At 36.6% G+C, this 144179-nt stretch overlaps 2 protein-coding genes across 3 annotated transcripts; both read left to right on the top strand.

Annotated features, from left to right (window-relative positions):
* Nucleotides 1–23510: 23510 nt before the first annotated feature.
* Nucleotides 23511–130670, top strand: LOC120780491 (ER membrane protein complex subunit 2-like). Of its 2 annotated transcripts, none has more exons than XM_040112766.1 (5): nucleotides 23511–23550; nucleotides 25778–26186; nucleotides 61644–61800; nucleotides 130120–130215; nucleotides 130292–130670. In XM_040112766.1, exons 1-5 carry the CDS (start codon nucleotides 23526–23528, stop codon nucleotides 130475–130477), a joined length of 873 nt encoding a protein of 290 aa, XP_039968700.1. In that variant the 5' UTR covers nucleotides 23511–23525; the 3' UTR covers nucleotides 130478–130670. The 2 variants fall into 2 exon arrangements, with proteins under 2 accessions (XP_039968700.1, XP_039968699.1); XM_040112765.1 differs by lacking the exon at nucleotides 23511–23550 and adding an exon at nucleotides 25450–25665.
* LOC120780493 (putative nuclease HARBI1) lies at nucleotides 94979–96151 on the top strand. Its single transcript, XM_040112767.1, has 3 exons — nucleotides 94979–95519; nucleotides 95580–95715; nucleotides 95769–96151. Exons 1-3 carry the CDS (start codon nucleotides 95190–95192, stop codon nucleotides 95915–95917), a joined length of 615 nt encoding a protein of 204 aa, XP_039968701.1. The 5' UTR covers nucleotides 94979–95189; the 3' UTR covers nucleotides 95918–96151.
* Nucleotides 130671–144179: the final 13509 nt, after the last annotated feature.

Here is a 144179-nt window from a genome sequence, read left to right as displayed (position 1 = left end):
TGCTGTTTGCATTGGCAGCTGAAAATGAACTATATATGCATCAACTGGATGTATCAACGGCGTATCTTAACAGCGAGATAGACGATGAGGTGTATATGGTACAACCAGAAGGGTTTATCGATTCCAAATATCCTAATCGTGTGCTTAAATTAAAGAAAGCAATATATGGTTTAAAGCAGTCTGGCAGAGAATGGAACCGTAAGTTGGACATCACTTTAAAATCCATTGGTTTCAAGCAGTGTCAGAATGAGCCATGCCTTTATACGAAAAAATATTGATAAAAGTTTTAACTTCATTGCTGTTTACGTTGACGACATTATCGTGGCAAGTTCGAGCGAGACAGACCTATTGGCGATAAAGAGACAAATCGCTAAGAGTTTCGATATTGTTGACAAAGGCAGAATACAACATTTTCTTGGAATGGAGATTGAACGTGTTGGCAGCGTAGGTGATATATCTGTTGGTCACTCTCAGTACGTACAAAATTTGTTGAAGCAGTATGGTATGGAGCAGTGTCGCGGGGCATCTACTCCACTTGATCCTGGTTTTAAGATTCAATGTTCTACAATTGAATGCGAAAGAGTTAATGCTACAGAATACCAGTCTCTTATTGGCGCGTTGATGTATTTAGTAGTAACGACAAGACCCGACATCTTACATTCAGTCAGCAAGTTGGCGCAAAGAAATTGCGATCCTCATATCGAACATGAGACAGCGGCAAAACATGTACTAAGGTATCTATCTGCAACGAAAAATTTAAAGCTTCATTTCAGAAAGACGGGTAAGCAAGCAGAGGGCTTCGTAGATGCAGATTGGGGCAGCAGCGTAGATGACAGAAGGTCCTAAACCGGCTATGTCTTCACTTTAGCAGGTTGTGTATTCTCTTGGGAGAGTAAGAAACAGGTGACAGTTGCTTTAAGCAGTACCGAAGCTGAGTACATGGCGTTATCGGCGGCAGCCAAGGAGGCAGTTTATTTGAAAAATTTGTTGTATGAAATGGATTGCTACAAAAGCAAGGGTGTGTTCGTAATGTATGGTGATAATCTGAGTTCACAACATTTAGCGCAGAATCCAGTTTACCACAATCGAAGTAAGCATATTGATATAAGATTTCATTATATACGACAAGTTGTAAAAGATAATGTAATTGATTTAAAATATTTAAGTACAGATAATATGCCAGCAGATATTCTGACTAAAAATCTTTGTAAATCAAAACATGTAAAATTAATTGAATTACTTGGAATGAAACAATAACTTTTGATATTGAAAAGAAAATCATTGTTGTTGAGGAGGAGTGTTGAAGAATCTGGCAACCACGATTGGCCATAGTTTTCCCCTTACAACAACAACGTTTTTCGGTTACGTTTAAAATTCTTGTAATCCATTTTGTTAGTTCTTAATAAACTCTTGATGTGAACGGTCATATGAACTATAACCAAAGTATTTTATTTATTCCGGCTCCCTGCGATAAAAGTAAGTTTTACAACAAAAACATTATAAAATGTAAATATTTATTTTATTAATTCATTACTAACAAGAAAGTAAGATGCTCTTAATCAAAACATTCTGGCTTGCAACTTACTTAATTTTTTTTTATTTTAGCATCACGCTTCCGATGTCGTTCCCTATTTATATCTTGCTTTTCAAACCATTTTGAATTTTTATATAACAGTACAGTCACTAAATACTCTAATAGTTTAATTTTATGGGCGAAACATGCATTGGTTGTATCAAACCATTGAGGAAAAACATTTTCCGTTTTTTGTTTTATGGCGGACAACATCAGACTACGAACATTTACATAGTGAGCATATTTGTTAAAGAGCTTGACATACCACATCATCTGCAGTCGACACACTTCGAAGACCCTATCACTAGGAATTACTAGCCTTAAGTCGCCGTCATACTTATAGTTTTTAGCTCTGATAAGGGCCTCCGAATATAGCCTTAAATCGCTTTGTGTCTTCGTCATTGCTTTGGTGCATTTTTCGCTATGGATTTTACACAAAATTTTTTGGTAAATACCATAGCCAGTGTAATACCGTTTGATCTGGACGTCAGCTTTGTCGTCCTCTTCAACAAAATTTTCGTCTGGAATGGTGAAAGATTCCAGGTCGAGTTGCTCAGATTCCTGTTCGTTTCCCTGTATATCTATATGACGATCTTCGGGGCCTAGGTTCCAATCTATGTCGTCATCATCCTCACAATTAGCCCCCTTATATTGAAAATTTTGCCGTAAAATTTTCATCGAATTAATCTACCTACAATATACTGTATCTCATGGGCAGAGGGATGGGTATTGATACCCTGGCTTGCTCGGACTCTATAAAAAAAAATTCTCCAACACATCTTGATTAATTTTCCCAAGGAATATACATATACCTCAATTCCTCTTAATCCCTAAATAGCTCTTCGCCCAACTGAATCATTCCACTTATTGTGGAACAAAACCCACCTATGTATACACTTAATCTGACTAGAGACTGGAAGCTTGATTGTTTTAAAATATTTTATGTAATCATAGAAGCGTTGGACCTTCCCGGAGTCATTCTTCAATAACGGATATTTCAGCGGATTTTTGGACACAAAATTCTTACAGTCTAGATCATCGAAAAGATCATTCATTTTTTTAATAAATAGCTGCTAGGTTGTGCACATTTTAATACATATTCGTCGGAGCCGAATAGACTTTGGCTATATGCCATTTCAATGCCAGCAGCAACCGAATTGCTCAGAACTTGAGTTGTACGCTTCACGGACATTTTTTCAAACACGCTGGGATAAACGTGGGCCTTTGTCAGTTTTGGGCATATTTTAAAATGCATATTGCTCTGATCGATAGAGTAAAGTTTTTTTTATAACTTTGAAACTGGCTATTCCATTTGGAGTTGAAACATCATATTTCATAAATGTATTACGGACGGACTTAAAAAGGTGGCAATAGTCAACAATATATTTTTAAATCTTCTGGTTGGACCAGAGAACATAAAACATAGAGAAGGTGCAGGTTCGACAGCGAACATTTGATAAAATTGCGACACGGAATCTCACCACACAAATACAGAATTCACGCTGTGAAATGTTAACATTTTTCACAGTTCTCCACATACTCAATCAGAGATTATGAAGAGAAATATATACGTACGGCTTATGAGGCCATAGCATGTATGCGCAATCAGGGAATATTGAAGAAAAATAAGTTCTTTGATATTCCATTTTTAACAGCGAAAAATGTGTACAAATACAGCTCTCTCACATACTCAAGAATATGAAGAGACATAAATATGTATGCAAATTAAAAACTCCGTTTAGTTCTCGTGAGCAACTACGGGCAACTGCCCGTGAGCAACTCCCGTGGGCAACTCCCTGTGGTCAACTGCCTCGTTTTCTTTATTATGTTTTCTTATATACAGTATTTTGCTTAAGTCTAGATACAAATATTTATCTTACATTCTAGGAAGTATATCAACAATCCACTTGAGATATGACATATGTTACAAGTGGAAAGATTCATCTTACAATCTTAAATTATATTTTGGGACCACCTAAGGTGGACAGTATTAGCAAAGTACACATAATGTTTCAATACGGACCATATGGGTCGTAAGTGTCATGTTACATATTTATGACACATAAAGAATATGTTCATGTAATGTGAACTGGTGGTATTAACTTGCATGCTCCTTATGATACTCCCAACAAAAGCATTGTGATATTTTCATGCCGTCGGCATTTACATATTGGCATGTAATAATTATTATATGAGTATAATTTTGTATGAATGCATGCATACTACTATTTACAGTCAATTTAGACTCGTATATTTAATAATTTAATTTGATTTTTACATAATATACTATACTAATAAATATTTTTGTATTATGTTTCTTAGTAATAGAAATTGAATTTATCTCAACAATATATAAATATATCGCCTATCATATTAATCTTATTATCTGCCCATATGATTGCATGTACATATGTATACGCATGTGCGCATTTAGAAATTCAAATCATGATTTTATCACTTATCAATATACATTATTACATGTGCGCGGATTGATCTGCATGTTCATATACATACATTCATTTATACTTATATGTACATATATTTGTATACACTTCCGAACAAATAATGCACAAGCTTACAAACGTACATATGCGTACACATTTGAATATGTCACCAACAAAAATTGAAGCATTGTTCTACAAAAACAACAATTGTCTAAATAGCAGAAGCATCAAAAGTCAATTTGGCAGCCGAATTGGCGAAGCCCAAATGTAGTAAATTTTACAACAAAAACGATTTCATTCATAAACGCAGGCGCAAATTCTACAAGCGACCTCGCTTCATTCATAAAAACAGACGCCGTAACATATCCCCGAGCATGCCTTCGCCTACAAGCGTCTTTTCGCGACGATGGCAAAAGCTAAAAATCATAAATTGAACAACTTTCTGATGCTTCTTCACAGAAAGAAGTGACAAAAGTGGCAACTTAGCAGTTGTCGATTTACAATATTTGTCTAAAATATTTTTTCGTGACTCGCAAAAGTCTGCGTCGATATGTATTTACGCTAATAGATACGTATACATACATACATATTTACGCTGGCTTGTAGGCGGAGCTGTACAGCGGCAAGGCAAGCGGTGACAATTGGCGGCCATTCGTTTATTTTTTTCGGCACTGCTTGGATCTTCTATCATCACACAAGTGCTGAACACAATGAGCGCGACAGACTGCAAGCGACATTTGTCAAATATTAAAATACACACGTTCTTAGGGACACATTTATTGAGGCAGCTTCACAATTATATAAATATGTCCATAAGAACGTGTGTATTCGCGCTCAATGTGTTCAGCACTTGACTCTTTCACAAAACGCCAGTTTCGGCCATTGGTTGACCGTGACAACGGAGATGCGAAAGATGCGTGCGACACTTGTTATTATGAATGTATGTACATATGTATGTGGCTCGCATTTGCTTTCGTAAACATACAGACAAATGTGCCAAAGAAATAATATATGTACATATATGCCATAGAAATTCTATTGGTGCAAATATGGAAATGATAACGAAATAATGCGAATATGCATATTTCATGAAGGTCATCAATTTTCTTTGAAGAAATGAAGTTCATTTGATACATCTTCACTTTGTAATAGTAGAAATAAATATAACTTTTCTGAATTAATTAAAAAATTTAATAAAATTTATTTTTACCTAATTTATCACAATTTTGTAAAAAAATTTAAATTTTTATCATTTTTCTGAAAAAAATGGTTCATATGACACAAGATAATCACGCATATGTGTGTTTAAATAATTTATTTGATATATGTGCGAAAAAAAATCTATTTATTTTTAAATAATATGTTGTAAGGCTGAATTTGCTCCTAAATTGTTCCTAGTTTGCACTATAAGTTATTTTTGTATATGTAGTATTAAAAATGTTTTAACATCCTGCATCCGAGCAGAAATGCACATATGTACATACATATGTATGTATATTAGAAATATGCTCACTTTAATACCCCTACAAGATAGGTTATCAGTAATTCATGCCATCGTTATCCGATAGGTTCTTTTTGTTCAGGCCTCGGGAAAAAATGAAACAATTTCTCCTCTTTCACTACACGTCGGTGTGATTAGCTTACTTGCTCTCTCTCACTGATTTTGCGCAATGGTTTGGTTAGCCATCTGTTACTGAAAATAGTTTGTTTGGTTCTTGTTATGATCACCCATGTTTTACAGAGAACTGGTCGATTTGTTATTTGTTTGGTTATTCACTGGTCACAGATAACTGGTACAACGGTCATCGCGCTACTTGCTATGGGATATTTCTTTGGTTATTCATTGGTCAACATATTGGTCGTATCCAACGTTTTCCTTATGAATAAATCAATTGAAAGTTTTATTTTATTTATTTTTATTTAATTATTTGTAATGGGGTTTCGTCCATAGCTGAGGTATGCTCAGCCGCTCCAGGGTCAGCCTTGGGACCCACGAACCCTTAGCAAAAAAGAGACGAGTTTTATCCTCGTAAAGTTATATCCACACCCCCACTCCTTATGCGGACAGCCAGACCAGCGTGATGAAAACGAACGGGATTGATGAGCCAGGCGTTGACGCTTGTTGAGGCTGGCACGGTGATGAAAATGAACGGAATTGATGAGCCAGGCGTTGACGCTTGTTGCGACTGGCACGGTGATGAAAATGAACGGGATCGATGAGTCCGGCGTTGACGCTTGTTGAGGCTGGCACGGTGATGACAATGAACGGGATTGATGAGTCAGGCGTTGACGCTTGTTGAACCTGGCACGATGATGAAAATGAACGGAAATGATGAGCCAGGCGTTGACGCTTGTTGCGACTGGCACGGTGATGTATACGACGGGCTCCTCCCTGCTTACTGCTATTTTCCTGCGCGATGCTGGGCGACCGTCCGGTTCGGCGAGCTGGAGCAAAAAGAACGCATTTGGTGAAAAGTGCTTGCTTTTATAGCAGCATCTCGCAGCTTTCGTTACCGTAGTGAGGTAAGTTGTGTGCGTAGTCAATGCGGTGAAGTTTAGTACGTATGGTGGTATGGTGAGGGTACATGATGTACTGTGGAGCGAAGTTGACGTAAATTATTGTAAGGTGGTAAAAGCCACGTTACAGTCCCCCCCCTCACTTCGGACAATGATACTTCGCTGGCGGCGGGTGGAAGGAGATCTCCCACGATGGTTCGGCTGGAGGCTGGCTGGCTGTCCTAGTTGGCGTGTGCCGTGAACGGGGAGCGGGTGTGGAAACCTTTATTTAATAGTGTTTCTTAACCTACAGTACAAGGCGTCTTAGGTCTTATAGCTTACAACTAGTCACACCCATTTAATGTAATCGTATAAATGCATGAATAACTATGGTAATTAAAGCTAATGACTTAATTATAACGGCTGCTCTAAGGTGTGACTCGTATAAATGAAGCACGCATCTGTCCTCGCCGTATCGCACCAGAACCCGGTCGCCTTCTAGCTTCTGTAGGGCTAGACGTCGGCCCCGGAAGAATAGCGTTCGCTTGGAGTGCTTGATAAAGTGCTGTCGTGTCATTACCAGCCCTTCCAGGAACCCTGGGATTTCGGTCACCGGTGTCACTTCTTGGTGCGATGTGTCAGGCGTGGCCGGTTGTGCGCTGATCTCGGCAGTTAGAGGCCGGGTCGTCGTCGGGGTTGGCGTCGCTTTTGGGTGAGGCGGCGTCGTCTCGACGTTGGTCTTGTCAATTGCTGGGGCAGACGCCACATCGTCGTTCGAGCATGCGTTTACCCCGGCAGTCGCTGTTGTTGCTGGTGTCTCGTGCGCATTCCTTGCAAGTTGCTTATTAATGCTGGCTTCGGCAGTGACGGTACTCGCTGCAGTGCCTCGCTGGACGAGTCGGATTGAAGCTGCAGCCGTCACTTCGCTTCGATCTGCTGAGAGCGTCACTTGAGCATTTGTTCTGCCTACGGGGTGTGTCGAAGTTTGGGCGGCGCGCAGTCCTGTCGTAGCGCAGGCTTCGCGATTTCCTTCACATGCAGCTGGGACTCGTCTGGTGGTTGGTATTTTACGGGCGTTCGTGCTGAGCGGCGTCTGCCGCGGCAATGCTTCTAGTTCGGCTGGTTTTATGTCCGACCGCGGTTGCTGTTTGCTGCCGCTGTGCTCCTGGGGCTGCTTGGATGCCCTCGGGCGAGTTCGGGCGGGTGATCCGGTGATGTCTACGCTTATTGCGTGCAACGGGTGCACCTCGGTTGCATTTGTGTGCACACGAAGTCGTGCTTCCGGTGGTGGTTGTGGCTTTTGAGGCTCATCTGGTGGTTGTGGTTGGCGCTTGGTATGGCGGCCCGATGCGTGTGGCATTCCGCTGACTACGTGTTTCTTTTCGTTTATCTGGAAAGAGATGAGCAAACGGTCTAGGATCGTGTTTATCTGGGGAAGTGGGTTTGCGTCTGGTATGCTTGCTGCGTTAAGTGGCCTCTCGGTTAGCATAGCAAGATGGTCGGTGGGTGCCGGTGTGCTTAGGCGTGTAGCGGTTAGAGGTTGACCATCGATGGTGATAGTCAGGTCTCGCTTCCTTAAGAAATCCATGCCTAAGATGACATGTTCCGAAAGCGTCGGTAGAGCTGATACAAGTAGTCGCGTAGACTTGTTACCCAGCTCTATTGTAACAGGATACATTTTCGTGCTAGGTATATACGTCTGGTTAGCTAGCTGAATGCGACGGGTCTGGCGTCTGGCTTTAATTTAGTGTTTATCTAGATGACGATGAAGTTCTTTACCGATATATGTGAGCGTGGCTCCGGTGTCCACCAGAGCTCTGCATGCCTGCGACAATAATGGGCAAATAATAACGGCCATCTTGATTCCCTTCTGGGTTGCGTCGTTGTTATCGTTGCGTTGAGTGCTATTGTACTGGGTTTGGACGGAGTAGCTCGCATCGTCGCATGTGTAGGACAATTGCAGTCTCGAGACATGATTCCGTCGCGTCCACAGCGAGAGCAAAATATTCGCTGCTGGTTGCGACATTGGTGCCTTCGGTGTCCCGGCTGCTTACATCGCCAACAAACTTTCTCGCAGCAATACTTAGTACTTACCGCCGTCAAACAGTGATTGGTGTTTCTTGCTTGCCTGGCCTCCTCGCTTCTTAACAATTCGTAGTCTTCGGTTAGCTCGAGTAGTTCGTCTACGCTGTTGAAGTCGCTTCGACGGACGTATAAGCGATATTCCACCCTTAGACCGTCGTATATACGCTCGGTGTGATCTTCATCGCGAAGTTTCGGGTGTTGGCGAATAAGCGTTTGGATAGCCAGCACATAATCCTTTGCCTTCTCTCTGGGAAATTGCTTGCGCTGATGGATGGTTTCTTCCAGATGTGCGAAGTGACGTTTCGGTAAAAAGAACCGTTCAGCCTCGTAACGAAAGTCGTCCCACGTGTTGATGGCGTTGCGTTTTACACGAAACCATTGCAGCGCTTTGTCCTGCAAAATTTCCGGCATAGTAGCAAGAAGCTGGTTATTTGCTATAGAGTAGCATTCGGCGAGTTCCTCGCAACGCTCTAAAAAAGTCGTGTAAATTTTCGCGACCGCTGTAGCGTATGTTCCATCGCCGCACGGAGTTCATAACCTCCAAATCTGGCAATTTTGCAGCCAGTGTGATGTCACGTGTTGCTATCGCTTTGCTGGGGATTCTCACTGTGGTGTTTGGAACGAGTATGGTGGCGTTATCTTCCTCCTTCATTTCCCTTTCCAAAGCTTTTACCAGATCCTCCGTGGATTTATTGTGGCGCTTTGCACGGATGCAGGCGCTCAGCTCGCTACGGAGATCTGCTACGGTGCGCACTTCGACAGCGATGTGGTGTCGTCTGCACTCGGTGATTAATCGGTCCTTCTTCAGCCAGTAAATCCAACTGGTCGTGTCCGTCTCCAGCGATAGAGCCTTATTCGCTAAAGTACTGCGATGCTTGTGATTGTGTGGGGCGCGCGGCGAACCTGATTCGTGAGCGAGTTTTAGGTTTGTTCGAGCGGAGGAATAAAAATGCCAATGATGTTGTTTCTATGACATTATATTTTATTCTCTGATGTTTCAAGTTATGTTCTGCTTATATAACTACTAAAGTGATTACAATTTTCTTAATCTATTTCTTTGTTTTGTTTATTTTCTTATGAATACAATATTTGTAAAATGTAATCTTATTTTCTATTGAATGCAAACAAACATGACTGTGGGGTTTACCCGATAATGTTTGGGTTATCATTATAGTCAAACATAAGGACCAAAACATGTTTGTATGCATTTGCATTATGAATACAATATTTGTAAAAATGTAATCTTATTTTCTATTGAATGCAAACAAACATGACTGTGGGGTTTACCCGATAATGTTTGGGTTATCATTATAGTCAAACATAAAGAACAAAACATGTTTGTATACATTTGCATTATGTTCTTTATCTCTACTTGTTATCTTATATTTTTTGTAATGTTTACTTGTTTTTCTTTAATCTTTTATTTTGTCCAATTTATAGTATTTTGTTGTGTGGTGTCTGGTTGGGATGATAGTGTACACATAACTCCTCCCTCCCTTAATGGAAAACTCTCCTGAGTTTGAATAGTATTGTTTTTAATTTTTTTAATTTTACAAGATATTAAAATTATTATTATAATCACAATAATACTTAAAATTGATATTCCAATATGAGAGATATTTTTGTGATATTTTAATTCATTAATTTCTTTTTTTTAAATTTTCTTCGTTTTTAAATACAAGGTCGTTAATTGTAATTTTGTTAGTGAAATTGTGAGTATCATAGTTTGGATAATAGAATCTCTGATTGTATGAAATTTTAGTATTTGAGAATGTTTGGTATAGGGTCTTAATAGTGCAGTTATTATAATGAATCAATGTAGGGTTTTTCAACTTAATTTTTCTGTTGTCGCAGTTCTGGTTTAGTTCTATGCCATTTGCATTTTTTATTAAAATAGTTTCTTCATCAATTTGTAAAATTTCTGTAATGCTATTTTTGATAAGTTCACAATTTAATAAGTAGATGCAATGTTTAGAAATTTGTAGTTCATTGAGTGTTTTAGCTTCTTCGAATTTATAAGTGACATTTTTGTATTCAAAAACATTTTCGATTTCTGCTGTTATTTCTTTACCTGCTGTGTTTGGTATAGGAATAATAGTTTTTAATTGTACCGATTGAAATTCTTTTGGGATTTTGACTACGAACATTAACAAATTTTCTTTATATTCCAAGGCGCATAATTTTATATATTGAAGTTTGTTGAGGTCTATGTTATTAATTATAAATTTCTTCATTTGTTAAAATGCTTGGGTGAAAAATACCATTTTTGCTGAAATAATGTTTTCCTGAATCTGGTTTACTGCGTCTTTTGAGAATGTTTTATCTTTATTGTTTGTTCATGAAGAATCAATATTTTGTCTGTTCTCTCTTGATACACTAAAGAATTATTTCTTTCGTCTTCAATAATTTGTTTTAATTTTGTAAACGTGTTCGAAAAGAAATTATTAATTTTTATTTGGTGGTCGAGAGCTGTAATTGAATTATGTAAATTTTCATCTACTTTCTTAAGGTGATTTTCAATATCTATTCTATCTCCATCATCCATCGTTCCAAATAGAAATTTATGTACAGAACCTATACCGTTAATTAACCCTCTCTTTTTTTCTACTAACTTCTTTTCTTGGGATTAATGTTTTGATTTTACCTCTCAAGATTTCAATTTCATTAGATAGGGTGTAGTAATGTAAATGTGAATATGTTTGCGAGATTTTTGTTATATTATTTAGTATGTAAAGAATTTCGCGAGGGTCAATTATGTGAATTACGAGGTCAGATGATGTAACAATCTGTTTAGTGTTGGTGATAATTTCTGCGTATCCATTGTCGGTATGTATTTCATGTACTTCCAGTTTGGCTGCATTGCTAATTATTACAATTGCTATCATCAATGTTATTTTGAAGATGTATTTGACCTAAAAATTTGTTTGGACGTTTAATACTTGTCGGGTGAATATTATCTAATGGTAATTTTCATACCTTGGTTCGTATTTGTGCCGAACTGCTTTATAATTTTTTACGTAACCTTCTTTTTGAGTGTTATTAAACTCTTCTCTATTTCTATTTAGTTTCCTATGCATTTTTCTTTAGTCTTCTGAATAGTGTCTTTAATCAAATTCTTATCAGTTTTCCATTTATAACCTCAAGAGGTGTGGCTTTAATTGTAGAATGATAAGATTTGTTATACCATTCTATGCTTTGAAATACTTTTTCCGCTGTCGAAAGGCTTGGTTTTTCAATTTCTAGGACTCCTAATTCTTTCGGATAGAGTATTATGAAATCTTTCGATATCTGAATTCCCAGTATGACTGTTTGGTTTTGTAAAATGAACTTCTATTTCTTCTTTCCTAAAAAAATCTTTTATGTTAATTGAGTTGAATTCATTATCTAATATTAACATTCTGGGTCTACCTTTGATAGAAAAGAATAATCTAAGCTTTTCTATAATAGTTATACTGTTTCATCTTCTAGCTGAAATGCCATAGCAAATTTCTGCAAATTTGTCTATAAAAGTAAGGAAGTAACATTTTTTATTTATGTATATATCCGCGTGAACTATTTCATTTATATCTGATGGTGTTTTCGTTAATTGAAATTTTGGTTTTAAAGGTTTTCTATCATATTTTGCTCTATTGCAAACGTCGCAATTATTTATATATTTTTTAATCAAAACTTTCAAATTTTTCCAGTATATTAGTTTCTTCAATTTTTCATAATTTTCGTTAATACCTGCATGGCCTGTTTCATTTTTATGATATTGAGCAATTTGTTTATAAGCTTGTTCTTCATTTTTCATATCTTTAGCATGGAATTCACATCTAAAAACCTTTACCTGTCTATTAAACATTTGAATAAGCTTTTGCTGAACTATATTGTACTTTGATTATCGGTTAAATAAGAAAATATACCTACTTTTCCACTATTTATGTGTGCTTACGACAAAGATCTATGAAATTATTATTTTTTATATCTTCTGCGCTAATAAAAATTTTCTTCGTGTTGCCTAGTTCTTTCAGATTCCATAATTTTCTTGTTTGTTAAAATGATTTGTGTATTGAAGCGATTTACAATAGTGTGTAAAATTGGAAAATGATCATTTAGTTCCTCCTCTTGAGAGTGGATTGTAGCATTTGTGCTTATGTTGTCTTCTTCCAATGAATGAATCTCGCCTGTGTTACTATCTATTCTACTTAGAAAATCGGCTACGTTATTTTCCTTTCCTTTCACGTAATTTATATTAATATTGTATTCACCTAGTTTAATTAACCATCTTTGCAATCTTGGGTTAATGTCTTTTTGTTTTTTATTTGGAGCCACTTAAGTGGTTGGTGATCGGTTAAGAGATCGAATGCTCTGCCATAAATGTATGGTCTATAATATGTCACTGCCCAGACAATAGCTAGTAGTTCTTTTTCTGTAGTGGAATAACTTCTTTCGTGTTTGTTAAGTGTTCGACTAGCATAGCTTATAGGATGACTGTCCTGGGTTAATACTGCGCCAATTGCAAAGTCACTTGCATCAGTTGAAATGCCAAATTTTTTGTTAAAGTCTGATATTTCAATATTGGTGGGCTTACTAATAGATTTTTAAGTTTTTCAAAGGATGATATGTACTGAGGATCGTGAGTGTTTATTTTAATATCCTTTTTAAATATTTTGTTAAACCATGTGCTACTTTAGCGTAATCTCTTACAAATTTTCTATAATAACCTGTTATACCTAGGAATGATTTAATTTGCTTTGATGTAGTAGGCAACTTTAGTTTTTGTATGTTTTCGATTTTGCTTAAATTTGGTTGTATCCCTTCTGTTGTTAAAGTGTGACCTAGAAATTCAGTTGTTTTCGCGAAAAATTTGCATTTATCTACCTGAATCTTTAAATTATGTTTTCTTAATGCTGAAAATATTTTGGTGATATTTTGGGTATGTTCTTCAATACTTGAACTAAAAATTAAGATGTCGTCTAAATAAACTACACATATCTTGTTGATATATTCCCTAAGAACTGAATTCATTAAACGTTGGAAAGTTGCTGGTGCATTCTTTAGTCCGAACGGCATTCTTATAAATTCAAAGTGTCCTTGGGGTGTAGAGAAAGCTGTTTTTGGTCTATCTTCTTCTTTTATTAATACTTGATGAAAGCCTTTTGCAAGATCTAATGTTGTAAAATACTGAGCTCTTCCAAGTTTGCTGAGTATTGTTTCTATATGGGGTATTGGAAATTTGTCATCTATAGTGACTTCGTTTAGCTTCCTGTAGTCAATAACTATTCTCCATTTTTTCTTCCTTGAATTGTCTTGCTTTTTCGGTACAATCCAAAGAGGCGAGTTGTACGGAGAATTACTTTCTTTAATTATACCTTGGCGCAACATCTCGTTCATCTGTCTAATAATTTCTTCTTCATGAATTTGGGGATATCTATAAATTTTATTATAAGTTGGTCTACTTGTTTTTGTAACTATTTCATGCTGAATTTCATGAGTATGAGAAAGGTTTTTACCTTCTTGGAAAAATAAATCGCTATTTGCTTTTAGAATGTATTCTAATTTTTGCTTTTCTTCTTCATTCATGTCACTATTTGATAAAATATCTAGCAAATTCTCTTTACATTCTGTAAGTATATTAATATCTTTCGTAATTGTAAGGGCATGAGTTTATAAATTTAATTTTATTGTTTATTTCTACATACTCCTTTTCTGAAGTTAATTATTGCTTTAATAGGTTTTGAAAATATTTTGTCCTATTATTGCATCAAAGTTTTTATTTTTTATGTTGGTTAGTTTCCAATGTATATAACTTTTTTCATTGAATTCGTTTGGGGTTGGGGTGACTAACTCTTTATTTAGGGAAAAATTTTCTTTAATGGTGCTAAAGTGTATTGGTTTATCAAGCTCAATGCATTCATAATCTTTTAACACATTATATTTCAATAATGATGTTGTAGACCCTGTGTCAATAAGACATTTAATTTTGGAATTTTTATGGTCACTTCTATTATCGGTAACGATTGTTTTGGGCTGGCAACCGAAAATTTGCTTGTTCTTGAACGTGATCTATTTCCATCGGTTCGGGGGGGTTTTGTCTCCTTTGGACTGAATTATATCTTCTAGACTGTTGTGAATTATTTTGCCTACTTTGTCCAAAGCTAAATTGTTGATAATTGTCATTTTGGTTAGAATTGTTACGAAATTCTCTCGGCTGATTTTGTCCAAATTGAAAATTATTGGAATTTTGCATATACTGGTTATTATTGAAATTGCCAAAATTGTGAGACAAAGAATTTCTATTTGAAAAATTTCTATAATTATTTCTTTTATAATTGTTTTGTCTTTTATCAAATTGTATTAGCAAACCTGTTCTCTTGAAGAACGCTAAAAGCCTCTCTTAATGGTGCTTATATTTCTACTAATCACTACACTGCTTAAGTTGGGGTGTGTATCCCATTTAAAAATGTTTAGAATTAAACTTTCGTTGTTAATTGGGAAAATTCTATAGGCTTTATCCTATCGAATTCATGTTTTAAATTTAGTTTATCTAAAATATCTTTTTAAATTTTGGAAATATTGACTTACGTTATAGTTTCGTAGTACAATCGCCTGATTGTAAAGGGTGTGGTACGACTCCTTTACTCCAAAATTCTTTATGAGTTCTTCTCTCATTTGCTGCCATGTTGGTGTAGGTCCCAAAGGCCGGATGACACTTGCTGCTTCTCCTTTAATTTTTGTTTTGACGTGTCGCTGCGTTACAAATTCCAACATTGATGGGTTGGGGTTGAATAAAGGAAGGATCATGTTAACTTCCCTGATGAATGATGATAAATCTCTGCCGTCAAAGTCCATGATTCTTGAAGCTTCCTTCAAAATTTGCGATCCTGTCATCTGAAGTGGTTGCTGCTCGCCTGGATTCATTGCTGATGTATCCTCTTTTATTACAACTGAACTTGTTGTTGTTGCTTTGTATGGTGCACTTCGCTCTTTTCTGCGTCTTCGTGTGTGGGGCATTAATCTTTAATCCCACTCTTCCTGGTAATGTTGATGGGGCGGAATGAAGCTATTCTTCGCCTTCACAAATTGTAGTCCTCGGAGTCGCTCTCCGACGTTCCAGATAACTTGTGTAGAAACTTAAATTTCTTAAACTTGGCTATCTGTGCCGACCGACTTATATATTTGTATATATAAGAGATCTTTTTAAAATGGGAGCTAATCTTAAGATTTGCTTCCCGTTGCTAAAGCTTACGAAACTTAAAAACTTCAGTTTTTAGTATCGCTCAACTTTGCAGTTTGTTTTTACCGACTGCGCCAGTTTTAGGTTTGTTCGAGCGGAGGAATAAAAATGCCAATGATGTTGTTTCTATGACATTATATTTTATTCTCTGATGTTTCAAGTTATGTTCTGCTTATATAACTACTAAAGTGATTACAATTTTCTTAATCTATTTCTTTGTTTTGTTTATTTTCTTATGAAATACAATATTTGTAAAATGTAATCTTATTTTCTATTGAATGCAAACAAACATGACTGTGGGGTTTACCCGATAATGTTTGTTATCATTATAGTCAAACATAAGGACCAAAACATGTTTGTATGCATTTGCATTATGAATACAATATTTGTAAAATGTAATCTTATTTTCTATTGAATGCAAACAAAAACATGACTGTGGGTTTACCTTGATAATGTTTGGGTTATCATTATAGTCAAACATAAGGACCAAAACATGTTTGTATACATTTGCATTATGTTCTTTATCTCTACTTGTTATCTTATATTTTTTGTAATGTTTACTTGTTTTTCTTTAATCTTTTATTTTGTCCAATTTATAGTATTTTGTTGTGTGGTGTCTGGTTGGGATGATAGTGTACACATAACTAGCGTTGGTGACTGTTTCATGTTTTTCACTGTCACTCACGAAGTCAGGTCCCTGCTCGGGCGCCATTTGTAATGGGGTTTCGTCCATAGCTGAGGTATGCTCAGCCGCTCCAGGGTCAGCCTTGGGACCCACGAACCCTTAGCAAAAAAGAGACGAGTTTTATCCTCGTAAAGTTATATCCACACCCCCACTCCTTATGCGGACAGCCAGACCAGCGTGATGAAAACGAACGGGATTGATGAGCCAGGCGTTGACGCTTGTTGAGGCTGGCACGGTGATGAAAATGAACGGAATTGATGAGCCAGGTGTTGACGCTTGTTGCGACTGTCACGGTGATGAAAATGAACGGGATCGATGAGTCCGGCGTTGACGCTTTTTGAGGCTGGCACGGTGATGAAAATGAACGGAATTGATGAGCCAGGCGTGGACGCTTGTTGCGACTGGCACGGTGATGACAATGAACGGGATTGATGAGTCAGGCGTTGACGCTTGTTGAACCTGGCACGATGATGAAAATGAACGGGATCGATGAGCCAGGCGTTGACGCTTGTTTCGACTGGCACGGTGATGAAAATGAACGGGATCGATGAGTCCGGCGTTGACGCTTGTTGAGGCTGGCACGGTGATTAAAATGAACGGAATTGGTGAGCCAGGCGTTGACTCTTGTTGCGACTGGCACGGTGATGACAATGAACGGGATTGATGAGTCAGGCGTTGACGCTTGTTGAGGCTGGCACGGTGATGACAATGAACGGGATTGATGAGTCAGGCGTTGACGCTTGTTGAACCTGGCACGATGATGAAAATGAACGGAAATGATGAGCCAGGCGTTGACGCTTGTTGCGACTGGCACGGTGATGTATACGACGGGCTCCTCCCTGCTTACTGCTATTTTCCTGCGCGATGCTGGGCGACCGTCCGGTTCGGCGAGCTGGAGCAAAAAGAACGCATTTGGTGTAAAGTGCTTGCTTTTATAGCAGCATCTCGCAGCTTTCGTTACCGTAGTGAGGTAAGTTGTGTGCGTAGTCAATGCGGTGAAGTTTAGTACGTATGGTGGTATGGTGAGGGTACATGATGTACTGTGGAGCGAAGTTGACGTAAATTATTGTAAGGTGGTAAAAGCCACGTTACATATTTTTGAAGTTTACATGTTTATACATAGCAGTTATATTTTTCCTTTCTATTTTTCCAAATTTACAGTAATTTAATTAATTTGAACTATTAGTATTGAGTAATTTATATGTAATAATAATAGTGTTTTGTACCGATTTGAGATGTTTCCTCCGAAATTTTCAAATATTTAAAATGAATAGAAAGAATTAAATTATATTTTGTTCGTATTTGCTTAGGTATCTATATTAAACTTTAAAAATAAATGCTATAGTTACTAAAAGGAATAAGGAAATGGTGAATGAGCTTTTGGTGCGCAGCTGTGGTTAATGCTTTGAAGTAGATAAAATCGAACACCCTCAGTTTTGAGGAATTCGCCCGGGACTTTAATGAATGCATATGTATACGTGTGAAATAATAATATGAAAAACAATTTTCAGGAACATTACACTTACAGCAGCTAATTGCTCGTCCGCAAATGCTGTAAAAAAAGTTGGTCCATTTTTTGTTCAAAGTGTATTATCCAAGCGACACACATTTTATATAATTGCATACATCAGAATTTCTTTCGGCAATTAGAAATAATTCAATACATTTTTAGGAACCACAAATAATCAAGTACCTACATATGTATACACACATGTTACGTTATTTGATGACACATCAGCATCTCTTCGCCAAGGTTGATAATGCTTGCCGCAAAAGCGTATCACCAATCAACTATTGTTGAAAAGAAAAAAATAAAAATGAAAACAATAAAAACTCTTTGTAACACTAGGTACATAGAGCCACATTCAATAATAATGGTTCTTTAAATCATTTTTCGGACATTCTTCACTATGGAGTCCAATCGCATATTCTTATTGAGATTACTAGCTGCACTCTCTCATATGCGACGCGTTTGCTCTTGCTTATCTCTTTTTAGCGCGCTGTATTCACACTGAGACTCACCCAAGAATGATAGAATACAAGATTACGACGACCGCCATTACGAAACGTCATAGTTCCGTGTTGAGAAGAACAAGAGTGAAAAACTGTCAAATGGCTTGCAAATTGTAAACAGAAAAGTAAACACTTTTGTAAATTCGCAAAATATTATTAATTCTTTCGATTTTAATGAAAAGTTTTAGTGAAGCGATTGAATATTGTTGAGTGAAAAGATTTGAATCATTTCTAAAGAAATATATCGGCCTATTGATAATAAAATTGTCTATTAAGTTGTGATTCAAATGGAGAAGACGTTTCTTGTGTTGTATATATGTAAATATATACATATGTATATTATAAGTTCAGATGTATCAGATGTATGAAATTATGATAAAAGAATTGTGAAATCATTAATTTAGTATTAAATATATCATTTCTTTTGCAAAATAACACCCATTTTTGGCAACTTTTAAATCGGCCGGAAAACTGGAAAAACTCGTTTTCGATCCTTTAATTGCATAATAATTATTACAACAAGCCACTGCACATTTCATTTTAAAAAATTAATATATTTATGCTTAGAAATTTAAATAAATACAACAGTACACGTACTCTGGTTTTCTTCATTTGAACAATTTCCAAACATGCTACTCTATTTATTGTGGATGTGCCTAAAACTAATTATATACATATTTTCTCGCAACAATATTCTAAACATTCCACTGAAATTTTTCTTGCAAAGACGAATGAATTAATATTATTTTGGGAATTTCAAAAAGTGTTTACTTTTCTGTTTACAATTTGTATGCATTTCTTTGCTTGTTCTTCTCAACGCAAAACTGTTACGTCACGAAATTGTTGAACAATGTATTTGTTTTTGTAAGAATTGTCAAGAGCTAAACCGAAAAAAACTAACGGTAAATTAGTGTCGTAATCTTGTATTCTATCATTCATCTACTAACCCAAATCTTACAGCATACATACTTATGTCGAATTGTTGCATGGTATTCGTAGGGTCCACGATTTTTTATTAACAGTATTAACTGCGTCTTTAAAATTTTTTTATTGAATTAGACTGTGAATCTGTTGCTACTGGTTGCAGATTTGAGTGGAGTTGTTAGAAGACTTCTACAACAGGTCCCATGAGGCTTGATCGTAATTTCGAAATTGTACAATGACTGCTAGTGCAAGTTATAAGATTTACCGAAGAAATATGTATGTGTGGCTACATAAAATTTCAATAATATTTCAAAAATATTTAATACTTCTTCTTCCAATTATTCGGTTTTTTAATAAAATATTTGTAACTTACCTGACACTTTTCAATGGCGGTAATTTTTAACGGATTAATTGTCAATATGTGCGTCTCATTCTTACACATTCAAACATTTCGTATAATGAATGTTGCTACTCTTACAATAGAGTTTTCCATTTCAAGAGGAAAAGTTACATATGGATATATATTATTATAACCCCTGCCAACCATGAGCGGGTAAAAAACCAGATAATAAGTGGGTAATCCATAGGGTAATCATGTGTACTTTGCCATAGGCCGAGCGACAATTTTACCCACTCACGTACGTATACATGTGATCATACATCTTTGTTGCTCTCATTCAGCAGCATCATATAAAAAAGTATATCTGTCCTGCTCTAATATCCCCAATCGACGGCTGATGCAGGGTTGTATTTTCTCTTTTTAAATAGCTGATGCAGAGTTGCATTTTTTAATTCCTACTTTTAAAATTTAAAAGAAAAATTTTTAATTTTTAAAAATTTATTTTATTTTATTTTTTACATTTTTACATAAAATTTATTATAATTTATATATAAATAAAAATATATTTAAATTAAAAAAATAATTAGTATTTGAAAAAAGATTAATTAAAGAAAAGAATTATTACAACAATACATATGTACATATGTATGTATGTATGTATTTATTTTTGCGTATTATATTGGACTGCGCAGTCCAATTTCTAAGTTCACACACTTTTTTCACATACTTACTTAACAATTGATACTTCCAATTCAGTTCTGATTTCCAATGCTATAAAAATAAATGAAGTAATTATTTTCAAAATATTGTTAAAAATTCACATGCATTTTAATTACCTTCTTGTTGTACGAACTTCCTTTACGATGGTACGATCACGAACGACATGTGTCTTTCAATCGTTTTTTTTATTACCCTTTTTGTGATTTTCTATTGTCACTATTGACAATTATGTTTTCTCCTTCGCACTCATTCAAATAAATCAAGCAATGAAACAAACTTTTTTTCATCGCATTTAGGTAAACAAAAAATAACCCGAAAATGTGCGTTGATGTTAGTGTATAGAGAAAAAATGTGTAGTTGTATTGGAATATTTGTCGCAAGCGGGTAGCCGTGGTTCGCAGGGACAGGTGAAACTTTACAAATGTATTTGTGAATTGGTTACCCCCGTCATGTAGGGACATTATGGAAAACTATTGTTGTTTTTATTTTAAACAATTTTAGAGATTGTAAACAGATTTGATAACGAATGTATGTCATTCTGTTTGCCGAAACATAACAAACAAGGTACCCATATAAGATGTAACTCAGGATAGGACAGCATGCCATATTTGCAATTAGATAGAGTGAGAAAAACATTGAAGAAATGGCGATGTGTTACTTTTTTCCCACTCTGAACAAGAGTAAAAGTATTTTGCAGCCCTATTGTCATGCCCTCATAAAGATCACCACCCTCACTATTGTGAAGTTTTGTAATTTATGAGGTTTTCCGTATGCTGAGGTAGTTTCAAAACTTATACGTATATGCTCACAATTTTCTCACAAATTTGTGATGTATGAAAGCAAACCATACAATGAAAAATCGGTTGTGCTTTTTTTGTTAATTCAATATTTTTAAAATTGCATTTACAATGTTATTGAAATAAAATGGAGGAATTATTTTTCCAAATGCGTTATCTATTATAGATATAAATATTTGCCTGTTACAATAAATACGGTCTTTCTTCCTTATGAATAAAAAGAAATATACATATTTATGTTTAAATAATTTCGACAAGATTTTATTTGTAAATATGGTGCATATATAATAATTTAATTTATTTCTAGGATTTCAAAATGTGAAAAAACAACTTAGGAGCAGCTGCAGCATTACAGTATATTATTTAAGCATAAATAGATTTTTTTCGCACATGTATCAAATAATACATATATACATAGGAAGTAAAATGTACAAAGACCGTAAGTTACATATTTATTGTAGGCAAATAGTATATAAATATTTATAATAGATAACGCTTTTGGACATTTTGCAACCAATTTTGCATTGTGATGTTTGCTTTCAGACATCACAAATTTGTGAGGTAATTGTGAGCTTTTGTGCTTTTGAAATCACCTCAGGATACGAAAAACCTCACAGCTCACAAAACCTCACAATAGTGAGGGTAGTGATTTTTGTGAGGGCACGAGAATAGGGCTGTAAACCTCATAACGAACCTCACAAATTTTTCCTAACAAATCAGTTGTGAGGTTTTCTCGGGATAGAAACTTATGGAAAGGTGAACAATAACAAGTCGTTCGCTAAAAGTGGCCATACACGACACACATGTGCGTTCGATCGGTATGTATGCGATTGCGGTATACTCAGGTCGCAATTTCTATCGGAAACAAAAAATTCAAAGAGATTCATATTTTTTAATAATTTATCTTCTAGTTAAACTAAGAAAATTCCAAAAAACAGTGTTAAATTTTACAAATTTTTTAAAGATTGAAAAAGTGTTTTTTGACCAATAAAATTTTACTTTATGTTGTTTAAAAATATGTTCAAACTTGACTTTTCTTAGTTTTTTTTAGTTTAAAGAGCAGATAATTTTATGCCCCCAATTCCATACGACGTTTAGTTTTTTTCTATCCTGCCTGCAAATTAATTATAAATTCTAAGAAATGTTCCGCTTGCCTGTCGCACGTGTTCACTGTGTGAAGAACGAACGCAAAATGGATTTGTATGTCGTGTATGGCGAAACGATTTCATACAGATCGAACGCACATGTGTGTCGTGTATGGCCCCTTTAACAGATACCCATCTTTCAGGTTAAACGTGCGATTCTGTACTGTGACAACATGAACAGCCGCTATCACCATGACCAGTGAACTACTTTTTTTTGTTGGGGACTACTTTGATTAAAAAAAAAATATATTAAAAATATAAAAACCGGAAACAAATTTTTTTTTGTACATTTCAAAATACAAATAAAAAAAAAAAAAAAAAAAATTAAAATGATTGAATTTTGTTGTCGCATAAAAAAAATTTTAACAAAAAGGTGTTGAAATGTATGCGTTCACATGAGAGTACCCCTTTAAGAATTATATTTTTAACCCTTTAATACCATATTCAGACCGACACTTAATCACACGATTTCGGCTGTTGAATGGATTATCCCACTAATCTTAAAAATTTATCAAGATTTCGCCATACAAAAATGACAGTTCCAAATCACTTCATTGAAATGATTTCAAACTGATCCACGCTAAATCTGTCTGTGCGACTCTGATTTTGCGCAATCTACTTGTCAGCACTGGAAATCTGTTACATTATCACAGCTGATTAAGACACTACAAAGGGGAAAAATGTAAACAAACAAATTTTTTTTAAAGCAATGAATCTAATTTCACCTGAAAATCGACTTAACAAATGAAAAAATACATCCATTATTTCTATTATATGGAAAACATTAAAAAAATACTGCTTTTATTTGAAAATACTATATGACAATCTTTCTTTTTGATAAATATTAAGCGATGTGAATTCTTGAATGACAATAACAGCTGTTTTTTGATCTTTCTAACGGCAGTGAGAACACTGTTGGGTTATGAAATGCTTAAATGTAATCTTATCTTTTAATTTTCGGTCTGAACATGGTATAAACCATATTTGTCAGAAGATTAAAGACCTTAAGGTCACTACTTGTGCAAAGTTTTATGTCGACATATTCATTGGTGTTTGATTTGTATAGTAGAAGTAAAAGAATCAGATGGAATTTAAAGTGGTGTTATATGGGAAGTAGTGGTGGTTTTTGTCCGATTTAGCATAGTATTTGAAATTGGTAGAGTAGTTCCTGAGATATTGTGTTTCATCTAAAGGTGGCCGGCGCACCGCCCATTGTTCAATTTGTATTCGTGCTCCTATAAAGCTTTTCACCATCATCTTGGTTGTGAAGTTTTGTGGTCAGCGCGACAGACTACAAGCGACATCTGTCAAATATTAAAATACACACGTTCTTATGGACACAGTTATTTAGACAGCTGCACGACTACACGACTGCTTGTCGCTCTCGCAAACATGAAAATATTTTTAAATATGCCGACGACAGTAGAGTTGACAGTAGAGAGGAGTGATGCCACTAATATGTAAAATTATTCAAAGCTCTAACAAACCTGACGTTATTATACAAATAAAAGCATAAAATAGCTCTGTTATATAATTTGTAATAACAATTGATAATTAAAAACGATAAATGTTCAGCAGAGCGGCTTTTCCGAAAAAGTGCACCAATTTTTACGGAAATGTCTCAAAATACTCGGTTTTAGTTCTACTTTACGAATATGTTAGGCGCGTGCTTTTAATAACAATATTTTCTTTGTTTTAATAGAAAAACATCGTATATATATCGAAATCAAAAATTCACTTTTGCACTTTACACGTCTTTAGATGTTAAAAATATATTTTCTATCAATTATATACACGTAATTATTGATGTTCTTTAATTAATTAATTAGAGAAATGGTTTTTATTGTTATTCATATAAAAATATGTAAAACTTCACAATCACTTTACTTCAACGCAAATGGCAAGGTAATGTTCGAAATTATGGCATCGCTGTTGTAAATTCGAATCTATTAATTCATGCACTGATCGTGTTCGAATTATCGATACTCTCGATATTTGAGTCTGAACGAGAATTGATAAAAATGGGAAATACATAATAGAAAAATTTATAATTCATTATTATTGCAGAAAGAAGAAGAAGTTGGACATAGAAGAATTATGAACGCCGGGGTGTTGGACCGACCACGGTTATTTTTTTTCGAGCGCTCAGACCCGAATATTGAGAATATCGATATTTTAATTTCTTTTTATTTTTCCAATTATTATTTTCCTTTTATGTATTTCTCATTTTTACCAATTCTCGTTCAGACTCGAATATTGAGAATATCGTAATTTTAATTTCTTTTAATTTTTCCAATTATTATTATTTTTCTATTACCTATCTTTCATTTTTATCTATTCTTGTTTAGTCTCGAATATCGAGAGTATCGATATTTCGAAGCCGATCGCTGCTTGTATCACTAGTACCCAATTGAATTTCGAACAGTGATGCCATTTATAGCGTAAATAACGTGCAAAATCATAATATTTCTTTTTGTTTTTATTACAAAAAAACATAAAAATAGATAACGCTCCATATATATTCGTGAATCGGAATTAAAAACGAATTTTTTAAGACATTTCCCGTGAAAATTAGTGCACGTTTTCGGAAAAGTCGCTCTGCTGAACATTTACCTTAAAAACAAATAAATTTACCAATTTAATTTATTTTTGCATAAAAAAATTCACTTTGAACAAAATATTAAAATTTCATTGAAGTGCAAGGTATTAGTTCGGCAACAACGCAATTGTGTACATACGAAATGGACAGTTGTGTCGTTTTGTGTACATGCCGGCCATTGTTATGTCGCTGACTTCTTACAAATGTTCATGTAGTAGGATTCATGTCGTGTCGCTCTCTATGTTCAGAACGACATACACAAAGTTTGAAAATATAGAAATTGCCCAACATTTCTATCAAAGCATATGCCCGAAGCAAAGCCAGGAAAAAGTTTTATGTGAATCAGTCATTTGTGTAACAGTTTGGTTAACAGTTCGCTGTTACACAAAAGAAGATTAAAACCAAAAGTGAATAGGCCTATAAGGAGCAACAACACATTTCGTGTATAAACCGAGACATACCAAATAAGTTCTGTACGCCATCTTTCGGTAACATAGCCTCCTCTTGCGGCGATGTTCGAGTCTAATAAATCTGACGTTTAAACAATAATTTTTACTCTGAACATAATTGTTCTTGAATTTCACATAGACAATGGCGTATAATTTTAAAGAAATGTGTTGGAAAGGTTTTGTGAAAATTTTTGAAATATTTAAATAATTATAAAAGCAATACAAATTATTTTCGTGTTTTCCCAATTGTAGATCATACCAAAATATTCTCTTTTTTATTATTGGTAGATGTTCGTGACCAATTTCGGAAGTGGCGTGAGGACAATGAGCGTCGGAGTGATGAAATAATACAACTATGGGAAGCACTGTTGGAAAATCATGTGCAAAAAACTGGCAATGAGAGGCATATTATATTGGAGCAAGTACTAATTGCTGCATTCGACACTTCTCGATTAGATATTGCTGGGAAATGCATTGAAACATTAAGCATAGAATTTCCTGAAAGCATGAGGGTTATGAAGTTTGAGGCTATGCGCTTAGAAGCTTTGCAGATGTATGAAGAGGCAACTGATTTGTTAGATGAAATTATTTCGAAAGATGAAACAAACGCTGCTCCCCGTAAGCGTAAAATAGCTATATTAAAAGCAAGAGGAATGAGATCAGAAGCAATTAAAGATTTAAGTGAATATTTAAAAACGTGAGTATATGCTATCATTGTAAGTAAAATTAATACGTTTGTTTATATTATATTATTTGCAACATGTTCGGCTATACAAATACAAAGGATGAAAACAACAAGAAATATCTTTGCCACTTATACCCACTTTAAAGAATGTTGTGTGAATTGAGTGAGCTCAGTAAATTTAAGTAGATTTCCCACTTAGAGTAATTAAGTATGGGGCACGATTCCTATTACTTTGGCGGTCGAGAAAAAACACGTATTTCGGTAAAAATGGGGTATGCACGGATAGGTCGGCGGCACAATTCCGATTTATTTGGCGCCGCGATTTGAAGGTACCGTTGGAAAGAGGAAGTCCTCGAACATTTCAACAAGCTATTTTACCACATTAAACACACTTTACTCACATTTTTCATTTCAAATAAATTAAATTAATCTATAAACTTTTAAATAAATCCACACTTTACACTTTTATCAGTTTTTTTTTACCGAAGAAATCTTTATTTTAAAAATTACATTTTACACTCGTAGTGAACATTATGTGTGTGCTAAAAATTACGACGAAATGGAGCGCTGCCATGTGCCAATAAGGAAATTCGCTGAAATTCCTTTTTTCCCCAAAAATTCCTCTATCCCTTCATACGGATATGTTCTTTATTTAATTTAATAAACAAATAAGTAATATTATATAATAATATATGTACCTATATGTACATATATATATGTATGTATATAGTAATATTATATAATAATATTATATATATTGTCACCTAATATACAAAACAACGTATTATCAAAAATAAATGGAAAGCGCTGAAAGATATAATAACCAAAATTTAACCATTTTATAACGAAAACTCAAATTTTGTTTCAATTTCCGTGCAAGATAACCGAAAAATATAACCACTTTTTAACGAAACTCAATGTATATTTTTTATTTTAACGCAGAAAGGAGTACTATGCGAAAGTACTTCAGTCACCCCTGGTATTGGCTCGACCAGGGTTATTTTTTCAAAGCGCGGCTGAAGGCCGACAATGCAAAAAAGAGTACTACGCGAAAGTACTTCAGTTACATAAATCACATATCCGGTATATACATACATATTATGTAAAAAGTATTTTTGTTTTATAGTTAATATGGGAAAAAGAATCACGTAAAAAAACAAAGAAAAATTGTTAAAAACCTACATATTTGCTGTTCAAGATGTGGCAATAATTGTAAACAATCTAACCTTTTCAACGATGAGTGTGCTAAGTGATTTTTAAATTAATCAATTTAGGTAAAATATAAGCAAATAAAAGTGAAATGTGAACTTATTTTAATGTTTAGAGTGTATATTTAAATATACAGAGTGAAAAACGTGAAAAAATTTAGTGAAACATAAGAAATACCATGTGTTATTAGTGCAAATTTGTGAACTTTTAATCGTGAATATTTAAAAAAAATAAAAGTTATTTTTATATTATTTTTGGATATTTCTTCTCTGGAGAAGCTCCCCTATCCGCACATACCCCATTTATATGGAAATTCGGTTTTTTTTACCCCTCCGCCAAAGTAATCGGAATCGTGCCGTTTTTTCGGGTGATTCTTTTTTCTATATTAACTATAAAAACAAGAAAAAACGGTAACTTCGGCTGCACCGAAGCTGATATACTCTTCACAGATTACATTGGTGCCTTAGAAAATAATTTATACCAAATTTCGTAAATATATCTTGTCAAATGCAAAAGTTTTCCATACCAGCATTTGATTCCGATCATTCAGTTTGTATGGCAGCTATATGCTATAGTAAGCCGATCTGAACAATTTCTTCAGATATTACATTATTTTTACAAACAATAACTCATACCAAATTTCGTGAAGATACGTTTTCAAATGTGAAAGTTTTCCATACAAGAACTTGATTCCGATTGTTCAGTTTGTATGTTAGCTATATACTATAGTTAACCGATCTGACCAATTTCTTCGGAGATTACATTGTTGCCTTAGAAAATAATCTATAACAAATTTGGTGAAGATACATTGTCAAATGTGAAAGTTTTCCATACAAGAACTTGATTCCGATCGTTCAGTTTATATGGCAGCTATATGTTATAGTTGCCCGATATCGGCCGTTCCGACAAATGAGCAGCTTCTTGAAGAGAAAATGACGTTTGCAAAATTTCAAAAGGATATCTTAAAAACTGAGGGACTAGTTCGTATATATACAGACAGACGGACGGACGGACGGACAGACGGACGGACAGACGGACAGACGGACGGACAGACGGACAGACAGACGGACAGACGGACAGACAGACAGACGGACATGGCTAAATCAACTCAGCTCAACATACTGATCATTTATATATATATGTGCCTTATAGGGTCTCCGACGCTTCCTTCTGGGTGTTACAAACTTTGGACACACTTAATATACCCTGTTCAGGGTATAAAAAGTACTTTCTACATATGTATATGTGTAATATGTGATTTATTTGACTAAAGTACTTTCGCATAGTTCTCCTTTCTGCGTTAAAATAAAAAAAATATATTGAGTTTCAGTCGAAACCGTGTTGTCATACCGTACGGCCGCATTTTTTTTCTCTCGCTAGTGCTGTTGTTGAGCATCTGCATTCTAACGGTGTCTGTGTTATAACGCTACTTTACAGTTGTGCACAAAAAACTTTTTTACTGTTATTTTCTCGTTGTGTTTATTTCTTATTGTTAACTTGTGCTACATTCCTACATTTTTGCATACATAAGAAGTAATATTTTCACAATGCCCCCTGGGGCCAACAATCTGGGTGATAATAGGTTTGCCCTATTATCCTCAGCCCAGAAGACTAAAAGAAAAAAACCTGATCAATCAACGTTGGAACTATATCCGGAACTCCCCATAACAAAGAAGGATGACCCCAAATACCTCGTCATTAAGTCGCGGGATGCCAGTAAACCTATTACATCCATCTCCTGTTTCGCGATTAATAAAAGTATTCAATCTATCATTAAAGATATTAACAACATCTCGTCATTTCGCGATGGCAGCCTACTCCTCCTTGTAAAAAATCAAAAAATTGCTGATAAATTCCTTTTCACTAAGAATCTACCCGGTGCAGGTGCTGTTGAAGTCGCCCTTCACAGCACCCTTAACTCAGTCAAGGGCACAATTTATGCCCCCTTTATTTGCCAACTTAGCGACGATGAAATAATTGAAGGTCTCAAGGAACAAGGTGCAGTCCATAAGTTTAACAAAATGGTTAAAGGCGTTCGAGTACCTACTGGTGCCGTATTATTAACATTCAATAAATATACACTTCCTAACAGAATTGAAGTAGCCTGGAGAACCCTAGATGTCCGTCCGTACTACCCTAATCCTATGCGCTGCAAAACTTGTCAGCTATTAGGACACACCGCTAAACACTGCGATAAATCTCCTTCCTGTGTCATTTGCAACCTTCCTCCTAACCACTCTCCACCTTCTGATTGCACCAAAGTTTACTGCGCTAACTGCGCAGGTGAACACCCCTCGTCCTCAAATGCTTGCCCTAAATTTATTCAATCGAAAGAAATATTAAAGATTAAAATTATACACAAATGCACTATGCGGGACGTCATTACCATGTATAAAAATCAAATTCCCATAACCTCACATTATTACTTTTTCTTTATTTTTCTATCCATGTTATCCATCCTTCAGTGGAATATCAACGGATACTTAAATAATTACATGGAACTCGAACTTTTAATTAAAACATTCAACCCCTCAGCAATATTATTAAATTAAACTCATCTTGCCAACAATATTGTAGCTCATACCCCCAAGGCATATATAGGTTATTTTTATAACCTCCCCAGCAATACCACCAGCAAACGGAATAGCCATTCTGATCAACAGAAAAGTACCACATAATACCCTACCCCCTACTCCTTCAAACATCTCCTCCCTCTCCTTAGAAATTCTTTCTCCTTATAAACTCATCATTACTTGTGTCTATTCCCCTCCTAATGAATCTTTCACTTTAAGTGATATCTGTCATCTCTTCCCGTCTAGAACTACTCCTTTCTTACTGGCCGGTGATTTTAACGCTTGCAGCCCACTTTGGGGGTCTTCCTCAGCTAATCCGAAAGGTCGAATTATTGAAGATGTTATACTTAGTTCTAACTGCATTGCTCTTAATGACGGTTCTCCCACCCACTTTTCCACTCACTCTTCCTCTACACATATTGACCTATCGCTTTGTTCCCCATCCCTACTCACCAAAACCGAATGGCTCCGGATCGATGACCTACATGGTAGCGATCACTTCCCCATTCTTTCTAAAATTTCCTCTCCCCATCATGCATCCCGGTTTAAGACTAGAGTATGCTTTAAAACAGACTTGGCTGATTGGGATAAGTTTGAACATTTCTGTGAATTTCATCCCGTCTTTTCCCCATTTCGTCCAATGTGTGGAATAGTGAACTTTGTGCGTTTAGGCAATAAAATATCTAATGCGATTTTTCGTCGTAAGGCGATAGTTCTCTGTTTTCAAAAGTTCACTAGCGAAATCAATTCCTCTTCTAACCCAAAAAAGATCTGGGCTGACATAAGGAGACTGTCTGGTTTAACCTCCTTTTCTCCGATTTCTCTCCTCAATTCTCCTCGTGGCAATCTTCTATATCCGCAAGATATAGCCTTAGAACTTGCGCTTCACTTTTCCAACGTTTCCTCGGATTCCAGTTTTTCTCCTGAATTTTCCTCCAGCAAACTGTCCGTTCTTTCCTCCCCTTACCTGCCTCCCTCGAACTTGTCTTCTTCAGCTAGGTTTTTAGATTCTGATATATCCATTCTTGAATTCCTCTCTGCACTCTCTGTAGTTAAAGGCAAAACCCCTGGCATTGATAAAATATCCTACCCTATCATTAAACATCTCCCACCCTTCCTGCTATCCCGTCTAATTAATCTTTATAATAACATCCTTCGGACAGCAACTATCCTCTGCTTTGGAAGACCAGCGCTGTCATTCCCATTTTAAAACCTGGTAAGCCTCCCTGCGAAGTCAATAGTTATCGGCCTATATCCCTCCTGCCTTGCCTAGGAAAACTAATGGAGAAAATCATTGATATCAGGCTATCCTGGTATGCTCAATCTCACAATCTTGTTCACCATAACCAGTTTGCATTTAAGAAGGGGCAGGGGACGTTAGACGCTCTTCTGCATCTTGACCAATTCGTCTCTGATGCATTATCCCACAAAAATCATGTATCGATACTTTCACTTGATTTTTTAAAAGCTTTTGATCGGATTGGTATACACGTGGTATTATGGCAGCTTAGAAAATGGAAAGTCGGCTCACATATACTTATATAACTTTGTTAAATCTTTTCTCTCTAAACGTAAAATTAGTGTACTTGTTTCTAATGTCCGATCCTCTATACTACCTCTTGATAATGGAACACCCCAAGGTTCCCCCCTTTCAGTCATACTTTTTACTATCGAATTTGATGAAATCAGTACAATTTCATCTGTCTTCCCTAATATCAGTCACCAAATCTATGCTGATGATTTAGTATTATTTTCTAATGCCTGCGATTTGTCCGTTGTTACGTCTTCCTTTTCTAAAATCTTATCCCTCTTAATCCATTGGTCCGGTTCTTCGGGCACGTCAATTTCTTCCTCTAAATCTAAGTTATTACATATTTGTAAGAAACATTGTAATACACCCACACTTACCGTTAATAATATAAATTTAATCTGTACAGATAGTTTTAAGTTCCTAGGCGTAATATTAGACTCTAAGTATTCATTTAAGCAGCATTGTCAATATGTAAGAAAAAGACTATTTGTTATTTTAAACATAATCAAGTATCTTTCATGTAAGCGCTCACTCATTGGCCCGGCTCTACTGGTAAAGGTCACTAAAGCTCTCATCTTATCAATAATTAATTACGGCTTAGAAATATATGGACACCATTGTAAAAATCATATCAAGTTGCTTGCTGCACCGTATCATTCTGCTGCCCGTCGTTCTATTCGTGCGTTTCCAACATCTCCGATAAAAAACATATTGCCTGAATCTGGACTGCCTTTTTTAAAAGACAATATGGAAGACAGCTTATATAAACTCTATCCTAAGCTCATAATCAATCCCAGTTTTATTCTGAAAAAGGATTTCCACTCAGCTCTGACACGTATGCGATCGCTAAAGATTCAATCATCGTTATACAAATGCACCATGTTTGTGAAAGTAAATGAGTTACCGCATAAAATAGCTTTACCTTGGAGTATTAAACACCCCCGTGGCGTGTGAGTGTAGCCTCATTTGTTTCTGATTTAGTTCAACAACGAAAGAACAATACTTCTAGCAATGTTTATAAAGCCCACTTCCTGAAAGTAACAGCTCCTCTCCAGCTCCAGCTGGTTGGAAACTTCTATTCACAGACGGATCAAAAGGTACTCACACCTCCTTCGCTGCAGTTAGTGAAGATAAAACCCTATTTCGTATGGCCTGCTATTTTCTTTCTGTTCAATATTTACAGCTGAAGCTACCGCAATTCTTAAAGCTGTTCAATACTCAAAGCTAAACAAAGGAAAATAGATTATCTGTACTGACAGTTTATCCTGCTTTCTAGCTTTAAAAAACTGCAATAACTCCAATTACATCATTTGCGCCATCAGAGACATTTTGATATCTCTTCCACATAAACTCAGAATTATGTGGGTTCCCAGCCACTCGGGTATAATTGGAAACATGCTTGGACACACTATCATTACCAATGCACACCTTCTGGATGGTAGTCGCATCAGCCAATGTCCCTTTTGTGAGTCAACGGTTAGTGTGCTACACTTACTCGTTTTTTGTCCTGCTCTGGACAGCCTCAGACTTAAAAACTTTAACAATGATGATCCTGTTCAGTTTTTAATGAACCCAACTATTAGCAACATATCTAAAATTTACAGTTATCTGAAGGATACAGATCTCCTTCGTTGTATTTAAACAAGTTTCTAATTTTTCCCACCAGTCAGCCGAAAGCCTATGATGCTAGCGCTGCGTACTTTAGTTTATATAATAATTTGTTTATTATGTAAGCTTTAATAAAATAAAAATAAAATATTGAGTTTCGTTATAATGTGGTTATATTTTTTGGTTATCTTGCACTGATATTGAAACAAAATTTGAGTTTTCGTTATAAAATGGTTAAATTTTGGTTATTATATCTGTCAGCGCTTTCCATTTATTTTTGATAATACGTTGTTTTGTATATTAGGGGACAATATATACTACTGTGCCCAAAGGTGACATTGTATTTTTTTTGAAAATTGTTTATTTATTCTTCCAAATCAATTTCATCCCCTTCAAAGTAATCCCCTCCCGATGCAATGCACTTATGTCAACGGATTTTCCAATCTTCGAAACACTGGTTGTAGTCACTTTCCTGGATGACCTTCAGTTCCGTCTTCGCTGCGGCTTGAATCTCCTCTATCGTATAAAAACGGTGTCCCCGGAGCTGTCTTTTGAGCTTGGTGAACAGCCAGAAGTTGCACGGTGCCAGATCAGGTGAATGCGGTGGTTGCGGAACGATATGGGTTGAGTTTTTGGCGAAATGATCACGAATTACGAGGGCAGTATGGGACCATCCACCAATTATCGTGGTGTAAAAACCAAGAATTGTCTTTCCACAATTCCGGCCTTTTTAGGCGGGTAGCGTTACGCAAACGACGCATAACGTTCAAATAACATTCTTGTTGACTGTTTGACCGGTTGGAAGGAATTCATAATGCACAACACCACGATAATCGAAGAAAACAGTCAACATGACTTTGATTTTTGAGCGACTTTGGCGCGATTTTTTTGTCTCGGCTCTCTTTTGGCACGATATTCGCTCGGTTGATCGGTTGTTTCGGCGTCGTAAGCATAGATCCAAGTCTCATCGCCAGTTATAATGCGTTTCATGACACCCTGGTAGTCGGAAAGCATCACACACTTCAACGCGACGCCTTTTTTCCAAAAAATTCAATGTTTTCGGTACCAGTCGAGATTTGATGCGCTTGAGGCCCAAAACATCCTTCAAAATGGTATTGGCTGAGCCTTTCGATATTCCAACTTCATCAGCAAGGTCTCTAATTGTTAATCGACGGTTTTTCAGCACCAAATCTTTGATTTGTTGAACGTGAGCTTCGTCGGTTCAGGTTGATGGTCGCCCTGGACGCTCTTCGTCTTCGACACGGTCACGGTCGGCTTGGAACTCACTATACCACTTGTAAACATTTTTTTTAGACATAGCCTCATCACCAAAGGCTTTCTCCATCCTCAACGTACCCGCAGCAGAAAATTGATTCCGTAAACAAAATTTAATGCAAATTCTTTGCTCAACAAATTTCGACATCGCAAAAAACGAAAAACTTACTTTTAGCAGCTCACAAAACGTCACGTATCTCAAACACTAATAAATATTTTGACATGAAATTTGACATAAATGTGACTGACAGTACTACCAACCTAAAAAAAAAATAATTCTCCATATCCTTCGACGCACGCAGTTTAAATTCAAATGTCACCTTATTTTTTGGGCACAGTAGTATAATGTTATTATATAATATAACTATATATAATATTACTTATTTGTTTATTAAATTAAATAAAGAACATATCCATGTGAATGGATAGAGGAATTTTTGGGAAAAAGGAATTTCAGCGAATTTCCTTATCACATGGCAGCGCTCCATTTCGTCGTAATTTTTAGCACACACATAATATTCACTACGAGTGTAAAATGTAATTTTTAACATAAAGATTTCTTCGGTAAAAAACTGTTAAAAGTGTAAAATGTGGATTTATTTAAAAGTTTATAGTTTAATTTAATTCATTTGAAGTGAAAAATGTAAGTAAAGTGTGTTTAATGCGCTAAAATAGTTAGTTGAAATGTTCGAATTTTGGGAATTTTTGAACTTTAAGGTCGAATATCTCGTAAACTAAGTGTTTGCGGTACCTATAACCCTATATATTTTTTAATCAGGAGGACTTCCTCTTTCCAACGGTAAACTAACCGTTTGCGGTACCTATAACCTCGTATATTTTTTAATTAGGAGGATTTCCTCTTTCTAACGGTACCTTCAGATCGCGGCGCCAAAGAAATCGGAATTGTGCCAAGTTTCTTTTTTATTTTTATGACACAATGCTGCTTCAACCACCAGGCACGATTACGATTTGGCGCCGCGATTTGAAGGTATAAACGGAAAGAGGAGGTATATATATACCGTCCTCAGACTTATAGTTTTCGAGATATTTGTATTTAAAGGGTCAGTAAAGTAATCTGGTCTGTTTTTTTGACATTTTTATACCCTGAACAGGGTATATTAAGTTTGTCACGAAGTTTTTAACACACAGAAGGAAGGGTTGGAGACCCTATAAAGTATATATATTAACGATCAGTATGTCGAGCTGAGTCGATTTAGCCATGTCTGTCTGTCTGTCCGTCTGTCTGTATATATACGAACTAGTCCCTCAGTTTTTAAGATATCGTTTTGAAATTTTGCAAACGTCATTTTCTCTTCAAGAAGTCATTTGTCGGAACTGCCGATATCGGACCACTATAACATATAGCTGCCATATAAACTGAAGGATCGGAATCAAGGGCTTGTATGGAATACTTTCACATTTGACCATGTATCTTCACGAAATTTGGTATAGAGTATTTTCTAAGACAACAATGTAATCTCCGAAGAAGTGTTGCCACATATTGTGTTTTGAAAAAATTATCAAAAATTTTCTGTTTAAGATATGTACTATATAAAGAGACAATAGAACAAATGGTTTTTGTATCTTATGTTGTTTGACAAACAAAGATAAAAAAATAACCTTGATCGGTCCAACACCGGGGTGTTCATAGTTCTTTTGTGTCGAACTACTTTCTGCACTAGCGGCCTTCGGCCGCGCTTCAAAAAAATAAAAAATAACCCTCATCAATCGAACACCTATATTAATCAAAAGGAGTGAAATACTGAAAAACTTTGGATTTTATAATAAATTTTTTCTATTTATTATGATGTTTCTACATATATGTACATATGTATATATGTATATTCAATGCTAAATTAAATTTAAGTTAACGAAAATCGTTAAAATGAAAATCAGGATCGTTGATGTCAACCGCGTCATTTTTATCATCAGTTGATATATTATCCACTAAATCTTGTATAGTTTCGTAACGCAACCGTTTCGATAGAGGAACAATATCAGTTAAACCCTCGGACTCTACTGTAAGTACTTCCAGTTTTTTTAACTCCATTCCTTCCTGAAGATTTCCTTCTACATAGCTAGGATAAACTTGCTTTATATCCAAAAGAAGTAGCCGAGCCAAGGTCATACTTGTATTTCTTTTCTAAAAAAATTTGACGATAGTCGTATACAGCCATGTAGTGATGTAATAATTTCTGACATTGGCGACTCTTAATTGCACTCTTGAACAAACGATTCTGACATTCGAGGTATTGTCTGCATTCCCTTTCTCCACACACTCACCAATGCTATGATTGGTGGTTAAGCAAATAGTACTGTCACGGAAAAGTTTACTAAAGTCATCAGTACAAATTCGGGATGTACAAACTTTTTAATAAAAGGCCACAAAACAACAAATTATTGCTAAAATTTCCTTCGAAGTCAAATGACACTGACATCCATCGAAAAATGTAACTCGAGCTGAACTTATGCTCTGCCTACAATGTTTTGCTCCTTTTTTTCGTTGGCTTTGAATTACTCCTCCAAATCCATCCTAAATTTGATCTTTTATTTTCCTCTGGTCCCATTGCCTCAAAAACTGTGACGATTGCTCATTGTTTTCAACAAGCCTTCCAAGAGATGAAAAAATTGAAAAATTCGTTAGCTTTGAATTTAAATCCGGATGAGGAATTTTAAATTAATATAAACGCAAAAATCGAAACTTCACTCACTATAAAATAATCACCGATAATAAATTCCAACGGAGTAGAAAAATCTAACGGAATATTTTATTGGAATATGCATTTCATATTCAGACTTTGGGAATTGCCAAATAGTAAGAAAGCCAAAAATATTTGGGTTTCCATTGGTAATATACATGAAACCGGTATTTACGAAGTTTTGTATCATAATAATTTTCTCTATTTCTTAAATAATATACTGTATATAATGCATATGTATGAATCAATAGTTCATTTTGAATCATTTATATCTCTAAAGATTAAACAGAAAAATTTTTGATTATTTTTTCAGGACACAAAGTATGGCAACACTACTATTTGTCATAAATGTAAACACACAAATCTCTTGAAAGTTTGAATGTGCAAAGTAGTTTTTAAAGTATATTTATTTTCTTAAAAAATACACAATTAGTATAAATTTTGGATTTATTTGAATGTGTACAGTAGGGTGTGCCATTTTGAGGCAACCTTTTTTTTCCACTGAAAAACAGGCTCAAAACTTTCGAAATGTGTAAAAAAAAGTCACTCAAAAGATGAGCTCTTAAGATTAATATTAAGAGGTGCCTCTTTCAAATTTTCTGTTTTCCATATAAATTACATGGAAAAAAAATAATTTTTTTTGTGGTGGTTATTGTGCGGAGGTTATTATATGTGCACGCGATGGCTGCCAGTAGGGATGGTTAACTCGATCCCGATTCTACTCGAAAATCGAGTTTTCTCGTAAAATAATCGACTTTTCGAATGTCAAGAATCGATTCTTAATCGACTTCGACTACTGAAGATAAATCGATTATTTTACGAGAAAACTCGATTTTCGCGTAGAATCGGAATCGAGTTTACCATCCCTACTGGCAGCCATCGCGTGCTCATATAATAACCTCCGCAGAATAACCACCACAAAAAAAAAATTATTTTTTTTCCATGTAATTTATATGGAAAACAGAAAATTTGAAAGAGGCACCTCTTAATATTAATATTAAGAGCTCATCTTTTGAGTGACTTTTTTTTTACACATTTCGAAAGTTTTGAGCCTGTTTTTCAGTTGAAAAAAATAGGTTGCCTCAAAATGGTACACCCTAGTGTACAGTGTAATTAAATATATATTAATTGAAAAATGCGTGAAAAGTGGGTTAAACATAGTGAAATAACGAGCATTACTTTTACAAATTATTGAACTTTAAATAGAAATATCTCGAAAACTATGAGTCTGAGGAGGGTATATTTTTTTAATTTTGAGGACCTCCTTTATTCATCCGTACCATCAAATCGCGGCGCCAAAAGAATCGTAATATTGCCAACCACCAGGATGCATACATAAGTTGATTACTGCGCAAAATTAGAGTGTAGTCCATATTAAAGACAACGCTCAATCTCTTAGAACCAAACAGATTTCGTGATCACTACACACTCTACATTATTAAGAAGTGAGTGAAGAATAAGGCCAGGGTAATGATTCAATAAGCGCACCACATATGTAAATACTTAGGGAAGTTATCGGTTATTCCACCTGATTAACGATAAATGAAAGCGGACTATAATTAATTTTTACAAAGAATTATTGATGTGAAATAAAAAATAAATACTGTTATAAATAAATGGTATTATCAGAAAAAGATTTTCTCAGAATTTTACTAATTTTCTAATTTAATTTCTAACTAATAATCAGTGTTACCTTACGTACATATTTCACAAAAGAACCAAAAGAAATAATTCCCCAATGACAGGAAATAAATAACACATTAGCCTTTCGCATAGAATTATTTTCTGCATTCGCTTCAAAAAAAAATAACCCTGGTCGGACCAGCACATTGGCTTGATCAGTTCCTTCGCGTTGAACTCCATTCTGCATTGGTGGCCTTCGGCCACGCTTCAAAAAAATAACCCTGGTCGGATCAACACCTGGGCGTGCTCAGTTCTTTCGCGTTCAACTCCTTTTTGGCCGATCCAACAGCAGGATTTATCAAGATAATAAAAATTCTGAAAGACTTTACATTACTCATTACACGATAATGAATTTTGTAATGACGTCATAATCACTTTGTTATTTTATTTTTATTCCATTACAAAATATATGTAAATATGGTAACAAGAATTTTTTTGCTTGTTTGCAACCATTTTCTTATTGTATGAATAAATGGATTTCAACTAAAGTTTATTATGGAATTAAAGTAATTTTTACACTATTTAATATAAAATAAATAGTTAGAAACGAATAAGTGAAGTTTTAATGGACATAAAAGCTAAAAATTTAAGTGTAAAATTAATTTTAAATCGGAGAAACACGCGTTTTAAATAGTTGAATTTTTGAACTTTAAATGCAAATATCTCAAAAACCATAAGTCAGCGGCAACTATTTATGTATCTTTTCTTGTTTTGGAGGACCTCCTCTATCCGTACATACCCATTTTAACCCCGAAATCGGGGGATGCTATTCTAAATCCCAGCCCGTGGCAGTGGTCCGATTAAGTCAGTCTACGAATATTTTAAGGGGTTATATACAATTAGAAGGCCGAAAAATGTGGTTTTTCAGAATTTTTTATGAGAAAATTTTTAAGTTTACTGTATTTTAAAACTTTGTATTGGTAAAAATATTTATTTCGAAAGAACCTACTGCTGATCTGCGGGAGCTCCTTTCAAAAAAGACGTTTTGCGATGACTACTATATCTCTAAACTGGATCCTCTGAAATTAAAAAAGCCAAACAGATTTCGTTAACGTAATGTAAAATCTAATAATTAATCGAAGGAATGAGCTAAACAAAATTTTTTGACAAAATGTGGGTTTCTCAAAAAAAAAAATCAATTTTTGACCAAAATTTCGCCCTTTAATTGTTTATAAAAAAACAACGGTGAGAAAAAAATTTTTCATTAATTTCTAAAAAATATATTTAAGAAGCTCGTATTAAAACTTGGGATTAATTGATTTAGCCGTTTTCGAGTTATGTTGATCACCGACTTTGAAAAACATTTTGAGAAAAACGCGTTAAAAGTATGGAATGCACTTCCAAGCACTCTAAAACGCCTTTTCAAATTTGCGTGAAACTTCGAAAATATTCACCGGAACGATATGAAATTTTGTGTGTATTAAATATATTTACATTAAGAAAAAAATAAAGAAAGCCCGATTTTTAGAAAATTCTAACTGTATATAACCCATTAATTTTTACTCAAGTTGCAACTTGTACGGATAGGCGGACGGACGGACGGACAGTCACCCGGACTTCTACTCGCCTCTTAATCCTGATAATTTATATATACATATATGTATATACATATATAACCTTTCTCTATTAGATTTAGATGATACAAACAACCGTTAGTTAAGAAACTTTGTCAACTTAGTTTTTTTATACTCATACAACCAGTTGCTACGAGTATTACAGTTTTGTTCACTCAACGGTTGTACGTATCACCTAAAACTAATCGAGATAGTATAGGATAAAGTTGAAATCCGGTTGACTGTCTGTCTGTCCATCCATCCGTTCGTACATGCAAACTGTAACTTGAGTAAAAATCGAGATATCTCGATGAAACTTGATATGAGGGCTCCTTAGTACAAAAAAATTCGAGTTCGTATATGGATGTAATCAGACCACTGCCACGCCCACAAATCGCCATTAACCGCAAACTTATAAAGTGTCATAACTAAGCACTAAATTAAGATAGTGGGCGTGGTCCCGCCCTATAACAAATTTAATGTACATATCTCCTAAACTACTTAAGATACCATAACCAAATTTGCTGAGTGCAAATCTTATAAGAACTTCTACCAATAGTGTGAAAATGGATGAAATCGGAGGTTAACCCCTTTCACTCCCCATACAACGGTACTGTTCAAAACTACTAAAAGCACGATAAATCAATAACTGAATACTCCTCAGACATTAAATTCGGTAAGATGGTATAAGAGGGCCGGCGTGAAAATTGGACGATGGGCGTGACACCGCCCACTTTTTGATGAAATCCCATATCTCGGGACCTGGCCAACCGATTGCGACAAAATTTAGTACATGGCATTCTTCTCTCATTTTTATTGTTATTGTGAAAAAACGCCTTCTTCCCTTATATCACAATTTTAAACTCCACTTGATTTGTTCAATTTCTAGTACACAAATCAAGAAGCAATTAATATAACGGGATAAAACAAAAATTTTTTAGTGTGAGCCACCTTATGACCAAACATTTTTTAAATCCAAAAAAAACTGTTCAAGCGCCGAGGTACCGAATATTTAGACCCCGTTACCTATTGTTGACTTTTGATCGAAAATGTCTGTCAATATGTGATATATACAATTGAAATGAAGGGATAATCCGTCTCTTATGATGGTAGTATGTCTATACTTACAGTGGACCAATAAAGTTTACATACACCTTCTTCTATTAAATTACGACACGTTTATTTGTTTTAAAATTAATAAATTTTGTAGTTTTTTTTGTATCCATTTCAAAAGATGTACATATATTTAACATTAAATATAGCATATCAAAATATTTTTTTTTTTTACACAAACAAAAAAAATTTATGCTAAAGCTTAAAATTAGCATAATTTATATCAAAAAAGTTTACGTACACTAATGATTATTTATATAAATCAAAAGTAATCACAAGACTTTTAGCGGTTTTTGGCCTACATTTTGTTGCTATTATTGTCCCTAGATATCGATGTATGCTCCCCACTCAATTTCTAGTATTATTTCCGGATATTTTAACCACTAAGTCCATGATCCAGCTTTTTGGCCTTATTTTGATGAAATTCGATGTTTTCGAATACAGTTTTCCAAAAAGTTCCAGATATTTTGAATAGGAGTAATGTATGGTGATTGCGGGACCTATGGAATTATTTTTAATTCCATACTAACCATTCACTTACTAGATACAATGTGCATTTTGGGTCGGTATCCTGTTGGAAATTTATTTTCCTGCTATTAACAGCCGATTTAAGCACACTTAAAATTTAAATTATTTTGTTAAAATGTTCAGATACATGTGTTTATCCATTTTTGAAATGTACCCGAAAAATAAATCCCCAAACAGTAGGGAATGTGTTGAATAGTGCTGGTTTTCATAGACGAATCGCACGTCGTAAGCCATACATAAGTAAGGTTAATAAAAAGAAGAGGTCGGCGGTTGCTAAACAATATTTAAACAAACCGTATTGGTTTTGGGAAAACAGTGTGTTCATCGACGAATCGGAATTTAATATATTTGGCTCGAATTTATCACGAAAAGTGTGGAGAAAGATCAATGAAGAGTCGCAAGGAAAAAATGTATTGCCAACGGTAAAGCACGGTTGGAGTAATGTTATGGTTCGGGAGTATATGGCTGCATCAGGAGTTGGACATTTGGACTTTTTTAGTGAAAAAATAAATAAGCATATGTACCTGAACATTTTAACAAAATAATTAAAATTTTAAGTGTGCTTAAATCGGCTGTTAATAGCAGGAAAATCAATTTCCAACAGGATACCGACACTGAATGCACATTGTATCGTGACATTATCATCACATTGTTGTACGTGAATGGTTGTTATGGAATTAAAATAACTCCATAGGTCCCGCAATCACCATACATTCATTAGTGTACGTAAACTTTTTTGATATAAATTATGTTTATTTCAAGCTTTAGCATTAATTTTTTTATTAGTGTAAAAAAAAATATTTTGAAATGCTATATTTAATGTTAAATATACATCTTTTAAAATGGATAGAAAAAAACTACAAAATTTATTCATTTTAAAACAAATAAACGTGTCGTAATTTAATAGAACTAGGAGTATGAAAACTATTGGTTCACTGTATGTCAAAAGTGGGTTGAATCGGAATTAGCCCCCAAATACTTAATGTACATATTTTCGAACTTCCGAGTGACTTTGTACTGCATATATCGGCTGATATCTGAGTTATATTAATTGTTCAATTCACAACCTGTCGTAAAGCATCGTAAAATCGTAAAATTATAAATTTTTACACTTGTTTTTTTATAATTTTACAATTTCACGATGCTTTACGACAGGTTGTGAATTGCTCAAATGAAAATGAACTAGCGTGTTTTACTCATAACACTGAATCTTTGTGCCTAAAATATATAAGTTTGAGCGAAAACTTGACTAACCCTCCATATAACTATTATTAGGATTTTCGAACATCCGGCTGACTTTACTCTATATGATTGGTTTTACAAGAGGCTTTGTTTTTTGCAAGTTGCAAAATTAAAAAATGTTCGGTTGCACTCAAACTTAGACCTTCCTTACTTTTTAAATCATACATAAACGGTTTAAAGACAAGGAACAACAACTTTTGTTGGATTCAGCTCATCATGGAACACCCATACAGTGGACTGTGCTGTATACTTTCGGGTTCATACTCGTAAATTCATGATCACGATGTCATAGACGGGTTTTCGAAGCACCGTTTTTGTTGTTCAAGTTTTGTTGTAGCGGCAGAAAACATACAACAACAACAACAAATCGACAAGAGACTATTTTGAGTGACTGACAAAGTGTGGGGGATTCAACATAAAAATTTTGTGGGCTTCGGTATTCATTATGCAGAATATCGAATCATTTATCTGTTCCGCCAACTCTATGCCCTAGCATAGATCGTGGTGTGTGTTAAAGTGTCATTGCACCAAAACATTCTCCCACGGAGCGCACCGATGTTCAAGTGATATCCTGTTAAGTAATATGTAATTTTACGGATTATATACATACAGTAGCTCCAAGCGAAACTCGTACACCCCTAAAATATTTGGTTTTACTTAAAATACGGGGAATTACTATTGCAATAAAAATTGATGTTTTATTTCATTAACGTATTGGGTAATTCATTAAATGACAAAAACAAATTTTTGAATAATCTTTTATTTATAAAAGTAAAAATACGTTATCTAAAAAGTCTTCATTTTCAATGCAAAAGCCAAACTCGTACATTTTTAATTTAACAGGCAACACTATTTCCACGCATATCTAACTTCAAGTAATTTTTAAAGTGTTATTCGGGGAAGTCCCAAGTAACAAAGTTCATTGGAAAATTTTGAATATCGCGTCATTTATCGAAAAAGGATAATAAAAAAAAGTGAAATGGGCAGACAAAGGGGACAAACCAGTGTTGAAGTGCGGGAACTAGTAATTCGTCATTACGAAAACAAAAAATCGCTTCGGGAAATATCTGAAATTGTAGATCGAAGCCGATCGACCGTTCAGTACATCATTAAACAGTACAAGAGAGATAAAACTGTGAAAAATAGATCGAAAGTTGCAAATAATAAAATTTTCTCTGCTAGTGATTAACAGTATATTCTACGCCAAGTCAAAAAATATCCATTTATAAGTGCACCGAAACTCGTAACAATCGCCGAAAATGATTTGGGGAAAAAGTGTTGCCCACAAACCATAAGAAATATATTGAATAAGGCTGATTATAACGGCAGAAGAGCGAGGCAAAAGCCTCTTATCAACGAACGTAATCAAAAAGCAAGACTACGATTTGCAAAGAAACATCAATCAAAAGATTTCTCGTTTTGGAAAAACGTTCTATTCACAGATGAAAGCAAGTTTAATCTTTTCGGTTCGGGCGGTAGACCCTATGTATGGAGAAGGTCAAATGAGGCGCTTCTTGCCGAAAATATGAAGCTCACAGTAAAGCACGGTGGCGGATCGGTAATGTTGTGGAGATCATTTTCTGCACAGGGACCTGGAGAATTGCATTTCATTGAGGGTATTACGAATCACGCTATGTATATGAACATTTTGAAAGAAAAATTGCCACTTTGTAAAGAAAAACTGGGCCTTGTCGAGGATTTGCATTTTTACCAGGACAATGACCCAAAGCATAGGGCTTATAATGTGCGGTCGTGGTTGCTTTCCGCATGTCATCGATACACCAGCCCAGAGTCCAGATTTAAACCCCATTGAGAACTTGTGGAGCTATCTCGATACGAAAGTGCACCAGCGTAAAATAAGTTCAAAGGACGAGTTTAAGAGGATCCTCCAGGATGAATGGCAAAAAATTGAACCCAGTTTTTGTGGAAAGCTTGTTAAAAGTATGCCAAATATTACAAATGGTTATCAAAAACAAAGGAATGCATACAAAATATTAATATTAACATTACTTTTACTTTTATATAATGTACGAGTTTCACTTTGGCATTGAATTACATGCTATTTTACTTTTTTACCTCACTTAAAGTGTATTTGAATTAAACATTTAGTTTTGATTATTTTGTTTTTGTTACGTAGTAATATACTAATAAAATATGCAAACGTTTTTTTGAAAGCGCCTATTTTATTTATGATTTTTGGGAATTTAATAATTTTTTTTGACTTGTACGAGTTTCGCTTGGAGCTACTGTTCATTAAATCGATCGAGCTCGACATCGCCTGATTGGAAAGCATGACCTGTCATTCTATTGTAGTAATGGTCGATGCCATTATACATAGGTTGTTGCGAGGGGAACTCGTGTTTTACTAGTTTAGCAGTTGTGTGTTGGCTATGAGGGGTCATATAATTTGTAATTCAATCCGCTTGCGTTTTAAGACCTGAACTGGTCTTAAGATCGTTCCATCCATTGTATTCATTACGCCTAATCGACCGTCGTTTGGTCGGAGCCTTTTGCGCATATGCAGTAGTAAAATTCCGATTTGAAGTAACTCAAATGATTTGTACCAATAAAATTGCAAGTGTATACTATACCTTTTTATACTCTCGCAACAAAGTTGCTAAAGAGAGTATTATAGTTTTGTTCACATAACGGTTGTTTGTAAGTCCTAAAACTAAAAGAGTCAGATATAGGGTTATATATACCAAATCCGGATGTCTGTCTGTCCGTCCGTCCGTCTGTCCGTCCGTCCGTGCAAGCTGTAACTTGAGTAAAAATTGAGATATCATGATGAAACTTGGTACACATATTCCTTGGCTCCATAAGAATGTTAAGTTCGAAGATGGGCAAAATCGGCCCACTGCCACGCCCACAAAATGGCGGAAACCGAAAACCTATAAAGTGTCATAACTAAGCCATAAATAAAGATATTAAAGTGAAATTTGGCACAAAGGATCGCATTAGAGAGTGGCATACTTGGACGTAATTTTTTTTGGAAAAGTGGGCGTGGCCCCGCCCCCTACTAAGTTTTTTGTACATATCTCGGAAACTACTATAGCTATGTCAACCAAACTCTATAGAGTCGTTTCCTTCAGGCATTTCCATATACAGTTTAAAAATGGAAGAAATCGGATAATAACCACGCCCACCTCCCATCCAAAGGTTATGTTGAAAATCACTAAAAGTGCGTTAACCGACTAACAAAAAACGTCAGAAACACTAAATTTTACGGAAGAAGTAACAGAAGGAAGCTGCACCCAGGCGTTTTTTAAAAATTGAAAATGGGCGTGGCCTCGCCCACTTATGGACCAAAACCCATATCTCAGGAACTACTATACCGATTTCAATGAAATTCGGTATATAATATTTTCTTAACACTCTGATGACATGTACGAAATATGGGTGAAATCGGTTCACAACCACGCCTTCTTCCAATATAACGCTATTTTGAATTCCATCTGATGCCTTCTGTGTATAATATATACATTAGGAACCAATGATGATAGCGGAATAAAACTTTACACAAATACGGTATTTGAAAAATATGTAAATGACGTATAATGAAATCTCGATTATCACTTTATCATGCGAGAGTATAAAATGTTCGGTGACACCCGAACTTAGCCCTTCCTTACTTGTTTATTTTACTCTCACAACATGCAATAGTTAAGTTATAGACAAAGTACAATAGTTATGTTCACTTGACGGTTGTTTGTAGCATATTAGACTAATTAAAATTAATATGGATTTATATACATTCAAATGATCTGTATAACGAGTGGAGTTCTTGTTCGTCCGTAGTTTATAATTTATAAAAGTGGGTGGGTGCCGCCTCCTAATGAGTTTAATGTACATAATGTTCTTTTTACACGTGTGGCTTTCAAGAAGAAAGAAAAGCTTTCAAGAAGCAATAAATTGCAATTGGAATGATTGATTGTACTCATATAAAAATTAAAAAAAACCCACAAAACAAAGTGCTGAGTATATTTGTAGAAAAGGCTTCCTCTCTATAAATGTGCAGGCAACTTGTGTTGGAAAAAAAACTTTTTACAAGCGTTGACATAACCTGGCCTGGTTCAGTTCATGAATATTGATTAATTATTTATTAATAAATTTCATCGTTCATGGAACTCCAAGTTACTTTCCACAAGTTTTTATTGCAAAATCTGCATTTTAACAGAAAGCACTTTGTTTTGCTTTAACAAAACAAGCCTCTGCAGACTTTGAAAATTCAACTCCCTTGTCTCATCAGTCTGATAGCGACTCAAAACTGCTGTTAACTTTTTGTTAACCTTCAAAAATAAACAACATATAGCAATATGTAAAATAAAAAAAATTACATGTTCCTGTTTTTTTTGTTGCTGATGTCTCTTCTAATGTATCAAACGTACATTGGTTCCAAGACAGAGATGAACTGTAAAAAAATAAACGTAGAGCGAAATCAACAACAAAATTTGGAACGGTGCACTTACTTGGCAATTTGTTGAGGTGTTACAATTAACACAAAGCAATTGTAAGAAATCATTTGTGAGTATAGCGCTGCCGGGGAGGCGGGAGCGTGCCTATAAATAGTGCCCCGGTAGCCGAGGTTCTCCCTATATTATCGGAGCTCTTTAACGAGGAATATTTAAACGGAAACGATAATGTATATGCGTATGGGTTATAACTGGCTCAGTTATTAGTCGATGAATGCCAGCCGACTTTATCGTCTTTCCACGATTGAGAACCGGTTCATCATGTGCAGTTCACTAGAATGTCGATTGGACTCCAGTGTGAAATGATGGAGCCATGTTTTTATTGTCACATACCGACACAAAAATTCGGTTTTATTACGATTAATGAGAACTCAAACAGAATGTACGATGTAAACGATCGCAGCCGCAATTTTGATCTAAAACAAAAATTTTAAAACGGTTATTAATCTATAGAAGCTTTTTTTTTGAAGTTTGAAAAAAAATGGCAGCGTTTGAATCATATCTCACAAAGAGCTGCAGCTAAGTATATGATCCAAACTTTCTGAGAACGAATGTTACTGAATGGATGGTTTTATATGACAACGAACCCCACACCACACATAACGGTAATGTTGAGCCATTATCTTAATATACTTTTATTTACAATATAAAAATTGGAAGTCGGATTACAACCAACGTATGATTCTTTCACTTTACATTTAAGGGGCTATACCAGTGTGACACTTTCAAAAAAAAAATTTTTTTTTTTGCTTTTTTCGATAGCTTATATATTCAAAAATATCCTGTGAAATCGGCGAGGTCGTATTTTAAATAGTTTTTGAATGGCAGCGTTCTAAATAGCGACCGCTCAGAGGTGCAAACATATACAATAAGTGAAACTTTAAACGCGTTTTTCTCGAAACGACATTTTTCAAATTTGCTGACATTATAACTCAACGAGAAATTAACCAATCGACTTCAAATTAAAACTGGATATAGTTGAATACATTTGCTATACAATAGACTACGATCTTTTTGATTGGCTGAAAATTGTCAATTTGGCATTAAAAAAACGACAATTTTTTTCGTAAAAAAACGATTTTTTTTTTCAAAATGGCGCCATTTTCTTAATTTTTGATATTTTTCAAAGATCGTAGTCCATTGTATAGAATATATATTTAAGTTTAATAAACATTTTGAATTTTTTTGTTTCAGCTACTCAATCGACCGGAATCATGCCAGCAGTTGAGGCACTTTTTTTTTTGGCACTTCCGCAGACAGCACATTACTCCGTTATTTTTCAATATTTTTGTAAATTTTTTTTTTTAATATAGCTAAAAATATACTTTATTACGTCCATAGAACGTCGAAACATTCAATCTAGTACTTTCTTTTAAAAAAATTCACGAAAATCGCCTAATTTTTCATGCGTCACACTGGTATAGCCCCTTAAGCACTATTGAAGTTATCGAAATAATATTTTGCGCAATAGTATGAAGGTAATCCATTTCACGTCTAAAAAATGTCGAAATTAGACGATTACTTATTAAGCCGTCCGATACCGAATATGTGAATTCCAGTGCCTATGGCCGACTGTTTACCAAAATTACTGGTTTATCTTTGAAATCTATTGCAATTCGTTTGACTCATATAGTATGTCGGTCAATAGTGTGAGTTTGAAAATAATATATTGTCACGCCAAAAATGGCTACAATCGAGTCGATACTTCTATACAATGATTTTCAAACTTCCGATTGACTTGATATCTTATATTTCGGTCAATCTGTCAGATAATGTGACAAAACTAACCCTAATATAAGAATAAGGGTTCAGATATGTATCTTAGCAAAATTAAATTAATGTATGAGTATAATACTGGATATACTATAGTTTAATGCCATCATAATGCCCACATAATGTAGATAAAAAAAATGGAATTGAAATAAAGGTTAAAGTTTGCTAGTACGTTGGCTTTAGAAGACTGGCTGATCTCTTCTGGTTTTAGCGGATTTGTTTACAGAATTGTAGCAAGAAATTAGATAACGAATTAAAATGATTGCTGAGTTTAATATTTCTTCCTGTTGTCCTCTTTTTCTTCCTTAACCCATTTCCTTCATCTTTTGCAAATTTGAATAAAAACACGTACTTAAAAAAAATCTATGTGCCGTGTGAGTGAGGAATCGTGATATTTTTGTTTACTTGGAAGACATTTCATCCTCTCCATATCTTAACCACCTATAAAGCATACATTGTATAACATATATATGAAAATACGTTTACAAAAAGGCAAGAAAATCGAATCTTTGTTGCGTGCACGCAACGTTAACACTTTGCTGAACAAATGAATTTGACTTTTCGACACGTTTCTTTTTGAAATTTTTAGACGTCATTCATTATTTTTTTGGTTTTTCGTGATTAACAAAACAAAAACGTTAATGGATACTTCTATATTTTTGTTATCTTTATTCGTATTATGTGCTTTACAAGTAGGGCGAATCGTGTTCGGTTCTAGTTTTTACGACTGTGAGGCTCGACTTCCTCCGCCAAGTGGCTTGAGCGCTCTTGCGCTCTCAATCACATTAGACACTGGAAAAGTATAAGTATAAATAGTGCGCTGAAGTATGTGATTGTGAAACTCTTTATACATATTATAAGTCAAAGGAGGACGAGATCTTTCTGTAGTCAGAAGTAGTGTAGGGAAAACGAAAATGAAGAACAGAGGACAAATTTGAACGAGAACACAATCATTTTTTACATCGCTCCGTCAACTGTTGGTGTATTGAGCAATAACGAGCAAATCAATGATGAGGATAACACAGACGACATCGATCATACTCTCGAAGTCGCTGGTGAGATTGAAGAAAATTATGATTGAAATGAATTTCAATTTTATTCGGTAATTTTGAATTTCAATAATACTGAGAAAAAATGGGAAGCCAATTTGCTTTGGCTTCAAACTGTGGTGCCTCTGTGGCACTCGGTCCATTGGAATCCATTAAGAATCTGGAGACTCCTGCGGTTTACTTCGACAATTTCTTTATATCGCATTATTTACTTTGCTTGCTGAATAAAAGGACGATTTGAATACATTTATTTCACAATGACCTACGATCTTTTTGATTGGTTGAAAATTGTCAATTTGGCATTAACAAAACGACCATTTTTTTTACCTAAAACACGATTTTTTTCAAAATTACGCCATTTTGTTAATTTTTGATGTTTTCCAAAGATCGTAGGTCATTGTATAGGAAATATCTGTAGGTTTAATAAACTTTTTAAATTTTTTTGTATCAGCTACTCATTCTGCCGGAATCAAGTCAGCATTTTTTTGGCACCTCCGAAGACAGACCATAACTCTGTTATTTTTCAACTCCTTTGTAAAAAAAACCTTAAAATATTGCTGAAATTACGTTCAAAGAAGTTCCAAATATTCAATCGCGTACTTTCTCTTAAAAAAATTCACGAAAATCGCCTAATGCGATCATGCGGTACACTGGTATAGTTCCTTAAGTGGGTTTACATCATGGAAACTAGTTCGCGAGTAGTAGAGCGCCACAGAGTTCAAGTCGTGGTAGACTTAGCGTTTTTAAAGGTGCAACTTTTGCTTTTGCCACTTGTAGTGGCTTGTGGTTGCGGTATCGCTTTGTGTGCGCACATACATAGATAGTGGCATAATATGCCTTTTCAGAGGCGTCGCAGAAGCCGTGTAGTTCCACTTTGTATTCGGGGGAATAGTTTAACCAACGTGGAATTTGTATCTGAGACCATTTTTCTAAGCGAAGAGGTTTCACTTGTTCGTCCCTGTCGGTTCCGTCTAGCCATAATTCTTGAATCATAATTTTTGCTTGTATTATAATTGGCGAAAGCCATCCTGCGGGATCGAAAAGTTTTGCCACCGAGGATAAAATCTGTCTCCTCGTTATGGCGGACAATGCGGATATGGACTCAGTCGTGTATGAAAACTGGTCCGATATCGCACTCCATTGGATGCCTAGTGACCTTTTCGAACATTATCATTAATAAGGACTTGTATGCTTGTGGAAGACTGTGCCTTCCAGACAGGACAGGACATCGTCTACATACGTTTGAATTTTTAACACTTGTGTTCCCAGAGGAAATTCTGACTTTGTGTCTTCTGCCAGTTCGTGGAGTGTACGAACGGCTAGGTATGGGGCACAGTTTACGCCAAAGGTAACATTACATACATTTTTTCGACATCCCCATTTTAAAACGTATTTCTATATATGTACATACGCCAATGTAATATGAGGAGCATCAAATCTGGTTGGAGTGTGGGTCCCGTGAATAGAATATCATTTAGGGAATTCCTCTAGCGGGTGGATCTTGAGGCATTGAAGACAACTTTAACTTTTTTTGTTTTCTTGTCTGGATTTGCTACTGCATGGTGTGGCAAGTAAAAGGAGTAGTATTTGCTGTTGATAATTTTTTTCCTTGGGCTTACTTTCTCCATGTGATTTAAGTGTAAGTATTCTTCTAACACAACATTATATTCTATTTGAGTTTACCTTTTTTAAGATGGTTTCTTTCTATACTTAGAAACTGCTGTATTGCAGAGATGCGGGAGTGACCTAAGGCGAGTGTGTTAGGGAATTGTTGTTAAAGTGGTCGGTATTGCTGATCTAGTACTTGTGGCTTGGTAAAAGTCTTCACAATACTGATCCTCTGGCGTTGTATTTGAAATGGGGAGGAGTTCTTCTAACTCCCAAAATTTCCTTAATTGTGAATTATGGTACTCATTGGATATTTCTTCAACTTGAGTTGTCATTGTGGTAACTGGTTCCGTAACTAGTCCACTTAGGATCCAACCGAATATAGTATTCTGAGCTAGAAGGGTGTTTGAATTTTTTTCAACACCTTCTACTATAATTTGAGGTACAAGGTCGCTGTCTAGTAGAAGGTCTATTTGAGCGGAGTGTTGCAGTTGGGATCTGCTAGTTTTAGATGTGTAACCTTTTGCCAATGCTTGCTATTTTTATGATAGCTTGGAAGCATGTTCATAAGTTGCGGTAAGACTGTGGCTTCTGCTTGAATGCGCTTATCCGCTTGGGGGGAAATTAATTTGAATTAGATTTTATTTGAGTTTTGTACTACTCTTCCGTCCATTCCCGTAATTTTATAATTGGCTTGTTTTGTTGGCAGTTTTAGAGTATTTTGTGCCCTAGACGCTATAAAAAATCGTTGTAATCTTTGGTCTATTAGGGTCCTGAGCTTAAACAGTTCTCGTCGATGGAGACGACTTCTGTGAGTAGTAGTAACCAACTTTGATTCTCGCCGAAACCACCGAAACCATTGGTTTTCGGAAAGTGCAAAAGAACTGCTGGTACGACGAGGAGTGCCCTGTCGCAGCGGAGAGAAAACAGACTGCCTACCTCGCAACGTTACGATCGACCACTACACGTGCGGGATGGGATAGATACCGAGAGTTGAAGAGGGAAGCGAGACGCATTTGCAGACAGAAGAAGAAAGAGGCCGAAATGCGTGAAAGGAAAAGCTTGATAAGCTGGCCGACAGGGGTAATGCTCGAAAATTCTACGAAAAAATGCGGCGGTTACAGAAGGTTTCAAGACTGGAGCATACTGCCTTGTAGAACCCCAAAGGTGATCTAGTCACTGATGCCCAGAGCATACTTAAATTATGGAGGGAACACTTCTCCAGCCTGCTGAATGGCAGTGAACGCACAACACCAGGAGAAGAAGAACCCGATTCCCCAATCGATGACGATGGAGCAGACGTTCCATTACCCGACCATGAAGGAGTTCGAATAGCAATTGCCCGCCTCAAAAACAGCAAAGCGGCAGGGGCCGACGGACTACCGGCCGTGCTATTCAAGGGGTGCATGCATCAGCTTCTTTGTAAAATATGGTCGGACGAAAGCATGTCCAACGATTGGAATTTAAGTGTGCTATGCCCAATCCATAAAAAGGAGACCCACAATCTGCGCCAACTACCGTGGGATTAGCCTCCTCAACATCGCATATAAAGGTTCTATCGAGCGTATTGTGTGAAAGATTAAAGCCCACCGTCAACAAACTGATTGGACCTTATCAGTGTGGCTTCAGACCTGGAAAAATCAACAACCGACCAGATATTCACCATGCGCCAAATCTTGGAAAAGACCCGTGAAAGGAGAATCGACACACACCACCTCTTTGTCGATTTCAAAGCTGCTTTCGACAGCACGAAAAAGGAGCTGCCTTTATGCCGCGATGTCTGAATTTGGTATCCCCGCAAAACTAATACGGCTGTGTGAAGTTGACGCTGAGCAACACAAAAAGCTCCGTCAGGATCGGGAAGGACCTCTCCGAGCCGTTCGATACCAAACGAGGTTTCAGACAAGGCGACTCCCTATCGTGTGACTTCTTCAACCTGCTTCTGGAGAAAATAGTTCGAGCTGCAGAACTAAACAGAGAAGGTACCATCTTCTATAAGAGTGTACAGCTGCTGGCGTATGCCGACGATATTGATATCATCGGCCTCAACACCCGCGCCGTTAGTTCTGCTTTCTCTGGCTGGACAAGGAAGCACAGAAAATGGGTCTGGCAGTGAACGAGGGCAAAACGAAATATCTCCTGTCATCAAACAAACAGTCGTCGCACTCGCGACTTGGCTCTCGTCACTGTTGACAGTCATAACTTTGAAGTTGTAGATAATTTCGTCTACTTAGGAACCAGCATTAACACCACGAACAATGTCAGCCTGGAAATCCAACGCAGGATTGCTCTTGCCAACAGGTGCTACTTCGGACTGAGTCAGGCAATTGAAAAGTAAAGTCCTCTCTCGACGAACAAAAATCTAAACTCTATAAGTCCCTCATAATTCCCGTCCTGCTATATGGTGCAGGAGGCTTGGGCGATGACAGCAACCGATGAGTCGACGTTACGAGTTTTCGAGAGAAAAATTCTGCGAAAGATTTATGGTCCTTTGCGCATTGGCCACGGCGAATATCGCATTCGATGGAACGATGAGCTGTACGAGATATACGACGACATTGACATAGTTCAGCGAATTAAAAGACAGCGGCTACGCTGGCTAGGTCATGTTGTCCGGATGGATGAAAACACTCCAGCTCTGAAAGTATTCGACGCAGTACCCGCCGGGGAAGCAGAGGAAGAGGAAGACCTCCACCCGCTGGAAGGACCAAGTGGAGAAGGACCTGGCTTCGCTTGGAATATCCAATTGGCGCCACGTAGCGAAAAGAAGAAACGACTGGCGCGCTGTTGTTAACTCGGCTATAATCGTGTAAGCGGTGTCTACGCCAATTAAGAAGAAGAAGTGTAGCGTTTGAGTTTTTAATGCCTTTGAGCAGCATGGTGTCTCTTGGCAAATTTCGGTATTTAGTGTTTCGGTTGCAACTAAACCCGTGGCTCTTTTTGAGAAAGCGCTACATTGAATGATGCCTTTTGCGGCAATATGCGCAATTTAATTTTCTTTCGCAATTATTAAGATTGTGTGCATGGTAAAAGCAGTTTGTACAGAGCCTTTTTGATCTGACAAAATTGTTCCTTTCGTTAATATTAAATTTTTTAAACTTTTGCAAGATTTGAGTTTATGCCCTCCCATACATAGTTCACATAACGTATGATTGCTTTATTTGGATGCGATCGATTGTGTTTTGAAAAAACTACGATTTAAGTTGCTATTGTTACCAATTTGGGGTCTAATGAAGTTTCGATTTATGTAGGTCGTGTTGGAACGTTCTTAATTGTAGTTTTTGTCATCGTAATGCACTAAACTTTTCACCGTCTTTTGAACTTTGAATAAAAAAAAATTAATGCTAAAGCTTAAAATGCGCCTATTTCATATCAAAAAAGTTTATTTAGGGCCCCGGCGAAGTCGGTCAGCCTCAACTTATTTGGGGATGTTTCCTCGGGAGGGCTGAATTTACCGACTGTATGCCAAAGATACCTTCTTTGCCCACCCTGGCGTTAAAGTCGCCAATCACGATTTTGATATCGTGGCAGGGGCAGCTCTCATAGGTGCGCTCCAAGCGCTCATAGAAGGCATTTTTGGTCACATTGTCCTTCTCTTCCGTCGGGGCATGGGCGCAGATCAGCGATATGTTGAAGCGGATTGTAGCTGAACGTTCATCCACCGGGGTGAATGACAGTACTCGGCGACGGAGTCTCTTTCCCACCACGAATCCCACACCAAATTTGCGCTCCTTTATATGGCCCCTACAGTAAATGCCACAAGGACCTACTTGTCTCAGTCCTTGTCCAGTCCATCGCATTTCTTGGACGGTTAGAGTGAACGGCGGTGATGTCAGCCTTCACTCTAACGAGGACATCAACCAGCTGGGCAGCGGTACCTTCCCAATTAAGAGACCGGACATTCCAGGTGCATGCCCTAAAATCGTAGTCCTTAATTCGTTTGCCATGGTCGTCATAAAAAGGGAGGTCTCTCATCCGAGGCTTGTTGTTCTTTTCATTAGTACTGTTTTTTACGTGGCAGGTCCCAAACCCTGCGTACAACCCTGTGGAGGGGATGTTTCGCTTTCTCACTTTAGCTCGCTTTCAAACGGATGTTCTTTGGCTACCCAGAGGATACTTGGTCAAAGACCGGAAGTCGTGAGCTGCTTGAGCCATATGTAAAAGAGTCGTTTCTGGCGACTCCCAAGTGAATGGCGATTAACTTCTACACATGACTCCATCCTCCTATGTACACAAAAGGAAATATTACATAAATAAGTGTCTACAAACTGTTCAATAAACAAGGAACCAAGCTATTAAGACGCATAAAATTATACAAAGGCAAACTCGAACGGGCGCGTAGTAAAAAACTAAACCTAAATTTAAAATATAACCACTAAACGTAATTCGGGCGCTATCGGGCAACAAAAACACCTTAATTCAACATAATAACAAAACATGCGGAGCCCCACACAAAGAAACTCTGGGGCACATGGACATAGCACAACAATAAGACAGCATTACAAACTAAAAACTAACTTATTTTCCCCCAAAACCCCCTGGAGGCAGATAAAGTTAGTGTATCGTTTTTCCTCTCTCTTCATTATATGTATGTACATAGTATGTACGGTAACAAACGGATTTATATTTGATATAATCCGTTTGAACGGTACAAAACGGGAACAATTTTATTGTATATATCATCAATATATAAAAAACAAAAAATATTAAATTATTTACCTATTTGCGTACCCCAGTGTTGCAAACACACATAACAAACAAATGAAACAACAAATTAAATTCAAGTATCCACTTGCAAGGTTTTCCAGAATACCCCTTCTGTTTTTCAAAACAGTTAGCAGTATACTTAAAATAAACAAGCAAAAGGCACAATAAAAATACAAGAAAAAGCACAGCGGATCAAATTAATGCGTTGATCAGCGCCCTGAGATTGCTAAGCATTTTCAGTACCAAGTGGCATTGTGGCATGGACACACTAACCACCTTGGTCGGGTTCGAGGCCCATCTAAAACCTCTGCCGTGCTTTGTTTCTGGCACCCGGTAGCAATGCAACTCCACATTCAACTGACAAGGTCAGTTCTTCCCGCATTTGGGTTTTAACCACAACCACCACGAATCTCCACAAAGGGCCAAACCCAATGAGCAGATTGGAGTTACCTCCAAGGGCTACTACTCCCCGTGGTACCAGAATTAAGTCTCCGGTCAGACCTCGTAGCCGAAGCTACTACCAGTTGAGATTCCATACGGCTCTGGACTGGTGGCCAGGATATTGGTCGCCTCTTACGACAGGCATGCCTTACCACGGGTACATTCGGTTTCCCCCCCCGAACCCAAAAGGGGTCAGCCTTCACTCTAACGAGGACATCAACCAGCTGTGCAGCGGCACCTTCCCTTTAAATCGTTATCCTTAGTGCGTTTGCCATGTCGTCATCAAAAGGGGGGTCTCTCATTCGAGGCTGTTTGCGCTTTTTCATTGGTAGTGTTTTTTTACGTGGCGGGTCCTAAACCCAGCGCCTTCTCATTTTAGCTCGCCTTCAAACGGATATTTTCTGGCTACCCAGAGGGTACTTGGTCAAAGACATGCTGCAAAAGTATAATAATATTCCATGTCATTAAGGGATCTCTCAGTGTGACCCTTAGAAAAATCACTAATTTTCGCGATTTTTTTTATAGTTGATATTAACTAATAGATCCGATTTTTTTAATAATTAAATACATTCATGACGAATATAAAATTATTTTTTTTATGTTTATTTATTAGGTGTATAATAGTTTAATAAATTGTTGAAATGCAACGTAAAAAAAAGGTCCTGTGCGCTGTCCACGATTGCGGCCGCATTTTTGATTTGAAACAAAAATTTCAAAAAGATTATTAACCTGTAGGAAAGTCGCTATCGCGCTATGAAACCTTTTTTGTTTTGTTGATATTTGACAAATGGCGACGGTGTGATCAAAAAGTATCAAATTTGGCCATTTTTTCGACAGTTCTTCGTGGAAAAAAATAGGAAGATTCAAAAAAAAAAAAAAACAAGAAAAAACGTTAACTTCGGCTGCACCGAAGCTAATATACCCTTCACAGGTGCATTTCTTTTAGTAACTATGTGTTCAGTTTGTATGGAAGCTATATGCTATAGTAATCCGATCTGAACAGTTTTTCCAGAGATTATATAATTACCTTAAACAGTAATCCAGTAAGTTTTCCATGCAAGCATTTGATTCCGATCCTCCAGTTTGTATGGCAGCTATATGCTATAGTTAATCGATCTGAACCATTTCTACGGAGATTACATTATTGTTTTAGAAAATAATATATGTATACCAAATTTCGTGAATATATCTTGTCAAATGTAAAAATTTTCCATACAAAAACTTGATTCCGATCGTTCAGTTTGTATGGCAGCTATATGCTATAGTTAACCGATCTGAACAATTTCTTCGGAGATTACATTGTTGTCTTAAAAAATAATCTATACCAAATTTCGTGAATATATCCGGCAGTTCCGACAAATGAGCAGCTTCTTGAAGAGAAAATGACGTTTGCAAAATTTCAAAACAATATCTTAAAAACTCTAGTCCCTCAGTATATCTATATACAGACGGACAGACGGACATGGCTAAATCGACTCAGCTCAACATGCTCTCCAAATTGGAACTCGATATCTTCAAAACTCTTCTTTTGAGAGTGGAAACCGTTTTGAAAAACACCATTCTGAAAAAAACACGTTTAAAGATTGGAGTCGCCATGTTCTTCACTCAATCCTCTTAATACAAGAAACGCAGTAGCGAATATTATTTATTAATAATTTGAATTTCGGAAATGTTTATTACAGTGTATACTATCCGATAATGCAACAAAAAAGCGATGTCTCGAAAACGACGATCCCTTAACCCAACTATGTACTTAAAAATACTTTAAATTAAATAAATATAATGAAGTTTTTATTTTTAATTTTTGGATAATATATGATAGAGTGTGTATTTCACAATTTGTTCTAGGGGTTAAAACGACTATGGTATGTATAGTTACGTCTTCTTATAATATACACTCAGTCCTTTTTTTACGCGATTATTGGTTCTGCCACTAATCGCGTAAAAAAAAAATCGCGTAAAAATGGTCAGTTTTCCAATATTAACTGACGAATTGGTTCCGAATATAAAAAATGTCGCGTATAACAAAATATACGCGCAAAAAAATATTCAAAAACAATACAATAAGTTTCAAATTTCAGACTTATGATTTATTCATTCATAACAAAATAAGAAATATATAACAAAAACCATATATAAAAGAGAAGAAAATAGAAAATAGGTAGATTTATTGAAAAAACCGTTGAATGCTGTTTAATCACTGTCATTATCCGTAGTGGAAATTATTATTAGCCGCTTATTTTGATGGCCGGCACTGATATCACTAGAATTTGTATCAGAATCAATAGTAAGAACTATGGATTGATATTCTGATTGACTTAGCATCTCCGACTGAGTTTGCACCATAAATTCAGTTAATTTTGTTTGAATGCTTCTTTTTGGACCCAATAAATTCCGATTTAGTTCTTTATGTGTATCTTAACATGCAGAGACTCAATTCTTTTTGAAAAATTCGTGCACGTTCGGCATCAGTATCATTTGCTACAAAATAATTTTCCAATTCTGCTGCAAGTTTAAGACCTTGCTTAATCGTCTCTGCTTTAATTGGATGCTCGTCTATCTCGGTGTCGCTGCCATTTTCCGATTCGATTACTTCCGTAGCTACTTCAATCAAATCGTCATCGTCGAGCTCTCGGTCTAGAAGAATCTCGTCAATATCTTCTCTCGTCATATCTGCAAGAATTTCTCCTCCCGCGGAACGTGCTAAATCAATGATATCTGAATAATCAGTTGAATTGCTTGTTACGGACATACCACTTTTAACACCTTCTGGCCAAAGAGATTTCCAGCATGCGTACATATTTTGCCTTATTTCAGAAATTGCTTTTGACGCGTACAAGATGCAATCCTTGATAGAAAAATTTGTCCAAGCATCGGTGAAGTCCAATTCAGGATTTTCCTCCAGTTTTTCCATAATGCACTGAAAAGTTTTTTGAGGTAGTACATTTTAAAAGTCGCAATAATGCCTTGATCCAGCGGTTGAATAATTGATGATATTTACATTAGGATGTTCAATCAACGGATGGCCTGGTGCATTGTCAATTATTAAAAGAGCTTTAAAGGGCTGTTTCTTCTTCTCCAAATAACTTTTAACTTCTGGTACAAAGCATTTAGCAAACCATTTTTGGAATATATTTCCAGTTACCCAGGCTTTTTTATTGGCTGCCACCAGAAGCATTGCTACATAATAAAATCGTTACACGGGCTTTTGCAGCTTTGAAGCCATCAAATGATTTTTGGGTCTTAGGCACATATGTTCGTTTTGGTAACCTCTTCCAAAGTAGGCCGGTTTCGTCCGCATTGAAAACTTGGTCTGGCGTGTAACCACCTTCTTGAATAGTTTTTAATAACTTTGGTGGATAGTCCTGCGCAGCTTTACTATCAGCTGAAGCAATTTCACCCATAGTTTTTAAATTATGAAAATTATGTCTTACAATAAACTTCGAAAACCATCCACCACTAGCTGAAAATTCGTTTTTGTTTTCTTGGTTCGATGTTAATCGTTTAAAAATACATAGAGCTTTTTGTTTTATTTTTGTAGTATCAACTGGGATTCGTTTCTGGTTGAGATCCTCAATCCAAATTGTTAATAGGTTTTCCATTTCTTCAATAAAAACATTTCTTGAGTATGAAGATTTCTTCGCATTTACATTTTTTCCGGAAACTACAGATTTTCTAATTGCATTTTTATTTTTTTTATTGTCCACACTGTAGATTCACTGAGTTTTGTTTCTAAAGAAATGCCTTTGCGTTTTTTAGGCTTATAGGCTTTCTTGGAGGTGTCTAGGAACCTATTTTTCAGAGTACCAAACGAAAAAAAAAATTTTGATGCACCTCAATATGCATTGAAGTTTGACGATGAATATCTCGTAAACGCTTAACTTAATCGAAAAATCGTAGGAGACCATTTTTATAGAGCAGTAAATTTCCTACAAAACTATGAGTTTCATCATTTATAATAATTTATTTTCATGGAGTTATAAAATTCATAAGAAATAAAAATTTTTCCCAAAAATAATCAAACTCTAACTGTTAATATCTTTTAAACGTTTGGGTTTACGAAAAAATCATAATATACCTTTTTTGTAGAGCATTCAATTTCCTACAAAATCTATGGAACAGGATATTTTTTGAAGTAGTTGGAAGCGAGATATAAATTTTTCTATCTGATAATAAGAAAAAATAGAAAACTGTATGTAGGAGGACCTTCCCGTTACAATTAAAAACTCATGTTTGGAGAGGCTTTCTTAGAGGTGTCTAGGAACCTATTTTTCTGAGTACCAAACGAAAACAAAAAAATTTTTTTTTTCAATCACTCTAATATGTACATATGTATATATAAAATGTATAATGTACTATATATTACATTTAATGAGACCGCTACTAATCCAAATGTGTTTTAAAGGTTTATGTCTGATCAGGAAGCTTGGCATGAGTTATGTGGACTATATTTGGCAGAAGGGGACTACTCCAAAGCGGTTTTCTGTATGGAAGAACTCTTACTACATAATCCACACAGTCATCTAATTCATCAGCGAATTGCAGAAATCCGTTATACAATGGTAACTATATGTTTATGTTAATCGAAAATCCATATCTACACTCGTGGCCACGCAAGGCTTACCACTCAAAATTTTCAAGTGTTGTGACAACACTTTATAGTGGTACATTTTGCGGTATAGTAGACATTTTTATACTCTCGCAACAAAGTTGCTAAGGAGAGTGCTATAGGTTTGTTCACATAACGGTTGTTTGTAAGTCCTAAAACTGAAAGAGTCACATATAGGGTTATATATACCAAAGTGATCAGAGTGACGAGTAGAGTTGAAATCCGGATGTCTGTCTGTCCGTCCGTCTGTCCATCCGTCCGTGCAAGCTGTAACTTGAGTAAAAATTGAGATATCATTATGAAACTTGGTACACGTATTTCTTGGCTCCATAGGAAGGTTAAGTTCAAAGATGGGCAAAATGGACCCACTGCCACGCCCACAAAATGGCGAAAACCGAAAATCTATAAAGTGTCATAACTAAGCCATAAATAGAGATATTAAAGTGAAATTTGGCACAAAGGATCGCATTAGGGAGGGGCATATTTGGACGTAATTTTTTTGGAAAAGTGGGCGTGGCCCCGCCCCCTACTAAGTTTTTTGTATATATCTCGGAAACTACTATAGCTATGTCAACCAAACTCTATAGAGTCGTTTCCTTCCGGCATTTCCATATACAGTTTAAAAATTGAAGAAATCGGATAATAACCACGCCCTTCTCCCATACAAAGGTTATGTTGAAAATCACTAAAAGTGCGTTAACGGACTAACAAAAAACGTCAGAAACACTAAATTTTCCGGAAGACGTAACAGAAGGAAGCTGCACCCAGGCGTTTTTTAAAAATTGAAAATGGGCGTGGCCTCGCCCACTTATGGACCAAAAACCATATCTCAGGAACGACTAGACCGATTTCAATGAATTCGGTACATAATATTTTCTTAACACCCTGATGACATGTACGAAATATGGGTGAAATCGGTTCACAACCACGCCTTCTTCTAATATAACGCTATTTTGAATTCCATCTGATGCCTTCTCTGTATAATATATAGTACATTAGGAACCAATGATGATAGCGGAATAAAACTTTACACAAATATGGTATTTGAAAAATATGTAAATGACGGATAACGAAATGTCGATTATCACTTTATCATGCGAGAGTATAAAATGTTCGGTGGCACCCGAACATAGCCCTTCCTTACTTGTTTTATTTAGAAATAAGTTAATGACATGTTATTTATCAAAAATATTAAATATTAAAAACAAAACACCTTCAGCTATAGACAAAATCATATGTTTTTAGTAAGCTTTACAAAATGAGCTCGTATTTAACTGACTGACATGCGATGAAAAAATTATAGTTTTTACTTTTTTAATTTAACTTCATTTACAATATAATTGAAATTGATGTTCTATTTTATTTTGTTTTAATTGAAACACGAAGTTTAGTCGCGGTATTACTTTAAAAACCATAAAATCGGCCTCATTTGTACAAGTACAGAAAAGCTATGTAGTTTGTGTTCTACTCATTAAACGTAATAAATTATAAACTATATTTATAATTAGATAATAAAATATAAAACTTTTGCTTACTAAAAAATTAACAAAAAACAAAATTGAAGAAAATTCCGAACGAACCAAAAGTTTGCGTGGCCACAAGTGTATACAGTGAATCAATAAAGTTTACATACACCTAGTTTTATTTATCTGCGATACGTTTATTTGTTTCAAAATGAAAATATTTTGTATTTTTTTATATATGTACATATATTTCAAAGTATGGATCTTTAACATGAAATATAGCATATACAATTTTTTTTTACTCAAATAAAAAAATGAATATTAAAGCTTAAAATGCGCCTAACTCATATCAAAACAAGTAAGGAAGGACTAAGTTCGGGTGTCACCGAACATTTTATACTCTCGCATTATAAAGTGATAATCGAGATTTTATATATACGTCATTTACATATTTTTCAAATACCGTATTTTTGTAAAGTTTTATTCCGCTATCATCATTGGTTCCTAATGTACTATATATTATACAGAGAAGGCATCAGATGGAATTCAAAATAGCGTTATATTGGAAGAAGGCGTGGTTGTGAACCGATTTCACCTATATTTCGTACATGTCATCAGGGTGTTAAGAAAATATTATGTACCGAATTCATTGAAATCGGTCTAGTCGTTCCTGAGATATGGTTTTTGGTCCATAAGTGGGCGAGGCCACGCCCATTTTCAATTTTTAAAAAACGCCTGGGTGCAGCTTCCTTCTGTTACGTCTTCCGGAAAATTTAGTGTTTCTGACGTTTTTTGTTAGTCCGTTAACGCACTTTTAGTGATTTTCAACATAACCTTTGTATGGGAGGTGGGCGTGGTTATTATCCGATTTCTTAAATTTTTGAACTGTATATGGAAATGCCTGAAGAAAACGACTCTGTAGAGTTTGGTTGACATAGCTATAGTAGTTTCCGAGATACGTACAAAAAACTTAGTAGGGGGCGAGGCCACGCCCACTTTTCCAAAAAAATTACGTCCAAATATGCCCCTCCCTAATGCGATTCCTTGTGCCAAATTTCACTTTATTATCTTTATTTATGGCTTAGTTAAGACACTTTATAGGTTTTCGGTTTCCGGCATTTTGTGGGCGTGGCAGTGGGCCGATTTTGCCCATCTTCGAACTTAACCTTCTTATGGAGCCAAGGAATACGTGTACCAAGTTTCATCACGATATCTCAATTTTTACTCAAGTTACAGCTTGGACGGACGGACGGACGGACAGACGGACGGACGGACAGACAGACATCCGGATTTCGACTCTACTCGTCACCCTGATCACTTTGGTATATATAACCCTATATCTGACTCTTTTAGTTTTAGGACTTACAAACAACCGTTATGTGAACAAAACTACAATACTCTCCTTAGCAACATTGTTGCGAGAGTATAAAAAGTACATACACTAATCATTATTTATATGAATCAAAAGTAATTACAATGGTTTTAGATGTATTTATTATCTTTTATCACTCAATTTCTAGTATTATTTCTGGATATTTTGACCTACTAAGTCGATAAGGAAGTTTTTAGGCATTATTTTGAGAATTCGATGTCTTCGAATACGGGTTTCCAAGAAGTTCCAGATATATTGAATAGAATTAATATCTGTTGATTGCGGGGCGCATGTAGTTGTTTACAATTATATTTCAACGACTCACGTACAGGGTACTACGTGTATTTTGGTTCGTTATCCTGTTGGAAATATAAGTGCCTGATATTAAGAAACAATTTAAACACACTACAAGTGTCCAACTCCAGACGCAGCCATACACCCCTAAACTATAACATTACCCCCACCGTGCTTTACCGTTGGCAATATACTTTTTTGTGGCTATTCTTCATTGATTTTTCCCCACGCTTTTCATGTTCCAAACCAAATATTTTAAATTTTGTTTCGTTGATGAACACAATATTTTCCCATAACCAAATGGTTATTTTTTAGCAAACGTCAACCACCTCTTTTTTATTAACCTTACTCATTAGGGTGGGTCGATCCCGGACTTTTTTCGATTCGGGATTTCTAATAGTGCGGAAAAGTTGCCTTAGTGCTTCCTGATTCCAATGCAACTTTTTGTTTTGAGATCGGATTGCATCTTCAAACCCAACTCCGGCCTTGAAATTTCGGAAATTCGCCTAAAGTCATGAAATTGTCTACCTAGCGCCTGAAATACGCATCTCATGGCAAAATGTATAAAACAAAAGTTATTTGTCACGTCATTTGCTACCGAAATGGTATATGTGATCATGGCCGTAGGACGAACAGTTCCCGAGATACGAGCTAAAATGCGGCGCGCCACAGCGCAAGGTGAAAACGGCTTGCGGCCACACTTCTTGACGTTGATTTCTCCGAGTGCTATCACTCACATTCATTCACCTACGCCAAAGGACACGTTCGGATAGGTCTCCACACAAATATTTTTTCATCGAGTTCCTTCACTCTTGTCGGTGATTTCGCCGAGTTCTATCACTTAAATTCATTTCCCTGCGCCATACGACACGTTCGGACTGGTCTCCACATAAATATTTTTTCATCAAGTTCCTTCACTCTTGTCGTTGATTTCGCCGAGTGCTATCACTTATATTCTCTCAACAGAACACAGAACTCAAAATGTCTGTATCTAAATTTAAATTTAGACAGAAATGTCCTGTGTTTGGCATATATCCGTACAATCTCTGAGTCCCAGTTACCTACTTACCAGGATGTTCTTTTGTGTTATCAGTTTGAAAGATTTCGTATAGGGCGACTCTGAGGCGACAACTATGAACCTAGAAGTAAAGAGGTTACAGAAATAGTTGCAAAAAAGGTTGAAAATACTTTCAAAAAGTCATCTATTCCGATAGTTTCACACACCAGAGTTGTACAAATGCTCACCACATACCATAAGAAATTTCTGACTCTTAAACAAATGTTTTTAAGGAACCCAATAGGTTTGAGCTCTAAAAGAGATGACTTTGTCTCTTCTGCCGGAAAATTATTTGACATCGCTGCATTTATTTTTCCTCTTGCACTTGTCCAAAGGAAAGGAAAGTTCCTATCAATGAACAACCATTTCTCTTAGACCAGAGAACCAGAAGAATTGGTCGCATTGGAAGTGTTGATCTACCTGAAACAAAAAAGATTACAAAGAAAAATGAACGCAAAGAAAAGCTTTCAAAACGTCATTCAACATCAATACTTACCAGAATAGTATCAGCTAGAACACGTGACCATTCAAATCAGTCAGACTCTCATACAGACGACAACAATGTAGGTGCGTCGCACATGGATTCTTCCAAAAACGATGCTGATGATGAATTTTCTTTTCCATCCTCTAAAACCAAACATAACACACTAGTATTAGAACACACTGCTTTAGCTGCCCAAAGATTTGGAGTAAGTGATAGAGCAGCGGCCTTGATTGCTTCATCTGCTTTTCTGGATGCCAAAAAAGCAGGTTTGATAACAGAGGATCAGGCTAGCTTTGTCACTGACAAATGCAAGATTAGTCTGGCAAAAAAAAGTGTTGGAGTTAAGCTCCAAAACACCGAAAGTATTAACTGTATATGGGCTGTATTTTGCTGTATTTTGACGCTTACACAAGTCAGCGAAGGTGAAAAGTACTACCGCGACACTGTCAAAGAGGAACATATTTCTCTTATAGCGGAACCTGGTTGTCATTACTTTGGCAACGTCACCTCTCCTTCCGGGTTAGCTGAAGATGAGACGCAAGCTATATGGCAACATTTACAATACAATTCAGTTGATGCGGAACATCTAGAAGTTGTCGGTGCTGATGGCACCAACACGAACACAGGTTGGAAAGGTGAAATCATTCGGAAACTAGAAGAAAGAATAGGTAGGCTATTACAGTGGGTTGTTTGTCTTCTACATTTCAACGAACTTCCATTTCGTGCCCTTTTCGAACACATAGATGGTGTCTCAAAGAGTCCAAATACATTATCTGGCGACATAGGTAAACTGCTCCCTGATTGTGAGAAGTTGCCTGTTGTCAAATTTGAAAGTTTTCCATCCTGCCATTTACCTTGTGAGGTTATTAATCCGACCCAACCAAGCTTATCTCTATAAAATATCAGAAGCTGTTATTTCCGGTCAATGTTCCTCAGATTTAGCGTCGATGCATCCAGGTAACATGTGCAAATCTCGCTGGCTCACCTGTGCAAATAGAATTCTGAGATTATACATTTCTACTGACAAACCAACAAAGAAAATAAAGATTTTGGTGAAGTACATACTTACAGTTTACTCACCTTTGTGGTTCTCAATAAGATTCAACAGTTCAATCAAACATGGCTCGCGCCATCTCTATGCTGCAATTCAAAGGTCGAGATACTTACCTGCTAAACTGCGCAAGGTTGTCGATTCATTCATTCAACAGAATGCTTTCTTTGCTCTTCCAGAAAACATTCTCCTTAGTATGATGACTGACCAACGGATAGAAGTCAGAAAGTTGGCCCTTGACCGTCTTCTGGCAGCCAGAGAAGCAGAGTATTACACTGTAAATGGAAGGGTTAGATGTATTAAAGTGCCAAAGCTGAATTTCAAAGCTCATAATTATTACGATATGATTAACTGTTCCACCAGTTCTTTGTTCAGTTTCTAACGAAGAACTCATAAAAGGGCTGTCGGGAGACACTGCAGAGGTATGGAAATTTAGTGAATTCCCCTCTCACACCGTGGCAGTCGAGAGAACCGTCAAACTGGTGACAGAGGCATCTTCTAAAGTATTGGCCCCCAATCTCGTGATCATTTTATACGCTCTACACTGAAATCTAGGCAACAAGTGCCAAAGTTTAGTATAAAATCTGATTTTATCAATAAATTTGACACAGATTCAGACTAAAACAAGCCTTAATGAAAACTAGCACTATTCAACATATTCCTTACTATTTTGGGGATTTAAGTTTTTGTGTACAGTTCAAAAATGCACAAGGACATGTATCTGAACATTTTAGCAAAATAATTTACGTCGAAGTGTGCTTAAATCTACTGTAATCACACGAAAATAATTCTATTCAACATATATGGAACTTATTGGAAAACCGTATTCGAAAACATCAAAATGCATGCGTCGATGTCTGGGGGCAATAATTCCAACGAAATGAAAGCCAAAAATAAATAAACACATCTAAAATATTGTAATTACTTTTGATTTATATAAATAATAATTAGGGTATGTAAACTTTTTTTGGCATTAATTAGGCGCATTTTAAGCTTTAGCATTAATTTTTTTTTATTTGTGTAAACAAAAAAATATTTTGATATGCTAAAAAATACAAAATATATTCATTTTGAAATAAATAAACGTGTCGCAGATTGATGAAACCAGATGTATGTAAACTTTATCGATCCACTGTATATGCAATGCTCTTGTTAGCCCTATCTGTGTTGAATTGAATATAATTCCTATTTATATAAGAACAACGAAAATCCGTTCCCAAAATTCATGGTAAATCGTAAATTAATAAATAAATTGACTCGACTAAAGCCTTACGGTTCGAATTTACGGTTTACAACTCAACCTCGCCTTAATTTGAAATTGTACAATTAGTATTGGATTATCGATAACTACTCAACCTCTTCACTAGTTTTCTATACTGTTTATAACTCATTCCAGTTGTACACAACATCCACAACTTTATTATAATCAGCATTCAAATGAAGAGTTTTTTAAATTATTAATGAACAAGTTCAATCAAAGAATATCGTACTTATGTATGGATATATACGCTATAAATTTAACCGGAAGTTAAAAATTTTTAAGATAAAAAATTTGTTAGACAATTTTTATTATTTTCAGGAAAAGATGCTCTCTGATTTTCTTTAAGGTACCTCACAGATTTACCCATATTTTCGGTCAAATTTTTATACTCTTGCAATAAGTTGCTACAGAGTATTATATCACCTAACGGTTGTACGTATCACCTAAAAATAATCGAGATAGATATTTATGTATATATAAATGATCAGGATGACGAGAAAAGTTGAAATCCGGTTGACTGTCCGTCCGTCCGTCCGTTCGTGCAAGCTGTAAATTGAGTAAAAATTGAGATATCTCTATGAAATTTGGTATTTGGGTTCCTTAGTACAAACAAAAAATCGAATTCTTAGATGGGCGTAATTGGACCACTGCCACGCGCACAAGTTGCCATTGACCGAAAACATATAAAAAGCCATAACTAAGCACCAAATGAAGGTATAAAGGTATAATTTAGTGCAGAGCATCCCAGTAGCAAGGGGCATCTGTGGGTAAATTTTTTTTAAAAGTGAGCATGGCCCCGCCCTCTCACAAGTTTAATGTAGATATCTCCTATACCACTTAAGCCACTACAACCAAATTTGCTGAGTCCCACTTTTTGGTGAAATGACATATCTCAGGATCCGACCAACCGATTTCGACAAAATTTGGTACGTGGCGTTCTTTACATATTCCTATATAACCTTGTGAAAATGAGCGAAATCGGAAAATAACCACCCCTACTTCCCATATAGCACATTTTTAAATTCCAATTGATTCGTTCAGTTTCCAGTACACAAATCAAGAATAAATTAATATAACGGGTATGACCGAAAATTGATCAAACCAACACAAACTGTTCAATCCCTTAGATACTGAACATTTGGACCCCAGTACCTGTAGGTGACTTTCGTTCAGAAATGTCGGTCAATGTCTAAGATATATGTATAACTGAAATTCAGGGATAATTCTTCTCTTCGAATCGGTCCAATATTTCCCTTAGCCCCCATATACCTAATATAAAGATTTTCGAACTTCCGGGTGACTTTGTACCGTATATATCGGTCAATATGTGCGTTATCCCAATGAAAATAGGAGAGCGTATTCTATTCTATTAAATCTATAAAATAGATGCATTTGAGCGGAAACTTATCTTACCCCCCATATAACTAATATCAGGATTTTCGAACATCCGACTGATTTTACTACATAAATATGATTAGGTTTTTAGTAAGTGACCTGTTAGTAGTATGTCGATTCTACCCCAACTTCCATATGCTACATACAATTGTTTGGTTGATGTCCTCGCTAAAGTGAAGGCTGACATCACCGGCATCCAAGAAATGCGATAGACGGGACTAGGACTGATGCGAGTAGGGGTCTGGCAGTGAACGAGGGCAAGACTAAATATCTCCTGGCATCAAACAAACAGTTGTGGCACCTGCGATTAGGCTCCCACGTCACTGTTGACAGTCATAACTTCGAAGTTGTAGATAATTTCGTCTATTTTGGAATCAGCATTAATCAACAACAACATTGCAATTGAGAAGTAAATTCTTCTCTCGACGAACAAAAACCAAACCCTATAAGTCACTCATTATTCCCGTCCTGCTATATGGTGCAGAGACATGGACGATGACAACATCTAATGAGTCTGCCTTAGGAGTTTTCAAGAGACAGTTTCTGCGAAAGATTTGTGGTCCTCTTCGAAGGAACGATTTCCACTCCGTTGGAAAGACCAGGTAGACTTTGCTTGGAATCTCCAATTAGTGCCACGTTGCGAAACGACTGGCTCGCTGTTGTTAACTTATAGCGAAGTTGCATTTAATGGGCAAAGGCCAAAAGTGAGATTGTTAAATCTTTAAAAAATCTTAATGTCAATAAAATGTTCGTACATCGTACTACAGCTTGAATCAAGAAAATTGGAAGCTCTGAATTTGCGAAAAAGACCGTATGCAAATGTACCTTTAAAACTCCAGAAATCGAGAAAAAATTACGTGAAAGAAATTGCTCTATTTTGCCAACAAAACAGTACAAAATGTCAAAAACCGAAATTACGACCTAACGGAGAAACAAAAATGAGAAGTAAAAGAATTGTGAAACTTTTTCCGCAAAACGCAAGTTGCGAAATAATTATTTTCGTTGAAAAATTATTTTTGCTATGCATATACGCACCAAAATAATGGCTGATTTTCCCACTCAAAAAATAAGCACTTGAATGGTATCAAAACGTTTCATATGTTATTCTATGGGGGGCCATAATATATTAAAAAAAGGCGTGAAAATTAATGCAAAATATTATTTGGAGGTATTATTAGACCAAATATGTGCGAAAATTAAATAATTTTTTTTCTATAATTCTACTTATAACGGTGTTTTTTTATTTTTAACAAAACTTGATTAACAGTTATTCGTTGCCGCGCTGTATTTACTTAGCGACTTATTCCACTTTTAGGAGGTTTCAACATAAACTTTAAATGGAGAGTAGGCGTGATTTCATCCATTTCCAGACTGTATGAGGATAGCTCATATGGTTTGTGAGGTAAGTACATTAAACTTATTATGGGGAACGTCCACTTTTTGAAAATTTTTAGCTCCCAGATTCCACTTACTACTACTATCCCTTTTACAAAATTACATTTTTATATCCTAAATCGGAGCTTAGTATAGCGCTTATAGGTCTACGATAAGCGTCATTTTGTGGGCGTCGAAATAGTTAGATTCTGTCCATTTACAATAACAGCCTCCCTTGGATAACAAGGAACAAGTGTACCAAGTAGCATTGCGATATCTTTATTTTTGTTCAAGTTATCGCTTGCACTAGTGTACAGAAGGACATCCATATAGTCAACCGGAATTAAACGCGTATCGTCTTCCTGATGTACATAACTATATCTCTATCGATTGGTGTTGTTACACACAGCCGTTAGGTGAACCAAACTATTCTCTTATACTCTTTGGCAATATGTTCCGAAAGAATTAAACATTCATAATTCGCAAAAGCCTGAATGCAATCATATTTGGTATTTATGTTGGTACCTAATAAACGTAGGTTATTAATACAAGCTGAAGTTTACATCGTGCAGAACGTCAACACTTTTTGCGAAATTTAATATCTAATTTTGATACTTCATCCAGTCCCTTGAATTATGAAGCTCCTAGATAAAGCCGGCCATAGCCGAGGTGATGTTTCCGCGTTTCTCTCATTCCTACTTCGCTGCACTTTCTATATGTGTCATCGTTAATAATGTCACATGTGAAATCAAAAAGTTGGGACTTGTGACTAGGTCAACAACCGTCCTGCAGTATTTTCGAGGCCCTGTGAGTAGAAAGCTTGCGTTTTTTCCTTCTGCTCCCTTAGATTTATTGGCGATTCTACATGCCCCTAAGGCATCCCATCTCATTCTGTGTTTCGTTTTTGCTCTATTCGCGTATTTTTTGAACTGGTCTGGTATTCAAGCGACAGCCTCATCAGCTTTTTCGTTTACCGGAAAGCCCCTGTGGCCTAGAACGCAGTACATATATAGCGGTTTACCGGCAGCCACTATAACTACGGCCTCCCAGCTTATAAGGACATTCTCTAACGCAATGCCATGTGAAAGTATTGCGTTAACCCTCATCGAGACCAACGGGTCTTTTTGTTTTTAAATGTTATTTAAATATATTTAGAGTGTAGCAAACGACTTGCGCTTCCAGGTAGCTTCCTAGAATTTTATTGTCTATAGAATTCAGAAAAAAAAAATCAAGGATATCGTATCGAAAAGGGCGAAAAAAGGATATTATAATATTTTGTATGAAAATATCCCTCATCGATACCCTCGGGTCTGGCCAGGCATATTTTGTTTTTAAATGTTATTTAAATATAAGTATTTAGAGCATACATGGGCGTTTTGACTCACATGAGCAGTTACTCTCAGCACACGTATTCTTACGCTCTTATTTGAGTCGCTATTGAGAGCGAAAAAAACAGTTTTGCACTGTGGGATAATGAATTGATTTTCCTGCCAGTTGCGCTGCAGACAGCCACGAGGTAACATAGGTAGTCGGTATGTTGATGTTTTTTTATGCCCTAGTATATTTTTGCCCCATTTGAAATGTATAACATAAATAAAATGTTATAATTTCAGATACCTTTGGTGGGGTAAATTGGGTGTTGACTACTTTTACTAGCAAACTAGTTAGCGGAAATTTCAAGATAAAGGTGAAATTGTGAAGTTCTCGAGAAATCATGCTTAAAAATAAGGCTTGCCTCGGCATCGGAAATCATAAAGCAATATTTGTCATTCATTTTGAACAAACACATATAGGTACGCGCATAAATAGTATCATAAAACAATCAAGCGGCGCACGATGTTGCTTCGCTGTTGTTTGTTAATCAACTGACTGCAAATGTTCTTTGTCCCATGGTAGCCACTTTACACTCGCGGTTACCAATGCATCCATACATTTCATTTGCCCATCTCTGATTTAGAGTGTAGCAAACGACTTGCGCTTCCAGGTAGCTTCCTAGAATTTTATTGTCTATAGAATTCAGAAAAAAAGTTCAAGGATATCGTATCGAAAAGGACGAAAAAAGGATATTATAATATTACACTTTAGTGCACCAATGGTGCTTGGCTAGACTCCATATATTTTGTATGAAAATATATGAACTTTGGTATGTTTCTATCACTTCGCACGGTTGATTTATCTGTTTTCATGTTCGTTACATGTCCAAATTGGTTTGTATGTTTATCTAGGTCAAATACTTTAGCCGCTAAAGCGTTTTAAAGGTTAAGAAAAATGTAATTTTTCTCAAAATGTTACATTTTTTGTGAACGCTATTGCCACGCCCCTGGTAGGGATAGAGGGGAGGTTGAGGGCTTTCCTGAAAGCTCCAGGGGTGAACTAACTCGCAAAATGGTTTTGATCCCCCCCGGCCCCATACCCCTCCAACTGTAGTGAAACAAAAGGGGGGACATGGTGAAACCCCATTTTCGCCTATTGCCACGTCCCCGGTGGGGCCTTGGGGGCGAATTATACATTTCCTGAAAGCTCTTTAAATTACCTAACCGGTGCAATTTATTTCACCCACCTAGGTCAAATACTTTAGCCGCTTTAAAAGGTTAAGAAAAAATGTAATTTTTTACAAAAGGTTAAATTTTTTGTGAACGCTATTGCCAGGCCAAGCGTGAACAATGCAGTTAATTTGATTTCAACCAAATCGAGTGGTAAGAAATTTCAAAAATGTATCTATATTGTACATATATGAGCGTGAATACAACACGTTTTTCCATACAAATGTATGTAAACACCACTTGGCCTAGCCAAGCACCATTGGTCTCGACTAAGTGTATCAGACCGTTGGTCTCGACCAGGGATATATGAACTTTGGTATGTTTCTATCACTTCGCACGGTTGATTTATCTGTTTTCATGTTCGTTACATGTCCAAATTGGTTTGTATGTTTATCTAGCACTCATATAAACATACTCACATGCATAAATATGTTCATTCGGGTCTATAGCGAGCTCTTTGCGATCGACTTGTTCGTGCGAAAGAAGAGGAAAAGAGGGAAACAGTCAAAAGAAGAGTGTGTTTACAAACAAAGCCAGAATTTTGTGTGTTTATTTTTGCTACAGTATTCTTCTTCTCTCTCTCTAATGAATTCGTTTTCTGTATTCTTTTGTATTATGCAAGTCAGTTGATGACATAGTTGAACGCACAATATATTACTGTGAAAATACGCATATTTCGCTCCAGTTCTCATCTTGTTTTTTATTATTCTGTTCGTTTTGGTTATAATAAGAGTGATTAAGTGGAATATGTGTAAAATACACGATTACGTTCTAGAAACAGTGCAGATTTTTATGATCGCTTAACATCAGCATTGGTAAATGACATTCAAAATGAAAATAATAATGTTGTGCGTGAAGAAGTGGATCCATTCGAAAGCGATGACGATGATAGAGATGTCGATTATGTGCCATTTGAAGATGCATCGGATATTGAAAATGAAATCGAAATCGAGCCGAATGAAATATTAGATAGCGACGAAGAGGAAGTAATCGATGGTGTAGAAGAAGAAGAGCGTGAAACTCCAGCTGCTACTGAAACTTCTTACTACGGTAAAGATGGGACAGGATGGAAAAAAGAGCCTAATGAAGCAACTCGTATTCGTGCACACAATATTAAACGCTTTAGGCCTGGACCGAAGCAACAAAACTCTGTTCCCATTGAGGTATTCAAACAGTTTTTTACTACCAATATTTCATTCATTATCATCAGTCAAACAAATCGTTATGGAAGAGACCAATTTGCAAAATGGAATCCAGAAAATCTAACCTCAAAACCTAAAGTTTGGGTGGATTTCACTATCACCGAACTTGATGCATTTATTGGCATTCTTATTGCTTCTGGTGTAACGCACAATGATATGCAGTTTACACCACTTTTGTGGCAAACAGATGCTTTTCCCATCTTTCGAGCGGCGATGCCACTCAAACGATTCAAGTTATTGACGCGATATATCCGTTTCGATGATGGCCGCATACGTTCATTCCGAATACAATCTGATAAGGCTGCCGCAATTCGCGATATATGGAATTTTTTAAATGAAAACCTCGCCAGAAACTATGAGCCGCATGAAAATGTAACGATTGATGAGCAATTGTTTCCGTATCGTGGCAAGGCAAAGTTTACGCAATTCACACCATCAAAACCAGCCAAATACGGTGTGAAAATCTGGTGGGCATGTGACTCACAAACAAAATACCCATTGCAAGGTATATTGTACGCGGGAAAAAAGGATGGCGGAGAGCGTGAAGTGAACCAAGGAGAAAATGTATTGCTCAAACTTGTGAAACGGTACGAAAACACCGGCAGAACAATAGGAGCTGACAACTTTTTCATAACACTGACAGGAGCCAAACGATTGGCTACCATTGGACTTGCTTTCGTCGGTACTATTCGCGCCAATAAGAAGTGTTTACCCGAAGAATTGAAAAAAAATCCGTCTCGTCCGTTGCTTTCTACTCCTATCGGGTTTTACGATAATCTCGTTTCGATTTGTAGCTATGTTCCGAAAAAAATCAAGGCAGTCAATTTGATTTCAACCCTACACTACACAAAGGATTGTGAAGGTGAAGCCAAAAAACCGGAAGCAATTTTGTTTTATAATTCAACAAAGGCCGGATGCACGACGCACTTTTGTTTTCAATTTATCGAGAACATTGGCAACGCCCAATATCGAAAATCGTATGAACAATCCCAATGTCATCAAACATCTATCTTGTCGTTTGGCTTTTGAATCCTTTTTCGGTCGTTCACTCAACATCCCATCACGATTAGTAGCTTCAACATCAAAAAGTGCTGACACACTCAAAGGAAGGAGAGATTGCAGACTTCGTTTGCAAGAAAGCGGTAAATTGCGTCGTAAAACTCGATTTTTCTGTTCTAAATGCAGAGATATTGTGTTCAATCTGCGCAACCTTAGGAGATAGTAATTCGCTCCAGGAACTTGGTTGGGATGTATCCACTTTAATATATGGACATGGTTTGAGGTAATTGAGTGTAAATTTTTTCTGGTTTCTCATCGAAAACTGCGGCAAGTAATTTTCACAAGCTTCTCTTGACTCCATTAAGAAAGTTCTGCATTGCCGAAGCAAATGGTAGTCCGATGGTGCAAGATCAGGGCCCGAATCGCGGCATTCGTGAACGAGTAAAATTGTTCGAAATTTCCAGTTTTCGGATTGCGACACTCGTTATCGAGTACACTCGTTCGAAATTTGACATTCTGTTATTCGATAACGAGTTGTAATTCAAACGAACCTAACGAAATGTCAATCGATTGATAATTTGCAATCGTTAGTTCAAAAGATTTCAAACGTCGTTAGTCTACTCAGAAAAAATCAAATAAAATGTAAGTTAACGTTTATGCTATTGACTATTTTATAAATATAATCCTTTTTTTAGGACAAATGTTAATAAAATCAACATGAGACAAAAAAAATTAATGGCCGAATACATGCTTCGGTATCAAGATGTGGCAAAAAATATGTGGCCGAATTGTGGTCAGGGCAAAGCTGCAGCCAATAAATTGTAGGACTCTTTGGCGGTCCTGCTTAATGCGGCCGGTCCACCAATGAAGGATGCTAAGTCTTGGCGGAAAGTACGTAAATCTCCATGCATTTCTTCTTTTGATAAGTGTCTTAACGAATTTACTAACACAAATGTTATTTTCTATATACACCCCGTTCCTTTTTTTACGCGATTTTCGGTTCTGCCACTAATCGCGTAAAAAAAAAATCGCCTAAAAATGGTTAGTTTTCCAATATTAACTGAATATAAAAAATATCGCGTATAACAAAATATACGCGCAAAAAAATATTCAAAAACAATACAATAAGTTTCAAATTTCAGACATGATTTATTCATTCATAACAAAATAAAAAATACAAAACAAAAACAATATTTATTGAAAAACCCGTTGAATGCTGTTTAATCACTGTCATTAACCGTAGTTTAAATTATTTTTAGCGGCTTATTTTGATGGCCGGCACTGATATCACTAGAATTTGTATCAGAATCAATAGTAAGAACTATGGAATGACGTTCTGATTGACTTAGCGTCTCCGACTGAGTTTGCTCCATAAATTCAGTTAATTTTGTTTGAATAACTTCTTTTTGGACCCAATAAATTCCGATGTAGTTCTTTATATCTTAACATGCAGACACTCAATTCTTTTTGAAAAATTCATGCACGTTCGGCATCAGTATCATTTGCTACAAAATAATTTTCCAATTCTGCTGCAAGTTGAAGACCAAGCAAAAAACGAAAAAAAGCAATCGCGTTAAAGTGAGAAATTCTGCAAAAATAACACCGTTAAAGTAAAATAGCGTAAAAAGAGGTCGCGTAAAAAAAGGACTGAGTGTACATATACACTTAGGTATTTGCTGATCAAAAGCACAACGTCAAAAAGAAGTTGTCTTTCAACAAAGCGTGGAAGCAGCGAACTGGTGGTGGTCCTTACGAAGAAAAGTACCTAACAACAGCAGAGGAGCAACTGCTTCAGGCTACCGGCATGGACGTTGCGGTAGAAGGCCTGGGAGAAGTAAGAACTTTTGGCAACTCCACCCCTGAAAAAGAGTCTCTCGAAAAGCTTATGGCAGAGCTTTTATACAGTGGCGAAGACGACGTTCCACCGAAGCCCTCTACTAGTCGCATCGCTACGAAGAGGAGCAAACAGGATGCTGCCGATGAAAAGCTGGCCCTCATTAAAGAAAACATGATCGCGTTTGAAAGCTACCAGCAGAGTATAGGCGCAAAACCAAACAAGCTTATAGCTTTGAAGGAGAGGTCGATGGAAATGAAAGAGGACGCTCACAAAGCTTGTATGGAAGTCAAAGCAATAGAACTGCAAATTAACCGAATACAATTAGAAGCCTTAAAAAAGAAATAAATAAATATACATACAAATAATAATAAATCCTTTCCTGTTGAAGAACATGTGCTCATTTACTGTTGGTTTTGCAGCCCACAGAGCGTGCCATCAATACATCCAATAACTGCATGAATAAACATATATTTAAATATGTTAAGTATGCTTCAGCTTTAAAAGCACTACATTTTACTCAAAATAAAAGCGCTAATCTTACCTCCAGGAATTTTGTATTTTTCAACAAACGATTTCGTGCATTCCGAAAGATGTCGGGCACGAATTTAATAAATTGGGGGCACAACTTTGTTTCCATTTCGCTGATTACATTTTTTATTATTTTGCAAATAGTGCTTTGACATATTCCTATCAAAAAGTCATTTCCCACCAAGTGCTCGTAGCCAACACTGGCCAAAAGGGACAAAGTCGCTCCCAGTTGAATCATTGGTGCCACTGCGGTTGACAAATGCCTTTCAAATTTGAGTTCAGCCAATAAGTAGTTAAATTCACTTTTAGAGAGTCTGAACCGTTTCCTGAAGCTGTAAATATAAACATGTAGGCAATTGAAATTAATTTGTACACAACTCTAATTCCTTACGCTGCCTCCGGCAATGCCAAGGGATTGTTTTTGTCTCGCATTCGGTTCCTTATGACTTGCTGCACGTTTTCTTCCTCAGATTCCGAAGACGAATATAAAAAAATTATTGGATGCATCACTTTTGAGAAAAACAATAGTATTTCACCTTTATAAAAAAAATATAGCACGGCTTCAACAACTTTTTTTGTTTTGATTTCTTTTGTTTTGATTTCACAATTTGACACTTCGTAAATGCCATTTGTAGAGAGGCCAGGGCTGTTACAGTGAGCTAATTTAGATTCGCTTCGTATCGAGTGCGGCGGTCCGGCTACTCGAAATGTCACGAAAATTGTTTCGATACAATAGCTCGCTCGATGACGAATGCCGCGATTCGGGCCCAGGGCTATATGGTGGATGCATCAACACTTCGCAGCCAAGCTCTCCCAGTTTTTGCCGAGTCATCAAAGTTGTGTGTGCTCTAGCGTTGTCCTGATGGGAAGACGAAGTACTTTCAGTTGATCAGTTCTCGCCGTTGTTTCGATTGCTTGCTTCAATCTCATGAGCGGTTGACAGTAAAATGTAGAGTCAATCGTTCGTCCAGGCTGGAGCAGCTCATAATGGATGGTTGCTTTCCAATCCCACCAAACATTCAGTATAACCTTTCGAGGCGTCAAACCTGGCTTTGCGACCATTTGTTAAGCTTCACCACATTGGACCATGATCTTTTTCGCACATTATTGTCGTATTTGATCCACTTTTCGTCTCCTGTTACCATTCGCTTCAGAAATGATTCGATTTCATTTCGTTACAGCAAAGAATAGCAGATGTTAATTCGGTCCATTAAATTTTTCACAGACAAATCATGTGGTACCCAAACATCGAGCTTCCAAAACGAAAGCGAGCGAACCATTGTTGAGTTATAACAACTGATACAGCATCGTCTTCGTTTCAAAATATAGCGAATTTTTTCATTATTTTCACTCATTTTTGAATAACTGTATATTTTTCACCAATTTCCCCGAATTCACAATGTGATTGGCAGAACTGGAGATATACGACTGCAATGACATCTATTGACAAAATACGAAATGACTTTTTCGACTACCCAATATATATAAGCCAAATTTATGACGGCAATTTCCTAATCTATCAGAAAGTAGTAAATATCCGTATTTTTAACGCCTAGTTTCACACGGTGGGTAGACGAGTTAAATTTGGGTGACATAGCTTTGTTGGTTTGGAAGATATATGCATTAAACTTGTTAGGGGCGGGCCACCTCTATTTTTTGAAGATTTTCAAACCACAGCTCCCCTCCTTAGTGTCAGTTGTTGTGCTTAATTTGAGTTTTTTGTATTAATTTAGTGATTAGTTATAACCCTTTATACATTTTCGATTAATGGCGTTTTGTGGGCGTGGCAGTGGTCTGTTTACGCCCATCTACAATACCAAGTTTCTTATGATGCCAATGAACACGCCTACCAAGTTTCATTAACATATATTTAGTTTTACTCAGGTTACAGTTTGCACAGACGGACGGATAGACATACAGTCTCCCAGGTTGCAATTCGTTTCGTCATCCTGGGGTCGAATCGTTACATGCGTATACGGATTGGCAAACATATGAAAAAAAATTCCGTCATACGTCAATCGTATTCGGTGATTGCCATTATGACATACAATAGCAAACTGTTCGTAATTGGTTTCACATTTATTATATTTATATTATATTTATTTGAGCTCTAGTGAAAGTGATGGGTTGAAAAAATAGTGCGGAGATAGCTAAGAGATCGTAGAAATCCTATATATTATATTCATACCTTTCTCTACAACTTAGTATCTTTAACTGGAGGCCCCACAGCATTAAGTTCTTTTCGCAGCTCCTCCCATAGTTTATTTGCTGTAGCTCTTCCTTGCGCAGAATTCGGCAGGTTATTTTTGTCCAATGATTGGTGAGTTGCCATGAACTCCAACATGACATCTTTCTCTATAGCTTGTTAAAATTCAACCTAAAATTAATTTATTACCAAGAATTATAAAAAAAAATATAACATAAAAAAAATCACTCACATTTTCATAAATTTGTCTGTAACGGTTGGCAGTGTTCATTCGAATGACATTTCGAACAAACGGATACAGTTATATACTCGTTCCCGTATGTCATCATATCAGATTACGACATACTACGTCGTAATATCATGTTACAAGAGTATAAAAATGATCAGTTCGTCTAGCTGTAAAAGCAATACCATGAGTAAACATTTAAATATCTTGATAAAACTTGGTGTACATACATACATGGGCATGAGGGGCCCACCTTTGCCTGCTTGTTAAACAAGTTAGGGGTTGATTTCACCGACATCAGCAAGTAGCTAGAGGCATATAAATTCCTACTTACCAATATACTGCAAGTCAAAATCGGTCTGATAAATGCTCTGTAGTGCCAATTCTCCCACCATCCTTTTTGCGTCGCTGCTTTCTTTACCCTGCTGCAACATGCACTCCCTTCTTTTCTAGATCTAAAAACATTTGATTTATTGTTAAGATCCTATTTGAGGGTGTAGACCTTTGAACAAATCTGCACCTCGTTGAAGCTCGCAGCGTTTAAATTATTGACCTGCTCATAAACATATGTTCAATTTATTTCCCGAGAGGCTCAGATATGTTCAAATCTTTAAGCTCGCTCAATATGCCCTTAGGACGTTATTGAAAGCGGCTTTTACGTCTAAGAAGAATATGAAATTGTATTCTTTTACCTCCAAAAATTTTCCAATATCTGCTACCACGGAGTTTAGTGCAGTTCTGAGGATTTTTCTATAGTTTTTTTTTATTTTATTTGTTTCTTAAGGGAATTTCTATTAGTTTTTCCAACGTTTTTAAGAGAAAGGCTAATTGGTATATATGTATGTATATTACCTTGACTTTCTTCCACAACGACTAAATATAGTTTAATTACGACGTGGTTGTTAACAAGGCTATTCTGTAGCTTTGGGACCGTCGAGTCCCGGCAATTAGAAGGGATTGAAACCTGTTATCGCCCAATATATCTTGCTTTCTGACACTGTGTTTACAAAATTGGAAACTGTCAGACAGTGAAGCTCTAGTGAATTCCCCACCGTATGGCTTTTAGAGCTGCCTTAGAAGTAAATATTTATTAGTAGATCTAAAAACTTCACTATTTATCTACCTAGTGTGTACCTCAACAGTGCTCATTGCTGACAAAATGGGACAAAGCGGGTCAGTAGATCCTCTTATAAATATTTCCAAACTAACGGTTGACTCTAGACCGCATATGTATGTATATCGGTCAAGATGTGAATTATTTTGTTTGGAAACAATGTTTTTCTAATAACAGTGCTTCCTTGTGCCTGAATTGTATAAAATCAAATGAATACGATCATAGTTGCCACATGTCCTATATACGAACTTCCGGCTGGTTATATACAATATAACCGTATGAAATCGGGCCACGAATTACCCATAATTCTACATATAATGTTTTTTTTTTTTATATAACGGGTGATCTAAGTAGAGGTACTTTTTTCCAAGGCATTTTTTTCAGTCGTGAGTGGTGTCAAGCTATCATGTTATATTTGTTCAGTATTGCTTAGCATTTCATCATGGAAAATCTGAGCAACGTTTACAAATCGTCCAACTTTATACTAAAATTCACGTTCTGTAAAGAATGCATTTCGCTCAGCTTATTGTCAACATAATCGGCCTACTGAGCGTACTATTTGCAACACCATCACTCATCTTGAGACCCAGTATTCATTATTGGATAATATTCGACCGAATAGACCACGTCCAGCACGCAGTGAAGAAAATATAGCAGCCGTAGCTGAGAGTGTACACGAAGACCGTGGAGAGCCGATTTGGCGCCGTTCGCAGCGACTCAGACGGACATATGGAATGACTTGGCACATTTTACGTCGAGATGTTAAATTAGCAAGTTTGTGCAAGAACTGAAACTGCTCGACCTTCCCAAGTAACATCGCTCTATGGGCGACGTTTTCGACCCAAATTTTGCTAAGTAAACAAGCAAAACTGCCGAAGAGCAACCTGAAGAGATTCAAGAGCTGCCATTTCACCTACAAAAATGGTTTCTGGGCAGTGGAATCATTGATGAATATTTCTTCAAAAATGATGTCAGTGTGAAGGAAACCGTCAATGGCGACCGTTATCGCGCTATGATAATCGATTATTTGACGCCTGAAATTGAAGCTCGTGATCTCAGCGAGATTTGGTTCAATAAGACATTGCAACTTCCCTCACAGATCACTTCCCTAAGACGTTGCCGCGGCCAACATTTGTTAGAGATAACGTTCAAAAAATAAATGCCAAATAGTGTTCTTTCGAATGATAACAAACATCCACCATTAAATTTGAACCTTGAACACTCGGCCATTTGAACCACTTCCTTCCATCCTTCTGCTATTTTTCATATTTTCATTGCCCTGCTGACAGACGCAATATCAAAATTATTCGTTATATCCTCCTAAAATAATCGAAGTCTTTCTAAAAATTTCTTTTCAACAATCCACTTAGAAAATTAGAATTTCTGCGTTCAGGTTATCATCATCAGTTATTCATTATCAGTTCACGTACGGCATCGATGTTTTATGGCACAACGGCTGTTTTTGGACGACCTTCACGGAATCCGTCTTTGAGCGAGCGTCGGCCACGATTGAATTCGTTGTACCAGTTTTTCACAGTGCTATAGGATGGTGCTTCATAGCCATACAAAGATTTTAGTTCATCGATGCACTCTTGTCGTGATAATCCACGTCGAAAGTTGTGAAAAATGATCGCACGAAAATGTTTACGAATTAATTCCATTTTTTGGCCGAGATGAATTTTTTAATTCCCTGTAAATAAAACAATTCACGATTAAATGACAAAACGTTCTGACTGATGTTATGCTAAAAAATGTCAAACTTTCCAATGGAAATGTCAGATTGCACCTGGCAACACTAGGCCAGAAATATATATAGCAGCCTCCGTATTAAACCCAGGTCTATATGTGCACTTAGTTTTGCTTGCATATTGACCTATGTGTATACGGTATTAAGACAATCAAAATTCTTAAAATGCACCGTCATCCTTATCTTTGGATATGCAGTGAATCACAAAAGTATTTTGCATCTGAATATTATTAATTAAAACTTGTATTTCTGTACTTTTAAATAATTTTTAATATAATTTTTAGGTAATAAAAAAAATAGTTTATATTTCAATAATTCATCATAAAAACTTAAAAACTATTTAGTTTTTCATTAAAAATTTAACAAAATCTAGAAATATCCAGAATTTTTAGCTCACAAAAGTATTTCGCTTTTCAGCAGTAGTTATATGGGAACATAAGTAAAAACAAGTAAGGAAGGGCTAAGTTCGGGTGTCACCGAACATTTTATACTCTCGCATGATAAAGTGATAATCGAGATTTCATTATCCGTCATTTACATATTTTCCAAATTCCGTATTTGTGTAAAGTTTTATTCCGCTATAATCATTGGTGCCTAATGTATGTAGTATATATTATACAGAGAAGGCATCAGATGGAATTCAAAATAGCGTTATATTGGAAGAAGGCGTGGTTGTGAACCGATTTCACCCATATTTCGTACATGTCATCAGGGTGTTAAGAAAATATTATGTACCGAATTTCATTGAAATCGGTCTAGTAGTTCCTGAGATATGGTTTTTGGTCCATAAGTGGGCGAGACCACGCCCATTTTCAATTTTTAAAAAACGCCTGGGTGCAGCTTCCTTCTGCAATTTCTTCCGTAAAATTTAGTGTTTCTGACGTTTTTTGTTAGTCGGTTAACGCACTTTTAGTGATTTTCAACATAACCTTTGTATGGGAGGTGGGCGTGGTTATTATCCGATTTCTTAAATTTTTGAACTGTATATGGAAAGAAAACGACTCTGTAGAGTTTGGTTGATATAGCTATAGTAGTTTCCGAGATATGTACAAAAAACTTAGTAGGGGCGGGGCCACGCCCACTTTTCCAAAAAAATTGTGTCCAAATATGCCCCTCCCTAATGCGATTCGTTGTGCCAAATTTCACTTTAATATCTTTATTTATGGCTTAGTTATGACACTTTATAGGTTTTCGGTTTTCGCCATTTTGTGAGCGTGGCAGTTGGCCGATTTTGCCCATCTTCGAACTTAACCTTCTTATGAAGCCAAGGAATACGTGTACCAAGTTTCATCATGATATCTCAATTTTTACTCAAGTTACAGCTTGCACGGACGGACGGACGGACAGACGGACGGACAGACAGACATCCGGATTTCAACTCTACTCGTCACCCTGATCACTTTGGTATATATAACCCTATATCTGACTCTTTTAGTTTTAGGACTTACAAACCCGTTATGTGAACAAAACTATAATACTCTCTTTAGCAACTTTGTTGCGAGAGTATAAAAATTACTTAGCATTTCGTATGAAAGCTATTATTTTTACCGATAGCTTCCAAACATCCTGGCATTGATTCTGTCGCGGCGTATCTTCTCCCATTCCTCTCTTAAAACTCTTTTGAGCAAACTTGTTGATGAAATTTGGCAATTTCGTACTTTTTTCTCCATATTGGTCCAGTTTTCAATTGTATTAAAGTCGGGACTTTGTGGCGGTGTTGGCAGATGTTTTGCGTTGAAGGGAATCCACATTTTAACGTCGTGGGCTGTATATTTCGGACCATTGTCGTTTTGAAATAAAAACTATTTTTTTGAGATGCCCATTTTTACAGCACTGGAATATAAATTTTTCTTGGGAATGGATAAATAAAGATGCTTATCTATTGTTCCGATTGAGATTCCCGACTCCCTGAGCTGACATACATGTTATATTTGCTTTCGTCACTAAATATTACAGTTTTCCAAAAGTCAAAACATTTAATTTAATAGGTATTAGCGAAAGGTAATCTCTTATTATTTATTTATAATTAACCGATGTAAGTGTTTTTTTTTGCTCTCAACATGGCCGTGTGTATTGTTCTTTCTATGCACTTTCCGCACTGTTTCATCTGACATTTTGGTGCGAAACGCTGCTCTAAGTTCATCGTTAATTTTTGGGGCTAATAAATGTGGACTTTCACGGTTTTCCTGTAATATTTTACATTCTTCCCTTACTGTCAGTAACTTTGGTCGTCCACTACGGACTGCGTTTTCTAGGTTTTAGCGTTCCTTTTTACCACACTTTATATAGGTGGGCGATATCGACTAAACATATCACTAAAATAGTTTGTGGATTTACCTTCATTGCAAAGATGCAAAATAATTTTCTTCTCAGTAGGAATTAATTCTTTACATTTAGGCATTTCTAATGTGCACGAAACCACGATCACAATCGAAATAAATGCAACTACAACTAAATTCAATTCTAATATGTACAAGCAACCATAATCTTATGTAAAAATAGAAAACCAAACAAAATGCGCACCAACTAGCAGATTTGAAAACGAAAGCAAAATACTTTTGTGAGCACAGGATTTCGCCGAAACACATATTTTTTGTTTGATCTGCATAACGGGACAATCTTTATTTCCATGGACTACTGTTTTTTCTAAAGAAAACTTGAATAAATAAACATACGCATTTAAATAAATGAAAACGCCTACTTTAACCACTGAAAATTTTAGTAAAAGGAATGGTAAGGGTTATGCAAAATACTTCTGTGAGTCACTGTATATAAAAGGAATGGTAAGGGTTATGCAAAATACTTCTGTGAGCCACTGTACATAGCTCTTTATGTATCTCGATTTATTTTGGTTGCAAAAACAAACGTTAGGTAAACATATAGACAAAACTTTAAAGACACAAAATTGGTTTATTTAATGCAACAGTTTTGTTTAAAGGTTTTTCACCTCTAATTCTTACGAACTGCGAGGGTTTGTCCGCATCCAAACTTAACTCTTATTTATGTAATCTAAGTATACGTTTTCTTTGATTTTTCGTTCAATCAATCAAAGAAATACATGTTTTACTTTCTATTTATGTGGGATCGCCGTTAAACAAAATGCACTTGTTAATTCAATCAATTGTTTATTAGTTCACAGTTTATAGGTTTCATAAATGATCCGTCCGCTTTAATAAGTGCCTCGCGCGCAGTGATTTTTTGATGACCGTGCTAATGTCCCTTTTGTCAGGTTGGTCGTCCCTATTGTCAGTGTTGCTTGTTGCATATGGGAAGTGTGGTGAGTGTGCGAACGTTATCAGTAGGTGTGTCCATACGTGTTGTCCTGTCATCGCTTCCCACAATCGGCCATACTGCGCTATCATTCGACCCGAATGAAGGATTCCATTTTTTCATGAATTCCGCGACGGTAGTAGTACGTCCGGGTCCTTCATAATCTCCAATTTTCGCTACTTCGTGTCTGCCATATTTTAACTGCTTAATGATCTTGGACGGTCCAAGATATTTTGGTTTCAGCTTCAGCCCAGATCCATACTGTGTACGTTTGATTGCTACCAGTTTGTTAATGTTGTACTCAATTTCAGCTTTGCGGCGAGCGTTATAGGCTTTGCGATTTTCTTCTAATAGTCGAGCTACAAGTCTGCTTTCGCTTGAAGGCGGCTTTTCTCACGCTCTGAATCGATTTCTCCTGTAGGTAAGTTATTTAAAAGCTCTTGCAGATCTCCAGTTAATATCTTAAACGGTGATTTTATGTGCTACGAGGTAGAGTGTTATTTATCGTCTGTTGTACGCGTTCTACACGTTTATACTATTCAGGACTAACGATAACTTCGATATCATTTGGTATCACAATTTTGTGTATTCGCTCAACTTGCCAGCTTCCCCTTGAAACACCCGTGACAATTGGTAAATGCTGAATACCTTTTTTCTAAGCATTTGTCGCTAATAATACGCCTCGGGTTTCCAAACACCGGTAACTGCTTTCTAAGTCTATCAACTACCGCCTCTGCACCCGTGGACTTTGTTGGATAAAAACAAACAATTTTGAAGAATGCGTCAATAACCACCAGTAAATAATTTTAATATATAACAAAGACAGTCTTCCTTGTTAATTGAATTAAGCCAGCCTTTCTTTTTTCCTACTTTATATTCGTTCACTAAACATTCGATGCAGCTTTCTACATCGAGAGATGCCTTCGCTTACAAAAGTGGAATGAAGAATGTTTTCTCTTCCTTGCGTCTTCCTACTGGAGAAGTGACCTCTGCCATTCTAATCACTTCTTCCTTCGTGCGTGTGGGTACCATAATCGTTTTCTTAGTGGGACCTTTGTGTAATATACTGTATTTCATGTAGTAATCTTCGTATTCGTTCTTCTCTCCAGCTCTGACCTAATTATCTACTTCTTGAGCTTGCTTCAATCGGTGTTGCAATGAGTCTTCCATGAGTAAACAGGAAACTCTACTTAACGCGTCCAAGTGGCTCATTTTAGTGCCACTTTGATGCTGTATTTCGTAAAATCTTGCAGCAGATCTCAAGGGCACGTCTCGTTTCTTCATCATCATGGCAAACGCGTTGTAATCGGTTACTATTAGGAATTTAATGCCTGTCAGATATACACGCCATTTTTTGAGTGGTTCGATGATGGCTAAGACTCCGGGTTCGTACGAGTGGTAAAATACCCCACATGATTTCGTCTTCCCACTCATATACTGGACTGGGTGTAAGTTCTGATCATCCCTATTCCTCTGCAATAGTACTGCTCCATATCCAAATTTCGAAGCGTCTGTACCGCTTACGAATTGTATAATGTTAAAACTGGAGCGTTGATTGGTGCTGCTTTTAGTTGCTGAAATACTGCTAGTTGCTCATGACCTAGTTCGTATCGTACGTCTTGCTTAAAAAACTCTGACAGTGGTCTCGTAATCGTGGCGTAACCTTCGATGAATCGCCTGAAGTATGACGTCAGTCGGAGGAATCATTGCAGAGCTTTTTTATCGCGTGGCAGTGGGTAGTGTTTGATGGTGATTCGCCTCCACCAGCTGCAGTTATTCTCAGCACAACCATCAGATTCGCCCTTGGTTGGAATTATCAGGTCATCCATGTAAGCGATTACGATTCCATCCCTTATAAAATCTCTGAATACGGTTAGAATATATCTTGAAAACACTGATGGTGAGTTACTAATTCCAAATGGTACATACAAAAAATCATTGTCCAATTCCTGGCACCTTTCAAACACTCAACTATTTTATCCATCAATGGCATCGGGAAATTGTCCCTAAGTATCTTTTGCATTCAGTCTCCTGTAGTCGCAACATATCCTCTTTTCACTTTTCTTTTTGAGTACGAGTACAATTGGTGATGCATATTCCGATATGCTGGGTTTAATGATCCCTTCTTCTAGCCATCGTCCAACTTGACGCTTCTTTCCTTACTTAATTCAAAAACAGACTGTAGAATCAACAAAGTATCATTCCGAATCAAGCACAAGTCCACCAGTATTAATGCCGACATCGTTTGCGGCATCATATTAGGTGCCACATGTCCTATCCGCCGATAGACATTGCTTGATACAAATTGGACTTGTTGGTTTTGGAATCTGGTGTACCATCGATGAAGTACTCTATAAGGCTGAGGTCATCTAAGTTTATAAATTTACTTATTTCCATCATACAATATTACTATTCACGCAAATCTTCACTCTGCTAAGTACGCCGAATTCTCAATGCACGACTTACATACTTACATATGTACATCAATTGCAGAAAGGATGGTACCAAACTCGCATTTCAGTGCTTATTTCAGCGAACTTCAGTTACAAATTCCTGTTTGACTACGAACGTACATCTTTGCAGCACCCGTTAACAATTGCTTGGCATAGATACATACATATGTATATTTCTGCAGCTCACTCCAGTGCACTGCTTCCGCATTATCTTCGATCGCTCTACAATCGGTGTATTTACACTTGCATTCAGACCGAAGTGTTCCAGCAATCTAGTCCTGCAGTACGGCTTTCCGTCCAGTAGCTACTAACCCCAACCTTTCCCTAAGTCCAACCACTGTCAATGCTAAAATCTGTTTACGGTCCATTATCTTACAATACCCTTACAAATTTAATATCAATACAAAATACTATTACTATAATGAGAAAAGTTACAAAATTTTAATTTTATATAGGTTTATTAAATATAAAATTTAGAAAAGTCTTTGAAATATTTCAAGACGAATGCAATTACAAAATAAATTAAAATTCGCTGGAATTATAATATTGAAATATAATGAATATTAAACTATGCGGCCTTATTTTATTTGTCTCAACTGTACCTTCCAAAATTGTTTAACAGTTGTCTTTTTTTGGTTACCGCTACTGTACTCTAATAAGATTTTAGCATCAAAGCGGAATCGCTTATACTATATACATACATATAACTTATGTGCTAAATAAATACCGCTAGGGACGCCGCCTGTTACTCCTGTTCTTACTGAAGCTCTGCCCCTGCTCGTTTCTGCAACAATACAGCTTCGTACGTCTGCGTTCTAGCTTATGTTCTGCCGCTGCCTTGAACCTTGCTGTCAAAAAATCCTTTTTTTTTTGTTAAAAATGTTTTTCTTTTAATTTTCCGCGGGGCTCCTATACCACTTCTGTCACCAAATTTGCAGTGACTGTACAGTATATACAATAGAAAACCTTTTCGTGGTAGCTTTCTGAGGGGTGAATAGCGGCCATCTTGGATTTTCAGTGGGAGCAACGCAGTGCAGTATATATTGAGGTAGTAAATACTTAGCAAATTTATTTTATTAAATAACAAAAACTATAAATATTATTGCTTAAATAAAAGGAAATTATTTATTAATGATATATGTATGTATATTTACTAATATTTGATTTAAAAGCCATAGTGTGCAATATTTCGCCCCTAAAAATATCACTTACTGTTATTCAGATATTTATGTAATGAGTTCTTATTAATAAAATGCAGCCCTGTTTTTAGATTTCTCCGTGGTGAGTTTTCTTCTGAATGTATTACAATTGACAGACAGAAAACATAAAACGGTTTGCATTCGTAAGTTTTTGAAATATTATTACCAATAATTTCAATTTAGAAATCCAATCCCAAGATATTTTATATACTGAGAACTCATTTTCCAATTGATGTTTTCTTATAACGGCTAACGATTTGCCAATTTGTATATGTCAAACTACAAATTACCACCCAGAATTGTATCCTGCGTGTTTAAAAATTGCACAAAAAAAACAACTGACATTAAACAACAAGTACTATCCCAATAAAATTGAACAGATATGCAAAGTAATTCAATATAATCACTTAAATAACGTAAACACTTGCATTATTTAATATCTTTTAAAGTGTTGCTCATCAAAATTTAAACTTTATATGTGCTTAAATGCTAACACAACACCCTGATTACCAATGAAAGTAGCAAAAAAAGTGTTACACCGCACCCTAAGATTTTCTAGAGTTGAGTATATGTATGTAAACAAAGCAAAGGTATATTAATGTATATACTGAGGTGACTGTTTGATGACTGTGCTAATGTCCCTTTTGTCAGGTTAGTCCAAGAATGATAGAAACAAGATTGCGCAATGACGAGTTCAAGTTTTATTATTTAATGTGTTTTCATTGCATTATTTGATTTTGTCACTTTGCTGTGTTTGTTTCAACCATATACATTTATGCAAATAAAAAGATTGAATATTTTGTGACCAAGTATCAATTTATTGTCTTATTTAATTTTCTTTTTTTGCTAAGCATATGTTCGATGGTTCGATAGGAGGATGGAGTCATGTGTAGAAGTTCACGCAAGTGAGGAAAGTTCTCTGATCGCCATTCACTTGGGAGTGGCCAGAAACAATTCTTTTACACATGACTCAAGTAGCTCACTACTTTCGGTCTTTGACCAAGTATCCTCTGGGTAGCCTAAGAACATCCGTTCGAAGGCGAGCTAAAGTGAGAAGGCGAAACATCCCCTGCATAGGGTTGTGCGCTGGGTTTGGGACCCGCCACGTAAAAAGCCTACCCCAATGAAAAATGACAAACAGCCTCGGATGAGAGACCCCTCTTTTGATGACGACCATGGCAAACGAAATAAGCACTACGAATTGAGGGCATGCACCTGGAATGTCCGGTCCCTTAATTGCTGGTTGATGTGATAAAGGCTGACATCACCGCCGTCCAAGAAATGCGATGGACGGCACAAGGACAGAGACGAGTAGGTCCTTGTGGCATTTACTACAGTGGCCATATAAAGGAGCGCAAGTTTGGTGTGGGATTCGTGGTGGGAGAGAGACTCCGTCGCCGAGTACTATCATTCACTCTGGTGAATGAACGTCTAGCCACAATCCGCATCAAAGCGAGGTTCTTCAACATATCGCTGATCTGCGCCCACGCCCCGACGGATGAGAAGGACGATGTGACCAAAGATGCGTTTTATGAGTGCTTGGAACGCATTTATGAGAGATGCCCCCGCCACGATGTGAAAATCGTGCTTGGCGACTTTAACGCCAGGGTGGGCAAAGAAGGTATCTTTGGCACTACGGTCGGTAAATTCAGCCTCCACGAGGAAACATCCCCAAATGGGTTGAGGCTGATCGACTTCGCCGGGGCCCGAAATATGGTTATCTGTAGTACTAGATTCCAGCACAAAAAAATTCATCAAGCTACCTGGCTGTCTCCGGATCGAAAAACTACCAACCAGATCGATCATGTTGTGATAGACAGAAGACACGTCTCCAGTGTTTTAGATGTGCGTGCGCTCCGAGGTCCGCCACGATGTCAAAATCATGCTCGGCGACTTTAACGCCAGGGTGGGCAAAGAAGGTATCTTTGGCACTACGGTCGGTAAATTCAGCCTCCACGAGGAAACATCCCCAAATGGGTTGAGGCTGATCGACTTCGCCGGGGCCCGAAATATGGTTATCTGTAGTACTAGATTCCAGCACAAAAAAATTCATCAAGCTACCTGGCTGTCTCCGGATCGAAAAACTACCAACCAGATCGATCATGTTGTGATAGACGGAAGACACGTCTCCAGTGTTTTAGATGTGCGTGCGCTCCGAGGTCCTAACATCGACTCGGACCACTATCTTGTTGCAGCCAAGATTCGCACCCGCCTCTGTGCAGCAAAAAACGCACGCCAACAAACACAAGGAAGGTTCGACGTCGAAAAGCTGCAATCACAACAGACTGCCGAACGATTTTCTACTCGGCTTGCACTCCTGCTCTCTGAGAGCACTCATCAACAACTCGGTATAAGGGAACTGTGGGACGGCATTTCAAACTCCTTACGTACAGCTGCATCTGAAACCATTGGTTTTCGAAAAGTGCAAAAGAACAACTGGTACGACGAGGAGTGCCGCGTCGCAGCGGAGAGAAAACAGGCTGCCTACCTCGCAACGTTACGATCGACCACAACACGTTCGGGATGGGATAGATACCGCGAGTTGAAGAGGGAAGCGAGACGCATTTGTAGACAGAAAAAGAAAGAGGCCGAAATGCGTGAGTATGAAGAGCTTGATAAGCTGGCCGACAGGGGTAATCCTCGAAAATTCTACGAAAAAATGCGGCGGCTTACAGAAGGTTTCAAGACCGGAGCATACTCTTGTAGAACCCCCAAAGGTGATCTAGTGACCGGTGCCCAGAGCATACTTAAATTATGGAGGGAACACTTCTCCAGCCTGCTAAAAGGCAGTGAATGCACAACCCCAGGAGAAGGCGAACCCGATTCCCCAATCGACGACAATGGAGCCGACGTTCCATTGCCCGATCATGAAGAAGTTCGAATAGCAATTACCCGCCTGAAGAAGAACAAAGCGGCGGGGGCCGATGGATTGCCGGCCGAGCTATTCAAACACGGCGGCGAAGAACTGATAAGGAGCATGCATCAGCTTCTTTGTAAAATATGGTCGGACGAAAGCATGCCCAACGATTGGAATTTAAGTGTGCTATGCCCAATCCATAAAAAAGGAGATCCCACAATCTGCGCCAACTACCGTGGGATTAGCCTCCTCAACATCGCATATAAGGTTCTATCGAGCGTATTGTGTGAAAGATTAAAGCCCAGCGTCAACAAACTGATTGGACCTTATCAGTGTGTCTTTAGACCTGGAAAATCAACAACCGACCAGATATTCACCATGCGCCAAATCTTGGAAAAGACCCGTGAAAGGTGAATCGACACACACCACCTCTTCGTCGATTTCAAAGCTGCTTTCGACAGCACGAAAAGGAACTGCCTCTATGCCGCGATGTCTGAATTTGGTATCCCCGCAAAACTAATACGGCTGTGTAAACTGACGCTGAGCAACACGAAAAGCACCGTCAGAATCGGGAAGGACCTCTCCGAGCCGTTCGATACCAAACGAGGTTTCAGACAAGGCGATTCCCTATCGTGTGACTTTTTCAACCTGCTTCTGGAGAAAATAGTTCGAGCTGCAGAACTTAATAGAGAAGGTACCATCTTTTATAAGAGTGTACAGCTGCTGGCGTATGCTGATGATATTGATATCATATCGAAAAGGAGAAACGACTGGCGCGCTGTTGTTAACTCGGCTATAATCGCGTAAGCGGTGTCTACGCCAATTAAGAAGAAGAAGATATGTTCGATTAAGTTTTTATTTAAGGAACGAATCCCAAAATACATTCTTGCTCTGAAAAACAATTCTTTTATTTTCGAGATACATGCCCCTATTGCGGTTTTCAACCCGACTTGGTCGAATTGAAGTTAAGGCAACTCAACTTCAGATCAACCAAACTCTTTTTCGGTATTGCGAACTTCAACTAAGTTCAGTCGAAATATGATTGGCGTTGCCAAACTAAGAAAGGGAAATTTGACAGATAGTGAAACAGCTAAAATTTTGTAAACGACATATTTAAACAATTAAATTCAGTTGTCGCTCACGAAAAAGTGAATAAACATATATAATAAACAATAAATAAAAAATAGATATAAGTTTTGATTTATATTACAATGACGAAAATACTGGGGGCAAAATTGATGTGCTACGTATACGAAAAAGCCTTCGTGATCACTCAAATCCATTGGAGCTTCCAAATGCAAAGTAAGCCATAGTTTTTTCACAATTGAATTGCTTTTTAATAATGTTTGTTGCAGATTCATAAGTTATTTTCGATTAAATAAAGAAGCATTTTGTTTTTTGCTGAATGAGATGAAGGAACATTTCCACAAACGTGTGCGAGGAACGGCCATACCTCCTATATTAAAACTATTTAACATTGGGTTGGCGCAACCTACGATATCTTTAGTAATTAAAGAGGTTCTAAATATAATTGAACAACGTATTTGTGCCCAATGGATTAAAATTCAAATGACTGAGGAGGAGCAAAACGCTTCAAAAACTTCATTTTATTCAAAAAGTGTTTTCCCGGGAGTAGTTGGTTGCATCGACGGGACTCATGTTCGCATAATTACACCAAGAAAAGAAGTGCAACATCTTTATCTTAACAGAAAGGGCTACTACAGTTTAAACGTGATGATTGTATGTATAAAGTCTGAATTATATTAGAAACAAAATGGTATAATTTCTTAAAATTTTTAGCTTTGTGATTATAAAATGTCTATTCGGTATGTGGATGCTAGGCATGCAGGCGCAAATCATGACTCTTTTATTTTCAATGTTAGCTATTTGAAGGTGCATTTACAGAACAACATACAGAATAACACTTGGATCTTGGGTAAGACTTTATCGTATTTATTGCTAAATAAGTGGAGTAATGTAATTTCTTAGGCGACGCTGGCTATCCTCTGCACAAATTTTTAATGACGCCTTATCGCTTGGCGGAAGCTTCTTCACCCCAAGCACGCTACAATACAGTACACTCAAAGGCCCGGAATATTGTAGAGCGGACAATTGGTGTACTCAAGAGTAGATTTTGATGTCTTTTATCTGTACGAGGTTTACATTACACTCCCGAAAAGGCTACGCAATTTGTGAATGCTTGTTGCGCATTGCACAATATTTGCCAACACTTTCAAGTGGAATCTCCGGAAGAAATACCATCTACTTCACATACTACAATGACCAATGATATTTAGGACATAGAAAGAGAAGAAGAGGATACGGCTCGAATAATTCGCAATAATATTATGACTTCCCTCTAAATAATTAAAATATTAAATTTGATTTATTATTTCTAATGTGCTATTTATACAGGCATATATTTAAATTTTATTTAAATAAATTCATTAAATAACAATATCACTTCATTCCAGAATAATTAAAAATAAAATTAAAAAAATATTACTTTGTGTCTTAAATAACCAAAAAAAATTAAAATCTTTGCCAAGATTTTAATTTAGCAATTTTGAGGCGCTGCACCTCAATTTGAATTTATTGTTTCCAAATTGTGGCTTTCCTCTTCCTACTTCTGGAAACTTCTCCATTAACAATTTTTCAAATTGCTTTTTTGTTGCAACTTTATTTTTTCTAAAAATTTATAAAAAATATTAATTAAAATTAATTTAACATTAATTAAAATAGTTATTTGACCCGTCCTCCATTTTTCTTTAATATTTTTTTTGTATTTCACTGCACGAATGTTGAACTTCAACTGCTATTAAGCAGTTGAAGTTTATTTATATACTAGTCAACCCCACTTGCACAGAGTTGAAAACCGCAATACCAAAAAAAGTTGAAGTTCGATCATACTTCAACCGCAATTTTTTTTGACGGATTGAGTTGAAGTTGGCAATACCGAATTTTTAAACTTCGACTGAAATGCAGTTGGGTTGAAAACCGCAATAGGGGCAACAATTTACAAAATTACTTAAATCTAAGTGTTTCTGGACGTAATTTGTACATACATATGAGCCCTTTAAAGCACAAGTGGAGTTATACTTTTTCTTCTGTCGAGATATTAACACTTTGAGCCCCGCGTGCCCACCCGTGGTCATTTTTTTCTGTACCGGTGGACCGCATGCTGACGAAGGGTTGTGCTTTAGTTGACAAGCTGGTTTGTTTGTTTTTGCTTTATTGATTATTTACTTAGTTTTATTGATTTTTTGCGATTGAGGTGACCTTGTGATATTTATTTTTGATAAACCAAATGCATTTTTGTTGTTTTTTTCTTTTTTTTGTGACCACCGGTGGTCACATTGTCCCATAATGAAAATCCACCAATGTCCACTGGTGGTCACATTGTCCCAAATCGTCAAAACGTAAATGTCCACTGGTGGTACACGCGGGGCTCAAAGTGTTAAAGGGTTTGCTAAAAGTTGTATATAAAAATCAATATTGAACTTTTGGACTACTTTTTTCAATAAAACTTCAGAAAAAGGTCTTATTTAACTTAGATTGATGTTTTTGAAACTTTTTGTCCATTAACTCTTGTTTTATCGAGTACCGAAAATTAATTATACCATTTGTGCTGTAAATGGTTTTAAGATTTCATTTAACTTTTAAATAGTTTGAAATCTGTTTAGTTTTCCCATCTAATTTTTCATGTATTATCAATAAAACTTAAATTTATATCATTATTGACAGTATAATAAGTGAAAAAATATTTTTTTATTCATCGTCACTTTCTTGAGATTCTTCCTGAAGTGGGCCAACATCTTCAGCAGTCTCACTAGTAACAAGCCCCTCGAAATAATTGTGGTGTACTGGAGGGATGTATGGCAGCAAGTCCATCATATCTTTCTTTTTTTCTTTTGAAATAGGCCGAGCTCTTGTGTACAGCTTGCCCTGATCAATGACGCAAACATTAACCGGTCGTCCTTTTTTTCCTGCTGCCTTGAAATCCAATGTTGAAAACTGTATTTCTTCAGATAAAGTTTCCTTAACTCACTTTTTGTGTAGCGTATCCATTGCATTTTCAGCCACGATAAAGGTTGGCCTTCACAGTCTTTTTTTCTTTTGGTGATTTTTTTTTTAGAATGTTTTCGACTGACAAAAAATTATCGATCGTCATAACTGTCACATGAAAGGCATTCTTTTTCCTTGACAACGCAATAGTTCTATACCAGTCGTCAGGTGTAAATATTTGTTGCGACTTACCAAAATTTTCAATAGATGCAAAGTCACAGTCATTGGGGAGGAATGAATGTCCACTTTGCATGAACTTTTGGTCCATCATTTCTACATTATTGTCTGGACTTTGGACATATTTCATCAACGTCATAGCGATTTTCCAGTTACGGTTTTGACCTGTGCATGTGTCGCTATACATAACCACATGTTCGGCTGCTGTCGCTCCAAATTTTATGTGTTTTATTAAACACGATGAAATTTCTTGTGAACCTTTAGAGCCATTTACTTCGTCCCAACAATACATGAACCCCATTTTCGTTGTAAGTTCATGGCAACCTAAATTGTATACGTACATATTACGTGTGTAGTAGGCCTGTTAACACACCAATTTCGGGAAAGGCAGGGACTTCTCCAAATCAAAAGAGAATGCATAGTAGCTGTCATTGTTAGCACTTTTTTCAGCATCCGCCTTCATGGAATCTCGGGCTTGTTCTGCCTTCCGTAAATGAAGTTCATTGTTCTGCTTGAGCTTTCTCTTTTCTTCTTCATCTGTTGAGTATTTTACTTTATTAGAAAAAATATCACACTTGACGCAAGTGTCTTTATGTGGGGCGTGAAATTGCAGATTGAACTCGCTGAAGCCCTTGGCTTTCAACGTGCTACTTGTACAGATTGTACAGAAGTCGTATATTTAAGTTCTCGGCTAAATATTTCCTATTTGGGTTGTGTTTTCTTGTGTAGTGAGATTCGTATGAAGGAAAAGCTGAAATATGGGCTCTTACTTGTGCCATTTGTTCATCGGAGGTTTTGTTACCAGGCACCTTCTTACCCCGTTTATCGTCCCCTGGAGGATAACCCATTTTGACCTTCTCCAAAGCTCGCATCATTCTTCCATTTGAGATTTTCAATGTTTCTAAGAAGTACCTCTTGCAAACCTGTTTGGTTTCCCCAGCAACATTACAATAGAACCTATTTGAACTTGTTCGATTCTTCTCAGCGGTGGTTGGCCGAGGACATACCGGTAATATTGGTTTCAAAAGACCACAAATGAATGCATTTTGGGCAGAGAATGTCCCTATTTTCCAAAATGCTTCGAATATTTTTTTTCGTTCTTCTGTTATTTTGTTAAAACACTTTTTGGTGCATTTGCAATCGAGATTGCTAAATTGCTTCTTTGGAATTGGCTTTCCCTTTCTAGTGATGTAAGAGTCTCCCGAATTTCGCTTCCTTTTCCTTTCTTCTCGCTTCCATTCCTTCCTCTGCCTTTTCCGGGCTCTCTTTGGGCTTCCTTCTGCATTTTCCTCTGCTTCACCACTTTCATGAGTACTGGGTCTCCCTTCCTGATCAGCAGCTGCTTCATTGTCCTCTATGGAACCGGGATCATCGACGGCTGAAACCAAAGTTTACGTTCAATTATTTGAGAAAGTATAAACATTAAGACATGAATTAGCATTTTCGATTAAGCACCAAATTGGGTTTTACAACAACAACAAACGAATGAATAAATTTTGCCATTTTTCAGCTTAACACTTAATTCTTAATTTCACTACTGTTACCTTCACCTGAGTCCATCTAAAGAAATTATTATAAAAAAAACACTTAGAATAGGTCTTTCTCCCATGAAATTCACTGCACGAATGGTGAATTTGTCAATTATACCACTTGTGCTGTCAACGAATAGGCGGCAGCATTTACTGCACTAGTAATTTCTGCTTTTTATGAGGTTGCTATGGGAACTAGAAGCTACCATGTTATTGCATTAAATAGAACACATTTTCCTCAATACAGTACCATAGCTAACTCAAAAAAAAAAAAAATGGAGTTATACCACTTGTGCTTTAAAAATGGCTCATATATGCAAATCAGTACCATTTACATCGTCAAATACTGCTTGCAAGGCTCTCATATGCTCCATCATCATATCTGTTGGTTTTGAGAGGCCTCCTTCAGAAAGGTGATCCACCCAAGTATAAGACGAACAATTCTCTGAATTGGCACAAATTTCGGGGTTGTCTTCACCGAGTTTGTGGCAGATGTACCCTGCCAAATTCTTAAGTCCGTCGTTGTTCAGAATCTCCAAGTCACTATTTTTTAAATTGCGTCAGTGGAATTTATATCAACTGACACACGTTGAAAAATATTACCTGCAAAAATAAAATAAACATACATACATGCGTATAAATAAATGGAATAAATTGTTAGTTAAGATTGTTATTTTAATTACGATAATAAACAGTGTAAAAACTTAGTTGTATGTTAGTACATATTTGCATTTGTTAACATCAATACATTTTTATAAAAGAATGTTTTCTGTAGTTTTAGATTTATAATACTACGTACGTTTAATATTTTCATAATTACTGGTTAGATATAAGTAATTTCCTTCCAAATCTGGTGTGTTGTCGACTTCAACATTTCCTTCTTCTGTGATCGCTCCTTCGGTGTGACCAAGTATATAGGAACGCAGCCTATATTTGAACTCCTGCCTGTCTGGGTGATCGTGAAGACCGCCTCTTGACCTGATTATGCCAAAAAAATTTTCCAAAACGTCCTGGTTTAATCGGTAGGTCAAAACATAATCAATTTTGTACCGCTGTCTTAAGTCATCCAGCAGCAATTTCAAAGCATTATTGCTTTGGAGTATACCTGTAAATCATAAGTAAAATCAAAAACTGTAGAAAATCAACTTATCTAAATATATAGCTTGAGTATTACCTTTTTGGAATGGAAGCAACCCATTTTTACCAATGACTCTCATTGATGAAACCATCTCCGTCATCTGTTCCAGTACATTATTTTGCTTGTTCAAAGTCAAACCGTAGGCGTGCAAGCGTTTCCTCACTCCATCTTTGGGCACCATGACATTCATCAGATCAAACCAGTCATTTGTCTAAAAAATGAAAATTTATTATATATGAACACTTTAATTAATATTTTAAATATTACTTACAATTTTGAAAAGTCGATGGCATTCCTCCCAATTTTCGTTATCTAGCAGACCTAAACTAGCGGCTCGAGTTATTGCTTGAGCTATTGTGTGGGAGAACAATTTTGTGGCTAGTTTAACCCTTTGCCTTCCTGCTCCTGTTACAGACAAATGCTTCTGAGAAATTTTGTGCGTGACATGTCGGTCGTTGCAGGTAAGCGAGAGCAGCTTCAGAATAAATTCGAAGAATACATGCTGTTTCCATTTACTTATCAAACCTAAAAGAACAAAGTACATTAGAAAAAATTGACTTCAAGTAAATTAATGAGTTTAATTACCTCTTATCATTGCAATCTGAACGTAGTTAACAGGAGGCAATGTCGAATCAGAGTATCTATCGTAACAGTAACTCTTTCTGATCTTCATTTCATCAAAACTGAGTACACAAATTTTTTGCGCTTGTGTTAGCTCAGTTGCTGCCTTCAACAGTTTCATCACCGGCTCTATGACACCTGGAGCTACGTCAATTTTCTTTGACCACCATTGCAGAGTGCGCACACCTGGAAGAAGAAAGTTGTTTCTCGATATTCGCCGTGGCCAATAGGCAAAGGACCATAAATCTTTCGCAGAACTTTTAAGAAACACACATACTTGTGTAAGAAAAAGATACTTCATCAATATCAATTAGGACTAACATTTCTGTTTCCAAATTTTCTCGTCTTTCTCATCGATGACCTCCTCTCCTGCAGTTTGAGGTGCCTCTCCAACCTCGTCTTCTTGAATTACTTCAACAGGGGCGGTATTCTTCAACGTTGTTTTTAACATCTCTTTTTTAGAACGAGACTCCATTCTTTTCTGCCGTTCATTAGCCTCTGCAGGAGCAGTGGTTAACGTGGGAATAGCGCTAGGTAACAATTTAGTTGGATTCCGCGAACTTAAACCTGCAAGAGTGTTTGGTTATAAAAGTAAAATTATTGTAATCAAAATGCTATAATTACCCATTTCAAAATGCAAGTTTCTTTCGAAGGCTTCTGGCGCGAAGTGCACTTCACAAATGCATGCATTTTTAACATTAATTTTGTCCGTACGACGACAAAAATGAATCCATTGTTTTACTATTGTTTTATCTTTAGGGAAATGGAAAAATCTCCATTTCGTAGCACAATTTTGACCATTATTATTATTGCACCCGAACACTGCAAAATTTCACAATTAATTCAACACTTGAAAACACAATCGAATTCACTTTCAAAAGCGCGGGCGAATAATAAGTCAAGCGTGACGTCAGCAAGAACAGCTGACTGAAAGCAAACATGCGCATTGCGCAATCTTGTTTCTATCATTCTTGAGGTTAGTCCACCCTTTTGTCAGTGTTGTGTGTTGTCTTTGTTCATAAAACCCCAAATGCGTAAGTGTGGTGAGTGTGCGTACGTTAATAGTAGGTGTGTCCGCTACGTGTTGTCCTGTCATTGCATCCCTCATTTATTATAATTGATCAGCTAAGATAAAGTTAAGAATTAAAACTTGATTATTTTACCTAAATATCTTTATTTTCACGTGCAGTTTTTTCTAACTAGATTAAAAGTGTCTTAATTACATTATTCATATTGAATAGTTCATAACATTTTATGTAATATTTATATCTCTTGAATAATAAAGGACTACAGTGTTATGTCACAGTGGTAGATATACATACTTGTCTCAGTAATTAATCATGACATGTCCTAGTTATTGTTCAACTTGCATAACTAGTAATAATCAGTGCCTATTATCGCAGTGTTCAATAATGCAGTTTATGTAAAGCCACGATTGAAACTTTGATGAACTATGTACATACATACATATGTATATTTATAACCTTTCGATATAGGAGTAACTTTATTATTTTCACAAATATTATCTGGCAATTAGACAATTATTATAAAATTATAATATGAATGATATTAATATAAATGGAAATGGAATATTGGGAAGAATCAAATGTAATGAAAATGGGTATACACATCATAGATCTACGCTCCTCTGCAAAATAAATATTCACTGCTTTAAATCATAGAAAATATATTGAAAATGACCCAGATGCTAAGCAAGACTTCCAATAAGGTTATAAGCGCTTTCATCGAGAATTTTGAAGAAAGCAGGGTATCATACATAACTGCTTGGGAAACCGACAAAAATGTATCTCTGTTACAAATAAATATTAAAATATGCCCCCACAGTTTTAGAAGAAAGTTTTTTTTCAATAAAGAAAATTTGTACCTTCTATTAAGCATCGTGGTGCGGGTGAGATGATGTGGGAAAGTGTAACGGCTTGTGCGGTAGAAAACTTTGGATGTCTACTATTGACATTGTTAGACATTCAAATTGCGCTTCCGATGTTACAAATGCTGTATATTCAACAGAGTCTGGACAGGAATCTGATGGTAACAACTAGACATGTCTAAACAAGTAAAATGATTAGCACCAAAAAGTCTAGCAATCTGATCACTGATAAGAGACGACAGGTATTTGTCAAAAACTGTGTTAAGTTCCCCATAATCAATACAAAGTTGATCTGAGCCATTTTTTTCCTTATTTTATTAACTCATATAATTTAACTCGAACTATTTCTGTTTCATCAGGATTGAGCCAATATAGTCGCCGTTGTATCGTTTTGTAAGGATCTATTAACCAATTTTTTTTACCTATATTAACCTTGTACAAGGGATACTATTAATAAATGCTGTAATTTATTTGGTTTATAAAACCAAATGTTATTAACTCAATACAATTTCTTTAAATCCTTACGGGGGTGGGGGATTGGAAGGTTGTACAATTGAGTAAGATTTTTTTTCGGATTTTAATTCAGTATTTTCATCACTTATATTGGGTAGACGGAAAATTCTTTTCGTATTTCTAATCAAACTTAGACTTATTTTTTTATATTTATACACTTTTAAATAAATAAACAAATAAGGACCATTTTGGTCGACAACATTTTGCCATTTTCCGCGGCAGACATTATTCCATTAGTGTAAATCGAAATTTCCAGAACAGAAGCGAGTGAACCATTGTTGCGCTACACGAACTGATACAGCATCGTCTCCGTAAACATCACAAATTTGGCGTGGCATATATGTATGTACATAAATTTAAAATATAGCGATTTTTTTCATTATTTTCACTCATTTTTGAACAGCTGCAACTTTTTTTCAACTTCCCCGAATTTGATTTTTTTGTGGTTAAATGAAGCTTAAAATCTCACTTTTCCAACACTATATGGTATGATACAATGTGATTGGTAGCACTGGAGATATACGACTGCTGCTATTGACAAAATACGAAAAGCCTTTTTCGATTACCCAATATACTCTTTTTGAATGTATGAGTATGAGTGTATAATCTTGATGAGCTTTGGCGAATATCTGTCGTTTTGAAATTTTGTTTTTTTTTTTTTTGAAAAGAGTGGTTTCTTTCTTGAATAATTCGAGCTACAGAACTTAATCGAGCAGGTACAGTCTTTTATAAGAGTGTACAGGTGCTGGCGTATGCCGATGATATTGATATCATCGGCCTCAACATCCGCGCCGTTAGTTCTGCTTTCTCCAGACTGGACAAGGAAGCAATGCAAATGGGTCTGGCAGTGAACGAGGGCAAGACAAATTATCTCCTGTCATCAAACAGTCGTCGCACTCGCGACTTTGCTCTCACGTCACTGTTGACAGTCATAACTTTGAAGTCGTAGATAATTTCGTCTATCTTGGAACCAGCGTAAACACCACCAACAATGCCAGCCTAGAAATCCATCGCAGGATAACTCTTGCCAACAGGTGCTACTTCGGACTGAGTAGGCAATTGAGAAGCAAAGTCCTCTCTCGACGAACAAAATCCAAACTCTATAAGTCACTCACAATTCCCGTCCTGCTATATGGTGCAGACGCCTGAACGATGACAACAACTGATGAGTCGACGTTGCAAGTTTTCGAGAGAAAAGTTCTGTGGAAGATTTACGGTCCTTTGCGCGTTGGCCACGGCGAATATCGCATTCGATGGAACAATGAGCTGTACGAGATATACGACGACATTGACATAGTTCAGCGAATTAAAAGACAGTGGCTACGCTGGCTAGGTCATGTTGTCCGAATGGACGAAAACACTCCAGCTCTGAAAGTATTCGACGCAGTACCCGCCGGGGGAAACAGAGGAAGAGGAAGACCTCCACTCCGTTGGAAGGACCAAGTGGAGAAGGACCTGGCTTCGCTTGGAATATCCAATTGGCGCCACGTAGCGAAAATAAGAAACGACTGGCGCGCTGTTAACTCGGCTATAATCGCGTAAGCGGTGTCTACGCCAATAAAGAAGAAGAAGATTTCTTCCTTGATATGCGTCCAAGTCTAGATGCCCAATGATTGATTGATATCATCTGCTACCTGCCGTGATGATTTAAAGGGATAATTTTTGGCGATTCTTACTATAGCAGTGTCTATACGCGCATCTGTTTTATGGGATCTTGGCCTCCGAATTCTGCCTTTGACCAATACTTGGGAATTCTCCGTACATGATTTGATTGCGTTGTGTACTTTTTTACGAGAAAATTCCATTAGTTTAGCAATTTCGGTCTCTTTTTGCCCTTTTTTTATACATGTTCCAAATTATTCCCCTTCTATTGTAGTATGCTTTCCGGATCCTATTTTACAAGGTGCGGTTCAAAGTAAACAGGACTTTTTGAATCTAGCGGCGTCAACTATATGTCGACTGATGCGTTAGAATCTTCTACCTTTATCGATTGTCCAGTGAGATTTTCATGACATTTCATCGATTGGAAGTGAAGTTATTGCGTTTTAAGTGTCAGTATGTTTGTGTTGTTTCAAAGTGGTCGTGAGGACTTAAATGACGGTCAACATGTGGGCTAATCAAAATCCGTGATCATCGGAAATTCCATCGAAACTGTGGGTGAATTCATCAAAAATCAGCCGAAATCATCATTGAAATTCATGGAAATGGAATTGAACATCTCCAAATCATCGATTTATCGCATTTTGACCGAACATTGGGCTTATGAAAGGTGTGTGCACGGTTTGTTCTGCACAAATTGACTGACGACCAAAAATTTCTCAGAATCCAACATTCGAAGGACATCTTGTGACCGATTATTTGACCAAAAATCACCTTTTAACCATTAACCACTCGCCGTATTTTCCCGTGCGACTTCTTCCTTTTCGGAAAAATGCATTTGCCCATGAAAGGAAAGCGTTATGCAGACGTAGATGCCATTCAAAAGGCTTGCACCGGCATACGGCAGTGCGAATAAAAAAACAATTACAACTAAAGTGCTCGTATTGTCTTATCTTCATCTACTAACAAAATCTTGCAAATTGTTGGTTTTATTGTTGTGTGGAAGCCTTTTTACTTATTGACCATACCGACCAACGAGATAAAACACTTGTTCGACATGCTTTTGGACCGTGCAAAAAGCTGTTCAGTACAAGCAGAAGAGGACTATTTTAAATAAAATAAAATGATTTTGCCGAAAAAACCATTTGTTCTGTGTTTTCTTAGTCCTTGTATATTATTTTTTTCACTGAAATAGTTTTAATTATTTATTTTTCAACAACACAAAAAATTATGTTCTAAATTAAAATCTGCGCGAGTACTACTTCTGCGAAGTAAGCTGAGCCATTTACATATGTGTCCACTAAAAATCAGCATTGACTACGCGTAATTGATAACGGTAAACAAAAGCAAAACATGACGGAATATTTGGGCAGTACATTACAACTTTAGTACAGCAGCACCAAACTGAATGCAAAATTTTTAAATTTTAAACAACGTTAACTTAACCCTGGTCGAGATCAATGGTCTGATACACTTAGTCGAGACCAATGGTGCTTGGCTAGGCCAAGTGGTGTTTACATACATTTGTATGGAAATACGTGTTGTATTTACGCTCATATATGTACAATATAGATACATTTTTGAAATTTCTTACCTCTCGATTTGGTTGAAATCAAATTGACTGCCTTGTTCAGGCTTGGCGTGGAAAGTTAATTTTTTCTTAACCTCTAACCTTAAACGCTCTAGCGGCTAAAGTATTTGACCTAGGTGGGTGAAATAAATTGCACCGGTTAGGTAATTAAAAGAGCTTTCAGGAAATGTATAATTCGCCCCCAAGGCCCCGGGGGCGTGGCAATAGGCGAAAATGGGTTTTTGTTTCACTACAGTTGGGGGGGTTAGTTGACCCCTGGGGCTTTCAGGAAAGCCCTCAACCTCCCCTCTCTCCCTACCAGGGGCGTGGCAGTAGCGTTCACAAAAAATGTAACATTTTGAGAAAAATTACATTTTTTCTTAACCCTTTAAAACGCTTTAGCGGCTAAAGTATTTGACCTAGATAAACATACAAACATGAACAAAGCGAACATAAAAACAGATAAATCAACCGTGCGAAGTGATAGAAACATAGCAAAGTTCTTATATTTTCATACAAAATATATGGGGTCTAGCCAAGCACCATTGGTGCACTAAGGTGTAATATATCCTTTTTTCGTCCTTTTCGATACTATATCCTTGAATTTTTTTTCTGAATTCTATAGACAATAAAGTTCTAGGAAGCCACCTGGAAGCGCAAGTCGTTTGCTACACTCTTAATTTATTTAAATAACATTTAAAAACAAAATATGCCTGGCCAGACCCGAGGGTCTCGATGAGGGTTAAACAAAGCATTTATATGAAATTCAACTTTGTGCCATTTATTTGTCCATAGCTGTATATAGAATATTATTATATAAAATTTGACAAAACTCACCAAACAGAATTGTGCTCCTGCTTCTGCTGCTGTAGATGTCGTATGTAATTGAAGATTTTTAAAGTGAGAGACATAGGAATTAATTAAATTACAAATATTTTCAAAATTTTCCTTACTTTTTTCGCTTTAGATATTGTATGCTGTAATGGAATTAAATTATTAATTTAAAATATATTTAAAAAATACAAATTTCTGCACTTACCTTTCTTCGTGCTAAAAATCCAAATGGTTCGGTTTTTTTAAGAGCCCTACAAAAGTTTTTTAAAAAAAGCAAAAACTTTATTCCTGTGAAAGTAGTGAAAAGTTGTTTGCATGGCCACCATAGGCACGCTTGCATAAGTCCAGACGCTGATTTAAATTTTTGACGGTTTTCAAGCATAAAACGGCCGATACTGCTGCAACTTCACGTTCGATATTCGTACGAAGATCATTAATCGTCGAAGGCACTGACCGTAGACTTGACGTAGCCCCACAGGATATAGTCTAACGGCGTCCAATCGCACGACCTAGGTGGCCAATTGACTGGGCTATTTCGTGAGATAACACACAAACTTGGGTTTCAATAAATCCTTGGAAAATTCGCTGCGTGGCACCGTCTTGTTAAAAACCACATGTTGTCCAAGCTCGTATATCAAATTCGGACAAAAAATATTTGGTTATCATTGAGCGGTAGAAATTCCCATTCACATTAACGTGCCGGTCTTGATCATCACGGAATAGGTACGGCCCAATGACGCCGCCGGACCATAAAGCGCACCAAGCCGTGATTTTTTCGGGATGCAATGATGACTCTTAGAGTACGTACAAACCATTTTTGTTTTATTTAAAAAAAAACTTTTGTAGCACCCTTATTGAAAAACACGCTCTTAAAGTTGAAGTCACTAACTCCGAATTTCGGAAGTAAATAATGTCGACTCGTTATTGGATCGTATATCTTTCCATGATAAAATGGCAAACCGTACTCAAGAGAAATGTCAAAACAACGGAAAAAAATATTGCATCGGTTTACTTTTGTAGCTTCCTATTGAAAAACCCTATACTTAACGTTTCTGGTTGCGAAATTACTTTTGTCGGTAATTCATTTACTTCCATCATAATTGCTTTAAAGATGCTTCAATCAACTTTTGTGTGTGATATTGTGGTGGAGGTGCAAGAAAAATGTCTTTGTAAGCTTCGTCTACTTCCTATTTTTAATTCTAGTATGCCCTTCGATGGAATGTTGAAGAATTATTTTGAATTACTGCATTCGATATCTATATTTCCATTTGAAAAAGATAATATAAAGCCAAACTACTATGACCAGGTTGCAATCTTACTCTGTATAATGTTGTCGTTTTGATCACTATCTTGTTATGTATTATAATTCCTTTTCCTCTTATGATGTTGTACACATTTTTTAGTGTTTCATCTTTTTGGACTCTTAAAAATTTCAACTTAGGAGGTAGCTCGTTGTTGATTTTGAATATTTCCTCTTTTGGAAACTCGTGAGCAGATTCACCAGAGGTATATCAATATATTCGAAATTATCTACAACAATATTTTAAAACAAAAATAATTTATCACATAAACATTTGGAAATATAAAACAATAATACCAAATTAAAAAACATTCAATTAATTTTCGCGCAAAAATTCTCCTCCGCACATCTAAAGTGGATATCAGCTGTTTCTGTCGCACGGCAAACCAGCTGTTTACGCAGAGTTGTAGGTAAGGCAGTTTCTTTTACTTAACGTAACCACAATTTAATAAGATCGTGATGGACATACAAACCCCGCCTCCCGGTGGGGGAACCGAATGTAACCAAATAGGTATGTTGCTCGAACGCATTAAGAAAATAGAAACATTGAACAATGAATTGAGAAATGAAAGTATCGCATTTTAAACTTCAAACGAAAAACTTCAAAACGAAAGGCTAAAGAAATCGCAAACAAAATATACTTGTACAAATGAAACGTCTTCTTCTTCATCAAAATCGACCTTTGTAGCCGAAATAGACGAAGAAGATCTCGAAAAAAAAAAAAAAATGGTCTATTAAAACAAAAGTAGGGAAAGTAAGAAACGCAAAGAAGATTCTTCACCGGATGTAACATTAAAGTCTCCGAGTCCGGATGAAACAGCAGAAGGTGAAATAGCTACAAAAGTAAGTAATCGCCCTCCGCCAATTATAATATCGGGAAATTTTAACTATCCCTTGAACGCATAAACGCAGATGTTAAAAAATCTTACACACTCAAGCTCACTGGCCCAAGTTGCTGTAAAATAAATCTTTCAGATAGTTCTGATTATAGAATACTTACAAGGGAATTAAACGAATCGAAAATTCCTTGATACTAGTACGAGGACAAGCAATTCCGTGATAAACGCGTAATGGTAAAAGACCTTCATCGCTCATGTGAGCCTGAAAGTATTGCCACAGATCTTCAAAAGCAAGGGTTTAAAGTTACGAAGGTCTTAAACAAACTTCAATATAAAACAAAAATCCGTTAAATATGTTTATAGTATGCTTCGAATCTACAGAAAACATTAAGGAGATCTACGAAATCAAACATATTTTAAATTCTGTCATTAAGCTCGACCCCATCAAGCCATCGAATCTTGTGCCGCAGTGTAAATCCTGTCAGGCGTTCGTTCACACTAGAAGCTTTTGTTGTTAACCACCGAGGTGCGTGAAGTGCGCCGGAAGTCATACAACTCTAAGCTGCACAAAACTTGCCGAACTAACGCCAAAATGCTGTAACTGATAATGATGTGAACTGGCAAAGCAACTTCAAAAAATTAAAAACTTAAGTACAACCGCTTCCACTGCGCCTCAGACTCAAGTGACTAATGTAAATCATCAATCTGGAAAGCCCTCATTTGCCAGCATAACTAAAAGTGCTAATAAAGTAAAAAAATACAAATGCAATTGGCGATATTACCGGTAATTTTTCATTAATTCTCAACAAGCTTAATAAGCTAGAAGAACAAAATAGACTTACCCACAAACGTCTTACTCAACTGGAGCGACAGAAAATCGAAAGTAAGGCGCAAAAATTAAACCGATAAAAATTATGACCTGAAATGCAAATGGCTTGCTCAAACGTAGTAAAGAATTAGAGACATACTCCATGTTGAAAAAATTGATATTTATATCAGAAACTCATTTTACAAATGAGACTTTCGTTAGATTCAAAAACTACAAGACGTATTGCTCGAACCACCCAAATTACAATGCGAGAGGAGGGAGTGCCATAATTATCAGAGATAATATTCCCCACTACGAAGAAATTAATATAAGTGTCCCAGAATTCCAAACCACGTAAATATCGGTTGAATCTAGTTTCGGAAAAATAACTATTACCGCAATATATAGCCCACCTAGATACAATATCGAAATGGAATTGTACACAGAACTTATGTATATTAAAACATCATGGGAAATTCATCATGAGTGGTGATTTTAACTCGAAACACTCCCAATGGGATTCAAGAGTTACGACACCGAAAGGGAGAGAGCTATTTAAAGCTGTTATGGCCACTGGATGCGACTTCATGTCTACTGGCAAGCCGACTTACTGGCCTTCCGACACAATAAACTTACCTGACTTGATCGACTTTTTCACCACTCGACAAATATCCAAGACCTTCATTACCATGGAATTCGGAGATATTGAGAAGCCTCGTCATATCGTGCAATCTCACTGTCGCCTATTTTGTCCAAACTACTTCAAGTTGAAAGAAGACTTCTGTACGCAATTGGAGAAAAGGGCCTTATACCGATTCATCAATTTGGATTTAGATCGCAACATTTCACAATCGATCAGGTTCATCGAATAACAGATATAACAGAAGATGTGATGGAAAAGAACAAAATTGCATAGCTGTTTCTCTTGACTTATCCCAGGCGCTCGATAGAGTATGACATACATGGCTTACTTCATAAATTAAGACTTCTCTTTCCACAGCATCTAAGTGAACTATTTGCCTCTGACCTGAGTAACCGCTACTTCCAGAATAAAGCAGGACAATCATATACTAAGTTACAGCCAATAAAAACGGGTGTACCCTAAGGAAGTATCCTGGGGCCACTCTTATACATTTTGTTTACTAGCGATATGCCTACGCCCCCAAACTGCACAATCGCCACATTTGCAGATTTGTAATGATGTAGGTCATTACTACTGGTAAAAATGTAGTAGAGTCGTCGAACAGAATGCAGTCTTCAATTTACCTATGTAATTATAGAATGGACACAAAACTGGAGCATTACTCTAAACGAGTTGAAGTCTATACACAAAGTCTATATACAAAGGTGCCTTATATATTGGAAGGATTGAAGTAATCCCGTACTCGTTAAAGTGGAAGAGGCACATCCAAAGAAAAGTTGCAGAACTAAAACTAAAAACAACAAAATAAACTGGTTAATCGGCAAGAAATCACCCCTAACAACCTTAAATAAAATCCTAGTCTGCAATCAAACGTTAAAGCCCATTATTCATCGAAGCAGTGCAAAGATTCCAAAACAAATTACTGCTAAAAATTGAAAATGCCCCTTGGTATATACGAAATTCAGACCTACATCGGATCTTCACATAAAAATGATTCGGGAAGTCATTCAGGAAACGGCATCGAAACATGGCACAAGGTTACAAATCACGTAAACTCTGAAGGCCGACAACTAGGAGAGACTAGAAATGGCAGGCGCAGATTGAAAAGTATAACGTTTCATGACCTTCTAAGTAAATAACAAATATTATAATATTTAGTTTTTGAAACAAAGTTTAGTTTTTGAAAAAACTTCTTAATAGAGCTTTTATTGTTTTGTCACTAGTTGCAATTTGAATGAAATGTAAAACCATATCTTTGTTACGTTTCAATAACAAAAAAAATATATATACAGGGGACCAATAAAGTTTACATACACCTAGTTCTATAAAATTACGACACGTTTATTTGTTTTAAAATGAATAGATTTTGTGGTTTTTTTCTATCCATTTCAAGATATGTATATTTAACATTAAATATAGCATATCAATAAATTTTTTTTTACACAAATTAAAAAAATTAATGTTAAACCTTAAAATGCGCCTAATTCATATAAAAAAAGGTTGCGTATACCAATGATTATTTATATAAATCAAAAGTAATTACAATAGTTTAGCGGTTTTTGGCCCACATTTTGTTGCAATTATTGTCCCTAGACGTCGACGTATGCTTCCCGCATATTTTGACCCAATAAGTCGATGATCCATTTTTTTGGCCTTATTTTGAAGAAATTCGATGTTTTCGAATACAATTTTCCAAAAAGTTCCAGATATTTTGAATAGAATTAATGTCTGTTGATTGCTGAAGCTATGGATTTACATATTTTTAATTCCATAATAACCATTCACGTCCAAGATAAGTTGTGTGTTTTGGATCGTTATCCTGTGGTAAATAGAAATGGCAATATAGGATGATATAATGTTAATAATAGGCTTTTTTTTCAACACCTTGCTACTTTTTATCTGCCATATTTCATTATGGAAATCCAAATTTTGTTGCATCTTAATTACAAGTTTTTGCAAATTCAATTCCTTTACGGTTAGATAATTTGATGTAAATTTTTTTTTGAAGTTTGTGAATAGTATTACTTACGTTACCACTCTACTTAGTTTTCCTAGATCCGAAAATGTTCCTCTTGATGCTATATCTGCTGGATTTTCGCTTGAGTTTATGTACCGGAATTATCTTATTGATTTCGTTTACTCTGCTGCGTACAAACTTTTCTTTGTTGTTTTTATTTCCATGCAAGTGTAACAATCGAAACATTTCATGCGCATACATACATACATATGTATTTTGCATTGTAAATTCAGTGATAGGGTTTACCTTGCATTTAGCTAACAACAGTGTGATCTGCTAACCCATTTTGGCATGTACATACATATATACATATATATTGGTATATTTTCTCCACATCGCCAGTCATCTTATAACGATAGATGCGCTCCTTCCTGTACGATAATATCTACAACTTTTTGTAATTTCGGGCCGACTACATAGCATTACGCCATTCAAACTGAAACCGTTTGTTGTTTTTGCTGTTGTGTCAAAAAAAAACACAGTTTTTGTGGTACTTTCTACTTTAATTATAACTTGATTGGGCAAATAATATTTCCCTTGACCCATCTTTATAACTTCCTCTTATGTCCCATCGCTACATATTCTCGCATAATTTTTAGAGTAGTTTTTGAGGTCCGTTTTTACATAAAATATTTAAATAATATTTCCCTTGACCCATCTTTATAACTTCCTCTTATGTCCCAACGCTAGATATTCTCGCATAATTTTTAGAGTAGTTTTTGAGGTCCGTTTTTACATAAAATTTCTTTTCCGTGCTGATAAGTCATGCAACCGCTGACTCTTGGACTCTCCAAACTCTTTTTTTTTTAAATGATATGGCTACTACAAATCGTTGATCTATTAAATCTCGTGTTGTCGTCTGTGTATAATTCTCCTCGCTGATGACATCTGGTTTAGGCACCTATTCATCTTTTCCTTTTCCCAGAATCGTTACAAATCATCTAATTTAAATGCCGTTATTGCTGATACTTTTTTATTTTTGGATCTTTCGATATAACGATTCGATATATAATACGATCCAACCCAGTATTGCTGCTTGTCCTAATAATCCATCAACTTTTGTGATACCTTACTTCATAACTTACTTTATGTCAGCTCCAATTACCACATCAATACGACCTGGTTTGTTGAATTGTGGATCCGCTGGTATTTTATTTCTCCATATACAAATTATTTCTCAAACTTCTTCGTTGGAAAGGTTTTGTATAACTTAGATAATATCAGGGCTGTTTCTGTTTCTGCTATAGACTCACTAACAAATCTGGGTCTTATATCAAGTTGAGCTTTATGGCGCGAAACTTATACGAATTCTTCTGAGGCACCGGTTATTCAGGTTACTGCCTTTATTAATCCTAGAATTTGAACAGCTTCCTCTGAAATAAGATTGACAGACGGCAGCGTTAATCCGGATTAACTGCATTAATCGGGATCAATTCAGGAGGTAATGAAGAAGATTTATGTTATGATGATATGATGCAGTTTTAAAACTAACGTGTTGATATGTTTTTGTAATAAAAAATGGCATTGTAATAATTGGTAAGCTAACAACTGCAATGTTTACCTTCTATCCATTTTCATTGAAAATGTTATAAAAATTACAATCAGCTGTTTTCGATAGTTTCGAATTCGCATAGCTGCCATCTGTCACCTACAAATATTGATCTGATTAAGTTCGCAGTTAATCCAGATTAACGCTGCCTTCTGTAAAGGCTATTAGTTTACAAAAAATCCTTTTATAATTGCGGTTGATAAAAAAGTCTCTTCTGATTTTTACTTGATCATATTTGACGATTTGACCACTTGTTTGCCTCATGCAGTTAAGTATTGTGTATTTTCTAGTATACTCAACATTTCCATGTTCTAAAGCAACATTTTGTTGCGTGTTGTTTTAAGCATAGCTGCGTTTTACGTACCAGCTCCAATTGACGTTCGACATATACATATGTATACAAGTACATATGTATTTTTAATTTTTCGTATCGAGATACATATATCATCCCTTGAATTTTTTTTTTCAAATTTATCGAATATTTATTTTTACCGCTTATTTGGTTTTCCTTTCTGGAAAATTATCTTAACACCAGCTGTGCTAATACATCTTGTAATGTTCCTTTTCTCTTTATTATGGATACGCATTCATTCAAAGCGTCCAGGAACTTTTTCATTTTATAAGCTGACTCTTCGATCAGTGGAAAAAGTGGATGTGATCCTGCCATCTAATTGGTTTAATATACATACATATGTCGGAGTGGTATTACTTGCATTTTGTGTGTCAGTGTACATGCGTATGTCGGAATGCTAATATTTTGTAGGCAACTGTATGTGCCACAGCGTCGTTTGAAGTAGGCGACGCATTGGCGGCATATATTACGGTACTGTTTAAATGAGTTAAGCCTCTGCCCACTCTACCCGGGAAAAACTGGCGCATCCTAGCTAGGCACAACACCAATACACCACACCTGGGGATATTTTGGATTTCACCACAGCAGATGTCAAAAGGATTGGATCATCGCTATTATTTTCAAAACCTTCCGCATATTTACATCGTTCGGATGAATCTTGCGCGATGCGTTCAACATTTCATTCAACCGGGATCCTTCACGTCTTTTTTTCTCATCTTGTCTCCATGCCGTGGAATTTCAATCGCACGTTTGCATGTAGCGAGTGCATTTACATTTTTTAATACACAAATCTAATGTTTAAATGTAAAATATCAAAGTTACCCGTTTGTAATTAAGTTCATATATGTACACTCAAACTAACAACAGTATTTTTTCTTGCCCCCGTTTATTAAGGTACTATAGATTGTGAATGTGCAAATAAGCATAGTAGTAGGAATATAGAAACTGTTACTGAGTGAGGTCTGGTCGTATTCTGCGAACAGAGAGAAAAGAGGCAGGAACCGTTACCTACTTTTAGAGCATTGAAGGGGTGCGCAATATTTAGGCGCAATGTCCTCGCAGAATTAGTTCGAAAAGTGATATCGATCAGATCAGAACTTGCTGTGCTTAATAAAAATGTGAAGTGATGTTATTATACTATAGTAAGATACAAGTTTAAAGTGATAAAAAAAGAGTGTCTACGAATGAAATCTCCGACACATATGTATATAACCTAAACCACTAAAACTACAACAATTCGCCTAACGAAATTACTATAAAAACTCTACCGACAATGTGAAAATAGATGAAATATGATGATAACCCAGCCCTCCCCATATAACGATACTGTTACAAACCACTAAAAGTATTTTTATAATATCTTCGATAAAAATGGATATATGATAAACATTGCGGTTGTTAGCCGGTAAATTTTTACAAAACCATTTTTATTACAAAAACATATCAACACGCTATTTTTAAAACTGCATTATAACATAAAACTTCTTGTCTTATTATTAAGCGCCCTATACACTACACCAGCAAGCTGGCGCAATCACGTGATGGTGCCAACAACTTGAAACATACACTACAAAAACATAAATTGCATGTACGTATGTATGTGAAAAAGTCGTTATGGAGGGAGACATAATTTGTGCAGGAATTATTATCGCTATTGTCTTGAAAAAAAAAACGAAAAAAATTAAAGAAAAAAGCGTGTTTGGATTAAGGATGGTTAAAAGACAAACATGAATTAGACATTTCTAAACTTTTAGGAGGATGGTGTCATGTGTAGAAGTTCACGCAAGTGTGGAAAGTTCTCTGATCGCCATTCACTTGGGAGTGGCCAGAAACGATTCTTTTACACATGGCTCAAGCAGCTCACTACTTCCGTTCTTTGACCAAGTATCCTCTGGGTAGCCTAAGAACATCCGTCCGAAGGCGAGCTAAGGTGAGAAGGCGAAACATTCCCTACAAGGGTTGTGCGCTGGGCTTGGGACCCGCCACGTAAAAAAACAATACCAATGAAAACGTTGAAACAGCCTCGGATGAGAGACCCCCCTTTTGATGACGACCATGGCAAACGGAATAAGGACTACGATTTGAGGGCATGCACCTGGAATGTCCGGACCCTTAATTGGGAAGGTGCCGCTGCGCAGCTGGTTGATGTCCTCGCAAAAATAAAGGCTGACATCACCGCCGTCCAAGAAATGCGATGGACGGGACAAGGACAGAGACGAGTAGGTCCTTGTGGCATTTACTACAGTGGCCATATAAAGGAGCGCAAGTTTGGTGTTGGATTCGTGGTAAGAGAGAGACTCCGTCGCCGAGTACTATCATTCACTCCGGTGAATGAACGTCTAGCCACAATCCGCATCAAAGCGAGGTTCTTCAACATATCGCTGATTTGCGCCCACGCCCCGACGGAAGAGAAGGACGATGTGACCAAAGATGCCTTCTATGAGCGCTTATGAGAGCTACCCCCGCCACGATATCAAAATCGTGCTTGGCGACTTTAACGCCAGGGTGGGCAAAGAAGGTATATTTGGCACTACGGTCGGTAAATTCAGCCTCCACGACGAAACATCCCCAAATGCGTTGAGGCTGATTGACTTCGCCGGGGCCCGAAATATGGTTATCTGTAGTACTAGATTCCAGCATAAGAAGATTCATCAAGCTACCTGGCTGTCTCCGGATCGAAAAACTACCAACCAGATCGATCATGTTGTGATAGATGGAAGACACGTCTCCAGTGTTTTAGATGTGCGTGCGCTCCGAGGTCCTAACATCGACTCGGACCACTATCTTGTTGCAGCTAAGATTCGCACTCGCCTCTGTGCAGCAAAAAACGTACGCCAACAAACACAAGGAAGGTTCGACGTCGAAAAGCTGCAATCACAACAGACTGCCGAACGATTTTCTACTCGGCTTGCACTCCTGCTCTCTGAGAGCACTAGTCAACAACTCGGTATAAGGGGACTGTGGGCCGGCATTTCAAATTCCATACGTACAGCTGCAACCGAAACCATTGGTTTTCGGAAAGAGCAAAAGAACAGCTGGTACGACGAGGAGTGCCGTGTCGCAGCGGAGAGAAAACAGGCTGCCTACCTCGCAACGTTACGATCGCCCACTACACGTGCGGGATGGGATAGATACCGAGAGTTGAAGAGGGAAGCGAGACGCATTTGCAGACAGAAGAAGAAAGAGGCCGAAATGCGTGAGTACGAAGAGCTTGATAAGCTGGCCGACAGGGGTAATGCTCGAAAATTCTACGAAAAAATGCGGCGGCTTACAGAAGGTTTCAAGACCGGAGCATACTCTTGTAGAACCCCCAAAGGTGATCTAGTGACCGGTGCCCAAAGCATACTTAAATTATGGAGGGAACACTTCTCCAGCCTGCTAAAAGGCAGTGAATGCACAACGCCAGGAGAAGGCGAACCCGATTCCCCAATCGACGACAATGGAGCCGACGTTCCATTGCCCGATCATGAAGAAGTTCGAATAGCAATTGCCCGCCTGAAGAACAACAAAGCAGCGGGGCCCGATGGATTGCCGGCCGAGCTATTGAAACACCGCGGCGAAGAACTGATAAGGAGCATGCATCAGCTTCTTTGTAAAATATGGTCGGACGAAAGCATGCCGAACGATTGGAATTTAAGTGTGTTATGCCCAATCCATAAAAAAGGAGACCCCACAATCTGCGCCAACTACCGTGGGATTAGCCTCCTCAACATCGCATATAAGGTTCTATCGAGCATACTGTGTGAAAGATTAAAGCCCACCGTCAACAAACTGATTGGACCTTATCAGTGTGGCTTCAGACCTGGAAAATCAACAACCGACCAGATATTCACCATACCCCAAATCTTGGAAAAGACCCGTGAAAGGAGAATCGACACACACCACCTCTTCGACGATTTCAAAGCTGCTTTCGACAGCACAAAACGGAGCTGCCTTTATGCCGCGATGTCTGAATTTGGTATCCCCTCAAAACTAATACGGCTGTATAAACTGACGTTGAGTAACACCAAAAGCTCCTTCAGGATCGGGAAGGACCTCTCCGAGCCGTTCGATACCAAACGAGGTTTCAGACAAGGCGACTCCTTATCGTGCGACTTCTTCAACCTGCTTCTGGAGAAAATAGTTCGAGCTGCAGAACTAAATAGAGAAGGTACCATCTTCTATAAGGTGTACAGCTGCTGGCGTATGCCGATGATATTGATATCATCGGCCTCAACACCCGCGCCGTTAGTTCTGCTTTCTCCAGGCTGGACAAGGAAGCACAGAAAATGGGTCTGGCAGTGAACGAGGGCAAAACGAAATATCTCCTGTCATCAAGCAAACAGTCGTCGCACTCGCGACTTGGCTCTCACGTCACTGTTGTCAGTCATAACTTTGAAGTTGTAGATAATTTCGTCTATCTTGGAACCAGCGTAAACACCACCAACAATGTCAGCCTGGAAATCCAACGCAGGATTGCTCTTGCCAACAGGTGCTACTTCGGACTGAGAAGGCAATTGAAAAGTAAAGTCCTCTTTCGACGAACAAAAGCTAAACTCTATAAGTCGCATAATTCCCGCCCTGCTATATGGTGCAGAGGCTTGGGCGATGACAGCAACCGATGAGTCGACGTTACGAGTTTTCGAGAGAAAAATTCTGCGAAAGATGTATGGTCCTTTGCGCGTTGGCCACGGCGAATATCGCATTCGATGGAACGATCTGTACGAGATATACGACGACATTGACATAGTTCAGCGAATTAAAAGATAGCGGCTACGCTGGCTAGGTCATGTTGTCCGGATGGATGAAAACACTCCAGCTCTGAAAGTATTCGACGCAATACTCGCCGGGGGAAGCAGAGGAAGACCTCCACTCCGTTGGAAGGACCAAGTGGAGAAGGACCTGGCTTCGCTTGGAGTATCCAATTGGCGCCACGTAGCGAAAAGAAGAAACGACTGGCGCGCTGTTGTTAACTCGGCTATAATCGCGTAAGTGGTGTCTACGCCAATTAAGAAGAAGAAGAAGAAGACACCACTTGCCGCCGAGTTTACAACAACGTGCCAATCATCCTCTTCTCCCGGCGGGAGAAGAAACTTGTAAAGTCTCTTCGTCCATGCCTCTGCACCAAATAGTAGGGCGGGGATGATGAGTGAATTGTAGAAATTGTTCTTTATTCATTAAGACAGGACTTTACTTCTCAATTGCCTACTCCGTCCGAAGTAGAACCAGTTAGAGTTATTCTGTGTTGAATTTCGAGGCTGACAATGTTGTTGGTGTTAATATTGGTTCCAAGATGCTCCGCCGCCGAATTTGAATGGTTCGACCGGCAATTCATCAGCCCCCCCCCCGCTTTGTTGTTATTCAAACACGTAACTGCTATTCGAACTTTTTCATGGTCGGACATTAGAACGTCCGAAATGTCATCGGTAGTGGAATCGGGTTCACAATATTCTGGTGTTATGCTTTCGCTGCCATTCGGCAGGCTGGAAAATTGTTTCCTCTATAACCCGTCTCTAGATCACCTCTGCGAGGTCTGCAAAAGTATGCTCCGATCTTGCATCTCGTTTCCCTCTTCAACTCTCAGTATCTATCCATCCGTCGACACGGCACTCCTCATCGTACCAGGTATTTTTTTCCCTTTTCCGAAACCAATGGTTTCGTTTGCAGCTGTACGTATATAAGGAGCTTAAAATGTAGTCCCACAATTCCCTTATACCGAGTTGCTGATGAGTGCTCTCAGAGAGCAGGAATGCATGTCGACTAGAAAATCGTTCGGTTGTTTGTTGTGATTGCAAGTTTCTCTATGTCGAACCTTCTTTGTGTTTGTTGACGTGCGTTTTTTGGTGCACAGAGGCGGGTGCGAATCTTGGCTGCAACAAGATAGTGGTCCGAATAGATGTAAGGACCTCAGAGCGTACGCACATCTAAAACACTGTAGACTTGTCTTCCGTCCATCACAACATGATCGATCTGGTTGGTGGCTTTTCGATCCGGAGACAGCCAAGGTATCTTGATGAATTTTTCTATGCTGTAATCTAGTACTACAGATAATCAAATTTCGGGCCCCAGCGAAGTCGATCAGCGTCAACCCATTTAGGGAAGTTTCATCGTGTACGCTGAATTTCGCGACTGTTGTGCCAAATATACCTTTTTTGCCCACCCTGGCGTTAAAGTCGCCAAGCATGATTTGGAGATCATGGCGGGGACAGCTGTCATGGGTGCACTTCAAGCGCTCATAGAAGACATCTTTGGTTACATCGTCTTTCTCCTCCGTCGGGGCGTGGGCGCAAATCAGCGATATGTTGAAGAAATTCGCTTTGATGCGGATTGTGGCTAGACGTTCATCCACCGGGGTGAATGACAGTACTCGGCGACGGAGTCTCTCTTCCACACCTAATTTTTATATGGCCGCTGTTGTAAATGCCACAAGGGCCAACTCGCCCCAGTCCTTGTCCGGCCCATCGTATTTCTTGGACGGCGATGATATCTGACGAGGATATCAAGCAGCTGGACAGCGACACTTTCCGAATTACGGGACTGGACATTCCTCACTTGCATGAAATTCTACACATGGCTTCATCCTCCAGTTTTTCTATCTCTTCATTAAGAACTTCTCTGCCACGTTTGTGTGCTAAACTATCTATATTTTTTTCTATGAGACCCCAAATCTTCTTAATATTAATTCATGCCTTCCAAGCACGTTTTCGTAGACCGCATTTATTTCCGTTGCCTATTGTTGAATATAAAGCGAATTTTCTCTACCCTTGATTTCGATGTTGATCCAAGCGTTGAATTTTGAGCTGATCCTTAGCTCTTTTCCTTTCATGTGTGACTTCACATGTTTGCCGCAAATTCTCGAACGCATTGTTGATTAAGTATTCGTGATTCGGCTCTGTCTTTCCTGCCAACTTCGTGTGGTTGATGTGAATTCGTTCCATAACCCATAACTTTTTGCCGTTGTTATAAATCCGCAGTGCACTATATCTCAAATTTTTTTTGATTACATTTACGTTTTTTTTATAATTCTTAACTTGCCGAGATACTTCCTAATTAAAGTATCGGTCTTTTTCTTGTCTGTATTTTTAATAATAGTATGGCTTAAGATTGTCTTGCTGGCTCAGATATCGTACAAATATTTATACATTTCGATTTTGTAATATCAAACTTATCAAATGACAATATAACATTATAGCGTTGCTTAAGGATTTTACAGTCAATTACATTGTCATTTTTCAAATATCTATCCTGCACTACATGGGATAATATTTTCTGAACACTTTCATTAATGACAACACAATTTAAAATTTGTAATGTACTGTACATCAAAACATCATCAATACTCCTACATATTACAATATTATTTATGCATTTGCCGGCACGATTCCGATTACTTTGGCGGAGGGGTAAAAAAACCGAATTTCCGTATAAATGGGGTATGTACGGATAGGAGAGCTTCTCCAGAGGAGGAATATCCAAAAATAATGTAAAAATTACTAATATTTTTTAAAATATTCACGATTAAAAGTTCAAAAATTTGCACTAAGAAAACATGTTATTTCTCCATGTTTCACAATTTTTTTTCACATTTTTTACTTTGTATATTTAAATACACACTCTAAGCTTTGAAATAAGCTTACATTTCACTTTTATTGTGGTATATTTTACCTAAATTTATTAATTTAAAAATCACTTAACACACTCATCGTTGAAAAGGTTAGATTGTTTACAATTATGAGGAAAACGAGCCTTGCCACATCTTAAACAGTAAATATGTAGGATTTTTAACAATTTTTCTTTGTTAGTTTTATCGCGTGATTCTTTTTTCTATATTAACTATAAAAAAATAGTTTCTACATATGTACATATATGTGTAATACGTAATTTATGTGACTGAAGTACTTTCGCGAAGTACTCCTTTCTGCGTTGGCGGCCTTCGGCCGCGCTTTAAAAAATAACCCTGGTCGAGCGAATACCCCGGGGTGACTGAAGTACTTTCGCGTAGTACTCCTTTCTGCGTTGGCAGCCTTGGCCGCGCTCTAAAAAAATAACCCTGGCCGAGCGAATACCCGGGGTGACTGAAGTACTATCGCGTAGTACTCCTTTCGGCGTTGGCGGCCTTTGGCCGCGCTCTAAAAAAAATAACCCTGGCCGAGCGAATACCCGGGGTGACTGAAGTACTATCGCGTAGTACTCCTTTCGGCGTTGGCGGCCTTTGGCCGCGCTCTAAAAAAATATCTCTGGCCGAGCGAATACCCGGGGTTACTGAAGTATTTTCGGGTAGTACTCCTTTCTGCGTTGGCGGCCTTCGGCCGCGCTCTAAAAAAAATAACCCTGGCCGAGCGAATACCCGGGGTGACTGAAGTACTTTCGCGTAGTACCCCTTTCGGCGTTGGCGGCCTTTGGCCGCGCTCTAAAAAAATAACCCTGGCCGAGCGAATACCCGGGGTGACTGAAGTACTATCGCGTAGTACTCCTTTCGGCGTTGGCGGCCTTTGGCCGCGCTCTAAAAAAATAACTTTGGCCGAGCGAATACCCGGGGTGACTGAAGTACTTTCGCGTAGTACTCCTTCCTGCGTTAAAAATAAAAAAATATATTTAGGGGTGTTGTGGAATCCAAGACTTAGCTGTCAGAATTGCCAATTCTGAATATCAATGGTGTCACAGAATCTGAATAGATTTTCGTCTTTTCGAACATACGCAAAACCAATATTCGAACCAGCTGTTTACTAATGAGACAAAACTTGCAAGTGAATACATTTGGAAGCAATCCTATTAAAGTTTTTAATGAGTTCCGAATTAAAGAAAGATTTTAAGAGATAACATATTTCGAATGAATAAAGACGCGTTTGGGTCTTAAGTTAAGTAAGGGAGGAAACTGCTTTAGAATCTTCAAAAAAATTGAATTTTTTTTGCTTAAATCTCTTAAAATGTATGGGCAGGAAGCGAAGACTTTGACGTGCGATTTCTCGGTTTTTTCATTTTTACGATTTTTGGGGCAAAGTTTATTATCTTTGGCATTAAATTATCTTCTATTTAAATTAAAAAAACTAAGAAAAGTTAAGTTTGAACATATGTTTAAACAACATAAAGTAAACTTTTTTGGATACTTTTTTTTCAAATTTTAAAATTTTTTTAGAATTTTACAATTGTTTTTGACATTTTCCTAGTTTAACTTGAACATAAGTTATTAACAAATTTGAATCTCTTTGAATTTTTTGTTTTCGATAGAAATTGCAACCTGCTTACTGCCCGCCGTCCGACAAATGCACATGCGAGATGCATCGAGCAATTGCTTCCCTAAGGCAGAATATCTAAGAATTCGTATCCAAAAAATTTTCTGTTGATGTTTAAATATATAACTATAAACCCTAGAAATTTCGCTTTAATCAATTATTTCTTTCCCTCCCAAAAAACCTCAAAAAAATCGATTTTTTAAGCCTCTAAAGCAGGCTCCCCCTTAATATCCCCATTTTTTTCAAAACTCAATAATTAAAACATTACGTGTTTTATTCTTATGTTTTCTCCTATAGAAATAAAGATAAATTAATTCGTAACAATAAAATATGTAACTTGATTTCTTAACTAGCATTTCAAATCTGTGTGCGATTATCTTCTTGCTTTGTTTCTGTCAGCAAACCCGATAAAATTGGTTTCTGTGACACCAAAAACCGATACAAATTCTGTTTCGAATATCAAACCAATAATGTCTGAATTCATGACACCTACTGCTTTTTTTGATCGGTTTCAATTCTGATTCCGACAACTATCAGATTCCACAACACCCCTGATTGACTTTTTGTTATAAAGTGGTGAAAGTGGTTATATTCTTTGGTTATTATGCACTCATATTCAAACAAAATTTAAGTTTTCGTTATAAAATTGATAAATTTTGATTATTATTTCTGTCAGCGATTTCCATTTATATTTTATATAAAGTGTTTATATTTTACGGTTATCATGCACTCTTATTACAACAAACATTGAGTTTTGGATATAAAGTAGTTATATTTTTTGGTTATTATGCACTCAAACTCATATTTTAAATATAATAATATATATATCGTCACCTAAAATACAAACCAATGAATCATAAAAAATAAATGGAAATCGCTGACAGATATAATAACCAAAAAATATAACTACTTTATATCCAAAACTTAAATTTTGTTTCAATGTGAGTGCATGATAACCAAAAAATATAACCACTTTATATCCAATATTCAAATAAAATTTAAGTTTTCGTTATAAAATTTATACATTTTGGTTATTATATCTGTCAGCGATTTCAATTTATTTTTTATGATATATTGGTTTGTATTTTAGGTGACGATATATATTATTATATTTAAAATATATTATATTTACAATTTTTTAATCAGGACTTCCTCTTTCCAACGGTATCTTCAAATCGCGGCGTCAAAGAAATCGGAATTGTGCCCATTTGCCAGCTAGCTTCTGGCCAACACTCTCTCTTATCAATGGGCATTCCACCCTGGAATCAAAACAAATTGGATAGACCTCACTTGTTTGCGTCTTACTCGCTTTTGGTTCTGTTGTAAAGCACTGATTGACAATCAATTTTATGTCAGGGCTTTTCGCAAAAATGACACAGTAGAATAGGCATTTTCGCTTTTTTAATTGTTGGGCCGCAAATACAGCAAAGCCAGCCATATTCAAAGATGTTTTTACAATTGAATGAAAATAAATATGTCGATAACAAACATACAATTTTCTATAATATAGTCAAAAAACATACTTATCCATAAAAATAAAAATATATACTTATGTTGACTTTGTTTCATAATAATTACGAAATTTACGTAAAATTGATTTTTAATTGATTTGATTCGTGTTTCAGTTGCTTACAAAATATAAAAAACTACAATCGATTAATATCTACGAGATCTCTATTCAGTATGTTCACAATGGCAAACAAGAGTTCTTTTTAGTTTTGTGACCTGCTAACTATTAGGTCTTAAATTTAAGTCAATATTTTGAGACTAACGCTAGAGACTGTGAATAGAAACTAGTCACAAATTGAGACTTTACATCAAAATGTCTCAAATAGTGACTAGAGACTGCTTACAGAATCACTAATTCTCACAAGACGTTGTTCTGATAAAATTATATCAGCAGTCGTACACCCCTATCGAGAATAATTTTCGGTTACTCAATTCAATTTCGATTTTGCATTTAGGCATCACACTCAAAGTGTCATCTTTCAACGAGTTCCTGAGTCTGGTGCTGCATCCTCGGTAATTGAATAATGACTGACTCTTTAGCATAGATAACTTGATCAGAATTTCTTTTCTTGCTCTCTCGCTTGTCAGCTGGCAGGGCATCCTGATCTGTTTTCTGAGCTGACAACAAAACACAATCATGGTGCCGTCAACCAGCAATTATAGCAGAACCAGTCAAAAACGCTACGTTTTGTATCTATGTTTTCAATTACAATTTTTTATAAAATAAAATATCAAAACTGGAAACAAACTATTAAAAATAGTTTATATATTTATAAATAATAGCATTCGACTCAGATTTTGAGTTATTTTAAGAAAATTTCAAACATATTGAACAGACTGAATTATAAAAGTTGATAATTACTACAGTATATCGATATTGGCAACCATGGGTTGTGAAAGAGCAATCAGCTGCCACGTTTCTACGGCAAAAAACCAAATGCCCTGAATTCTCACGGCATCCTACGTCAAAGAGAGAAGGAAGTAGCGTTTTTCACTGTTCACTTACATTGCGCGCCCATAAGATAGTCGTATCAGCTGAGTCGGGCCACGATTCTACGTTCTCCACTGTTTATGTTAATAGCGAAAAAGGTGGGATGCCAAAGGGGCAGCGCTATAATTACTTGACGAAATTAGTGCGAAATGAAATTTCATTGAACTGTGGAAACATATTTTGGCACAATTAACATCACGCAAGACTATAGCGCAAAACCAAATATGCCCTACGAGAAATATTTTATGATTCTAACTGCCTTTGGTGCCATGCAATGCATTTTATGTTCCAAGTCTTTTAAAGATAATAGGGAATATATCCTTAAAAGACATTTTGTTAATTTTCATTATACTATTAATTATTTAGATTAGATGCTTAATTTTAATTCCAATTTCTCACTGGGCTACTTTTTTTTCGTGCTCACCAACACAGTGACAGATCCTCTCATGCCGACCACTGATGTAGAATACGCTCTCGCTACATAAACTCCGACATAATTTGCAGATAAAGGATGGCAGATTAGCTAATATATACTACCACAAACGAAAAACAACACCTTGAACACCGTGAATTCATACAGCCTTGCGTAGTCTTCAAATATTCAAACTTGAAAGTCTGAAAAGAAGAGAGTAAACTGGTATAAATAAGGAAGTGATGTTTCTGGGCATAAATTGTCATTACCTAAACTTATGCATCAAACAATGAGACAAGTTGTCGTTGGAGTGTGCGACTGATTGTCATAGCCTCTTCACTGAACAATTAACCAGCCTTTGCTCTTTTAAAGCGCTAATTTAAATCAATTTACCGTACTACACTAATTCTTAATGGAATACAAATCGAGTTGAAAATTTAACGCAATTCTGGTTGTTGTCCACGCTGTAGATTTGGCTATGTTTATTGAAAAATAACAATTAGGTGATGAAGAAATGTTCGCAAATGTTGTAATATTAAAAAAGTTGCGTATATTCGTTTTTTATACTCTCGCAACAAAGTTGCTAAGGAGAGTATTATAGTTTTGTTCACATAACGGTTGTTTGTAAGTCCTGAAACTAAAAGAGTCAGATATAGGGTTATATATACCAAAGTGATCAGGGTGACGAGTAGAGTTGAAATCCGGATGTCTGTCTGTCCATCCATCCGTCTGTCCGTCCGTCCGTCCGTCCGTGCAAGCTGTAACTTGAGTAAAAATTGAGATATCATGATGAAACTTGGTACACGTATTTCTTGGCTCCATAAGAAGGTTAAGTTCGAAGATGGGCAAAATCGGCCAACTGCCACGCTCACAAAATGGCGAAAACCGAAAACCTATAAAGTGCCATAAATAAAGATATGAAAGTGAAATTTGGCACAAAGGATCGCATTAAGTACATATCTCGGAAACTACTATAGCTATGTCAACCAAACTCTATAGAGTCGTTTCCTTTAGGCATTTCCATATGCATTTTAAAAATAGAAGAAATCGGATAATAACAACGCCCACCTCCCATACAAAGGTTATGTTGAAAATCACTAAAAGTGCGTTAACCGACTAACAAAAAACGTCAGAAACACTAAATTTTACGAAAGAAATGGCAGAAGGAAGCTGCACCTAGGCTTTTTTTAAAAATCGAAAATGGGCGTGGCGTCGCCCACTTGTGGACGAAAAACCATATCTCAGGAACTACTCCACCGATTTCAATGAAATTCGGTATATAATATTCTCTTAACACCCTGATGACATGTACAAAATATGGTGAAATCGGTTCACAACCACGCCTTCTTCCAATATAACGCTATTTTGAATTCCTTCTGATGCTTTCTCTGTATAATATCGGGTGATTTTTTTGAGGTTAGGATTTTCATGCATTAGTATTTGACAGATCACGTGGGATTTCAGACATGGTGTCAAAGAGAAAGATGCTCAGTATGCTTTGACATTTCATCATGAATAGACTTACTAACGAGCAACGCTTGCAAATCATTGAATTTTATTACCAAAATCAGTGTTCGGTTCGAAATGTGTTTCGCGCTTTACGTCCGATTTATGGTCTACATAATCGACCAAGTGAGCAAACAATTAATGCGATTGTGACCAAGTTTCGCACTCAGTTTACTTTATTGGACATTAAACCAACCACACGAATGCGTACAGTGCGTACAGAAGAGAAAAAATGCACTGTTTGGTGTGGTTTGTACGCTGGTGGAATCATTGGACCGTATTTTTTCAAAGATGCTGTTGGACGCAACGTTACGGTGAATGGCGATCGCTATCGTTCGATGCTAACAAACTTTTTGTTGCCAAAAATGGAAGAACTGAACTTGGTTGACATGTGGTTTCAACAAGATGGCGCTACATGCCACACAGCTCGCGATTCTGTGGCCATTTTGAGGGAAAACTTCGGAGAACAATTCATCTCAAGAAATGGACCCGTAAGTTGGCCACCAAGATCATGCGATTTAACGCCTTTAGACTATTTTTTGTGGGGCTACGTCAAGTCTAAAGTCTACAGAAATAAGCCAGCAACTATTCCAGCTTTGGAAGACAACATTTCCGAAGAAATTCGGGCTATTCCGGCCGAAATGCTCGAAAAAGTTGCCCAAAATTGGACTTTCCGAATGGACCACCTAAGACGCAGCCGCGGTCAACATTTAAATGAAATTATCTTCAAAAAGTAAATGTCATGAACCAATCTAACGTTTCAAATAAAGAACCGATGAGATTTTGCAAATTTTATGCGTTTTTTTTTTTTTAAAAGTTATCAAGCTCTTAAAAAATCACCCGATATATACATTAGGAACCATTATGACTTTATCATGCGAGAGTATAAAATGTTCGGTGACACCCGAACTTAGCCCTTCCTTACTTGTTAATAAAGCTGGTTGTTAAAACGAATCGCTTTCGCTATTGTAGCGGCCAGTTTAGGCACATAAGCCCAGACTTTCCATAATTGATTGCTTATAACTTATTTTTTGTAATAAACATTGGCTCCGTTCAAAAATATGTGTTGTTTTTTAAATCGTTTTATATTTATCGCCTCGATTCAAAGTTTGTTTCGAGAACTTTATGTATGCGGACACTTTATTAAAAACGTCTTCGCTTTTAGTGATTATAGTGTCAAGAAGCTGCTGATCCTTGACGAAGCGTTAGCAGCAAAGTGTATTTATTTTTCATTTATCTGATATCATTTTGTATTTTATTTATTTTAGGGTGGAATGGAGAATGTGGAAATCGCTCGAATATACTATTCCCAAGCCTTGAAATTAAATCCAAATAATTTGCGTGCATTATATGGTTTATATTTGGTAAGTTTGATATGTCATAATAGATCGACTATATATCTGAATGTGTATGTATGTATATGCTTGTTATGTTTTCCAGTGTTGCAGTTACATTACCAATTCTCGCGCCTTGGGGTCGAAGCGCAAAGAGGCTCAAAAAATGGGGCAATGGGCGTTGGAGAGTGCAGGCGTGCGAACAATTACGTCATCGAAAATTCCTAGCAACGATAAATTAGTTTCAAGTCTAGAATGTGCATTGGGTAGCTTAGATATTAAATCTAATTGACATTATCCTAAACCATTGTTGTAAAATGTATAAAAGATTATATTAATGGTCATCCTATTTGATTTATCTTCTAATACTATAAAAATATACGTTAAAATTTTAGTGCATTTACTATGCTTAAAGATACATAATCATAACCAATTTATGTACAGTGGACCAATAAAGTTTACATACACCTAGTTCTTTTAAATTACGACACGTTTATTTGTTTTAAAATGAATAAATTTTGTAGTTTTTTCTATCCATTTCAAAAGATGTATATTTAACATTAAATATAGAATATCAAAATATTTTTTTTTTACACTAATAAAAAAAATTAATGCTAAAGCCTAAATTAGCATAATTTGGTATCAAAAAAGTTTACGTACACTAATGATATATAAATCAAAAGTAATTACAATACTTTTAGTGGCTTTTGGCCTACATTTTGTTGCTATAATTGTCCCCTTGTCCATCAAGCTACCTGGCTGTCTCCGGATCGAAAAACTACCAACCAGATCGATCATGTTGTGATAGATGGAAGACACGTCTCCAGTGTTTTAGATGTGCGTGCGCTCCGAGGTCCTAACATCGACTCGGACCACTATCTTGTTGCAGCTAAGATTCGCACTCGCCTCTGTGCAGCAAAAAACGCACGCCAACAAACACAAGGAAGGTTCGACGTCGAGAAGCTGCAATCACAACAGACAGCCGAACGGTTTTCTACTCGGCTTGCACTCCTGCTCTCTGAGAGCACTAGTCAACAACTCGGTATAAGGGAACTGTGGGACGGCATTTCAAATTCCTTACGTACAGCTGCAACCGAAACCATTGGTTTCCGGAAAGAGCAAAAGAACAGCTGGTACGACGAGGAGTGCCGTGTCGCAGCGGAGAGAAAACAGGCTGCCTACCTCGCCACGTTACGATCGACCACTACACGTGCGGGATGGGATAGATACCGAGAGTTGAAGAGGGAAGCGAGACGCATTTGCAGACAGAAGAAGAAAGAGGCCGAAATGCGTGAGTACGAAGAGCTTGATAAGCTGGCCGACAGGGGTAATGCTCGAAAATTCTACGAAAAAATGCGGCGGCTTACAGAAGGTTTCAAGACCGGAGCATACTCTTGTAGAACTCCCAAAGGTGATCTAGTCACTGATGCCCAGAGCATAGTTAAATTATGGAGGGAACACTTCTCCAGCCTACTGAATGGCAGTGAACGCACAACACCAGGAGAAGGCGAACCCGATTCCCCAATCGATGACGATGGAGCAGACGTTCCATTACCCGACCATGAAGAAGTTCGAATAGCAATTGCCCGCCTCAAGAACAACAAAGCGGCAGGGGCCGACGGACTACCGGCCGAGCTATTCAAACACGGCGGCGAAGAACTAATAGGGAGCATGCATCAGCTTCTTTGTAAAATAGGGTCGGACGAGAGCATGCCCAACGATTGGAATTTAAGTGTGCTATGCCCAATCCATAAAAAAGGAGACCCCACAATCTGCGCCAACTACCGTGGGATTAGCCTCCTCAACATCGCATATAAGGTTCTATCGAGCGTATTGTGTGAAAGATTAAAGCCCACCGTCAACAAACTGATTGGACCTTATCAGTGTGGCTTCAGACCTGGAAAATCAACAACCGACCAGATATTCACCATGCGCCAAATCTTGGAAAAGACCCGTGAAAGGAGAATCGACACACACCACCTCTTCGTCGATTTCAAAGCTGCTTTCGACAGCACGAAAAGGAGCTGCCTTTATGCCGCGATGTCTGAATTTGGTATCCCCTCAAAACTAATACGGCTGTGTAAACTGACGTTGAACAACACCAAAAGCTCCGGATCGGGAAGGACCTCTCCGAGCCGTTCGATACCAAACGAGGTTTCAGACAAGGCGACTCCCTATCGTGCGACTTCTTCAACCTGCTTGTGGAGAAAATAGTTCGAGCTGCAGAACTAAACAGAGAAGGTACCATCTTCTTTAAGAGTGTACAGCTGCTGGCGTATGCCGACGATATTGATATCATCGGCCTCAACACCCGCGCTGTTAGTTCTGCTTTCTCTAGGCTGAACAAGGAAGCACAGAAAATGGGTCTGGTAGTGAACGAGGGCAAAACGAAATATCTCCTGTCATCAAACAAACAGTCGTCGCACTCGCGACTTGGCTCTCACGTCAATGTTGACGATCATAACTTTGAAGTCGTAGATAATTTCAGCTATTTAGGAACCAGCATTAACACCACTAATAATGTCAGCCTGGAAATCCAACGCAGGATTGCTCTAGCCAACAGGTGCTACTTCGGACTGAGTAGGCAATTGAAAAGTAAAGTCCTCTCTCGACGAACAAAAGCTAAACTCTATAAGTCGCTCATAATTCCCGTCCTGCTATATGGTGCAGAGGCTTGGGCGATGACAGCAACCGATGAGTCGACGTTACGAGTTTTCGAGAGAAAAATTCTGCGAAAGATTTATTGTCCTTTGCGCATTGGCCACGGCGAATATCGCATCCGATGGAACGATCTGTACGAGATATACGACGACATTGACATAGTTCAGCGAATTAAAAGACAGCGGCTACGCTGGCTAGGTCATGTTGTCCGGATGGATGAAAACACTCCAGCTCTGAAAGTATTCGACGCAATACTCGCCGGGGGAAGCAGAGGAAGACCTCCACTCCGTTGGAAGGACCAAGTGGAGAAGGACCTGGCTTCGCTTGGAATATCCAATTGGCGCCACGCAGCGAAAAGAAGAAACGACTGGCGCGCTGTTGTTAACTCGGCTATAATCGCGTAAGCGGTGTCTACGCCAATTAAGAAGAAGAAGAATTGTCCCTAGACATCGATGTTTGCTCCCCACTCGATTTCTAGTATTATTTCCGCATATTTTGACCCAATAAGTTGATGATCCATTTTTTTGCCTTATTTTGAAGAAATTCGATGTTCTCGAATAGGGATTTCAAAAAAGCTCCAGATATTTTGAATAGCATTAATGTATGGTGATTGCTGAAGCTATGGATTTACATATTTTTAACTCTTAGAGTAACGTTTCTGGTTGCGAAATTACTTTTGTCGGTACTTCATTTACTTCCATCATAATTGCTTTAAAGATGCTTCAATCAACTTTTGTGTGTGATATTGTGGTGGAGGTGCAAGAAAAATGTCTTTGTAAGCTTCGTGTACTTCCTATTTTTAATTCCAGTATGCCCTTCGATAGAATGTTGAAGAATTATTTTGAATTACTGCATTCGATATCTATATTTCCATTTGAAAAAGATAATATAAAGCCAAACTACTATGACCAGTTTGCAATCTTACTCTGTATAATTTTGTCGTTTTGATCACTATCTTGTTACGTATTATAATTCCTTTTCCTCTTATGATGTTGTACACATTTTTTAGTGTTTCATCTTTTTGGACTCTTAAAAATTTCAACTTAGGAGGTAGCTCGTTGTTGATTTTGAATATTTCCTCTTTTGGAAACTCGTGAGCAGATTCACCAGAGGTATATCAATATATTAGAAATTATCTACAACAATATTTTAAAACATAAATAATTTATCACATAAACATTTGGAAATATAAAACAATAACACCAACTTAAAAAACATTCAATTAATTTTTGCGCAAAAATTCTCCTCCGCACATCTAAAGTGGATATCAGCTGTTTCTGTCGCACGGCAAACCAGCTGTTTACGCAGAGTTGTAGGTGATCAGTGACACTACATTATCTGCGCGTACAGTCGGCAAGGCAGTTTCTTTTACTTAACGTAACCATAATTTAATAAGATCGTGATGGACATACAAACCCCGCCTCCCGGTGGGGGAACCGAATGTAACCAAATAGGTATGTGGCTCGAACGCATTAAGAAAATAGAAACATTGAACAATGAATTGAGAAATGAAAGTATCGCATTTTAAACTTCAAACGAAAAACTTCAAAACGAAAGGCTAAAGAAATCGCAAACAAAATATACTTGTACAAATGAAACGTCTTCTTCTTCATCAAAATCGACCTTTGTAGCCGAAACAGACGAAGAAGATCTCGAAAAAAAAACAAATGGTCTATTAAAACAAAAGTAGGGAAAGTAAGAAACGCAAAGAAGATTCTTCACCGGATGTAACATTGAAGTCTCCGAGTCCGGATGAAGCAGCAGAAGGTGAAATAGCTACAAAAGTAAGTAATCGCCCTCCGCCAATTATAATATCGGGAAATTTTAACTATCCCTTGAACGCATAAACGCAGATGTTAAAAAATCTTACACACTCAAGCTCACTGGCCCAAGTTCCTGTAAAATAAATCTTTCAGATAGTTCTGATTATAGAATACTTACAAGGGAATTAAACGAATCGAAAATTCCTTGATACTAGTACGAGGACAAGCAATTCCGTGATATACGCGTAATGGTAAAAGACCTTCATCGCTCATGTGAGCCTGAAAGTATTGCCACAGATCTTCAAAAGCAAGGGTTTAAAGTTACGAAGGTCTTAAACAAACTTCAATATAAAACAAAAATCCGTTAAATATGTTTATAGTATGCTTCGAATCTACAGAAAACATTAAGAAGATCTACGAAATCAAACATATTTTAAATTCTGTCATTAAGCTCGACCCCATCAAGCCATCGAATCTTGTGCCGCAGTGTAAATCCTGTCAGGCGTTCGTTCACACTAGAAGCTTTTGTTGTTAACCACCGAGGTGCGTGAAGTGCGCCGGAAGTCATACAACTCTAAGCTGCACAAAACTTGCCGAACTAACGCCAAAATGCTGTAACTGATAATGATGTGAACTGGCAAAGCAACTTCAAAAAATTAAAAACTTAAGTACAACCGCTTCCACTGCGCCTCAGACTCAAGTGACTAATGTAAATCATCAATCTGGAAAGCCCTCATTTGCCAGCATAACTAAAGGTGCTAATAAAGTAAAAAAATACAAATGCAATTGGCGATATTACCGGTAATTTTTCATTAATTCTCAACAAGCTTAATAAGCTAGAAGAACAAAATAGACTTACCCACAAACGTCTTACTCAACTGGAGCGACAGCAAATCGAAAGTAAGGCGCAAAAATTAAACCGATAAAAATTATGACCTGAAATGCAAATGGCTTGCTCAAACGTAGTAAAGAATTAGAGACATACTCCATGTTGAAAAAATTGATATTTATATCAGAAACTCATTTTACAAATGAGACTTTCGTTAGATTCAAAAACTACAAGACGTATTGCTCGAACCACCCAAATTACAATGCGAGAGGAGGGAGTGCCATAATTATCAGAGATAATATTCCCCACTACGAAGAAATTAATATAAGTGTCCCAGAATTCCAAACCACGTACATATCGGTTGAATCTAGTTTCGGAAAAATAAGTATTACCGCAATATATAGCCCACCTAGATACAATATCGAAATGGAATTGTACACAGAACTTATGTATATTAAAACATCATGGGAAATTCATCATGAGTGGTGATTTTAACTCGAAACACTCCCAATGGGATTCAAGAGTTACGACACCGAAAGGGAGAGAGCTATTTAAAGCTGTTATGGCCACTGGATGCGACTTCATGTCTACTGGCAAGCCGACTTACTGGCCTTCCGACACAATAAACTTACCTGACTTGATCGACTTTTTCACCACTCGACAAATATCCAAGACCTTCATTACCATGGAATTCGGAGATATTGAGAAGCCTCGTCATATCGTGCAATCTCACTGTCGCCTATTTTGTCCAAACTACTTCAAGTTGAAAGAAGACTTCTGTACGCAATTGGAGAAAAGGGCCTTATACCGATTCATCAATTTGGATTTAGATCGCAACATTTCACAATCGATCAGGTTCATCGAATAACAGATATAACAGAAGATGTGATGGAAAGAACAAAATTGCATAGCTGTTTCTCTTGACTTATCCCAGGCGCTCGATAGAGTATGACATACATGGCTTACTTCATAAATTAAGACTTCTCTTTCCACAGCATCTAAGTGAACTATTTGCCTCTGACCTGAGTAACCGCTACTTCAGAATAAAGCAGGGACAATCATATACTAAGTTACAGCCAATAAAAACGGGTGTACCCTAAGGAAGTATCCTGGGGCCACTCTTATACATTTTGTTTACTAGCGATATGCCTACGCCCCCAAACTGCACAATCGCCACATTTGCAGATTTGTAATGATGTAGGTCATTACTACTGGTAAAAATGTAGTAGAGTCGTCGAACAGAATGCAGTCTTCAATTTACCTATGTAATTATAGAATGGACACAAAACTGGAGCATTACTCTAAACGAGTTGAAGTCTATACACAAAGTCTATATACAAAGGTGCCTTATATATTGGAAGGATTGAAGCAATCCCGTACTCGTTAAAGTGGAAGAGGCACATCCAAAGAAAAGTTGCAGAACTAAAACTAAAAACAACAAAATAAACTGGTTAATCGGCAAGAAATCACCCCTAACAACCTTAAATAAAATCCTAGTCTGCAATCAGACGTTAAAGCCCATTATTCATCGAAGCAGTGCAAAGATTCCAAAACAAATTACTGCTAAAAATTGAAAATGCCCCTTGGTATATACGAAATTCAGATCTACATCGTGATCTTCACATAAAAATGATTCGGAAAGTCATTCAGGAAACGGCATCGAAACATGGCACAAGGTTACAAATCACGTAAACTCTGAAGGCCGACAACTAGGAGAGACTAGAAATGGCAGGCGCAGATTGAAAAGTATAACGTTTCATGACCTTCTAAGTAAATAACAAATATTATAATATTTAGTTTTTGAAAAAACTTCTTAATAGAGCTTTTATTGTTTTGTCACTAGTTGCAATTTGAATGAAATGTAAAACCATATCTTTGTTACGTTTCATTAACAAAAAAAATATATATACAGTGGACCAATAAAGTTTACATACACCTAGTTCTATAAAATTACGACACGTTTATTTGTTTCAAAATGAATAGATTTTGTTGTTTTTTTCTATCCATTTCAAGATATGTATATTTAACATTAAATATAGCATATCAATAAATTTTTTTTACACAAATTAAAAAAATTAATGCTAAATCTTAAAATGCGCCTAATTCATATAAAAAAAGTTTGCGTATACCAATGATTATTTATATAAATTAAAAGTAATTACAATAGTTTTAGCGGTTTTTGGGCCACATTTTGTTGCAATTATTGTCCCTAGACGTCGACGTATGCTTCCTGCATATTTTGACCCAATAAGTCGATGATCCATTTTTTTGGCCTTATTTTGAAGAAATTCGATGTTTTCGAATACAATTTTCCAAAAAGTTCCAGATATTTTGAATAGAATTAATGTCTGGTGATTGCTGAAGCTATGGATTTACATATTTTTAATTCCATAACAACCATTCACGTCCAAGATAAGTTGTGTGTTTTGGGTCGTTATCCTGTTGTAAATAGAAGTGGCTGCTATTAATAGCCGATTTAAGCACACTTAAAATTAGAAGCTTTGGGGATGTTCGATCAAGCAAATAACTGTGGCAATATTGCAACCTTGATGTTTTTTTGCAGATACTCAGCTGATACTTAAACAAATATTTTTCGCGGCGTGCAGGTGCATTGAAGAAGGGAAATTTAAGAAGTCTTAAAAATGAATTTTTAATCAATTTAACAGTGGATAACTTGGTGGATAGTGAGTGTAGTTTGCTTCTTAAATACAAAAAAGCAAGGAAACAAAGTTTTTTGCGTTAAAAAGTGGCTTATGACTGAAATTTTAAAGAAGAGGGCAATAGTAAATCGCAAAACTTCTTTAAAAAAATTCGATTTTATCCTCTAGATATATATTTATCACATTTTCGGATGTCTCGTGAAACATAATGATAATAATTAGTTATAAACAAAAATAAAGAGTGATTTCGCTTGCCTCATTTTTCCATCATTAATTTTGTTGATGGCGATTTTGTCACTTTTGCGCGCAAGAAATGTCAAAATTTGAGTTGCTCGAACGTTTGACATTTGCAAAAGTTGCTACATTTTTGCGTCGAATATGATGCTTTGCAATATTGCCGCAGTGATTAAGACGCGAACATCCCCTTTTTCTTAAAATTTTCAGATACATATGCTTATCCATTTTTTCCCAAAAAAAGTCCAAATGTCCAACTTCAGATGCAGCCATATACCCCCAAACCATAACATTACTCCTACCGTGCTTTATCGTTGGCAATACATTTTTTCCTTTCGACTCTACATTGATCTTTCTCCACACTTTTCATGATCTATTCGAACCAAATATATTAAATTTTGATTCGTGAACACAATGTTTTCCCAAAATCAATACGGTTTGTTTAAATATTGTTAAGCAACCGCCGACTTCTTCTTTTTATTAACCTTACTTATGTATGGCTTCCGATGTGCGATTCGTCTATGAAAACCAGCACTATTCAACACATTCCCTACTGTTTGGGGATTTATTTTTTTTGAGCATTTTAAGAAAAAGATTTAAATTTTAAGTGTCCTTAAATCGGCTATTAATAGCAGCCACTTCTATTTACAACAAGATAACGACCCAAAACACACGTGTTATCTTGTACGTGAATGGTTGTTATGGAATTAAAAATAACTCCATAGGTCCCGCAATCACCATACATTAATCCTATTCAAAATATCTGGGGCCCCATTCTGGGGGCCTATTCTGTAACTCGATTCGAAAAAAAATTTACTCGAATTCGGATTTTTTTGTATTCCGTAACTCGATTTTCGGATTTTCAAGCCAATTTTCGAATAAAATATTCGTTAGCTTTTGAGTTGTAGAAAGCAAAAACGAAAATTGTACGTATTTATTCTGGCACAACTTTCGCATAATAATAAAATAGATCCGAATTTCGAATAGAATACATTTACGAATCGAGATACAGAATAGGGCCCCTGGAACTTTTTTGAAAACCGTATTCGAGAACAACGAAATTCATCAAAATAAGGCCAAAAAGCTGGATCATGGACTTAGTGGGTCAAAATATCCGGAAGTAATACTAGTATTTTGGAGTATTTTGAGTGGGGAGCATACATCGATGTCTAGAGACAATAATAGCAACAAAATGTAGGCCAAAAACCGCTAAAAGTATTGTAATTACTTTTGATTTAATAAATAATCATTAGTGTACGTAAACTTTTTTGATATAAATTATGCTCATTTGAAGCTTTAGCATTAATTTTTTTTTAGTGTAAAAAAAAAATATTTTGATATGCTATATTTAATGTTAAATGTACATCTTTTGAAATGGATAGAAAAAAACTAGAAATAAACGTGTCGTAATTTAATAGAACTAGGTGTATGCAAACTTTATTGGTCCACTGTATTTGGTGATTAACGTTCTGAGACTGGGTTCACGGCTTGGTTTCATGGTCATGGTCTATTATTCAAATTTAATTCTATACTCCCCCAACATGTTGCAACAGAATTATGCTTACCTAACGGTTGTTTGTAACACTAATTTGAGATAGATATATGCCCGATTTGTGAAATTTGTGAGTCCATACTTTAGTTGTGCTTAAGATAAAATAGGAAAAATGTGTTTACAGTTCATAATTAAGTTAAGTTTTGAATTTTCAGTTATTTGTGAAAAGAAGAATAATAAGAAATTATATTTTGTGAAAAAATATGAGCACAAAACCAAGTGGTACATCTAATTTGCCTTATACGACTCAATTATGTATACATTTCTTTTAGGAATCATGCACTATCGCCAGAACAAATGTTTTTGTTTACATTGCGCTTTTATGCTACGGGAAGTACATATGTTGAGGACAGTGGGAGATTGATTTGGAGTATCTAAAAGTACGGTATCAAGAGTTATAACATATTATATAAAATAATTTCTCCAGGTAAAGAAAGTCCAAAAAACTACTTCTCTCAAAATCTTTTTATATACAGTTGGGGAAGATAGATGTAGAGCTATTTCGTAATAGACAAGGTATATTTTCCATCAACGTCCAGACGTTATGTGATAGTAATCTCCACATCATAGACATCGTTGCACTGTGGCCTGGATCAACGCATGATGCTACTATTTTCGTTAATTTCGGAAACTATTACGGCAATTACATCATTGTCATAACAGTTAACAATTTTTTTTGATGGTGGTCCTCCTCCAGTTAAATAAAGAGATCTTTAATCCTCTGCAGCTCGCTTTTTGTCCCCTTTTTTCAGATTAAGATACTATTTCTTCAATGTTTTTCACTGAACACTTTGAATTAAAATCATCTCCGATACGCTTACATGCGACATCTTTCTTAGCGTTCGAGCAAGTGTCCGTCCGCTTGCACTCGATGATAGCTTTATACTTTTCCACCAGTTCCAATAGGTGCTCCGACTCGCTAGCGGTGAAATTCGGTGTTCTTTTGTTGTTTTCATCCATTTTCGATATAATTTTCGTTGCAAATTTATGTATTGCCTGTTATAATTTAAATATTTTTATGGATGACATTTGTAAAACATGTGTCATAATAAAATTTAATAGAAATTAAGCATTGACTGTGAAACGCAAACGACTACTCAGTCTGCAACAACTCTTACCTAAGATTTTATTTGGGCACAACCTAAGTATGGACTGTGAAACCAGGCAATAGAGCGTCTTTTGAAGTAGGCAGTGCATAGACGGCATATATTATCGTATATGTAAATACGCAAATAAGCATATTAGCAAAAATAGGGAAAGTGTTGTTGAGTGAGGTGTGATCGGATTCGGCAAACTAAGAAGCAAAGAAGGAGTGCGGGATAATAATAGCCGAAACAGCCAAAAACGTAGACCCATGGCCCGTGTCAGCTGATACGACCTATCTTATGGGCGCGCAGTGTAAGTATTTCAAAGCAACAATAAAAATAAAGTCAAGAACAAATACGCAAGTACTAATATGCCTTAACCCATTAAAGGCGACTGTGTATTTAAATACCTGAGAAGAAACTGCTCATATAAAGAGTTTTCTTTAGATATTCACATGTCTCTTATTCTATATATTGATTGCATATATAATACAATACGAGTAGACTGGATATGTATATACAAGGTTTTCCAATAAGAGCGGCATGATTCCTTAAATATGAGAAAACACTAATCGTTAAGGAAATTGAAATTCAAATTTATTTAATGGGAAATACACTCAATACAATTAAGTTTTGAGCATAATATCATTCAAATGGCCTCCACGACTTCTTTTGCAGGAACGAATTCGACTGACCCAATCTTTGAGTACTTTTTCCACAAAATCAAATCGTATATCCTGAATCACACCTTCAATATTGACTTCAAAAGCTTGAAAAGAGTCTGGTTTATTGCCAAATACCAATGACTTCTAATGACCCCACAAGAAGTAGTCTAATGACGTAAAATCACAACGTTTTGGAAGTCATTCAATGTCACAATATCTTGAATCTCCAAACTTGTTCGCAATAATTTTGAGTTGTTGTACTTTCTTTGTGCTACTGGCTTTCTTGGAACAAATGCTTTCAAGATCAACTTTTTCCTAGAAAAAATTGGTTATCATCGATCTATACCGATTTCCATTGACAGTAACGACGCCACCAGCTTAATTTCGAAAAAAGTACGGACCGATGATGATTCCACCAGACCAGGAATCATATAAATTATTAGTTGTGGATTTTCTTTACACCAGAATCGACATTTTTATTTTATTTACCGCACTCAGATGATAGTGAGCCTCATCGGAGAAGATGTTTTTCTTACAAAAATCGTTATCGTTTTCAAGTTGTTCCAGGTGCAAACTCAGCAAATTCATGGTGCTCCAATGGCTTCAGTCCTTGAGTGAGAACAATTTTATATGGATGCAAGGCCAAATCCTTTCTCAAAATTCTCCAGGTTGTGGTTTGAGATAGTCCCAATTATTGAGAACGTCTTTCAATTGACATCAATCGTTCTTTAGCTGTGTAGTGATCAATTCTTATGAGAAACATTCTGTCATATATTTACTTGTTTTGAAGAGCTGAAAAATCGGAGAAGACTGGTATAAATAAACTATTTAAACAATGGAAGGAAAATTATTTGAGGTTAGTAAACATTTCAATTAGTAGATGGGATAGTTGTAGTGAAAGGTTTAGCGGTATTGCAGCACACACAATACTCATATTGCTCATATTCTAATAAATGTTAAAAATTTGTCTTTGACAGTCTTCAGAAGGTTAAGCAGTCACCTTCACCACTACTAGCAGCACCTTATAGCCGAAACAGCCAAAAACGTAGACCCGTGGCCCGTGTCAGCTGATACGACCTATCTTATGGGCGCGCAGCGAAACAGCGAGAAACACTACTCCCTTCTCTCTTTGCCGTAGGATGCCGTAGGAATCCACGGCATTTGGGTTTTTGCCGTAGAAACGTGTCAGCTGATTGCTCTCTCACAACGCAGGGTTGCCAATCTCTATACACTGTAGTAAATATAAAAGTTATCTTCAATATGTTTGAAATTTCCTTAAACTAACTCAAAATCAGAGACGAATCCTATTATTTTTAAATATATAAACTAAATTTAATAGTTTGTTATCAGATTTGATATTTTATATTATGAAAAATTGTAATTTAAAATTTAGATGTGTACAAAACTATATATGCGTACTGAGCAATGGCAACATTGTTCAAATGAAAACAAAGAAAGATTGCTGATTTCTACGTTTTTACCACGGGCAAAGGAAGGAAGGGAGTAGCGTTTTTGGCTGTTTCGGTTATATGAACCGCTGTCTCCTCGCAAAAGCATTTCGAAATGTGGTGTTGAGACGAGCAGAACTTACTGTGCCTTAACAAAATAAAAGTGTAAAGTGTTAATCATGGCTTCGTCTACAAACAAATCTCCGACACATACAATGGTGGTCAAAACTTTTGCAACCATAATGACTATTATATTTAAAAATATTTTTTTTTAGTTTTTGGTAAAGTATTAATTTATTTATATTTTTTTTGGAGGTGTTGTTTATACAAATAATTATAAAAATTTAAACATTAATTCATTTTCTTATATAAGCCAAAGTCAAAAGTCATGTGTTCAAAACGCTTGCAACTTTTTTTAATTTTTAGTTGCATAACTATTAATTTTAATAACTTCAGCATATCTTCTAGGCATTGAAGCTACTTGACTTTTAATGTAACTGTAAGGGATCGATTTTCATTCACTTTCCAATCTGGCCAATCATCACAATTTCGGAACATTTCACTGCCTATTTTGTGTTTAACAATCATCCACAAATTCTATAACGGGTTAAGATTGGGAGACTGTGCCGGCCACACCACAGTATTTGTATGATTAGTACTGACCACGATTTTACGAGCCTGGACGTGTGGATGTTCTCAGTCCGAATAATATGACAAGTCGTTCATTTATGTATGGAATATTTTAACGATATTTCTTTTTGTGAAAGTCCATTTCTAAAATCTTTTATTTTTGCTATAAAGTCCTAACTGTATTCATTGGCTCCCATTTTCAACCGAAAATATTACAAAGGTCACAAAATACGGAAAAATATTTTAATACTAGAAACGCGAAAAATTAAATGCAAACTGCTCGTAAAATAAAAACTCATAAAGTTCCATTAACTATGCGGAATGCGGTTACCGTTATAACTTGCCTTTTGTTAAGTAGCAAAATAAAAAAATACAACGAATATCAGTTGCAAATGTTTGAATACTTGTATTTCATTTTCTCCACTGAAATATTGCTTTGTTTTTGGTTATAGATTAAAATAACAATT

The sequence above is a fragment of the Bactrocera tryoni genome, unplaced genomic scaffold (assembly GCF_016617805.1).
Source record: "Bactrocera tryoni isolate S06 unplaced genomic scaffold, CSIRO_BtryS06_freeze2 scaffold_25, whole genome shotgun sequence".
Classification (NCBI taxonomy): Eukaryota; Metazoa; Arthropoda; class Insecta; order Diptera; family Tephritidae; genus Bactrocera; species Bactrocera tryoni.
Note: the sequence above shows the minus strand (reverse complement) of the source record. Positions and strands in the feature narration are given on the sequence as shown.

Excerpts from the sequence above, each read along its gene's own strand:
- LOC120780491 (XM_040112765.1), top strand. The coding sequence starts at position 25,632 with ATGGCGTATAATTTTAAAGAAATGTGTTGGAAAG. Across the intron at positions 26,187-61,643 it reads TTAAGTGAATATTTAAAAAC|GTTTATGTCTGATCAGGAAG; the intron begins GTGAGTATATGC and ends TGTGTTTTAAAG. Across the intron at positions 130,216-130,291 it reads CATTATATGGTTTATATTTG|TGTTGCAGTTACATTACCAA; the intron begins GTAAGTTTGATA and ends TATGTTTTCCAG.
- LOC120780493 (XM_040112767.1), top strand. The coding sequence starts at position 95,190 with ATGAAGGAACATTTCCACAAACGTGTGCGAGGAACGGCCATACCTCCT. Across the intron at positions 95,520-95,579 it reads ACAGTTTAAACGTGATGATT|CTTTGTGATTATAAAATGTC; the intron begins GTATGTATAAAG and ends TAAAATTTTTAG. Across the intron at positions 95,716-95,768 it reads GAATAACACTTGGATCTTGG|GCGACGCTGGCTATCCTCTG; the intron begins GTAAGACTTTAT and ends GTAATTTCTTAG.